General features: G+C 38.6%; 2 protein-coding genes across 9 annotated transcripts; one reads left to right on the top strand and one right to left on the bottom strand.

Annotated features, from left to right (window-relative positions):
• The first annotated feature begins 764 nt into the window (after nt 1-764).
• On the top strand, nt 765-10,589 carry ETFRF1 (electron transfer flavoprotein regulatory factor 1). Of its 6 annotated transcripts, none has more exons than XM_030804506.1 (4): nt 794-898; nt 1,040-1,183; nt 9,512-9,599; nt 9,683-10,589. In XM_030804506.1, exons 3-4 carry the CDS (start codon nt 9,549-9,551, stop codon nt 9,902-9,904), a joined length of 273 nt encoding a protein of 90 aa, XP_030660366.1. In that variant the 5' UTR covers nt 794-898; nt 1,040-1,183; nt 9,512-9,548; the 3' UTR covers nt 9,905-10,589. The 6 variants fall into 6 exon arrangements, with proteins under 6 accessions (XP_003265658.1, XP_030660366.1, XP_030660367.1 ...); XM_030804507.1 differs by having other exon boundaries at nt 794-902; XM_003265610.4 differs by lacking the exon at nt 1,040-1,183 and having other exon boundaries at nt 765-898.
• Nucleotides 10,590-11,129: 540 nt separating this feature from the next.
• Nucleotides 11,130-56,772, bottom strand: KRAS (KRAS proto-oncogene, GTPase). 3 transcript variants are annotated; one of them, XM_030804504.1, is made up of 5 exons: nt 56,587-56,772; nt 51,135-51,256; nt 33,097-33,275; nt 31,529-31,688; nt 11,130-15,770 (listed from the first exon to the last, which is right to left on the bottom strand). In XM_030804504.1, exons 2-5 carry the CDS (start codon nt 51,243-51,245, stop codon nt 15,654-15,656), a joined length of 567 nt encoding a protein of 188 aa, XP_030660364.1. In that variant the 5' UTR covers nt 51,246-51,256; nt 56,587-56,772; the 3' UTR covers nt 11,130-15,653. The 3 variants fall into 3 exon arrangements, with proteins under 3 accessions (XP_030660364.1, XP_030660365.1, XP_030660363.1); XM_030804505.1 differs by having other exon boundaries at nt 56,600-56,759; XM_030804503.1 differs by lacking the exon at nt 11,130-15,770 and adding an exon at nt 21,196-21,463 and having other exon boundaries at nt 56,600-56,759.
• Between the last annotated feature and the right edge of the window lie 65,124 nt (nt 56,773-121,896).

Raw genomic sequence — 121,896 nt, 5'->3', positions numbered from 1 at the left:
TCCACTTCGTCTGGTTTTAATTATAGAAAATGATGGAAACCACATTGAAGAAAATCAGACAGAGATACTCTCATAGCTACATGTTGGCCTTTCCTTGCTGAAAACAAGGCAGTTGAGGAGTGCAGAAAAACAAAATGAGAAGCTTTATCATATTTAACTAATGCAGGGTGAGTACCTTGAATCACAAAACAATTCATATTCCCACAAAAGACGACATAAAATATCTTTTCAAAGCAGAGTAAATTGCATTAGCTTTTAATTACCTGCTGGAGAGGTACTAAAACATTTCCGCCAAGGTGCAATAAGAAAATTTAGTGGGAACGTCTATCATTACTGGAAGTTACTAGGTTGGGACCAATTTTCAAGCTTAGCAACATTCGAGATCAGGATACCGTGTGACAGCTTTGACCATCTCCCGTTTGCAGAAACTGGTTTGGGACTCCTACCTGTCCGCCCGATCCAGGTAAGGAAAGCCAGTGCTAAGAAGAGGGCCTACCCACTCCGAGGTATGAGTTATTTCCCAAACCCACCCGCTTCGCAGTAAAATATGACCGGCTCTTGATTACATTATTTAACACTGGTGAAGCAGAATCAGTGGCCGCCCCTCCACCTGTCTGCCTCATTTGCCTTGCTCACCATTACGAGTCAAGCTCCACCGCAGCAGTCCGCAGAGTCGGAGCTGAAATCGTGTGGACAAACGCTCCCGGGTTGTCCGGACGACAAGCCTCGCCCACTTGCGCTCCAGGAAAAGAGCGCAGCCGCGCGGAGGCTCTTCCGGCCGGCGCCCCGCCCCCTTTACTGACAGGTTGCCCACCTCCCCCAACCCCACCCCGCTTCGCAGTAGACGGACAGAGGAGTCGAAGTGGTCGAGACTTTTGCGGCCCCGGCGTGCCGGAAAGTGCGTGAGTGCCGCCGCCGGGGAGTTTTGTTCCGTTTCCCTGATCCTGGGGTCTGGAAGCGAAGTATGCTCTGGGCGAGGACCACTGGGTGTGGGAAGAGGGTTTTGAACGTCTCCTGACGTTGACGGTTTATTTCCTAGAGTGTGTTGGGTCTTTCTGTGAGGGTTTCGAGAAGGAAACCGGCATGCGACTGGTTCATGCAGCGGACACCCGGTGGGAGGCCTGGGCCACTGCCGTTTAAGCCAGCAGGGGGATGGGGCTCACTTGGCAATTTAAAGAGAGAAGTGAGTTGGCTCCAGAGGGTTGGTTATTTTAAGATTAATGACCTTCGGATTCTTCTCTCTGCTCTATTGTTTACTTTCTGTGCAGAGTACGTGTCCTTTTCCTAAGAGCGCCCTAAACAGGAATTGAAAGTGAAGCAATTCCTGGGTAAAATATTCCTTAACATGAAGATCGCTGAGGCCCCAAAGACTCATTAGTTTCCCGAGGTCACAGACTAATTGTACTAACCACTACCTTCAGAATTTCAGTCTCCTCGCACATGAAGAAACGCTGGCACCTTACACCGACAGGAAAACTACAATTAAGTGAGGCTGTTCTCCGCAAGCCCGACTGAGTTCTCTATAATTGTAGGGCATACCTACACCCTGTTTTAGCATTATGAGACCTGAAATACTTTTAAATTACTGGCACCATTTCTCATCTCTGAATTCTAAGTTTATAATGCTCGATCCCTTCCAGTGTTATTGACTACATGCATTTTTCATAGACAAGTAGTAGGACTAAGCTAGTCTTTGTGGGTTAAAGTGTTATTATCCCTATTGTAACCTGTAACTATTATAGGTTGTGTAACAGTTATTAGCATTTTACATCCATATCCTGGTAGCAAGATAAAAACATTTTAATAGCGACTTCGTACAGAGTTCTTACTCAGTTTACCATAGCTGTTGGATATGAAAGTTAAGGCTTCCTTTTAAATTAGTTTCAGTAAAACTAATGTTTAATGATAAAACACCTCAGTCAACTCAAATTGGGATTCATCGGGGTAAGGAGATAGTGCAGTAATCCCAAGTTACCTTAAAATAGTGGGCTTTTAGAGGAAAGGCTTTACTGAAGCTCTCACTGTATCTACCCCATGGGGAAGAATGATTAACAACTTTGGGCACCACATAACCCCCAGTAAAATGGCAATTCTCCAGTAGCCTAGAACTGGAACTGGTTAAGTCTTAACTCCTTAGCCTGGAATGACAGGGGGGAAAACTATCAATGGGGACTGCAACAGCTGTCTCATCCAGCGCACACTTCCAAGTTTTCAGAATAATAGGGGGCTTCTCTTAGTCCTTCACTCTTGGCTCTTTACTTAAAACAGTAACCTCCATGACTTCATGCAGAGTTCAGGAGCAGCCTCAGGGCCCTGCTGAACTCAAATTGTTTATTCACTACATTGTGAACCCAAGGAGACCTATTTCTCTTAGTGGCTAAAGTAAACCTAAATGCTTCAAGGTCAACTGGATAAAGATAAACTGCATTGCCTGGTGTGGTAGCTCACGCCTGTAATCCCAGCACTTTGTGAGGCCAAGGCGGGCGGATCACGAGGTCTGGAGATCGAGACCATCCTGGATAACATGGTGAAATCCTGTCTATGCTAAAATAATACAAAAAACTAGCCGGGCGTGGTGGCCAGCACCTGTAATCCCAGCTACTCTGGAGGCTGAGACGGGAATCGCTTGAACCCGGGAGGAAGGTTACGGTGAGCCGAGATCCCACCACTACGCTCCAGCCGGGTCAACAGAGCAAGATTCCGTCTCAAAAAAAAAAAAAAAAAAAAAAAAAAAGATAAACTGCATTAATTCATATAAGTTAACATATCAAAGAAGAACAAATTTACCATAGCCACACTAGTTACATTTTTGCTAGGCAAGTGTTTTATAATACATAATTTGTAAAAAGACCAACTAAAAAGGACAACTTAAGCCAGGTCTCTAAAAGCTTTCACAAGTTACAAATTGTGAATTAAATGAAGCTGTGCTGTTAGGCATTAAACAGGTTATAGTTTGCAATTTGAAATTACATCTATGTAGATTTAATTGTAAATTATGTGAAAAGAATATGGTTCCCAAGAGGTGTTTTTTGTTTGTTTGTTTGTTTGAAGGCAGGGTCTCAAAATGAATTTTGCCCAGGTTGGAATGGTGGAACAATCATGGCTCACTACAGCCTCAACCTCCTGGGCTCAAGCGATCCTCCCACCTCAGCCTCTCAAATAGCTGAGACTACAGGCATACACCACCATGCCTGGCTAATTTTTTTTTACTTTTAGTAGAGACAAGGTCTCACTATGTTGCCCAGGCTGGTCTCAAACTCCTGAGCTCAAGCCATCCTCCAGCCCTGGCCTCCCAAAGTGCTGAGATTACAGGTACAAGCCACCATGCCCAGCCTAAGAATCATTCTTAGTAAGATTATTTCACACTGCTAATGGCTCTCTGCCAAAAGAAAAAAAGAAGAAGTTTAAAAAATGAAGTAGTTAATATAGTGGGTTAAATACCCTCATCTAATTTTACTCCCTTCCAAAACTACTAAATCTACAGTAAAATGATATAAAAATAAATTGGAAAAATGGGGACAGGAGATAACAGCAATAAAACTTAAGAAGCTGGAAAACAGGTGAATGAATGTGACATAGCACACCAGAAAAACCCAGTTCACTCTGCAGAATTCTCAAAAGGCACTGAGACAGGGGCCCTGAAATTGGAAGTGGACTACATGAAAGCTATTTGAGAAACACCTCTAAGTAACTCTACGCCCTTACTCCCACAGAAGACTAGAGGTTTATTTCTGGACAAAGTAATACTAGTCCCTGGACTGGGGCATCCTCAGGCATTCTAGAGAAGCACACTGGAAACAAAGTTAAGTGAATTTAGGTATACATAATGCTGGATGCAGGGCCCGCATTCCTCTTTCACTTTTTAATGTTTAATAGGCAAATCCTTAGAAGACTGGAACCCTCAACTCTGAGGAACTGACCAGCCCAGGAGGAGCAATCCAAGATACTGACATCAGAGGTTCCCCAGTAAAGGCCAACTCAGAGCACCCTAAGTGAAGCCCAGAGTCTATATGCTTCACCCATATATACAGATCTAAAAAGCTTTTTTGTCTTTTCACTCATAAGAGTAGACAGAAAAGAATGACCAGACTTTGGAAGAAAGCTCAGAAGTGACAGAGACAAAAGCAAGCAGAAAAGCAATTTGAAGTAACACAACAGAAAATTTCAAGAAAGCAAGAATCAGTGAACTTGGAAAGAAAAAATGCCTACATAGTATGCTTGTTATGTGAATTAGCTCATTAACTAGTAGTAAGTACAATTTTACAAGTATTAATGTAGAAGTAATGTTGGTTCCTGTGTGATTTTTTTTTTTCCCTAGGAAAGAGGAGCCAGAAAAGCAGTAAATATATGACCTTCAGCAAGAAAAGGTCATGGCTTCACTGCTATGCTGGCGGCAAGTGCCTTTCAGATTTTTTCACTGATTCAAGTGTATATTCCCAGGGTTCCCTCCCCAGAGAGGCATACCCCAAGTTCTGTGCAGCCATCGACTGGGGACAGGCAGAGTCACCTATCCTACCCACGAATTGGCAGCCTTGTGGTTTAGATGGATTTCTACTTCCATGTGTTATTTCAGCATCTCTTAGCTCTGTTCTTAGACTTTGGCTACCATTTCTATTGTTTTTTAAAGTTTTGCTGAAGTAGAATTGACACTGAATTACACTTATAAAGTATAATTTGATAAATTTGGTTCATATATATACACATCTATATATGCATATTTATAGAGATATATGTGCTATATAGTATATATACTACATATAGTATACATATATAGTATACATATTTGTTTCCATAGAAACAAAAATAAAAGGAATTACTATGTACTATATATATCTACTATATGTACTACGTAGTATATAGTAGATATATATAGTACATAAACATATATGTACTACGTAGTAAATACTACGTAGTATATGGTAGATATATATACCATAATATACTATATACTAAAAATGGCTGGCTACCTCTGTTTGTCAATATATATTTTAATATATTTCTGCAAGTAATAGAAATGCCAGCAAAAGTCTAAGAACAAGGCTAAGTGGTGGGAAAACTACATACTATATACCATATAGTATCTATACTAACTATATAGATCTGTATATATACATTATACACATATGTATACATACACACACACACACACACACACATAAATGAAGCCATCACCACAATCAAGACAATAAATACATCCATTATCTACAAAGGTTGCCTCGTGCATCTTTGATTCCTTCCTGGTCTCCAGCCCCTACTCCCATTCCCAGGCTACTCTATTATAATTTTTGAGTATTTTTAACATCTCTGTAGTAGTCTCCAGCTATGCTGAGTGCAATCTGAGTGGTCAAAATTGACTGTCCAGGAAGAGCAGAAATGAACAACTCAATAGAACACTTGGAAGATGAAAATGAGAAAATCCCCCATACAACTGAATAAAAGGCCGGGCGCAGAGACTCACACGTGTAATCCCAGCACTTTGGGAAGCCAAGGAGGGTGGATCACCTCAGGTCAGGAGTTCGAGAGCAGCCTGGCCAACATGGTGAAAACCCATCCCTACTAAAAATACATAAATTAGCCATGCTTAGTGGCAGGCGCCTGTAATCCTAGCTACTCAGGAGGCTGAGGCAGGAGAATCGCTTGAACCCAGGAGGCAGAGGTTGCAGTGAGTTGAGCTCAGGCCATTGCTCTCCAGCCTGGGTGACAAGAGCGAAACTCCATGCTTAAAAAAAAGACAAATGGAAAATAGTAGAGAAAAAAGGAAGAGAACACGTTTAGAAGTTCAAACATCCAAATTAATAAAAGTTCCAGGAAGGGAGAAAAAAAAAAAATGGGGGAGGGAGGAAATCATGAATGAAATCATCTAAAATTTTTTCCCGAATTGAAGGAAACAAGTGTCCAGATTGCAAGGGCCAACTGAGTGTCCAGCACAATGGATAAAAATAAATCCATTATCAACACATCACTAACATTTCAAAATCTTCATGGAGAAGATTCTGTAAGTTTCTGGGGAGAGAGAGAAAAAATACATCATATACAGAGGATCACTTAGCAGGACTGCTTTGAACTTCTTAATAGCAATGGTAAAAGCAAACAGATGAGCAACTACTTCAAAATGTTGAAAAGAAAATTATTTCCAGCTTTCAATTCTATACTCAGACAAGCTATCAAACAAATAGAGGGAGCCAGCCATTTTTAGACATCCAGGGTCTCATTTACCTTCCATGTACCGTTTTCAAGAAGTTAGGATGTGCTCCGCAGAAACAAAAATAAAACCAGGAAATTGAACACTTTGGAATGTAGAAAATGGGATGATCAACATAGAGGATAGGCAAAAGGAATTTCTGGGAGCCCCTGGTCAAGTAGGATTCCAGCACAACAGTTGTGCTTCTTGATGTAGAGAGCAGTCAGTCCAGAGTCAAGCAGCATGACTCACATTGATGGCTGTTACCAGCAAGATCCCTGCTGCCATTGTACCATCTTTTTAACGTGAGGACATTATGCCCAGGCAAGCCTGGCTCAGATTCTTACCGGTATTTGCCTTGTCTTGGCCATGTGGTAATGAAATTCCTGCTCTCTTCTGTGCTATGCTGACTGGACCAACTGAGGACACTCATTTTTACCCTTCTTTTTCAACCTATTCCTGAAAGCTGATGTTGGGCGTTGGTGAGCTTAAAGCAGAAAATAGTCTTCCTCCTTCCCATTTTTGCTATGTATTGGCCAGAAATCAGGTATCAATTCTACACTTTCATCTTTCCACATGCTTCAGTTGTGAGGAGCCCAGTATTCATTCATGACGTTGCAAATTAACTTCTCCAGAAGGGATCCATAAAGCCTGGAGAAGGTAAAGCCAGACTAGGACTGTTTGGCTTTAATTAACAGCAGCATTGTTGCCCCTTTCCTTGCTAGATTTGTGCTTGCTGCTCAAATTGCCAAAATTAAATATTTAGGGCAATGTTCATGAGTGCTGGGAAAACTAAAGAGAATAAGCAGGAAGTCATTAGAGGCTATCTTGGTAGAGATGGGGAAGGAGAAGCAATTGGAGAGGGGCACATGGGGACTTCTAAGACTTAATTTTCTGTTTCATAGCTTGAATGATGGGTACCCGGATGTATATTTTACTTTCTTTAATTTGTACATTCATATTTTATGCAGTTTCTATGTCTAATACATATAAAAATTTAAGATTAAATGAAATACAAGAAGGCACTGGCACCCTGCCTTTCAAATTGTAAAAGGTGTCAATTTTGCAAAATGCCTAAAGGGGCAGGTGAGGTCACAATGAGAATCTACACTATTGTACTTTGGGCTTGAACTAAAACAGAAGTAACAGGAGAACTTAAATTATGTAGCACAATGATTTTTAATTGAGTATGGTACTGTAATTTTAATCCATAATGATTTTTAATTGAGTACGGTACTGTAATTTTAATCCACATTTTCTGCTAGTTAACTATAAAATAACCCTTAAAACTGATCTAAAAGGCTATTTTAAAAATATAAGTTGCGGCCAGGCACGGTGGTTCATGCCTGTTAATCCCAGCCCTCTGGGAGGCCAAGGTGGGTGGATCACGAGGTGAGTAGATCAAGACCATCCTGGCCAACATGGTGAAACCCCATCTCTACTAAAATACAAAAAAAAAAAAAAAAAAAATTAGCCAGGTGTGGTGGCACACACCTGTAGTCCCAGCTTACTTGGGAGGCTGAGGCAGGGGAATTGCTTGAACCAGGGAGGTGGAGGTTGCAGTGAGCTGAGGTGGCACCACTGCACTCCAGCCCGGCAACAGAGCAAGAATCCATTGCAAAAAAAAAAAAAAAAAAAAGTTGCTTCCTGCTTGCCCTTCAGAGTAATTCAGTCCAAAAGTCATTATGTGGGGGTTAACAAGGCAGGCATCTGGGGAAGGTGGGGGCGAGAGAAAGGCTGGCAAGGTAATAGCCCAGCAGGGGGTACTGGAGCCCAAATGCAGTGAGGAGGGCCTCTGGGGGTAGGGACTTACTTATGCACAGCAGCGGCCTAGCAGGGGATGAGGGCATCCTGTTAGGGTAAAGGAAATGGTGGCACAGGTTTTTGGAATGGGAACAAAAGGTGAGTCTTATTCAGGAGGGAGGAAGTGGTGCAGTTTAAGTTGTTTGAGCCCAAGAAGGGTAGGTTGGGGGAAAGGGGGAAGAGGAGAAGACCATGCATGTGGGATGGTGGCGGTGGCACTCTGGCATTAGGTGGCAGAGCTCAGAGAGTAGAGTGTGTGTGCTGAATGGTGACAGCAAGAGGAATTTGATTACATAGTGAGAGGAGGGGTGATGATTATAAAAAGTAAATTTATTAAGGACAAGTGGGAACCAGACTTCTCATTGTTCAGCAAGAGTATTAAACCCATGTAAAGAGGGGAAATGAAAATAAACCCTGTAGTATTGGAATTGAATGTTAGGTAGCAGATTATATGGAGATTAATATAAAAGTCACACACACACACAACACCTAAATCTGCATGTATATGCACTTGCAGCCTTGTCACTTAGAGGACCTGGCAACAGTGACAGTCCCATGGTGATTAGCATTTTTAGCACCCAGACCTTGGTTTCTAAAACATTCCATCCAGATTATAGTTTCTAAATGCTATTCTCCATTAAAAGGACTAGGTTCCTTGGAGAAATAATTTTACAATGGACAATCTTAGCAAATACGATGTTAATTGGGTAATCAAAATTATCAATCACAATGGAACAAATTTCAGTTGCACCCACCTGATAGGATGCAATGTTAAGAGCTTACTATTCAACTCTAACAGGTAGTGGGAATTATTTTCTAGGTTTAGACTGTCATGATGCCTTTAAGTTTGGAGCCTCCTCTACAAAGTAGAGTTAACACATTACACATAAAGAAGCATGATTTCACCTGTTCCTCAGGGACACCCTCTTACAGGTTGTTCATTTGGCCTCTTCACCACCAATCTTACTGCCCATCTACTATTCCAACCTGCTTAACTCACCCAGTTTCTGCTAGTTTTCAGCCTCCCTTTGGATAAGCACCCATCAATATTTGATCAGGCTTCTGCTCAATGTCCTTCAAGTGGATATGGCCTTGCCTTGAGAGCAGGGTAAAGATAATCTCGTTTGTTGATGAGGAAAACTCAGGCTCAGCAAGGTTAATTAATCTGTACATTATGCAACTGGGATTTAAATCTAGTTTAACTCATTCCACTGTGGCATAAAAGGAGGTACACGTACCTATCTGCGGTGACAATCCACTCTCTCTCTCATCTTATTTCCTTCATATGACTTCTCACAATCATAATTGTCTTTGCTTATTGTCTCCTGTAGAAAAACGTCAATTATGTGACAGCAGGTTATTTTATCGTAAGTGTTTATAACTATATCCCAGTACATGGAACGAAAAAGTTATCAAGAAATATTTATTGCATGTAAAAAAGGTTACCATTTTCTCAATGTGTATAACCTTTTTTTATTTTTTAAGACTACAATGCAGCTAATTGCAAAAAAATTTTCCTTTCTTTAGGTATGTTATGCATAAAAGTGGATAATTTACATGATAAATGAAAATGGCCAATTCTTTAAGAGGAGAAGTACTAAAACTTTATAAAAATGTAAGTAATTATGTTGCCAATTTTATAAAAATGTTATTATATGACATAGATTGTTTAGAAATATATAATCTTTCTTTTTGAAGCTGCTGTATCTTGGACGAGACTATCCAAAAGGAGCAGACTATTTTAAAAAGCGTTTGAAGAACATTTTCCTTAAAAACAAAGATGTGAAGAATCCAGAGAAGATCAAAGAACTTATTGCACAGGGCGAATTTGTAATGAAAGAGCTAGAAGCCTTGTACTTCCTTAGGAAGTACAGAGCTATGAAACAACGCTATTATTCAGATACCAACAAAACTAATTGATCAATGCTACCTTAATTTAGCTGACAATCAGTGCCAGCTGTTTATGTATACCAGATGTTGTAAAATAATTCTAACTTAAAATGGGAAGATATACATGTTGTGTAAAAAATCCCTGAGCTGCCCTACTGAACTAAATAGGTTTCAACTTCTGTTCATACTGAGAAATTATCAGCAACTTTATGCTCAATTCTGATACAAACATAGCAATTTAGCTATACTACCGATTATAAATTAATGAGCACCTAGTTTTGAATGAAAATATAATATACTTAATCCTGTAACTTAATAGGACTTAGCCAATTACTTTTAGCTTATTTCTCCATTTTACTGACAAGAGAATGCCATTTACCGAACATTTAATAAGCAAAATAATTTCTTACACACTTACTTAACTTTTGAAAGGAATCCCTTATTTTTTCACCCAATTTGGTGTATTAACAGCACATACTCAAGGTTCACTACAAAACAGTTCCTGGTAATGATTTAAATGTAGTTATAGAAATAATATGTATGGAGTGATTACTTCTGACCTTGAAATAGCCTGCTGGTGACTGGCATTACATACATAACTATTCAATTATTTCCATTATTAATGTTGCTGCTGCTACCTTTGGGCTTAAAACCAAGTCACCTGTTGTGTATCAATTACCTTCTTTGATAAAAGGAAATAAATAATGTTATCCTATTTTTTTGTCATAAAGGCAGATTTGTTTTGCATCTACTTCTAAATATGGTTTTAAGTTTAAGCAAACATACCTTTACATAATATCCACAGCACCTTTTAGAAATAAAGGATATTTCTGGCCGGGCGTGGTGGCTCACGCTTGTAATCCCAGCACTTTGGGAGGCTGAGGCGGGTGGATCACGAGGTCAGGAGATCGAGACCATGGTGAAACCCCGTCTCTACTAAAACTACAAAAAATTAGCTGGGCGTGGTGGCGGGCGCCTGTAGTCCCAGCTACTTGGAGAGGCTGAGGCAGGAGAATGGTGTGAACCCAGGAGGCGGAGCTTGCAGTGAGCCGAGATCGCGCCACTGCACTCCAGCCTGGGCCACAGAGCGAGACTCTGTCTCAAAAAAAAAAAAAAAAAAAAAAGAAATAAAGGATATTTCTAACAAGCTGCATAAAAGACTCACTGGTATACTATAGTGTCTATGGCTTATAAAGTATTCCATATCCATTTCGGGGCAAACAGTTCAAATTCCATGAATAAATACACACTCATAGTCACTGTAACTATTTTTATTACATTACAATAATTAGGAGTAGTACAGTTCATGACAAAAATATTACAAATTTTAGATCACTTCACAGCACATACTCCTATAAACATTTAAAAGTTAATTTCAATTAAAAGAGTGGTCATTTTTAATGTTTGATATGACCAACATTCCTAGGTCAGCGCAACCAAATGATGGAAAACAACTGGATCACACTGCATATGTCCCACAAAAGAAAGCACAATGTACAAAATGTGCATGTTTCAGTTTACACTATACAAAAATAGTTAAAATACATTCCAGGTAAACGTGGTACATTAAGAAATAGTACTAGTAAGAAATTGGCACTCAAAGGAAAAATGCAAAAGTATTTTCAACATGAAAACACAAGACAGTGGAATTGGAAACTTTCAGATAAAACACTGTAACCCAGTTAGCTCTGTGGGGGTGTGGGGGGAGAGATGGGCCCTCAACATTTCTGCAGATAACTTTTTTTCCCCTAAATCCATCTAAATTACCTATCATTATCCCAAACAGGCACTTCAAACTATTAAACTAAAACACAGATCTTAATCTAGTTATGACTATTCTTCAAGAACTCATGTGAGTATCTTTAGAAAGAAATTTTCATTTTCTGACAGCTATTCAGTTTCTCATTGCAGAATTCATGCTATCCAGTATTAACACAGAAGTTACTAAATATAAATTCAGCTTTAAAGTAACTGCTGGGTTCTAAAAAACATTACTACGTATTATCAAGAAATCATTACTTTTTGACAAATGGAAATCTTCAGATAGTTTTTACTGTCTAAAAGAAAATCCCCTAAAAAAATGTTATATACTGTTTGAAGAAAAAATGGTTAGAAGAAAAAAAAAATCAATGGAATACAAATGAGATGAACTTGTGCAAACTGTAACTTAACATGCCCCACAAAGTTTCTATGTATATATTAGGACAAAATTGTGCAATGGTGACAACAGTTTTGATAACCTATAAAAGTTAGGTTCTAAATTCCTATGCAGTGTGACTCAGTTAAATAGGAATGCCTACTTGGGAATATTCACTCAAATGATACAATATACGTCTGCTATATTCTTCCACAAACATGTTAATGCCTAAGGCTATGTAATTTAGCTTTTTTTAAACTTCAACAAGGATTTTTATCTTTAAGGCTGTAATAATTAGATAACATTTATTTCTAGAATTCTCCCCCTTTAAAATCTCTACAAAAACAAATCTTTTGTTAAACCATTCAAAGTTCACATAAAGGTAATTACCACTACCTTAAAAAAATGCCCATCTACATCAAAAATTCAAGAGGCCTAAATATCCCCTCATAAGCACTGCAGTTTCTGAAGTATGGCCATTTCTTTCTCTGTGTAGAAACAAGAGGTACTGTGTAAGTCTTAACACCCTACCTAAACAATGTTCCAAAGATCTGTAGTTTAGCATAGCAATTCAGAAATCATACTGATTTTTACATAGAAGTTTCCTTGTTTGTGAACTAGTTCAGGCTCCTGTTTATTTGTACCCAGATAAAACTATTAATTTTTAAGTATATTTTAATTACTTATGCAGAGAAAACTGGAATATTACACATTTGGGTCAATATGAATATCTGACATACACCTTAATGTGTACACAGTAATTGTCCCAAAAGAATCACAGTTATGCCAAATAAAAAAAAATATAATCAAGTTTATTCCTTTAAAACAATGAAGTGATTTACATAAAGTAGCTCGATCAAAGAGTTTCATTGGAATCATAGCAAAACAATTATAGAGCTGGCACAGAGACCAAACCCCTTCTTTGCAAAACTAAAATACGCATCGTGTTATCTCTGGGTCATATGCCAAAGGCCTTAGTAAGATATTACAGACCACGCTAGCACTACCTAAGGACCGGGATTATGTCTCTTGTTTGGGGATACCATATACCCAGTGCCTTGTGTGGTGACTGGCATCTGGTAGGCACTCAATAAATATTTGCTGAATAAGTGAGTTCTGCAAAACAGGTTTATGAGGCCAAGACGGGTGAATCACTTGAGGTCAGGAGTTCAAGACCAGCCTGGCCAATAGGGTGAAACCCCGTCTCTCCTAAAAATACAAAAATTAGTCAAGCATGGTGGCACATGCCTATAATCCCAGCTACTCAGGAGGCCGAGGCACGAGAATCACTTGAACCTGGGAGATGGAGGTTGCAGTGAGCTGAGATGGCGCCACTGCATTCCAGCCTGGGTGACAAGAGCAAGACTCTGACACCAAAAAAAAAAAAAAAGCTTCATGAATTGAAGTATTTTTCATTGCACAAAGATTTCTGGTTACTAAAACAATGGAATGTATTACGGTTACCAGAAGTAGTCCTAGTTGTAGATTACCTAAGGAATTCTTTCAGCACTATCTTTATTAAAATCTCCTTCCACTGGATAGGGTTCTGTCTATTCATACCAGGTTTGAAAAATCCTACTGTCGCTAATGGATTGGGCAGCAAAGATATGTTCAAAGGATCAGCCACCACCTGAAAATTAGTGATTAGGTCAAATCCCATTATGATAGCTGTCAGATTCTCCTGAGCCCTGAGGAAATAAGATGTAGGGCATTTCTGATGTGACTTAATGGGAAAACTTCATGGAGATATCCACAGCAGCAGTAAATCTTACGGTTAGGGGAATTAGAAGTATTAAAACTGCATCAAGTCATGGGGCATGTGAAAGGTAGGGAGGCAAGATAACACTAATATGGAAGGAGAGTCCTAAAACGAGAATGGATATTCAAATATAAACTTCACCTCTTGCACAATTTTGCCCAAGATTGGCACTCGAGATGGTGTAACATAAGTTAAAAAGTTACAGATTGTGCTGAGCTTGACAAATAAATGTATCCTTATGTAAACGGAATATAAATCACATAGTTGTAAAAAAAAACTAAGAGTTTGAGATGACTTCTTTTAACATGAAGAAATGGATAGTAAGTGATGTCCTTAAAATCAGAGTCCTAAAAGACACCTATCTAGAACCTAAGTCACCTTCTTCCTAGTACTTTCACCTCACCATGCCATCTCACTTCATACATTTTAAAATAAGTAACATTTAAAATTTATCAAAAGGATTGTTTTTATTAATATTTATTTTAAAGCATTATTCTTAAATATGGATCAGACTTGAAAAGTGTTTATGAAATGTTAATTTAACCAGTGTTAAGAGAACTAGCCAAACCTAGAGATTGTAAAACTTTTTCACTTCATTGTTTAAAAAAAAATTGTCTTGGCACACCACCACCCCAAAATCTCAACTTTTGAGTTAATATTTAAAAGTAATTTTTAAAAAAGTTTGTTTTCTTAAGAAACAAAAGCAATGCTCTTGATTTGTCAGCAGGACCACCACAGAGTGAGAGTGTATCTTGTTGGGCTATCCAAACTGTCCTAGTCCCTCCCCATTTTGACCAACCAATGCATGACAACACTGGATGACCGTGGTGACACAGTCCATGCTGTGAAACTCTCTATGAAAGCTCAAAGGTTCACACAGGGCCTGGCCTTGCAACCTTGGTCTCTTCAACACCTAATAAGCTATAACTGGCCCAAATAATCTTTTAATGTCACAAGCAGAATTAAAACTATCTTCAAAGACTCAAGTTGAAGAAAAGATTTAAAGTTATACTATATGAAAGAGCAATCTGACACAGGGAGACTACATTTAATTCCTATGAGAATTTTTTATACATGTTAAAATTTTTTGAATTATTATAAAAATTTAGTAGCATGTAAATATAGCCCCAAAATGGTTGCTATAATAATCCCCATTTCATACTGGGTCTGCCTTAACAGGAAAAGCTATTAGGATTCTTTATAGTAATTTATCTAATGTGAAAAGGAAATGGCCTTATAATGGTTTCCATTGCCTTGTAATTTTTTTCCATTTTTTTCTTTTTATAGAAAAAATATAATATTTTGGGGAGAGTGACCATGACTAAGAGCAGTGGAAAGGAGACAAAACCTTTGTGAACAGTGTAACTTTACATTCATCAGGGATGACAAACTATAGGACATGATGCCTAGAAGAATCATCAGGAAGCCCATAAATTTGTGTTCCCTCAATGTTTCAGTAAAACCAATTAGAAGGTCTCAACTGAAATTATAATTAGTAATTAATCCATTTATGTGACTACACAGAATAGGGATGATTCAAAAGCTTCATTAATTTGTTTCACACCAACATTCACAACTGGTAAGAAAAATAAGAAGTAATCAACTGCATGCACCAAAAACCCCAAGACAGAAATCTTAGGTATTCAGTTTCTTTTTCACAGGCATTGCTAGTTCAAAAACCAAAACTCTGGGAATACTGGCACTTAGAGGAAAAAAAAAACTTCCACTGTCATTTTAAAATAAGCATTTAAGGTAAAAGCTAACAGTCTGCATGGAGCAGGAAAAAAATTAGGTAATGCTAAAACAAATGCTAATAATTTAGTGTAATGTACAAAAATTACCACTTGTACTAGTATGCCTTAAGAAAAAAGTACAAATTGTATTTACATAATTACACACTTTGTCTTTGACTTCTTTTTCTTCTTTTTACCATCTTTGCTCATCTTTTCTTTATGTTTTCGAATTTCTCGAACTAATGTATAGAAGGCATCATCAACACCCTGAAATACATAAAAAGTATTAAAATGTGAATATATACGATGGCTTCATGTGCACAGGTAACAAATTTCCATTATTAATGGAAAAAATATTAAGAAAGGATTCTTTATGTTTCTCTTCAGGCAACTGAATATATATTACATATATTAGGACTTTTAGAATTCTTAAATGTCATCCGCATAGATGTTTTGTCAATATTATAAACAGGAACACTAATTTTCACAAAAGACAAGGATAACCAACGGCACAGAATTTTAAATAAGGTAATGACTTTTTCACAGGAGAACTTAATTTGCTAGTATTTTTTCCACATTGGCAAACCTAAGTCACCGAAATCCAAATGCATGTGTGTGTGTGTGTGTACACTTAATTGTCCTTATGTTTCTGGACTTTAGATATAAGCCATGCAACTGTAAACTATGTTCATATATCTTCACACACAGTAACAGTATTTGAGCTCCAGTTCTATACTTACGTAAAATCCATTGGATTTAAAAATTTACCAAAAAGTAAAAAACAGTATTCGAACATCCTATTCCAATAATTTATCAAGAAGTAACAGTTTCTAAACATATTATTTCAGTTTTCAAATAATATATATTAAGGCATTAGTTTCAATTCATATATTTATCATTAAGAAAAAGGTTTAAAGTGACCCCAACACAGGAGAATACCACTTTACAAAAAACACTAATATCTCAGATTTGTGGAGAAATTAGCTAAATCATTTGAAAGGTCTTATAGTTTACCAATCTGGAGGAGATTCTATCCCATAAAGTTTTAATTTCTGTTTAATATATTAGGTATTCAAAAGCTTACCATATAAAGCCAAATATCCTGTCTTCAAAGAGTTTAACAGTCATTGTGACCACCATCTATTTATGATTAAAGCAAGTTATTTAAATTTAATGGCTAAAAGTGATTTTAAGCGATAATAATTTTCAACCTAATAATCTACAGTGTGAAAAATGGCACTCTCAAAGTGGTAGAAGAGTAGATTTTAAACCTGCGATACTTAAATTATGCAAGATCCATACACAAGTCAATTCTTGTCATGTCGCCAATTAAAAGAAAAATATAAATAAAAGCAAAAAATGAAGAAAAAATGATTCTCTCTGTATTTTAAAGCGTATTCAACTGAGTAGTAACTATAAAAAGAAAATCTGTAAACCTCACAATACTTCCAAACCTAGACAGCAGAGGGAGTCTTAGAAACAAATACCCAACACATTAAGTTGTATAAATCAAGCCACTTTAAGAACAATGAAAACTGGGTTTTTACTCATTGTAATCACTTCTGTAGGATCTTACAAAGTATATAAATAAATATTAAAAAAATTATATGTGTAAAAATATTCAAGTTATATTATCTTGAAATTAATTTAAAATGTTAAGTGGGCTGGGTGCAGTGGCTCACGCCTGTAATCCCAGCACTTTGGGAGGCCAAGACAGGTGGATCACTTGAGGTGAGGAGTTTCAGACCAGCCTGGCCAACATGGTAAAACCCCATCTCTACTAAAAATACAAAAATTAGCTGGGCATGGTAGTAGCTGCCTGTAATCCCAGCTACTCAGGAGGCTGAGGCAGGAGAATTGCTTGAACCCGGAGAGGCAAAGTGCCTTGCAGTGAGCCGAGATCGCACCACTGCACTCCAGACTGGGTGACAGAGCATGACTCTGTCTCAGAGAAAAAAAAAAAAACAAAAATGTTAAGTAGTATTTCTCCTTTACTGTACTACTAAGATTAACGATATTTCAAAATAATAAAATTTGGAGCATGAACAATGAAAATTAGCTACAGTTAATGAATTTTCCTAATAGATCTATAATTCAAGAAAGCGTGACCAATATTTTAAGAGAGGTAAACATAGAATGGGAATGAGAGGCTAGTCCACATTAAGCAAACAGTAGGATAAAAACCAGCATTATTTATTTGAGCTCTAGTGAATGTCTCCAATAAAGTCCCCAGACTGCACTCACTATGTTTCCCACTCTCTAATATCATTACTGATACTACACAAACATATGCTTTTGTTTCTCCCACAGGAGAAAGGAAAAGTGGTAAGAAATAACTTACCAGCAATACAATACCATCAAGGTTTGATTACATATATGTATGTGTATGCATCCCTTCAGGCTAAACTCTTTAACACATATAGAGGGGAAATTTTCCAATGACATAATAAAAATTATTCTGTAGCTTGCCAGCACTTGACAATTTACTTGACAGTTTAGAATCATAAACCCTTAGAATGTGATGGAATCTTAAAAGAGGATCTAATCTAACTCCCTTAGCCTGAATGAATAAATTTCCTCTGATCACATCCTTATGTAATCTACTCCATTTCTACTACTTTTACAATGAAGAAAAATGCCAATGGTACTAAAATGGTAAAGTAGAAAACAATGAAAAACCATGTGATGGATACAGAGAAGACACATTTTATGGTGAAAACACAGAATTTGAAAACATTACTTTCTAAGATTCTGACAAAGATTCTAGGCTTATATTGCAATGAACTCTCCTCTCTACATCATCTTGCTAAAATTAAGTAATTTTGGCCCGGTGCAGTGGCTCACACCTACAGTTACAGCAATTTGGGAGGCTGAGGCAGGAGAACTGCTTGAGGCCAGGAGTTTGAGACCAGCCTGGGCAACACAGCAAGAACTCGTCTCTATTTTAAAAATAAATAAATAAGTAATAAAGAAAATTAACTAATTTCAATCATGAAGGAAATGTCACAACCTACAGAGAGCAATGAATTCTTTTTTTCTTACATGAGAACTAATCATTCTCACACATACACATAACATTATCTTTTTCAGGAATAAGAAAAGCTAATTTATGTATGTTTATCATTGTCAAATTTTTATTTATTTATTTCCTAGAGGTGGGGTCTCATTACATTGCCCAGTCTGGTCTTAAACTCCTGGCCTCAAGCAATCCTAGTGCCGTGGACTCCTAAAGTTCTGGCATTATAGGTGTGAGCCACTGTCCCTGGGCCAAAATTTTTTTATTTTTACTTTTTTTAAGAGACAGAGTCTCTTTCTGTTGCCTAGGCTACAGTGCCATGGCACCATCATAGCTCCCTTCAACCTCAAACTCCTTGGGTCAGGCAATCCTCCTGCCTCAGGCTCCCAAGCAGCTGATACTATAGGCACACACACCACAGCCAGCTTGTCAAATAAATTAAAAAAAAAAAAAACTATTTAATTTTAAATTTTTAATTACCAAGTATACTCCTCTTTTATATAAATTACTTCCATGTGTACTGAAAAAACAAGGATTCATCACATCAAACAATTGTGACATTCACCTACAGTCACTGTATAAAACATAATTTGCATAAATTAGAAATTTTACAATAGTACATGCTTACACCTTTGTTTTAAACATAAAGTAGAGCATAACACTTATTTTACTCTAAACAATTCCATTTTTAAAATCATCTAATGGTGAGACAATAGGAGGAGAAAATAAAAAATTAAAACCACCACCTAAATCTGGTCATGGTACTGTTATTTAAAATGTGTAACTTTTCAAACTGCATTGTTAAATATGCAATATTTTAGAGGTTGTGGTAAAATTTAACATGCAAAATTGCTTTAACTGCAAAATATTGCTTTACACAATGATATTCAAAAAACATTCCAAGTTCATAAGTTTCAATAAAAATTAATACCAGTCATACTTTGTTTCTGAGTTTAATAGATTAGTACACCACATAATATCTTTTGGGATTGAGTCTACTATTCAAATGCATATTTTATACTTTTGGGAAATATCTAAAATTCATGTAATAAAGAACACCAACTTGTAATAAATATAATAAATGATATCCTAGTAGTTTTTGAAAACTGTAATTTTATTGCCTATTCTTAAGAACATGATATATTACAAACAATATGCATCCAAAGCTTAAGCTCTGCCATGAACTTTATGATACCTAGTGAAGTATTTTCTGAGCAAGACAGAGTTTAATATGGGTTTAGAAACGAAAATGAGAACTCCACGCAATAAATATTTACTGGGTAGTTACTATGTCCCAGGAACTTTACTACACAATGTGCGTGCAAAGATTAAAAATATGTAATTCTGGCTAAGATTTTGCTGTCAAATAATATAGGAATGAAACAGAAGAGGTTATTTCAACATAAATGGGAAGCATATAATAGTTAAGAATAGTACTCTGGGAATACACAGGGAGGGCTCCATGCCTAGTCTAAGGGTTTAAAGAAAGGTTTTTAGAGAGTAGGAGACTGGGGAATCATGAGAGTGTCAGCTAATTAGTAAGACTAGGGATAAAAACACTGGCATTCCAAACAAGAGCCAAGACTCAAGGGAAGGTAGGAAATAACATGGTATTTATTTATAGAAGAACAAAAGAAATTCAGGCAAGATGAAGTTTTTAGATATAAGACCAAAAAAGAGCTGGAGTGGTGGGAAGGTAGTAAGGACTATCTGCAACACACATGGAACATGTAATTTTATTCTATAGCCAAAATGACTTTTTTTTTTTTTTTTCTGAGATGGAGTTTCGCTCTTGTTGCTCAAGCTGGAGTGCAATGGTGCAATCTCAGCTCACTGCAACCTCCGCCTCCCAGGTTCAAGCAATTCTCCTGCCTCAGCCTCCCAAGTAGCTGGGATTACAGGCACGTGCCACCACGCCTGGCTAATTTTTTGTATTTTTAGTGGAAACGGGGTTTCACCATGTTAGCCAGGCTGGTCTTGAACTCCTGACCTCAGGTGATCGCCCGCCTAGGCCTCCCAAAGTGCTGGGATTACAGGCAGGAGCCACCGCACCTGGCCGCAAATGACATTTCTTTGAAGTGTATCTCTCCAGTTGCACAATGAATGATGGCAGCAACTGGTAAACCAAATAGGAGGTTCTAACAGTCCAACAAGAAATGATAGGGGCCTGCACTAATGATGACATAAAAGACACAGAATGTAACATCACAGGAATTTGTGGATACTTCCAAACCAGAGGGAAAAGAGGGCGGCAGGAGTCATCCTAAAATTCCCAGGTTTCTCACTGGGGTAAGAAAGTGCTGTGCTGCTGATGCCACTAAGATGGAGAACTCAGGCAGAAGAATGGTTATTTGCTTGTAAAATATCCAAAAGAAAAAATACATTTAACAGTGGCCTTTTCCCACCTTCTGGGCCATTCAATATTACTGCTCTCTACTATCGCTCATATCTTTTTCTCCCTACTAAAAAAAAAAAAAAAAAAAAAAAAAACCTACTGATTATCTCAAAACTTGAGTATGATTTCCCTTAAAAATAAAGGCAAATATCAGTTCCCAAATATTTAGTTTACTTAAGACTCATTAAATCATTAGACTTTATGCCAAATATAGATGAGTCTACTACAGCCATCAAAATTGTCTCAATTATAATTAATTCCCACTAGATTAAAAATAAATGTACTAATTATGGAAACAAGTTTCTTATCTTTTAATACTTCAAGTTAGAATACTACACTTAAGTAGTTCTAAAGTGGTTGCCACCTTGTTACCTTTAAAAGACATCTGCTTTCTGCCAAAATTAATGTGCTGAACTTAAACTTACCAGATTACATTATAATGCATTTTTTAATTTTCACACAGCCAGGAGTCTTTTCTTCTTTGCTGATTTTTTTCAATCTGTATTGTCGGATCTCTCTCACCAATGTATAAAAAGCATCCTCCACTCTCTGCATTGTAAAACACAACTTCTGTAAAGTCTGTTTCATTGGTAAGAGTAATTTACTGGGACAGCCATGTGCAAGAAGTTTTAGATTATGAGCTTGAGAGTTTTTTTTTTTTTTTAAACAGACAGCAGACTGTTTGAATAAAACTGAGGATGCAGTTTTAAAATATGGGCTAGAATCCTGGTTTGTTCTTAAAAGTCAGTTTTGTTTTCTAATGGAATTAAATTTTAAAATTTTTAAATTAGGAATTAGGAGAGATTATGACAAGCCTAAACACAGGTATTAGCACCTGTTTGTCAATTAATGCAACCATTTTAGTTTGCTAGTCTTGGAATTAAAGCCTAAACTGAAGTTAGCTTTAAATTACTTCTTTGACTTAGGAAAAAAGTGATTTATATACTATTGATTCCCACACCCTCCCCCAGGGGAGAATGAGAAGAAAAATGGTAAAATATGGACATGAAACCTTTGTTAAAAAACAACAAAAACATAAAAGAATCTCAAAGGTGAGTCAAGAAACTGGAATCTTGAGTTTTATTTTAAATTTTAACACCTTCCAGTCTATTTCCAGGGTCTACAAGTGAAGCTGAGACTGGGTCTTCTGTATATGTTTAACTATATTATTAAAATCTTAAATGAGAGCTGCTTACCGTAATATAAAAACGTCATGAATTGAAGGACACACACAAAATAGGAGCATTTTGTATCCTTACTACAAGTTCTTTTTTTATTTTTTTGTTTTAGAGACAGGGTCTCACTGGGTTGCCCAGGATGGAGTGCAATAGCACGATCATGACTGCAGCCTCGACCTCCCAGGCTAGGTGATCCCCCTGCCTCAGCCTCTCAAATAGCTGGGACTACAGGCAAGCACCACCACACCCGACTGATTTTTGTATTTTTTGTAGAGACAGGGTTTTGCCATATTGCCCAGGTTGGTCTCAAACTCCCGAGCTCAAGTGATCCGCCCACCTTGGCCTCCAAAGGGCTGGGATTACAGCCATGAGCCACCAAACCTGGCCTTACTACAAGTCTTAAAAATAATTGTTAGAACAGTGTTCAATCATACTGGCTTTGTACCTTCTATTCTAATTTAAATACTCTGAATAGGGCTTTTCTTGCTTAAACATAAGAAAGCTATGACAACAGGTACAATCATATATTGGCCATATGGAGATAAAGTTTTTGATATTTTCCAATCTAGAAAATTAGGCAGTCGTCAAAGTTAACTGTGCTGCTTGTTTGTTCAGAAAAGCATACCATCAAACTAGGGGCACACAGAAATACAAAGAAATATTAATCTATATATAGTGCCAATTAAAAGATGTAATATTATGTTAATTCTTCTAAAAGAAAGGTAGTATTTTTTAAAGCTGGTATATTTTACTCCACATTTAATTTTAAGGGAATTCTATTCTTTTATCTTAAAATTAAGAATGAATTACCTAATTTGGGGATTGGCATATATATTTTAGCTTTCTGAGATTGGTAACATCAATGTTTCTACTGAACCAAATGTAACAAAGTGGACCTAGCACCTAAAAAGTTAATATATCACCAGTACCATTTGTAGTTTTAAATTCAATCACAGAGAATTGGCAACTAAGTATTAGCTGAAGTAAACCAATGGCTAGGGCTTAATTTTTGCATGCAGAAGTCATCTGTACATCTACTGCCTACAGTAGTTAAGAAAAACACACCTCAGTTCTTTAGGGCACACTAATTTTTAGAAATCTCAGAAGTATATTAAGAACTGCTTTAGTAAAGTACAGAAATTTACCTCTAAAGTCAAACTTTAATTTAAAATTCATAATGTTAAGTTTCAATTCAAAAGCAGGCATTTAAGTAATGTGATTATATATTAAAATGCGTATCTCAAGTCATTAACATATACCATCCAGTGATATATTTATATTTAACTAATAACGAAAATCATTATATTCTAAGAACAATCTTATTTTTAATGCAATCAATTTAGTCAACTAGTTAGCTAAGCCAACTACAAATACAAATTTTCAACTACCTTTGTTGGCACTTTAAGTTAGATAACCACTTACACCTGTATATAAAAGATTTTAAGTGTCAGGTGCGGTGACTAACGCCTGTAGTACCAGCACTTTGAGAGGGCAAGAGATGCCAGGAGTTTGAGACCTCATCTCTACTAAAAATAAGATAAATTAGGCATGTTGGCATGAGCCTGAAGTCCCAGCTACTCAAAAGGCTGTGAGGCAGGAGGGTTGCTTGGGCCCAGGAGTTTGAGGCTTCAGTGAGCTATGACTGTACCACTGCACTTCAGTCTGGGCAACAGAGCAAGACCCTGTCTCTAAAAAAATTTTTTTAATCGTTTTAAAGTTTATATTTATCATTAATCCTCAAAAGGAAAGGGTTTATTATTTTTACCTTTGTCTTGAAAAAATTATGTATCCAAAATTTTCATTAATAAGCAACATAAATAAGGCACTAAAATAACTTTGTAGCATGTAAAATGTAAAGCATGAGCTCTAAGATATTTTCACAAATGATTCTCTTTCAATTTGAAAATCAATGTAAGAAATTTAAAAATATGTGTGTATATATACACACACACAAACCAGGTAAAAGCTCATATTTTCATAAATTTCTAAGAATGTAAACTTCTATTCCTGTTTAAAAAAAAAGTTATAAGGTCAATGTAGAAGTACCAAAACATGAAGGAGAAAAACAGTATTGGTCCTCTACTAATTTAGCAGAAGCAAATTTTGATTTTAACTTATTTCTAAAATCAGTTTGAATGTGTCTACTTTTTCAGTGACAGCATCCCCACCACCAATAGTGAAATATATGATTTTTGTTTCCAGCAATGCAGAGAGAATTGGAAGCCAAAATTAAAAAGAAGAGATTATTATCCACCACCAAGAATTCAGTGTCAGGACCTCAGTGGCTCATACAATTAACAGCACAGGGTGACTTTTTCCATTTCTTATTTTTAGTAATAAGAAATTTAGGTTTTAGAGTACCAGTTATTTACCACAGTTTTTCAGACTTAGTTATTTCTTGATAATATGCTTTAAAGTCATACACCAAGAGAGCATGAGAACATTATCCTTGTGTACACTGTAAACCACTGGCACTGGCTCTTATTTTTAAAATGCCTACAGTATATACCTATGAAACAAAACACTGGTTTTTCACATTCCAAAATTTGTAGATAATTTTTAAAGATAAAATATAGCTGAAGCAGATATTTAATACCCACTGGCTACTCATTAAGCTCTTAACTAGCACACAATGATTTTTTTGAGAATAGGACTTGTTGCCACATATACTCATTTTGTGTTTTTTCTGTTTTTTTTTAACTTTTTCTTTTTTTTCTTTTTTTTTTTTTTTTTGAGATGGAGTCTCACTCTGCCGCCCAGGCTGGACTGCAGTGGTGCAATCTCGGCTCACTGCAACCTCCGCCTCCGGGTTCAAGCGGTTCTCCTGCCTCAGCCTCCCGAGTAGCTGGGACTAGAGGCATGCACCACCACGCCCCACTAATTTTTGTATTTTTAGTAGAGGGGGGTTTCACCATATTGCCCAGGCTGGTCTCAAACTCCTGACCTTGTGATCCGCCTGCCTCAGCCTCCCAAAGTGCTAAGATTATAGGCATGAGCCACCGTGCCCAGCCTACTTTTGTTTTTATACACATATACTCATTTTCAAATGTCACTTATTAAACTTTAAGAACAATTGAAAAAACGTAAGGACAATAGTATACAACTTTAAATATGTAAATCTTTTAAAATCAAGAGATTGACAACATTTTCAACTCAACTATTATCTAAAAACATACTTGTGAGGCTATGGAAACAAAGCACTCCATATAGAGAAAGAACTGTTAACCAAAGTATCATTCTAAATCTTGCTAGACTATGCTTTTACTAAGAGATTTTGTTTTAAGTAAGTTTTTGTTCCTGTTGAATCTGCAAATTCTTGCAAAACTCTGTCAAGGAGGCAACACATCAAATACCCTAACTATATACAGATGCAAGACTACCAGCCTTTTGCGGGGGAAGGGCATGGAGGAACAAGATGTATTCTAAAACCCAACTGTGCATCCCTCACTTTCTCAAGAAACCTTGCCACCCACAGCCTATCTCATGTACTACTGAAATGCAGAAAAACCACTGCTTGGGAGACTACCATGGTGCACAGCAAGTGCACAGTAACTGTTCCATCAATTTTTAACTCATAAAAAGCTAAAGTTCAAAATACTGATCTCATGTACACAAACTCAACTACTATTAAACAGAGACATAGCACATAAGGAGGTTGTTTTGCAAAGCATTCTTTAACAGGGTTCTTCTAACAATTAATTTAAATATCTAGAAATTAACAACAAAACCAGGAAATTAATCACTCAACATTTTTAGGTTCGTAAAACTAATTTTCACATTATATTTAAATTGAGACCCCCAGAGAGCAGAAAAGCCGAATGAAGAGTAACAGATACCCCGAAAACTCTGCTTCTGTCATTCACCTTACTGAACCCTCCCACTTTTGATTTTAGCAGACTGGAAAACACACAGTTCTCACGGTGTCAATGTTTCAAATTTGACAGCTTTTGCCAACATGGCCATGCACTGTCCAAAGGGACCAGGAATATCTGTCAACAACCCAGATAAATGTGAACTAGGTAACAGTCCTTATACACTAGGAACATAGGGACCACACAATGTACTAGCAGAAAATAATTCTATTTGCCTTTCAGATATGGACTGAACTGAGTGTAAAGAATATGTAATGCATTATATTCTAGCCAAGTAATTAGCTTTTTAAAATTACAAGTTATTACGTTGGTAAAAAGATATATTCTGCAATTCTTATCTTAAAAAGTACAGCTGGGCACAGTGGCTCACGCCTGTAATCCCAGCACTTTGGGAGGCCAAGACGGGCAGATCACGAGGTCAAGAGATTGAGACCATATTGGCCAACATGGTGAAACCCCGTCTCTACTAAAAATACAAAAATTAGCTGGACGTGGTGGTGTGCGCCCATAGTCCCAGCTACTCAGGAGGCTGAGGCAGGAGAATCGCTTGAATCCGGGAAGCAGAGGTTGCAGTGAGCCAGGATCGCGCCACTGCACACCAGCCTGGCAACAGTGAGACTCTGTCTCAAAAAAAAAAAAAGTACTAGAGGCCAGGCACAGTGGCTCATGTCTGTAATCCCAGCACATTGGGAGGCTCAGATGGGAGGATCACTTGAGGCCAGGAGTTCAAGACCAGCCTGGCCAACATGGCAAAACCCTGTCTCTACTAAAAATACAAAAATCAGTCAGGCGTGGTGGTGCGTGCCTGTAGTCCCAGCTGCTCGGGAGGCTGAGGCACAAGAATTGCCTGAACCCAGGAGGAGGAGGTTGCAGTGAGCCAAGATCCCACCACTGCACTCCAGCCTGGGTGACAGAGGGAGACTCTGCCTCAAAAAAAAAAAAAGAGTACTAGGGTAAAATTTCTATTTCCTTTTCGTGAACTATGTAAGTTTTACTTTAAGATTATTAAGGTTAGCCTGTAAAATACAAAAGTTTAACCTAACATCTAGTAGCTAATCAAACACTAAAGTTACCCAGAGAATTAGGAATCAGCATATTACAGCCAATAGGCCAAATGCAGCCACAGCCTTTTTTTTTTTTTTTTTTTTTTCTGAGACGGAGTCTCGCTCGGTCATCCAGGCTAGTGTGCACTGGCATGATCTCGGCTCATTACAGCCTCCGCCTCTCAGGTTCAAGCAATTCTACTGCCTCAGCCTCTTCAGTAGCTGGGATTACAGGCGCCTGCCACCACCACCATACACCTGGCTAAGTTTTGCATTTTTAGTACAGACGGGGTTTTCAACCATGTTGGCCAGGCTGGTCTCAAACTCCTGACCTCAGGTGATGTGCCCACCTCGGCCTCCCACCTCATTTCTGGGATTACAGCCATGAGCCACAGTGCGCGGCCAGCCTATTTTTATACGATGCACAAGCTAACAATGATTGTTGCAATTTAAAGGGTTATAATTAAAAAAAAAAAAATGCAAGATACCACTTGTGGCCCTCAAAGCCTAAAACATTTACTATCTTGGCCCTTTACAGAAAATGTTTGCCAGCTTCTGATTTACATGGATGAGAACTTCTAAATGAATGTTTTGTTCCTTTAACCGGAATATAATTCTTTTTGGGTGTTTATGTGTTTTAGGCTCATGATCAAGACCCCAAAAATTAGGGCATAAAACAACCTGCTGATAAAATACAACAAGGATATGCACACTAATTTTGTTTAAAAAACAAATAAGGGCCAGGCGCGGTGGCTCACACCTTTAATCCCAGCACTTAGGGAGGCCAAGGCGGGTGGATCACGAGGTCAGGAGATAAAGACCATCCTGGCTAACACGGTGAAACTCGTCTCTACTAAAAATGCAAAAAATTAGCCAGTAGTGGTGGCGGGCGCCTGTAGTCCCAGCTACTTGGGAGGCTGAGGCAGAAGAATGGCATGAACCCGGGAGGCGGAGCCTGCAGTGAGCCAAGATCCCGCCACTGTACTCCAGCCTGGGTGACAAAGCAAGACTCCGTCTCAAAAAAAAAAAAGAAGAGAAAGAAAGAAAAAAATAAATAAATAAGCTGAATAACAGATGAGTAACAAAATACTCTGCAGAAAAGAGGGCTTGACATTTTCACCAGTAACTGGAGATGTAAAATTTATTAAAATTCCCATATTTCATTTTATAATCTCTACAGTTACTCGGAATAGCTCTTTAAAGTCTTCCAGAAGCATGCAAATATCAAATTAATTTCAACAGAGGAAGATTAATAGACTTTTGAAAGGCAAATTAATTTCTAGGCAAATCAACAAGTCCATTTAATAATAAAAAGAAATCAAAGAACAGAAATTAAATATCTAATTTATAGTTTAGCAACATAAATTACATAGTAACATCGGTGAAAGAGGATATAAAAGAAAGGTTGAGTGCTCTGTTAAGAAGTACAAGTATTCTTTTATACTGTATCCTTCCATATTTTAATTAGATGATCCACATAAAAATGTCTACAAAGCAAATTTAAGTTCATCTACTTACATATTATATACCTTCAAGAAAACAAATCAAACGAAAAAACCCAAGGCCACAAAACTGTATAAAACCTAAAAATCTCTTATAAAAGGAAGCCAGATAGTTTTCTGATTAAATATGAATGCTGTGTTGTATTAAAGTATTAAGGTCAAATAGCAAGAATCAATTAGTACTTCTGAGGTAGTAATCATACAACCACCAAAAAGGAGACACAGCTATTTTAGGATATTATCAAATGAGAAGTGGACAGCAACCAAGTGGGACTAACAAGACTCTTTTTATGTCCTCTACTGCTTTTCTACGCGAAATATGGTCCAAGTACCAAGAAAAATACTACCTGGGAGCTTGTTGGAAATGCAGACTCGGTCCCCACCTAAACCTTCTGAATTAGAATCTGGATTTTAATAAGCCCAACTGATTTGTATGCATAAGAAAATATAAGAAGCACTTCTTTACCGCAACCCCTTAAAACATTATGCAAAGTCTCTTAAATTTTTTCTTTTCTTTGTGAAATGTAAGCTAAAATGTTCAGTGGTATAAAAAGCATCTTTTAAAAGTTGTAAGTAAAGCAAATATAAAACAACAATGGTAGAATCTAGATAGTATATTTGCAAATGTTTTAAATAAAACTCAATTTTGTATTTGAAAATGTTTCATAAGAAAATGCTGGAAGACAAAGTAATAAATATTAGAATCATGTTTTCTCAGTACCTTCTCTCCTAAGAAAAATCAAGGAGACTGGTTATAGAAGACCAGTAAAAAGAAAAACAAAAACCAAGCCTCTTCCTAGTCTTTGGAACCTGGAAATGGATTTATGTGAAATCTTAATTCCTCTAAAGTAAAGTGATATGATATATACCAAGTTTAACCTATAAATCAGGTTTTAGTAAAATTGCCAGAGAAATCTGTATAATGGTCAAACTGGAGAAATTCAGTTTTTAATCCTCCCAAAATGACTTGAAGTAGAATTTACTGTTTCTTTACTATGTATCGAATTTGTATAACTAGGAAGAGGTACATATGCTCTCCTACTAGGGAAATATAACATATATATTAGCTGGATAATGATTTACATTTACATTTTTGCACCTTTATGAAATTTGATAAACTTCTAGAATGCTTGTTTTTATATGTTTAACAACGTAAAAGTTGTTCATCAATTTTTTTTAACTCCTAGCATTACAGAAGTTAATTTCTACAAAACTGGTTTTCTGGGCTCACAGGTAAATGTAACCAGAAAAAGCCCTAAACAAACTTATGGAATATAGATGGATCAATTTCTTAGTACAGTCATGTACCACATAATGACATTTTGGTCAAGAAGAGATTGCATATGTGATAGTGGTCCCATAAGATTATAATGGAGTTTAAAAGTTCCTATTGCCTAGTGATGTTATAGCCATCCTAACATTGTAGCACAACACATTACTCACGTGTTTGTGGTGATGCTGGTGTAAACAAACCTACTGCACTGTCAGTTGTATAATGGTAGAGCACCTACAATTATACACCATACTTAATACTTGATAATAGTAATAAGTGACTATTACTGGTTTATGTATTTACTATACTATACTTTTTATTGTTACAGTGTACTCCTCCTATTTACTAAAAAAAAAAAAAAAAAAAAAAAGTTAACTATAAACAGCCTTGGATAGGTCCTTCAGGAGGTATTCCAAAAGAAGGCAATGTTATTATAGGAGATGACAGCTCCATGTGTGTTACTGCCCCTGAAGATCTTCCAGTGGGACAAGATGTGAAAGTGGAAGACAATGATATTGATGGTCCTGACCCTGTGCAGGCCTAGATTAATGTGCATGCATGTCTTAGTTTTTAACAAAAAAGTTTAATAAGTAAAAACAAATAAAAAATTTTAAATATGGAAAAAAGCTTACAGAATAAGGATATAAGGAAAGAAAAATTTGTATAGCTGTATAATGTGTTTGTGTTTTAAGTTGTATTACAAAAGTCAAAATGTTAGGAAAAATTAAAAAGTTTATTTAAAAAGTTACAGTAATGTTAATTTATTATTGAACAGAAATTTAAAAAATATATAAACTTAGGGTAGCCCAAGTGTACGTTTAGACACACACAACTTACCATTGTGTTAACAATTGCCTATAGTCATTAGTACAGTTACATACTGTACAGGTTTGTATCCCTGGGGCAAGAGACTATACTATATATCCCAGGTGTATAGTAGGTTATACCACCAAGGTTTGTGTAAGTATACTCTATGATGTTTGCACAGTGACAAAATCACCTAACAATGTATTTCTTAGAAAGTATCCCTGTCATTAAGAGACATATGACTACATGTAACAATTAATTCCTTCCTATCTTTATGTATTCATTTCCTATATGTTAAACTCTTCATACAAACAGGTTAAATAATAGCAACTGAAATTATTTTATTTTACCTAAAGAAAAAGTCATTTTTAAAACAAAGATGATTTTTGAAACAAAATTCAGGTTCTCTCTGGCAATAATTTTTGTCAGAAAAATGCATTAAATGAATAACAGAATTTCCGCTGGCTTTCTGGGTATTTTCTTTCTTTAATGAGACCTTTCTTCAAAAATAAACATATCCTCAAAAAAATTCTGCCAAAGTAAAATTCTTCAAATACAACAACATTTAACCTAGAAACATGACATAATGGTTTAAAAGTACTACTGAAATAGAAAACTCAAAAATTTGTTGCCCTGTTCTTTATTTATATATATATACATATGTAACCATGGAAAAAAAAATCCCCACATCTCTTGAATTCTAAATGTTAACATGTGCTCAGAATTGAAGAGAAATTTTCAATGTAGAAAGAAACCAAAGCCAAAAGCAGTACCATGGACACTGGATTAAGAAGCAATGCCCTCTCAAGAGACAAAAACATTTACTAAATATTGTTTTATTTCCTAGTATAGCATAATTGAGCGAAAAACTTATATTAAATGACATAACAGTTATGATTTTGCAGAAGACAGATCTGCATTTATTTCAGTGTTACTTACCTGTCTTGTCTTTGCTGATGTTTCAATAAAAGGAATTCCATAACTTCTTGCTAAGTCCTGAGCCTGTTTTGTGTCTACTGTTCTAGAAGGCAAATCACATTTATTTCCTACTAGGACCATAGGTACATCTTCAGAGTCCTTAACTCTTTTAATTTGTTCTCTGGGAAAGAAAAAAAAGTTATAGCAGAGGCATTAGTAACACATGTATCTTTCAAAACCTGTCCACAACTTTTGTCACAAAATTTGGCTGAAAGAAAACAATGTAATTCCTAGTTTCCACTACACCAAATTTTCCTTCCTTCTTCTACCAGTTATTTTTTTCTTTACCTTTTTAAACAGAAACCTTGTATCTCTCTCAAAAGATCAAATACCTAGAAGTATAGTAAAACTATAACCTAATAGGTTAATATGCAGGTAGATCATAATAGTAAAACAGAAACTACTGAAAAATTCTAGACCCAAAGTGCTATATGAGACTATAATTTTAGAAACATGTTAAATGTGTAAAGATAAAAAATATTTTACAAAACCCTGAATTAAAGCATTGACATAATTTTCATATTACTTTTTCAAAAAACAAAGTGGACAAGTAGAAAGATTTTGATTTCTAGGTAGACAACACTGAAGTTACTACACCACTTATTCCATTAAAAGCCCTTCTACATGTTAATCATTTTCAATATAACAAGTGCATAAACTCTAAATTTGGGGTGAAATTACATTCCCTCACAATTTTAGGTGACTTTCAAAGATGCAGCACAAAAGAAGGAGCAGAGCAGACAACAGTCAGAATTGGCTCAAATTCCCAGTTCCTCCACTATTAGCTGGGTAAACCTGGATAATAGAGCTGAAATTTTGTAACTCCTCTACAAAAAATACTACCACTACCACCCACCCAAATGTCTTTTGCTCTATTACTAGACTATACAGTAAATATGCTGTAACAATGTTCTTCAATAAAATGTTAAACTTCTTATAACTAGGCTAACTCATTATTACATGACATAGCCAGTGAGTGATTTATTTGCTTAATATGTAGTTTTTGGAAAACTAAACCCTCAAAGAAACAGAATATAAAATAGTACAATAATGATTATTTTAATAGTTTTATGCAGCTTTGTTAGATTTAAGAAAACTGTAATGCCCAACTGTTTATCCAATCCAAGCAATTCTACGCTATACACACATGATTGCTTTTAAGACTGTTAAACTGACACCATCTCAAATCATCTTTTCATATTCTTTTTTATGGTTTTCCTTTTTAATGATGTATCTAAAAAGTTTAAAGTCTTGCTTTTGCAGAATAGTCAAGAGTACAGAAGGTTGTGGAGTCAAACAGGCCTAGGTTTCAATCCCAGCACCACCACTACTGATGCAGTCTGGAGCAAGTTACTCCACTGCTCTAATCCCTCAAGAACTTCATTTATAAAACAAGGATATTACCTACCTCATAAACATTATTTTAAAATTTTTATTAGATATTATATGCATGGAATTAGCAAAGACTCAAAAAATAAAAACTATAATTACTCCTCAATGTCAACTTATTATATTCAATTTAAACCCACCTATAATGGTGAATATCTTCAAATGATTTAGTATTATTTATGGCAAATACACAAAGAAAGCCCTCCCCAGTCCTCATGTACTGGTCCCTCATTGCACTGTACTCCTCTTGACCTGCTGTGTCGAGAATATCCAAGAGACAGGTTTCTCCATCAATTACTACTTGCTTCCTGTAGGAATCCTGAGAAGGGAGAAACACAGTCTGGATTATTACAGTGCACCTTTTACTTCAAAAAAGGTGTTATACACAACTCAACAACAAAAAATCCAATTTAAAAATGGGCAAAGGACTTGAAAAGACATTGCTCCTGCTCCAAAGATGACGGACAAATGGCCACCAAGCACCTGAAAAGATGCTCAACATCATCAATCGTCAGGAAAATAAAATCAAAACCATGAGATGCTACCACATACCCATTAGCATTGGCTATTATTAAAAAACAAAACAAAAAAACTCAAAAAATGGAAAATAAGTGTTAGCAAGGATACAGACACTGAAATCTTTGTGCATTGCTGGTGGGAATGTAAAATGGTGATGCGATTGTGGAAAACAGTGGTAGTCCCTCAAAAAGTTAAACACAGAATTACCATATGATCAGCAATTCCATTCCTAGGTATATAACCAAAAGAACTAAAAACAGGGACCCAAACAGATACCTGTACACCAGTGTTCACAGCAGCACTATTTATAATACCCAAAATGTAGAAATAACTTAAGTGTCTGTTAACAGATGAATGGATAAACAAAATGTAGTATATACATACGGTAGAACATTATTCAGCCATAAAAAGGAATAAAATTTCATATAGGTTGAGCATTAATGCAGGTTAATCCAAAAATCTGAAATCCAAAATGCTCCAAAATCTGTAATTTTAGAGCCTGACATGATGCTAAAAGGAAATGCTCACTGGAGCATTTGATTTTGGATTTTTCTTTCATCTTTTTTTTTTTTTTTTTTTTTTTGGAGAGATAGGGTCTTATGTTGTTCAGGCTGGCTGAACTCCTGGGCTCAAGCGATCCTCCTCCTGCCTTGGCCACCCAACGTGTTGGGATTACAAGCATGAGCCACTGGGCTCCATCTGATTTTGGATTTTTGGATTAGGGATGCTGAACCAGTTAAGTATCTAAGAATATTCCAAAATCCAAAAAAAAAAAATCTGAAATCCAAACCACTTCTGGTCACAAGCATTTGGATAACAGATGCTTCAACCTGTATGTACATGCTACAACACAGATGAACCTTAAAAACATTATGCTAAATGAAATAAGCCAGACACAAAAGGACAAATAACACATAATTCCACTTATATGAGGAACCTAAAATAGGCAAATTCAAAAAGATGAAAAGTAGACTAGAGATTACCAGGGGCTGTGGGAGGGAGGATTACTGGGGACTATTTGACAGGTACAGAATTCTAGTTTGGGATGATAAAAAAAGTTCTCAAAACAGATAGTGCTAATGGTTAGACAACATGGTGATAGTTGCACAACATTATGAACACACACTGAATTGAACATTTAAAATTAACTACCATGGGCCGGGCGCAGTAGCTCACACTTGCAATCCCAACACTTTGGGAGGCTGAGGTGGGCGGATCATGAGGTCAGGAGATCAAGACCATCCTGGCCAACATGGTGAAACCCTGTCTCTATTAAAATACAAAATATTAGCCGGGCGTGGTGGCGGGCGCCTGTAGTCCCAGCTACTCAGGAGGCTGAGGCAGGGGAATTGCTTGAATCCGGGAGGCGGAGGCTGCAGTGAGCCGAGATCGCTCCACTGCACTCCAGCCTGGCAACAGAGCGAGACTCTGTCTCCAAAAAAAACAAAAACAAAACAAACAAAAAAAAACTACCATGGTAAACTTTATGTGATGCATATTTTACCACAAAAAAAATCTTTTTAAGGTCTTATATGGAGAGCCAACAATGCAAGTGTACATACTGGTAACAAAAAGTTATCAACAAAACAAAATAATTTCAAAAATGGGATAGCTCTACCAACTCTATTATTCAAGATGATTTAAATGACAAGAAAAATCAATCAACTTATAAATAATTGTCATGCATCTATTTTATTTATAGTGAAAGGCACACATAAGGAAATGGGCAATACTCAAGATTATAATGCCCTCATCCACTTCTGAAAACTGTGGAAAAATAATCTAACAGCCAGATGGATATCCCTAAAGAGCAATATTGTTTCATCTGCAAATTCTGAGGGGCCTCTTTTTTTCTTTTCTAAAAAGAGAGAGACAACTGCAACTATAAGATTGAGTAAAAGAAGGGAGTAACTTTAACAGAATCTTGAAATAAAAATCTGATTTTCTTTTGACTTTTGGGTAATACTTCTGCCTAAGATTTCACACATTCTGCCAAAACAGTCCTCAAAAAATACGGTAAAGGGATATTACAATGTGAAGCCATGAAATCACGAAATAAGATGCAGGGCTAACAGCAGGTATAAAGCATAAACATAAAGGCAATTATTTTCTTAATGTTCCACATGTGGGCTATAGTATTAATGTAACCTTTTTTTTTTTTTTTTGAGATGGAGTCTCGCTCTGTCGCCCAGGCTGGAGTGCTGTGACGCAATCTTGGCTCACTACAACCTCTGCCTCCTGGGCTCAAGCGATTCTCCTGCCTCAGCCTCTTGAGTAGCTGGGATTCTAGGAGCACGCCACCACGCCCGGCTAATTTTTGTGTTGTTTTTTTAGTAGAGATGGAGTTTCACCATGTTGGTCAGGCTGGTCTCTAACTCCTGACCTCGTGATCTGCACGCCTCAGCCTCCCAAAGTGCTGGGATTACAGGCATGAGCCACTGCGCCCAGCCTCTAAAGTATCTTTAGTTCATGAATTACTCTGTAGACCATTCTATCAGAGGGAGAAAAAGAGAAAGAATGGTCATTACAAATGTTGTTAGTAAAGTATTTCAAAATGTTTACAGTATAAGAATATAAAGATGTAAGTGCAGCATGATCACAATAATGTGTTTATGTATTTATATAAATGTAATATGTGTTTAAAAACTGGTAATATATACATCAAAATGTTATAAAGGTTATGTCTTTGATGGAGATAATTTAAAAGACATTTATCTTGGCCGGGTGCGATGGCTCACGCCTGTAATCCCAGCACTTTGGGAGGCCATGGTGGGCAGATCACCTGAGATTGGGAGTTTGAGACCAGCCTAACCAACATGGAGAAACCCCATCTCTACTAAATATACAAAATTATCTGGGCCTGGTGGTGCATGCCTGTAATCCCAGCTACTCGGGAGGCTGAGGCAGGAGAATCATTTGAACCCGGGAGGTAGAGGTTGCAGTGAGCTGAGATTGTGCCATTGCACTCCAGCCTGGGCAACAAGAGCGAAACTCCGTCCAAAAAAAGACATTTATCTCTTATCTCTTTTCTTTGTACTAGATGCTATGTTAAATGTTTTTCTTTGGTTTTCAATTTTTTAAAGTGTAAAAACCTACCATATTAGACTATAATTTTGTGCTTATCTTTTAAAGCATATGGTATTTTCCAAACCGTCTATAATAAAAATTAATTATGTCACCAGTCAGAAAAAAGGATGGATATTTATTTTCTAAATAAGAGGCTCTTTAGTAGAGATTTGAGCATCAGTTGACATTTACTTATTTTAGCCTATTCTCTTATTAAATACTTGAAAGAACTTCTATAGATCATAAATTAACAACCATTCTAAAGAGTAATGAAAAAGCAGGAGGTGGGAGCAAAGTACAGTCTTAGAGTCAACCCATTACCCAGGCATGGCTACAGAGCATGTAAAGCTGACCAAAGACTTTTCCTACCTACTGCCGTCACTTCACATTCTTTTTTTTTTTTTTTTTTTTTTTTTTTTTTGTTGAGATGGAGTCTTGCTCTGTTGCCTAGGCTGGAGGGCAGTGACACGATCTCAACTCACTGCAACCTCTGCCTCCCAGGTTCAAGCGATTCTCCTGCCTCAGCCTCCCGAGTAGCTGGGACTACAGGCACGTGCCACTGTGTCCAGCTAATTTTTGTATTTTTAGTACAGATTGGCCAGGCTGGTCTTGGACTCCTGACCTCAGGTGATCCGCCTCAGCCTCCCAAAGTGCTGGGATTACAGGCGTGAACCATCGCGCCCAGCCTGCCACCTCACATTCTTTACTTACCAACGTAGGCTAAGTATCCCTACTCTGAAAAACCAAAATCCAAAAATACTTCTGTGTCCTAAGCATTTCATATAAAGAATAGTCAACCTGTAATGTTGGATAGTAGTAGTTTATGTACATATTTCATAAAATGCTTCCATGGTGAATACACCAGCAGGACCGAGAAACTGGGAAAGCAGTCCCCTATTCACTGATAAATCTCATTCCTATTATCTTTTCCCTACCAGACCTTAAAAATATCCATAGCAAAGTTCTAAGACAGATTCAGTTTCAAAGTAATCTACAGCCTACTCATAAACAATACTGTTGATTAGAAATAAAAGGTTTAGGTTAAAAATTCAGTATTTTTAGAGTTAATTTTAACTAGGGTCCTCATTCTTAGAAGTGCAATTAGTCACTGAGCTATTTTCAGTGCAACTTGGTAAAAACTAAAGAAGAAAAAGTGTTAAATGAAATATGATCTAAAAAGAACGGATAAATATAAAGAGAAAACAAACGCAACAAAAATTATGTATTAATAAAAATTCTGTTCCAACTTCAGGTCAGGCCATAAGAAATAGTCATCCCCTGCTATACACACGGCATTGGTTCCAAGACCCCCCGCCAGCCTCCAGTCCTACAGTTGGCCAGGAACATCCAGGTATATGAAAAGTCAGCCCTCCATATCTGCATTTGGTTGGGGAAAAAATGTGTATTACAAGTGGACCCATGTCATTCAAACGCATGTTGTTCAAGGGTCAACTGTATTTGGAGGAAAAAAAAAACTATGCATCAATGTAGACTCTTTCAAAAAAATTAGAGTCTAAATAAAGGTTCAGCAAGCTACTGGCCCACAGGCCAAATCTTGCCCACTGTTTTTGTATTGCCCATTAGCTAGGAATAGTTAAATAGCTGTTTAAAAAAACAAAAACAAAAACCCAAGACTATGTGACAAAGACCCATATGGCCCTTCATAGAAAAGTTTGCCAACTCCTGCTGTAAGTTAATAACTCTTCACATTATTTGAAGTATTCTCAACACATATTATTTATTCTCTATATTTTTTTTAAATTTACCACTCTGAGAAAGTACTGGTTATGAAAACCCAACTGATTTTAAAACACAGAGATTCTATAATGAAACTATTTAATAATGGAGCAAAGACAAGGATGAAGGTGTTACGTTTTTAATTAGTATTTCCAGTCTTTCAAAAAAGTAAACTTTTAAATTAGGTACATAAGTTACCAAGGTTAGTAATTTGTAGCCTTAGGAAACTATGATAAAATAAAGTAACTTAAACTAACTCACAATAAAATATTAAATGAAGGAAAGTTATTCCCCATAGTCCCCTCACTCCCAGCTAAAATATTATTTTTTCCATCTACATAAGTCATAAAAAATTTTTCTACATGAATTCAAACATTTCTGGTGATATAGTAAGCACAATATTTTTGGAAAGCAATTACAGTATTTATCTAAAGTCATTCAAATGTTCATAGCCTTTGACAGAGTAATGCTACTATGGGAAATTATGCTAAGAAAATATGTGGTTTTTTTTTTAAATGACAGTTATAAAGAGATTCTTAACATGGCGTCCTAAAATGTCTTACAAAGAAAATTTACCTAAGCATTTAAAACTGACCCACAATCTTGCACCATTTACCTATCTTCAAAATATATCCTACATCCAACCACCTACCACCACCACCACCACCACCACCACTATCCCCCTAGTCCATGATAACTATTTTGTCTCAGGCAATCTGCAGCAATTGCTTCCTAGCAGGTATCCCTGCTGTTAATCTTATGATATATTCTCCACACAGCAGCAAATGATAGTTTATAAATGTAGGTTAGGGCCAGGCACCATGGCTTACACCTATAATCCCAACACTTTGGGAGGCCGAGGCAGGTGGATCACCTGAGGTCAGGAGTTCAAGACCAGCCTGGCCAACATGGTAAAATCCCATCAAAAATACAAAAAATACAAAAAAAAATTAGTCAGGTGTGGTGGTACATACCTGTAATCCCAGCTACTTGGGGGGCTCAGGTGGGAGGACTGCTTGAGCCAGGAAGGAAGAAAATGAATGAATGAATGAATGAATGAATGAACGAAGGTAGGTTAGATCATGTCATTCACTTGCTCAAAGTCCTCCAATAGCACTCCTCAGTCTTAAAAATAAAAATGCAAAGCATTCTTCCTTCCGTGGTACCTCCTATGTTTCCTTCATAGCATGTATTATAATTTGTAATTATGTATTTACTCGTGAAATTGTTTAAGTCTGTATCCTCTACTAGGCTTTAAACTCCGTGTTGGTAGGGCTCACGCCTGTTTTACTCACCACTACACACCCTCTACCTAACAGTATTGAATGCTATAGGTAATCAGTACTGCCTCTTAAATAAGTGAATGAATCCATTTGATGCAAATATATGCAGATACTAAAAAATGAATGGAAATTTTTATTAGAATTACGCAGTTAACATAAACACAATTTAACAGATTTTTCAATTATATAATACAAATCCTTCTCAAATATTCTGAAGATACTACATATTTGAAATGAATGTTCACAACAAATGCCCCACTTTCAATGTAACGGTTTGCAAAGGTAGATTTTTTAATCTTTCAACAATTTGTTTTAAAATCTGTGTTTCAATGTTCTCTTAGGAAAACAAGCACAGATTTAAGATACTATAAATTTTATCAAGACAATGAAGCTGTTAATTTTTAAATTACAATATATATTAAGAATAATTTAATAAATTTTACCTTCAATTAAATTGTATATAATATGTAAAGTTTTATGTAAAAATACAACCACAACAATACACACAGAGATTTTAATACATTTATGGGAGGGAAGAAAATAAGACTAGGGAAAAGAATGCAGGAGTCTTCAACAGTATTAACTTTCCTATCTTGGAAAAAAAAAAAAAGAGCTAAACCAAATGTAGCTAAATGTTAAGATATGAAAGAGCTGGCTGGTACACACATGAGATTCATTATGGTACTATTCCATAAAGCACTAAGAGTGCACCCATTTTATCATTACTTAAAATGGATTTCATATTTTTAAATTTTTGTTGCTTTGATAAGCTACAAATTTTTATTGTTTTCATACCAATTTATTTGAGGAGTAATAATGTTATATACACTTTTTTTCTTATCTTCATATTTATCGCCAACGTGTGTCCTTTGCTCATGTGGAATTTTAATCTTCTTTTACACTGACTTGCACAATTTTTTTAATGAAGTGTTTCCTGGTTTATTAAATGCCCTTATTTTGAGGAATTTAGAAGCTAACTCATTCAAGATAAGATAACCTCATTAACCAGAACATCGTTTGTCATTTTCCCATTATAATTAATAACTAAATTATTCAGTGTGTTCACCTTTTAACATACTCGAGTATGGGTTTTCCAACTCAGGCAGTGACCCTGACACAGAAAGACATATTCCATGTATCAAAACAAAACAATATATACATTCCAAGTATAGATTTTACTATATTGTAGTAAACAAAAAACCTAAAGAAACTAATAACTTTTACTAAAGGTAATCATATTACTATTAATAGTAATTACAGCAGTCAACACTTACTGAACCCTTACTTATATGCCAGATACTGTCATAGGCATATTACAAACATCGTCTCATTTAATCTCCACCTTCATGCTGCCAATTCATGAGATGCTCTTCTCTATATGACTAGAACTGCTGAAAATGACAATAATATATTACTTGGGGATTTCCTCTTGAAATTGTACATTCTCTTAATGTATTAAGTATTGTAAGGACTTTTTACATACTGCTTAATAACACCTGTAGGAAAAGATGAGAAACTTTTACTCAATCAATGCTCAAGTACTTTACGTTACTCTTCCGAAAGGTTATTTAAATTCACTGTAGAATGATGTGCTCCACACTTTTAGTTTATAAGCCATCAAAGACTGTTGTAGACTGTCAGAATTATAATAGGGAAGACATGGGGAATTTAGGGTATGTAAACAGAGGCTGATGAGTTCATTCCCATCTACCCACATCAGTCTCCCTTGTATCACAGAAACACTTATTGAAAATCTAGGTGTCACATTCCATGTCACACATTATAGTTTCTGACCTCAAGCAACTAAGGTGAGTGGAAGAGACATGAACGTAAATAAATAATTAAAGTGAATGTAACACCATATGCAAGACGAAGTACAATGGTGGCACACAGGAAAGATCAACTTTGTATGAATTAAGAAAGACAGGGGAGGGGAAGGACATTCCAAGCAAGAAGGAGCAAAGAGAATGTAAAAAACATAGAACAGCATGTTGAGGACACAGAACCAAGGAGCTCCATATAACTTTAGCTCAGAACAGCGGTCCCCAACTTTTCCGGCACCAGGGACCAGTTTCATAGAAGACAATTTTTCCATGGACTGAGTTGGGGGTGATTTCAGGATGAAACTGTTTCACCTCAGACCATCAGGCATTAGTAAGATTCTCCTAAGGAGTATGCAACCTAGATCCTTGCATGGGCAGTTCACAACAGGGTTCACGCTCCTATGAGAATCTAATGCCACCGATCCGACAGGAGCTAAGGCAAGTAATGCTCACCTCCTTCCGGCTGTGCAGCCCAGTTCCTCACAGGCCACAGGTGGGTACCAGTCCGCAGCCCAGAGTTTGGGGATTCCAAAGGCTTAGAGGATCTCTAAGGCTTAGAGGCCTTAGAATAAGCACCAAGAAGTGAAACTGGACAATCAAGCAGGGGCCAGCTTATGGAGGGTCATGTGTATCATATTAAGGAGTTTTAAACTTCATCCTACACAAAATCACTAAAAGGTTTTTAAAATAGGAAGGGAGATCAGATTCATTACTAGCATTATTATGACAAATTATAGAAAGGGACAAAATGTTTTGGTCCTTCCCAGACACTGCCTCATCATACCCACTCAGATGCACCAGTAGCAGCCAAAGGCACCTCTGCAGGGATTAAGCCTCAGCGACAAGGGGCCCCTCTTCTGAGCTTCCAGTTCTGATAACCCCCAAATCTTCCCAGCATTCCCTGAATCTTAGGAGTAGTGGCCATTCTTGATGTTACTGTGTTACTTCCGTGTTTTTTTGCCTTTCAGTCTTCCAACACCTAATTAGTTCTCCGTGCTGAAATATCTAGTGTGGTTTCTGCTTTCTGGACTAGACTTTTGACTTCTATAAATGTTAAAAATGGGTGGAAATAAGAGAGAGAGAAGAAGGGGGGAGGGAGGGAGAGAGGGGAGCAGAGACTTGGAGATGAGCTAGGAATTATTACAAGAAATGACAAAACTTGAACTAAGGCAGCAACAGCAGTATGGATCGAGATTAAATAGATTTGAGAAATACTTAGGTAAAATTGTTGGTAGGAACGTAAATAGTACAATCACTATGGAAAACCACTTGGCAGTTCCTCAAAAAGTCAAAGACAGAGCTACCATATAACCCAGCAATTCCACCTTAGATATACACCCAAGAGAATTGAAAACATATGGTCACACACCAACGTGTACATAAATGTTTATAGTGGCATTATTCAAAATAGCCAAAAAGAGGAAATCACTCAAATGCCCATCAAATGAACAGATAAACAAAATAAGGTATATCCATATAACGGAGTATTACTCAGCCAGAAAAAGGAATGAAGAAATGATCAACAAGCAAAAACATAGATGAACTCTGAAAACATCATCCTATGTGGAGGAAGCCAGACACAAAAGGCCACGTCCGTACGATTCTCTTTATATGAAACAATCAGAGTAGACAAATCCACAGAGATGGAAAAATTAGCAGTTTTTAGAGGCTGGTGGGAGAAGGGATTGGGGAGTGGCTGCTAATGGATGTGGGACTTCTTTTGGGGTGATAATAACATTCTGGAATTAGTAGTAATGACTGCACAACCCTTGTGAATATACTAAAAACCATGCACACTTGAAAGGGGTAAATTGTATGCTATGTGAATACATTTCAATTTTTTAAAATAACAGAGCTTACTGACAGGCGATGAGTACAAAGGGGAGGGTGAAGGAAAAGATGAGTGATATTGGGCATGCTGAATTCCCTATACTCATGGATTGTCCTGGTGGATATGACCTGCAGGCTTCTTGATATACATACATGTCTGGTGCTCAGGACAGAAGTCCAGGCTAGAGATAGACTTGGGAGTCTTCGATCTATGGACAGTGAAAGAACTTCACTTATTTGTGCCGTGGGCTTGGGCAAACTACTTTATCTCACATCTTCTCTAAGCTATTGTTCCTTCAGCTGTGAAAGTAGGTAAAAAACTGCATACAGGATTTTATACATAGATTAGTATTAAAGACCATGAAAATCTCTTTATAAAATGAAAAGTGCTATAAAAAGTTAACTGCATTATTTTATATACTACATGCAGGCCGAAAAGTAGGGGCAGGCCACTGGCTACTGGGAACTGTTCAGAAACAGTATCTTCTCCTTACAAAATCATTGGGCATCTATAGTTGAAATGATTTTGCAAAACTGGTCACCATATTTCAAAATAAATATAATGGAGCTGGACAAATCACAGGGAAGGATAGCTAAAACTAAAGGCTATGAAGGATTTCTGTTTTGATTAGGGAGTGAAGATGTTAAAGAGCTTATTTTCATGGCAGAATTTTCAACTAAAAACTAAGACATTCACTAAAAGTAAGGATAAAGAAAACAAAGACTTCTTTACTAAATGCTGGATACTTAAAATTATAAGAATGGTGAACATTAGCTTAGTACTAGACAGAATTAAGTGTGTACTACTCACGAGAGAAAAAACTAGTTCAAAAATCTGAAAGAACTCAAGGAAAATTTATATGACAAATTTTGAAAATAAGGATATAATGAGCATACATGTGTAACCTGTTCAAGTCACATGGCATTTGCCCACAAGTGATCACTTGAAGTCTAGGTAAGAATGAGAGGCTGGAATGACCATGGATCCAATCTTAATGCCAATATAATGTTCATGTTTTATATTATATACCTCTCAGATATTATTTACTTAGCCTTAATAGCAATTTCCTTAATCCAAGACTACATGTGAATTATGTAATATATTAAGGCTTGAAAAGAAGCATGAAATAATCTAATGGTATCTGAAACTTTAGTGCCCTTTTCTCTCTCCAAAATGAGTATTTACTTTTCCCCCAGCTCCAACGGTATAAGCTTATTTTAAAAAACTAAAACACCACAAAGAATGAGGGAGTAATTTTGTTTTTAGATGAAATCATACTCAACACAAGGTGCTGTGACCCAGCTTCACTTACATAATGGACATTTTTGAACATCAGTATATCTAAATCTACCTAATATTTCCAACGACTATGTAATTTGTATGTATGGAGATAACATAATTTATTCACCCATTCTCTACTGGTAGACATGAAGATGATTTCCATTTTTTTAAAATCATAAACAACACTGCAATAAACATTCTTTTATATACATCTTAAACATTTATCCAATTAAATCCTTGGATAAATTTCAAGAAGTTGAATTACCTGGTCAAAGGACATGTAGTTTACATTTTGAAACATATTTCCAGACTGACCTCCATAAAGTCTGAGGGTCTATACTGCCACTACAGTGCAAGGCGCGCACTTCTCCATACCCTTCCTAGCAGTTATCATTTTAACCTTAGCCAATATGAAAGTACAGAAATGTTATTTATTGTTTGAACTTGCATCATATTCATGAAGGAAGTGTCTTTTTATATGTTCATGTTATTTATTTTATTTCTTTTTTGGGAGACAAGCTATTTATATCTTTAGTACCCCCCATCCCTTCTTCTCTATTTGTGTGTTTGCTTTTCTCTAATTCATATATAAGATAGCTTCCTGTTACATGAACCAAATGGTTTTTCTAGGTTTTCATTTGTCTTCTATCTTTGTTAAAGAAAACTTAATTTTTATGCAGCCAGATAGCTCAATTTTTTCCCAAATGTTTGCCTTAATGGTTTAAGAATACTCTGATAATGAGAAAGGAGTCTCGCTTTTCTCAAGGGAGAAAAATATTTATCCAAATTCCACAAATAAGGAAACCTAAAGTTAAATCACTCAGTCTATGTTACTTAGATAATACTGCAAGATCCATAATTTAAGAATGACATTATCATTTTTATTTCACAAGTGTATAGTTTAGCATTAAAATTTATACAAGGAGGAACAGGGTAGAACTGGGGTTCTCACTGGGGGAGAAAGAAGGTGAAAAATAGTTAACTCTTGGTTTCTTAATAACATGCATTTCTGAGCTCTGTGCCTTGAAAAGGGTCTAGAAGCAGTGACACTGCTGAGGCGGGCAGATCACGAGGTCAGGAGTTCGAGACTAGCCTGGCCAACACGGTGAAACCCCGTCTCTACTAAAAATACAAAAAGTAGTTGGGTGTGGTGGCGCATGCCTGTAATCCCAGCTACCCAGGGGGCTGAGGCAGGAGAATGGCTGGAACCCGGGAGGTGGAGGCTGCAGTGAGCCAAGATCGCGCCACTGCACTCCAGCCTGGGCAACACAGCGAGACTCCATCTCAAAAACAAAAAAAATTAATAGAAATAGTGAAAATAAAATATTTGAAAGGATTAAGGAGGGACACAGTACCTTAGATACTTTTTTCAATGTTTTATTTTGAAAAAATTTCAAACCTATAGAAAAGTAGTAAAAAATAGTACAGCGAATAGCCTCAGCCTCCCAAAGTGCTAAGATTACAGGCATGAGCCACCACACCTGGCTTATTTCTACTAATTTCTATATTAAGATCCCAATAATTTAACTGTTCCATAACCTACACATATGAAATAATAATGGTTAAGAGATGCCAAGAAATGCAATGCTCTTAAGTATAAAGCCTCTAAATTAAGTCATATATAATTAGCATGATTGCCTAGAAACACTGCTCTTCAAAATAAAGTTGGCCATCCATATCCATGGGTACTGCATCTATGGATTCAACCAATTATGGATAGAAGATATTCTGAAGAAAAAAATCCATGAAGTTCCCAAAAGTAAAACTTGAATTTGCCATGTACTAAGTACTACTTTGAACCCACATGAATGAACTGATGTGCAGGCATTGTAATAGGTATTATAAGAAATCTAGAGATACCTAAAACTAATAAGCTCCATGAAGGCAGGAATCTGGTCTATTTTGCTCCTCAGTGTATCTCTAGCCCATAGGAAGACTGCATGGTACAAAGTAGGCAGTGAAGAACATTTCTAGGATTAAGGAATTAGTTGTATTGTTAAAACCAGAATCTCAGGAGATTCCAAACCATAAAATCATTTTTTCTTTTCACTTACTTCCATTACCAACTTCCATTTGTATGTTTTTAAAGCTTTAGATTTATAAAAACGCAAGGTAGAAAAAAACCATGACCACTAAAGTTTTATATTCAGGTCTTAATAAATACTTACTAAACAAATACTTATTCTTAATTTGACCTAAATACAGTACTTGAGTTTTGTGTTAGTTTATTCTAAAAATCAGGTGCTCACAACTATTCTACAGTCCTGTAAAACTCTACAAAATGTGAACTTTCACAATTTGCCACTTCTGAATAGGACCCTCATATCACCCCCTGTAACACACCACCAAGCCTTGGACTCCATTAAGCAGCTCCTGAGTGCATGCAAAGAAGCTGAGAGAGCCACACTGCTGCCTTTTAGTCCCTTCAACAAAGTAAGCTCAGTAAGTGTTGACAACTGAACCACCCTATTTTCTTATATACTGCCTCGTTTCCTTTCTTAGTTCAGTATACTCACCTACTTATTTAATTAGTTAGGCCTAACTAATACAGACAGTAATCTTTATATTAATATTAGCAGAGAGTAAAAATGATACTTTAAGTTTTTTGAAATCAATCATATAAAATAAGACTTTTAAATAAAACGAATATATTTATAAATTGATGACACCCATAGTTTAAACAGGGAAACTACACAAACTTAGGATTTCATTGTTACTTGTTATAAAGCAAATAATTTGACCAGTAGAGGGCACTCACAAAAGTGGGGAGAGCTTCACAGCCTTGAAGAGAAATGATTTATAAAATTGCTGTGTGTGTCTGATTTTAAAAACAGAATGTTTTAATAGAACACTGGACTAAGCTAACATATTATTAATGTACAAAAGGTAAAGTTTAAATCTTTGTTATACTTGAAAATCTAACATAAACCTTATGTCAGGGACATGAATTAGACGGTTTAAAGGATGTTTAAAGCTACAGGTTAACATATCAGGGTTTGGACCCTAACACTACTGAGGTTTGGGGTCAGATAACCCTGTTGTGGGGGCTTTCCTGTGCACTGCAGAAGTTTAATATTAGGTTGGTGCAAAGGTAACTGCAGCTTTGCCATTTAAAGTAATAGCATCTACTCAACAGATGCCAGTAGCAGTCCTCTCTCCCCCAAGTTGTGGCAACCAAAAACGTCTCCACATTTTGCCAAATGTCCCCTGGAGGGCAGTCACTCAACTATCCCTCATTGATTACTACAGATATATGTATAAACTCAGAAGAATTAACAGCTTACAAATTACATAAGGCTTTTCTTATACCACTCTTCGGTATCAGTTTAATTTTACAAATTTTCTCTCTATAATCTACATACTTCACTCGTAGGTAAAATGAATTCTACAATGAACATGGAAAAACAAAAGAAACTGAAAATTGATAAACCTTCATAAATAAATACTCTACAGCTCAGAACACTAAAGATGAAACAAACCAATCCAATGATTAATCTGGTCTTCCTTACTGAATACGAAACTGTTCCATCAAAGAAGGGCATAATACTTGAACTGAATTATAAGTGCCACAATAAAAGCATGCAGATGTCAAACAATTAGAGCCTGGGAAAAAATACTTCTTGCTATAAGTATTCTTACTAGCATATTATATACAGTAGATACTTAATATATATTTGGTAAGTGATCAACTAATTCTGATCTCTGTAACTACCTACATTTTTTTAAAACGAGACTTTTCTTTTTCCGCCAAATTTTACCTTAGGAAAAAAACTTCAGGGTTTTGATAATAAGTGATCTCTGAACTATAAAGGTATATATTTCTAGCCAAGTATTGTGTTTGGGGGCTATTTTGAGTTTTCAATAATCTTGCCCTAATAAACAAGGTATTTCATTATCTCTTTAGTGGGCTTCATAAAAGGTAACAACATATACTTCACAACACAAGTAAAGGTGATTATGTGCACAGCCTCAAATACAAACATACTCCATCTATGTGTCATACCTGAATGATTTTACATCATATCTCTGCCACTAAGTTGCCATTAGATAGTAGGCTAAGTTCAAATTTTGGTATACTTACAAATCTGAATTAGTCTCCATTAGTAAGTATTTTCTGAATTTGAAAGACAGCTAATTTTCAGTTTTAAAAAGTTATACAAGAGTACAGTGCAAATTCTACTTAACTTGGTCTCAGAGAATTTAAATTCAAATCCCACCACTTATTAGCTATGTAATCCCTTAGGTGAGTTACAACCTCTCAGAGACATTATTGAAAGAAACAATAGCCACTCTCCTTACTATCTCTTAGTGTAAATTTTGCAAAATCTAAATCACCAAAAAATACAGTATTACTTGATTTAAATTTTTAAAAAATTTATTTCCATTTTAAAGGTAGAAAAACTGCTAATAATTCCAAAATGTGCAGGCATATCCTTTCTAATTTTCTCTCTGATCCACACTGATTGGTAAATACCAATCAAAACCTACAATGGCAGTGAAATCCCCATATCCTCCTAAATTTTTAGCTTTTTACAATAACATGGAGTCAGCATTTCCATTTAACCAACTATTTAACTACTAAGTTCTCCTGCCTTTCTTACAGTTTAACTACACCAAGAACTTAATGTAATGTGTCAGTTCTCTCAGAGACTCACTGTAACTTGGGAGATAAGAGATAATCTCAGATACCTTTTCCCAGGGGACTAAACTACGTCAGGGACCGTCAGTTTCAAAGTTCACAGGTAATCAATGCTTCCCAGAGTCAAGTCTTCTGGTTTGGCAGAAATCATAAGCAGAGTTATAGGTTTAAGTTTATAAACTTTTTCAACCTTCCCCCCAAATAAAGGCTTAACTGTTAGCTTTATTTCTTCAACATTTATATTGCATTTTAACAATCATTAGCGAAAGGTTTCCTAACCCACTTTATCACATTCATGACGTCATGCTGTACATACTCATATAGCACTCATGACCTCTGATTGGAAACAAAGTGTAATGGAATTTCTCAGATTTTCAGGGAAGACGGACAGCATTTCCAGTAAAATTACCTTCCAAAATCCCAGGAAAACTTTCAGGCATAAAGTGAATTATATTAAAACTTCCTTTTACATCTGATTTAAATAGTAGAGTCTGCCAAGTAACCCTGAATTTGCAATACAGATTAAAATCGGTGCACTATTCAAACCTCTTCAAAGAAACAAACAAAACTATACTACACATTGAATTAACCTGTCAAAAGTAAATATAGAGAGACTATTGCATAGGCAGTCTACTTCTATTAGACTGTTCCCCTTTACTGTTGTAAATTCTTAAAATTGGAAGCCAAATAAAGTTGCTTCTATGTTTAAATCAAATCTTTGCACACAGGCATTATTTCTCCACTTTTTTATAGTACCAAAAATACGTGACGTTTCCTTATGATTAGTTATCTAATCAATTCTCCAGGTTCTAAACTGCATAAATATCTTCCCAAGGCCACCAATGCCCTCAGAACTTACCTCAGTGTAAAGTGTTTCTTCAAGACATTACACAGTACAGTATGTTAATAGGACACTTTGACCTGTTCTAGATTTCACAGCTTGGAACTTGAAGAAAGTTCTTAGAAATTTTTCAGAACTGATTTTTTAGTACACTAGATGTGGAATAAATGCTAAAGGATTAGGACTTCTTAACCCAGGGTAAAGAAGCCTAAGAAATAATCTAACAATATAGGGCTATTTCAAAGACAAGGTGATATGCTTATTCTCCATCTCCACTGATGTTCAATTTAACATGAAGATTCAAATTACATGTAAAATATGCTAATAAATATGTTCTGAAAATGGGTTAACAAGGACAGTTGGGGAATGTCCCCTCCTGGAGGTCTTTGAGATTGAATAAATCCTCATCTGCTTGGGATGGAAGTTCTACTACATGACCTTTCAAGGTGTCTTACAGGTCTTTACTTATCATTCTGCTGCTGGCCTTTGGTAAATTTTCATTAAACTAAAAAAACTGAAAATAATCCTCAAAAACATGGTAACAATTTAAATTTACGCAAGGAATTTTTTTTTTTAAATCCTAGTATTTCCTTGAGTAAATTTAAAAATGACAAAGCAAAGATAAAGTTGGTAATAGTACCTTTATATAAATCACACCTTAGGCAAATAATTCATTTTTTAAAATTTATCTGGTAGTTGTAGGTTCTCTAATGTTGAGAAGATAGGAAAATACTGCTAATGAAGTTTAAAAAAAATCAACCATCAAACAATTACATTTCACTAGTACAATTAAATCTAACCTTTACATATGATGTCACAATACCAAGAAACCCATAAAAATAAAAGTTACAATAAAAAGATTGTCTTTTAGGTACAGATAGGATACAAATTTCTACCCTCTCACAAAACTCTGAAATACACTTCCAGTCAAAATGCACAGAGAGTGAACATCATGCACCTTGACATACTCCCAAGGAAAGTAAAGTTCCCACACTGATGGTTACATATAACTTGAAACCCAAGGTACATTTCAGATAACTTAACTTTCAGCATAATTATCTTGTAATAAGTACTCATGAAAATGGTCAGAGAAACCTTTATCTGTACCAAAGAATGGTCCTGCACCAGTAATATGCATAATATTAAAACAAGATTTACCTCTATTGTTGGATCATATTCGTCCACAAAATGATTCTGAATTAGCTGTATCGTCAAGGCACTCTTGCCTACGCCACCAGCTCCAACTACCACAAGTTTATATTCAGTCATTTTCAGCAGGCCTTATAATAAAAATAATGAAAATGTGACTAAATTAGAACACGTCACACATAAGGTTAACACACTATCAAATACTCCACCAGTACCTTTTAATACAAACTCACCTTTATAGGAAAAGTTATTTCAAAATACCTCACAAAATTCAATCATGAAAATTCCAGTTGACTACAGATGTGTATCATAATGAACTGTACTTCATTTACAAACTCCTCCATCGACGCTTAAGAAAAATGCATAAATGCTACGTAGATAGTTCTTTTATCTTAAAATCAAGTTGTTCTATCTAAACAGCCAGACTGCTGTTCTGCGGCGGCTAAAGGCTCTCAAAGGATCATATCATGACTTCACTCATGCAAGTGTCTAGCACAGTGCTCTACACCCTCACAAAAGGCGCTGACAGCTATCTCCACTCCTATTGTTACAGTTTTCCTAGTGGACTCCCACCTCTAAGTGTTAGAAGTCAATATGCAACAGCTACAGAAAAACTTTTAAAGCATCATGGCAGTAGTTCTCTTGGATAAATATTAACAGTAAGAATCAGATGAGAATTGAGAGAATGAGTGTCAAATAAAGCTGGATCGTGTCATGGGGAAATAAAAATTTAAACACTGAGGCAGAGAAGAACAATATTTGATGACATTTTAATGTGTGAAATATCTCTGGGGAAAATAGGAGTCGGAGGTTGCAGTGAGCCGAGATCGCGCCACTGCACTCCAGCCTGGCGATAGAGCAAGACTCCGCCTCAAAAAAAAAAAAAAAAAAATCTCTGGGGAAAATAAAGGTAAAAACTAAGAGAACTCCGAATTAACTGTTCAGCACAATACATAATCCTGTATCACTGCTGCACACAAAAAGATAAAGATTAGAAAGCTGGGTGCAGTGGCTCATGCCTGTAATCCCAGCACTTTCAGAGGCCAAGGCGGATGGATCACCTGAGGCCAGGAGTTCAAGACCAGCCTGGTCAATATGGTGAAACCCTATCCCTACTAAAAATACAAAAATTAGTCAGGCGTGGTGGCGCCCTCCTGTAGTCCCAGCTACTGGGGAGGCTGAGGAGGGAGAATCACTTGAACCCGGGAGGCGGAGGTTGCAGTGAGCCCAGATCAGGCCACTGCACTCCAGATTGGGTGACAGAGTAAGACTCCATCTCAAAACAAACAAACAAACAAAAAGATTAGAGATAAACACTGTTTTTAGTAAGAAAACAGTTGTTAAGAGATGCAAGTGAGCTGGGCTATAATCCTAGCACTTTGAGGAGGGGTGGATCACAAGGTCAGGAGATCAAGACCATCCTGGCTAACCCAGTGAAACCCCGTCTCTACCAAAAATACAAAAAAATTAGCCGGGCGTGGCGGCGGGCGCCTGTAGTCCCAGCTACTCCGGAGGCTGAGGCAGAAGAATGGCGTGAACCCAGGAGGCGGAGCTTGCAGTGAGCCGCGATCGCGCCACTGCACTCCAGCCTGGGCTACAGAGCGACTCCGTCTCAAAAAAAAAAAAAAAAAAGAGATGCAAGTGAATATATCTCAGTAATCAGTAATCCATGTGACTGTTACTCTTTGCTTTTCATACACTGTCTCCCAACAGGTGCATGAATATTGACAGCTTGTATAACAAACACCGTACAGAAAATAAAATACATTTTTTAGTTGTTTCAAATTTTTTGAAATAATATGAATGTTTAATTTCATCTCCTTTCCCTCATGTAACACATAATTATAAATGAGAGAAATGCAGAAAAAAATGGGAGTAAATGCACAACTATTTATTACAGGATGAGTAGCTCCAAATTAATGAATGTGCATATATTGTAGATAAACACTAAATGTACACAGCATCCTATTTACTGAAGACCAAAAATAATAATTTGGTTTCCCAAATGATAACATACTAACCTTACTAACCTTACTCCTAAGCCCTGCCGCAAAAAGCACCACAGGCTAGAAAAATTGTATCACACACAGTCACAATGTAGTTCCCCACCTTACACTGCTCTACCTAGACTTACTGGCTGCTTGTCTAGGGTGAAGTTAACAACCACTACAAACAGGTATCTTATACCATTTGCCTCCACGCTTTATTTCAAATGTAGGCCAAAGCAATTAGGAATAGATGAAGAGAATTACACTAAAATGTATCTTCTAGCTCTCTGCCTACCCCAACCTCCCCCCAACCAGTTTGCATAGCCTAAAACAGTTCTCAAAATGTGGTCTAGGAACCCCTCAGGTTACTAAGACTTTTCTGGTGTGCAAGAGGTCAAAACTGTTTTCATAATAACATTAAGATGTCCTTTACCCTTTTCACTCCCATTCTTTCACAAGTTTTCCAGATGTGTGATCATAATAGATTGAATGCAGATGCAGATGTAAGAAACCGTATCTTCTATTAAGCCACATCATTAAAGAGATTTACTGAAGTGTGAAACACCACCACTCTTCTAAGTTTTGGTTTTGTTTTGGAAAATAGTTATTTTTCATAAAATATTTTATTCATGTTACCAAGTAATGGGCTTATTATTTCTATTTTTAAATGAATTAATATTTTTAAAAATTGTTTTAATTTCCAATATGGTAAACAATAAATCCCACACAAATCAAAGATTTTTTTTAATCCTCAATTTTTTTTTTCTTTATAACAAGGTCTATGTTGAGTATGCTGGTCTCCAACTCCTGGCCTCAAGCGATCCTCCTGCCTCAGTCTCCCAAAGTGCTGGGATTACAAATAAGAGCCAATTTGCCTGGCCCCTTCGATAATTTTTGAGTGTAGGCCAGGTGTGATGGCCTGTAATCCCAGCACTTTGGGAGGCTTAGGTGGGCGGATCACCTGAGGTCAGGAGGTCGAGACCAGCCTCGCCAACATGGTGAAATCCCGTATCTAAAAATACAATTAGCCCAGTGGCAGGAGCCTGTAATCCCGGGTAGTCGGGAAGCTGAGGCGGGAGAATCGCTTGAGCCTGGGAGTCGGAGGTAGTAGTGGGCCGAGATCGCGCCACTGCATTCCGGCCTGGGTGACAGAGTGAGACTCACTCTCTCAAAAAAAGAAAGAGGGTAGAGGGGTCATTAAGGCCAAAAAGTTTACTAGCCTAGGAAATACTGTGGACAGACATTTGATTAGAGTTTGTGTATATATATGAATTCAGAGCCACATATATCTTCTGGCTTACTTGTTCATGCAGTGGTTGTTTCCAGAAAAAAAAAAAATTCCTTGAATGAGATTTTTAAAACCAAGTCACATTTAAATCCACTAGAGAGAACTGGGTTCCAAAGGAGTCTTATCAAATGAAGATCATGGGCTGGGAGGGGCTCCCTCACCCAAAGTTAGAAAAGCTAGTAAGGAGTGCACTGGACTCGAATCCAACAATTTTGTTATGGAAGAAAATTCATTTTTATTTTTCATAAAACTGAATTACCATCTACCATCTCTTAAAAGCAAGTATAATGTGGATGGCTACAGTCTCAAAGTAAACTATTGTTAGCAACCATATTTGATATCTGTAGTCTATCACATGCAGAGTCAGCATTTTGGACCTTAGTCACTTCAGTGACACCAGTTATATGGTTAATTCTGAGCTGATAATTACAAATAGACCTTTCCCATTTATAACTTATTTTTTAAATGATTTCTATTATAAACATAACATATACATTGTAACAATTAAAAAACCTGTGTTTTGATGGATCTCAAGATTTAAGAAGGCTTAGACTTCAGTTTTAAGATGCACATGCCACTATGGGAGGCAGAGGCGGGCAGATCACGAGGTCAGGAGTTCGAGACCAGCCTGGCCAACATGGTGAAACCCCAGTCTCTACTAAAAACACAAAAAAATAGCCGGGCATGGCAGGAGACACCTGTAATCCCAGTTATTCGGGAGGCTGAGGCAGGAGAATTGCTTGAACGGAGGAGGCAGAAGTTGCAGTGAGCCGAGACGGCGCCACTGCACTCCAGCCTGGGCAACAGGGCAGATGGAGACCATCCTGACCAACATGGTGAAACCCCATCTCTACTAAAAATACAAAAATTAGCTGGGCATGGTGGCGTGCGCCTACTAGTCCCAGCTACTTGGGAGGCTGAGGCATGAGAATTGCTTGAACCCGGGAGGCGGAGGTCTCAGTGAGCCGAGACCGCGCCATTGCACTCCAGCCTGGGCGACAGAGCAAGACTGTGTCTCAAACCAAAAAAAAAAGGAGATGCACATGTTTAAATCTATTTCAGGCGGTTAGCTGGTGGATTGCTACAATTCCTCTGTAAGTTTAAAAAATCATGTAAAAAATCATGTAAGTGCTGTTTTGGAGTACTGCAATAACTCTTGAGATATAGAACACATCTGCAAAATGAGGGCAGTATAAAAGAGATGAGGGATGAGGGTAATACATAAGAAATAAGGGAAAGGACAAGAACAGGTAAATTAAACTTCAAGTACTATTTTTGCTATTGCTGTCTACACTCAACTAGCAAGGAAAAAGCCTTGCTTCTGCTCTGCGGGTTTTCTTCGGGTTTAACTTGACCAAGCAAAACAGACCGTCTGGGATTAACTTTTTCCTTTTCACTGTAGGTCACAGGCTCTACGTGTAGGGTGTTGGCCACCTGTTCTTCCACCATCTCTACCTCCACCTCCTCCTTTGTGGCCACAGCAATGTCACAGCCCATACATGGGGGAGGGGAGCAGTCAGGAACTCGGAGGCAGATGCATTTTTTTCCAAACACAATAACCTCAAACAGTGGTCTCTAAGCACTTTCCTATGCTCTTCCAAAACGTGACCTCCCCTCTTACTCACACATCCCCTACACACCGAAAAGGACCACTATCCGTCCAGCCTACGCTCGAGGGAGAAGTTTATACCTTCGTCCTAGAGATGCCAAATGCAGCAGGGAAGGCTGGACCGAGGCAGCCGAGTGCTGGAAAGGGAGGCAAGAGGTGCGGGAGCGGGGAGAGGGGGAGGGGAGGCCGGGGAGCCGCGGGAGTAACCTCCACCGCACCCCACCGCCCCGAGGGGCAGCCGGCCCGGCCCGAGTTTCTCCCCAGCAGCCTCCAGCCGCGGCTCTCGGGGAGGAGGAAGGAAGGGGTTCCCCGTCCAGGAAGCAGCACCAGCGGCGACCGCCTCCAGCCTCACCCTCCTCAGCCCCGCACCGCCCATTCCTCACTCCCCGCGCCGCCGCGTCCGCGCGCCTCCCCCTGCAGACCCCCCTCACCGCGCCCGTCCCGGCCCCGCGCCCGCGCCCCCCGCCCGCCCCTCCGGGGACCCCTAATTCATTCACTCGCCGCCGGCCCCGCCCGGCGCCGGCAAAGAGGGTCGGGACCCAGGCAGGGGCCCAGGAGGGGTGGTCCGCTCCGTACCTCTCTCCCGCACCTGGGAGCCGCTGAGCCTCTGGCCCCGCCGCCGCCTTCAGTGCCTGCGCCGCGCTCGCTCCCAGTCCGAAATGGCGGGGGCCGGGAGTACTGGCCGAGCCGCCGCCACCGTCGCCGCCGCCACTGCCGCCGCCGCCGCTGCCTCCGCCGCCGCGGCCGCCGCCTAGGAAAATCGAGCTCCGAGCACACCGATGAGTTCGGGGCCGGGCGGCCGCAGAGGGCAGAGCTATCGATGCGTTCCGCGCTCGATTCCTCTTCAGACGGGCGTACGAGAGGGAGCGGCTGAGGGCGGTGTGGGAAGAGGGGGAGGCCGCGAGCGCCGGCGGGGAGAAGGAGGGGGCCGGGCTGGGCCGGCGGGGGAGGAGCGGGGGCCGGGCCGGCGGAGGAGGGGGTGGCTGGGGCGGTCTAGGGTGGGGAGCCGGGCCGGCTGGAGAGCGGGTCTGGGCGGCGCCTTGGCGGGAGGAGGGACTGCCGGACCCACGCGGCGGCCCGCCCCCTGCCTCGCCGCAAGGCCGTCCCCGCAGCCGCCAATTCTGACCCGGAGCGGGACCGGACCGCGGTGGGCTGTGCGGATGCCACCAGGGAGACGCCGCGAGCGGCCCCGCTGCCCCGCCGACCGGTCTCCACAGGGAAGCTGCGAAGAGCACCCCGCCACCCTCGGGGTCGGCCTATACTGGCACGCATCCATTTACTATCATTGACTGCATGTAAATAAACAAGCAGTCACCAAAAGTGGGAGGCGACTTCGGGGACTTAGGGAGACCGGGCGGACGATTTCCCACACCCGGGCTTTCTGATCGCCGTCCCGATTATTATCACCCTCAGCACTTGGGCTGGGAATTTAGCCCCAGGCCCAAACACGACAGACCCTTTCAACGCTAATCTTCTCGGGTCAGGAGGCTTGTGATATTTTGCTATCTATCTTGATGTTTTGAACCCATCACAAGGTCTCTAAACAGGGACTCCGCTTATACCCATTGCCCCTGAAATCACAAACAAAAGACAACTGTTTTTAAGTAGAGGTGCCCTGGGTAGTTTAGACCTGAGGAGAGTCATTCAAACATTAATTAGAAGACAGATTAATCAGTTAACGTTCGTGGAGTTAAGACATTAAACAATGGGGCAATTAAACATGCTGGCATACCCGCAGTCTGTGTTGATAAACTACCTAGAAAGGTATGTTGGGAGAGTCTTGAGGATTGAGGGCTGGAAAAGCAGCGCTTGGACCTGATAGGATCGCCCCTCCTCCGAGACTTATTTTCAGTTCCATTCCTCTAGTCCACATCATAAACCACCAATAAAGCTGAATTTAAATCCCAGCTATTATGTCTGTTAACCAAGGCTTTACATCAACTGTCATCCTTTCCGTTCTACTCTAACGCGGGCTGTAATCTGCAAGGTTTATTCCAGTCTCCCCCTCCTAGCACCAGGTGGAAGGGGCAGAAGAGAAAAGCGAAAGACAGGGAAGGGGAGAAAATGTGCCTACTCTATGTTGAGTACAAGCTAAATCTTTTGCACTTATCGTATCATCTTATTTAATCATCACGACAACCTTATGAGGTAAAATACTTTTTACCGTTTTACAAATGAAGAAACAGATGTAGAGGTTAAAACGTGGGCCCAAGTTCGCATAGTTAAAAAATGGAGTATCCTTCATGTCGGATCATAGTCACTCTACTCCCAGATCATCAGTGGCCCCCATTCCATTTGACATAAAAGCAAAATTCTTCTCAAAAATCCTACATGGCCTTAAATTATTTGATATCCCCTACCCTCTTCTCTGAACTCTCATCCTACTGTTCTCCCTTCCTTACTTCCGGAGATACACATTGGTTACTGGCTGTTCTTTGAAAATGCCAGGCAGGCTTCTTCCTCAAGGAATATGCACTTGCTACCCCTCTGGCACCTCATTTAAATCTTTGTTCCAAAGTGTTTTTAAAAGGAGATCTTCCCTAAAAAGATATACTGTAATTTCCCCCTTGTTCCAGATCTGTCTCTTTTCCTACTTCCTCTCCAGAGCTCTCATCACCTTCGATAATACACTATCTATTTTGTTTTCTTGTCTTTTTCCCATCAGAATGTAAGCTCCATGAGGGCATGGGTTTTGGTCCGTTTTATTTACTACTAAATTTCCAGCACCTAAGACAGTCTCTGACACAAAAAGGCATTCAATAAATATTTATGGAATGTTGAATGAGTGAATCTGTGGACCCTCTTTGGATTCTAAATCCTAATCCATGAACTCTGTGACTCTAAATCCTTACTTAGACAGAGTGTCTTAAACCTCCTGTCAATCTCTGTCTTCATCTTAACAAAATCTGCTTTGAAACTTAGGTCACCTTCTGATAAGCCACATTCTGTGCAGCTCAGAGATACTTATCTCGTACATAATAGACACAAGGAATTCTTAAATGAATGAATTTGTGCTTATGTGTATGCTACTTCGTGGTCACTCAAGCATAAATCACAGATTTATTTTGTGCAACATCAAGTGCATGATAAGTTCTTGTTTCCTCTTACAGCTGTGAATATGATGTCCTTCCTATAGTTGGTGTTCCATACATCTTAAAAGGGCTATAATATAGAAGAGGGGAAAGCTTTATATAGCACTTTTATGCTGATTATAAAAATTCTGGCATTAGCAGAAATCTAATCCATCCACATGGTCTCAGTTATCTAGGCTCATGATTCGCAAAGCAAATCTGCATCCAACCATTTGTTCCATGCACCCCACACTCCAGTTCTACCTCAGACACTTTCTCTTTCCTTTTCACTTCTACAGCAATTTATACATATGGTATGTCAGGTCTTTCTGCCGTTCAGTCCTGGGTACTTTCTTAGAAGCCGGCACCACCTCCTTGCAACATTCCCTTTCTTTCCTTAACATAGAGGTCTCCAGGGTAAATGCTTTAGGAATCACCTGCCATGCCTACCAAAAATGCAAGTTCCTAGGCCCCTCACCCAAATATTTTATTCAGCTGGTCTAAGGTAGACCAGTAATCTTCACTTTTAGCAAATCAAATGATCCTAAACTGGTGGTTCACTATGTGCACATTGAGAAACTCTAATGTAGATATTCAAATTCTTGGCACCTGCACTTTCTACTGTCTTCAGGGGTTCCTCTTTCTCAAGCCTGGTGGCTCCCTTGAACAGTCTCTCTGGCTCTCCTTTCCCTTGCTCTCTGCAAGGACAAGCACACCGAACTAGACTGTGATCACAATGGGAAAGGGGGGAGGGAATAAAAAGTATAAGCATGGGGATTCCAGGCCTGCTCTAAGCTACAACTGAAGTTTCTACCCTCTACTGTTAGACTGTCCTGGGAAGGCAGCCACGTACAAAGGTGCGCATGTACATACCCTTTTTATCTGCTGTATGAAGATCATACTGACCCTTTCTTTCACAAGAAACCCTCTTCTGCAGATAGAATTAAAGCCAGAACAACAGGAGTACCCTTATGTTACCTGGGCTCTTAGAAAAAAGGTATAAAATGCTAGGACACCCTTGGAGCACTGCAAATGCTGAGGATTTACTTTAAGGCAATAAGGACACTTTAGAAAACCCTATCATCAGCCAGAGAGCTGCTGTTCAGTCCAGCAATCAACTGCACTTGTGATCCAGCAACAGGCTGTGGGGCCCTGCTCATCCCTTCATTAACAAGTATCCATTGCCTATGACTCTAGTAATTTTGCCATTCTCATAAATCACCATCTATCCACTGCTTTTTCATGTAGTCTTAGCTTCTACTGCTATCTGTGCTTCTAGTGGTCACTCTCTGTGACTAACATTCAAAGCATTCCAAGAGAGAAGATCTGGCCATGTCTGTCATTCACTGTTCAATAGGAAGGGCCTTTATGGGACACAATTTTCCTGATTGGTGGCTGGCCTTCTTTATGTCTGGCTAAAAGATTATTGTGTTTGTTTGTGTGTCAACCCTGGGTCCAGACAGTTGTGGCCAGAGTAGCAGGACACAGAGCAGGGGAGCTTCAGCAGGAGGAGCCATCTACGCTGCTTTCATGGACTCTACTTCAGCACAACCTTTTGACTCTGGCAGGAATTTGAACAGATGAAGGGGTGCTGCTTAATTCACTTACTCAGCACTTTATCCTTACTGGACACTTATTTCATTATACTTTGTATATCTTTTTTGCAAATATGTTTTCCCATAACTGCTTTACTAGGTTGTAAATTCTTCCAGGCCCATTTCTTTTAATTCTATGTTTTCATAGTTCTTAGCACATCTGGGTCCTCTGTAAATATTCTTGAAGTGAATGAAATTATAATAAGCTTCAGTCCTCTCTCTTCATAGGCACTTCATTCTCATCGAACCAATTTCCTGGACCATTTCTAAATGAATATTCTGTTATCACAGCAAATGTCTGCCCAAAGCCAAATTCCCCGTGTTATTCCCTCCAACGAATTCCCTCTCTCAGTTCCTCCATCTTACCTGAGTGACATCATGGTCCTCCAGAACATTTAGACATGAAAACTTAATTTTTAACCCGGTCCTTATTAAAATTAGTCACAGCTCCTTTTAATTATACTTCCTGAGTATTTTCCCATATCTGCCTCTTCTGTATTCCTTCCTTCTCAGCTACATTTCTGGAATAACTTCTTCATTGACTTTCCTACCTCCTGGCTTTCTTTGTCTCAGTTCAGTTCTATGATGTTGCCAAATTAACCTTTCTTCCGCGTGTCTTTTCTCATCATCAAACATTTACTCCGTGCCTGCTCCATATAGGCTACATGCATACTGGGTATATATTTGAACAGTGGAAAGAGTTACAAGCTAAGTAACTAATGAGTACCTAAAGATGATAAGTACCTTTAAAATTATAGGGGAAATGATCTCTGGTCCCAGTTAAGTCTCCCCTTCCCGGAGATTTAATCTTGCTTCCAAGTCTGTAATAACTTTTTATATCCAGCTGAATCCAGTCCAAATCCTTGGTGCCTAGCTTTTGAGAGCACCCATAGTCAGGCACCATCCCGACCCTATGACTTTGTTTCCCAGCTTCTCAAAGCAAATAGATGTTCTCCTCTCCTCCAGTGAATCCTCTCTCTATACTCTTAAAATTGGATATTTTATTTATGTCTCTGCTCCTTTTCTCACCCAGCACCTTTTTGCCTTTCTGTTTGCTACAATTCTCTCTCATTCAAGATGTAGAATAAGACCTATGTTCCCCATGAATGCTTTGTTGATTATGCTGCCTCTTTTTTATCTCCCTCTCTGTTGTTTTATGTGGGTTAATCATGTCCCCCCAAGTAAATTCTAAAATCCTAGAGGCAAGAGCCGTATCTCAGGTGTGTGAACCCCACTCACCCGTAGAGCCTAGTTCATTGCAATTACTCAATAACCACATGAATACACATAATGTGCTTATCAGCAAGGTAAACATGATGAAAGCAATGTTTGAGGAAGATTAGAATGGCAGCCACATGCAGAAAAGATTGGAAGGAAAAAAGACCTCAGGTAAAGTATTTTGTGGATAGCATAACAGTACCTAGTAGCAGTGGGAATGGTGCGCTGGCTTAATTTACTAGTCCTGTGAGCTAGAACAAATCCGTGAATCCCTTCAAGATTCATATTTACGAATGGAGTAATGCAATAACTGCTACCATTTTTGAAACTCCTCCTATGAGCCAGACAAGATTTACACTATTTTATTTTATTTTATCTTATTTATTTGAGATGGAGTTTTGCTCTTGTTGCCCCGGCTAGAGTGCAGTGGCGCGATCTTGGCTCACTGCAAGATCCGCCTCCCGGGTTCAAGCGATTCTCCTGCCTCAGCTTTCCGACTAGTTGGGATTACAGGCAACTGCCACCACGCTCAGCTAATTTTTGTATTTTTAGTAGAGATGGGGTTTCACCATGTTGGCCAGGTTGGTCTCGAACTCTGGACCTCAGGAGATCTGCAGTCCTTGGCCTCCCAAAGTGCTGGATTACAGGTGTGAGCCACCATACCAGGGCAGATTTATGCTATTTTAAACAGATCTATCCCACATATGTCCACTTCTCAACTTTTTCCCTGCTTCCAGCATAGTCCAAGCCATTGCTGTCCCTCCCCTAGGCAGGCAGATAGCAGCTAACAGGTCTCCTTACTTCTGCTCTTGTTCCTCTACAATCTCTTCTCCACAGAGCAGCCAGACTGGTTCTTTTAAAAATGCAAAATGGGTCATGTGACCAGATCAAGCTCTCCACTGGCTTCTGTTGCACTCACAATAAAATTCACATTCCTTGAAGCCATTTCATGATCTAGTTTTTGCCTACTTCTGATTGCACCATGCAAGACCCTTATCCTCACTAGGCTTCAACTTCACCAGCCACCTTTTTCTTCCGGGTACACACCGAGCTCATTCCCTCCTTAGGCCTGTGACTGCTCTTTTCTCAGTCAGGCATGCCCCTGCTAGCCAGGTTTTCTGTCTTTCAGCTGTCAGCTGAAAGACATTGCTTCAGTAAGAGACTCCCCAACACCAGGTCTAAATCAGCAATCCTCACCTTATTCCCTAACTTCTATCCTTCAATGAATTTCTCTTTCACGTAGTGGCCTGTGTTATTCTTTTATTTAGCGCTTATCATATCTGAAATTAACTTGATCATTTGTTGATTGCTTGCCTGTTTCCTCCCCTGAAATACAAATTTCATGAGCCAGGGACCACTGAATCCTTAACGTCCAGAGAGAGCCTGGCACATAGTAGTCACTTAATAAAGATTTGTTGATAAGTTGCCATAAAGAAAATAATAGGACGAATAATCCACTCTAAGTGAGGCCTCTGCAAGTCCATTTAGATCTCTTGGCTTTGCTTCTATCTACATAATACAATAGTACTTCATTTAGGCTGGGCATGGTGGCTCATGCCTGTAATCCCAGCACTTTGGGAGGCCAAGGCAAGAGAATCGCTTGAGTCCAGGAGTTTGAGATGGCAAAACCCCATCTCTACAAAAAATACAAAAATTAACCAGGCATGGTAATGTGCACCTGTAGTCCCAGCTTTGGGGGAGGGGGCATTGCTTGAGTCCAGGAGGTCAAGGCTAAAGTGAGCTCAGATCACGCTACTGCATTCCAGCCTGGGCGATGAGTGAGACCCTGTTTGAAAAAAAAAAGTGCTTTAGTGCTTGGTTTTGTTTTTAAGGATATCAGAAATCAGAAGTATTTTAAAAAATCATTTCCTTCTAATTCCCCAAGCATGTGCTAATTGGACTCCCTACTGATTACAAGCCTGATTTTCCTACTTTCTGTCTCTTCTCTCTAATCACAGTTGTTGGATATGTTGTCAGGTGCTTCTAGTTCATTCATGGTAATATGTATTCAAATAGAGCTTTATTTGTGCACATCAGTTTAACATTATGAAGTCTAGGGGCATTAACCCTTTGGGACCAGACATCTCATTAAGGATCCATATGTCCTCAGTTGAATGAAGCAAGTCACCTTTGAGCTAAATTCTTTTTGGAAGATTGTTCTGCCTTGTCAAATAATTTTTTATATTAGAAGTCTGTAAATGTAGAGAGGTGGTAAATGGAAATATAAATGACTATTTCACTTTAATCTGAATTATTTTCATAAATAATTGTAATGCCTACATAAATTAATTCTATCTTAATGTATGAAAACCTCAACAAACTCAAACATTACCGTTTGTTACAGGCCCTTAAGAAGCCAATATTAGCAGGCTAGGCACGGGAGCTCACACCTGTAATCCCAGCACTTTGAAAGGCCGAGGCGGGTGGATCACTTGAGGTAAGAAGTTCAAGACCAGCCTAGCTAACATGGTGAAACCCCGTGTCTACCAAAAATACAAAAATTAGCTGGGCGTGATAGTGGGCGCTTGTAATCCCAGCTACTAGGGAGGCTGAAGCAGGAGAATTGCTTGAACCCAGGAGGTGGAGGTTGCTGTGAGCCCAGATTGTGCCACTACACTCCAGCCTGGGCGACAGGACAAGACTCTGTCTCAAAAGAAAAAAAAAAAAAAAAAAAGCCAATATTCAATATTAGCTAATCTAATATGTTAATAACATTGTATTCATTCAGTCAGTCAATAGGTATTTCTTTACTGAGCCCTTACTATATGCCCGGTATCATTTCTGATATTCGGGATGCATTGATATACCAAACAGACACATATCTCTGCTATCTTGGAACTCACATTCTAAGGCAGTGCTCCTCAGACTTTTTGATGTCAGGATCATTTCACATATTTAGAAGTTATTTATTTAAAATAATAATAAGCCCATCACATATTAACATAAATAACATTATTATGAAAATAATTATATTTTAAAAAATATATAATGAGAAGAGTGGCATTGTTTTAACATATTTGCAAATCCTTGTTTAATAGAAGAGGCTAGATTCTCAAATCTGCTCCTGTATTCTATCTGTTTAGATATCACATATAACCTCTGGAAAACTCCACTGTACACTCATGAGAGAAATGAAAATGAAAAAGGAAAATAACATCTCACATCTCAGTATTATTATGATTAGAGATTTGACCTTCCAGACCTCTTGAAAAGGTCTTGGAACCCCCACCCCCCAACAAGGGTGCCTGTACCACACTGAGAACTGCTGTTCTAAATAACTTTTTATTAAATTTTTTTTGCTAATAAAACAGGGCCAAATTGAATAAAGACCAATGTAATAATTAGCTTTTCCAAAACTATTGTTTTACTCCTCAAAACAGGTTATCTGATTCCCTACTAGATAGTATCTATTGATAATGGTAACCAGGATAAATTATTGTTAAGATAATATACAAAGTAAAACAGATGCCCGAAATAATGCACTTTTTTGCAATAACTGAAATGTCTTGTTTTTAGGTCAGTTTTGTGTTCTTCAGCATCTTGAAGTACTTTACAAATTTTAATTAATTGAACTTCCCAAGATGCCAATAAAATGTTTCCAAATACAATTTTTGTGCACTTTGTAAACAGTTTGACAGGGTAACAGGGCTTGTCCTAGCTTGAAGGAAAGCTGTGAGCAAAACCAAAGAATTATTGTGTATCTATTGTGACTATAAACACACTATATTGTCTCCAGACTTTTTTTTTTTTGAGACAGAGTTTCGCTCTTGTCGCCCAGGCTAGAGTGAAATGGTGCAATCTCAGCTCACTGCAACCTCCACCTCCTAGGTCCAAGCGATTCTCCTCCTTCAGCCTCCCACGTAGCTAGGATTACAGGGGCCCGCCACCACATCCAGCTAATTTTTGCATTTGTAGTAGAGATGGGGTTTCACCAGGTTGGCCAGGCTGGTCTCAAACTCCTGACCTCAGATGATCCGCCCGCTTCGGCCTCCCAAAGTGCTGTGATAACTAGGCGTGAGCCACTGCGCCCAGCCCAGACTGTTTTAATTTACCATGTTTGTCAGGAGAATGGACTATGTTGTTATAATGAAAGTTACTACTCTCAATGTCTTGACAATATTTTATTTCTTTCATTTTGTTTTTTACGCCTTCTTTCCCTCCTGTCTTGTTCTCTCCCTTCTTCCCTCCTTCCCACCCTCCTGTCTCCTTCCTTCCTTAATATTTTTCAGAAAAAAATGCCAAAACCATAAAATTCCTCCAAAGTTAATTTAATCATGAAATCTTAACCCACCTCCATGAAACATCCAGCTCTCTAGAAGTCATCACTTAAGTGACCTCAAACTTATTGTATCCCATCCACTGATGTTCAAGACACAATAAAATCTTGTCACTCCTCTGTTCAAAACCTCCAATAGCTTCCCATCTCATTCAAACATAAAACCCTCAGATGACCTACAAAGGGCCTCTTACCTTTCCAATTCCATGTCCTACTCCTTTCCTCCTGGTTTGATCTTTTACTGTCAAAGTGACCTCCTCCTGTTCCTTGAACATACCAGGTAGACACCTACCTCAGGGCCTTTGCACCTGCTGTTCTCCCTGCCTGGAAGTCTCTTTCCCCAGATAACTCATGATCTGCTCCCTCACCTCCTTCAGCTCTGTGCTGAAGTGCCACTTTCTCATTGAGGTCTTTCCTGACCACCTTATTCTTAAAAAATGAAACTTCCATCCCAGAATACTCTTTTCTTTATTTGCATATTTTCCCATATAACTTATCACCATCTGTCACACAATATGTTTCACTTATTTATTTGTTCATAGTCTGTCTTCCCCCAGTTAGAAATTAGGCTGTACAAGAGCTAGGATTTGTGTCTGTTTTATTCACTATGGATTTCCCATCACTAGAATACATAATAGACACTCAAAAATATTTGTTAAATGAAAAAAATAAAGAAATCCTAAAATGCACTTTGACATGTGTCAGAATGTATAAGAATGTAGCCAACTAAGAAAACATGCTTAAGTGTAATAAATAGGTATTTCCGGAAAATCATCCTGAAGTCGTTATTTCGTCAACGATCCAGGATAAATGGATATTCCATTCAACTTTTTCTGCTGGCTTCAGAATATTATACAGCTTATATAGTTTTTTTTTAAAAAGTGAATGGCAGGGCTACCAAAATGAATTCTGTTAATGGATAAATTTGTGAGCTGAGTGTAAATTCTCCTGAAAATTTTATATGAGAGAAGGCACTTAACTACCTTTGAACCTATTGTTGTACATTTCTTATTTTCTCTTTATGGTTTAAGAAAGCTACTGGCCTAAAATCAGTTTTATCAAAACAAACAAAATAAACCCTCACTAACCAATCTATTTTTTTTTTTTGTCTTTTTTTTTTTTTTTTTTCTTTTTCGGGAGAACGGGGTCTCGCTATATTGCCCAGGCAGGTCTCGAACTCCTGGGCTCAAGCTATCCTCCCGCCTCTTGCCTCCCTGAGAGCTGGGATTACAGGCATGAGCCACCGCGCCCGGCCAACCCTCACTAACCAATCTAATTTTCTAAGTGAAAATGTGTTATGAGTAAAGATATTTATGTATTATAAAAATCAAAGAGCACATACTAGGCAATTGTATATAATTTTTTTTTGTTTGAGACGGAGTCTCGCTCTGTCACCCAGGCTGGAGTGCAGTGGCGCAATCTCGGCTCACTGCAAGCTCCGCCTCCCGGGTTCACGCCATTCTCCTGCCTCAGCCTCTCCTAGTAGCTGGGACTACAGGCGCCCGCCACCACGCCAGGCTAATTTTTTGTATTTTTAGTAGAGACGGGGTTTCACCGTGGTCTCGATCTCCTGGCCTCGTGATCCGCCCGCCTTGGCCTCCCAAAGTGCTGGGATTACAAGCGTGAGCCACTGCGCCCAGCCAATTGTATATAATTTTTGATAGAATTTGAAGAATCAAATTCTTCAAATTCTATCAGAAATATTAGTACCAAAATAGAGGTACAAATGAAAAACTGAGTCTGCTGTGGTTTGAATGTGCCCACCAGAAAGCATGTGTTGGAAATTTAATCCCCAGTGTAACAACATTAAAAAGCAGGACCTTTAAAAAGTGATTAAGCCATGAGGGCTCTGCCCTCGTGAATGGAGTAATATAATTATCTAGGGAGTGGGTTTCTTATAAAAGAAGAAACGTGGCTCCCTTTTGTCTCTTTCTCTTCCTCTCTTTGCCCTTCCACCGTGGCATGGTATAGCAAGAAGGCCAGAAGCCAGCCCCCTGATCTTGGACTTCCCAGCCTCCAGAGCCATGAGATAATAAATTTCTGTTTATTATAAATTACCCAGTTCTGCTGGGCACAGTGGCTCACGCCTGTAATCCCAGCACTTTGGAAGGTCAAGGAGAGAAGATCATCTGAGGTCAGGAGTTTGAGACCAGCCTAGCCAGTATGGGTGAAACCCCATCTCTACTAAAAATATAAAAAAATTAGCCAGGCATGGTGGCAGGCACCTATAATCCCAGCTACTCGGGAGCTGAGGTAGAATTGCTTGCACCTGGGAGGCGGAGGTTGCAGTGAGCCGAGATCATGCCACTGCACTCCAGCCTGGGTGACAGAACAAGACTTCATCTCAAAAAAAATAAAAAATAAATAAATAGCCCAGTTCCACATATTTTTTTATAGCAAGACAAAATGGACTAAGACACAGTCTAATTAATACTGGGAATGTGCACATGTGTGTGGATGGTGGGGGAGTATATTGTGTGTGTAGACCTTATCAACCCTCAATAATGCCTGGTGGTGATAGCATCAAGTCTAGCAGCTCTGAACTAGCAAACTGTTGAGATGTACTTAACTGTGAGGATATCTACAAGTCATTTGTAACTAATGTTAAAGTACTTCACACTTCAGTTGGCTTTAAAATTTTCAATCCATGCTCAAGGTTACCCCTAGCACAATGCTTCTCAAGCTGGCTTGAATTATCATATGGCTTTCTTGAGTGGGAGTTACAGTGAGTTCCCTTGGGAGTATATTATGAATGTGATTATCCTCAATCATTTGTGTCTCAGAGAGAAAACAATGAGAATTATTGATCTGATTCATTTTCCAAGGAAAATTAGAAACCCTACAAAATAAAGAAGAAAGCAAGCAAAGCTTTGATGTCATTATTAATAAGCTGTTGGGCCATCATTTTCAAATAATTTTAGAGTGAAACCCTAGATCCCATTCATCATGACCATGGTTTCAGATGGTTAGAAGCAAGCTGCTGTAATGCATGTAGGTTCACAGGGTGAAATGGGAGTTTCAAAATTTCCAAATGGTGCAGTGTTATGCATTGACTCATTAATATATGAAACTCAACATCCAAAGGTAGATCACTTTTGGTTTTCTTTCAAATCTAAGATTTCTCAGAGCATCTGAAAAAAACAAAAAGTATTACTTTGTAAGAGAACTTGGAGCTGATTAGGCTTCCAGTAACATCTCTACACAAAAGAGTAAACAATGTGTAGAGTAGTTACTATTTTTCCTTATGTGCTGTTAAAGAAACAAGCTGTTATGGAACTGCATCTTGTATGTGATTCCATTGCTTTCATTAAAGAAAGATGTGTAGTATCGCTGTGACACTAGCTTACTATAGAGAGCTGTAATAAATAAATAATGATGTGTATAAATGCAAGACACTGACACACATACTCAATACTAACACTGAAAAGTATATGTAGTTTTATAATGATAATACACATAATCTTTCACCTAGGCTTTTGCACTGGGTTCCTAACTGGTCCCATCAACTATGATTTTTCCTTCTTCAAATCCACTGCGTATACTATTTTCAGATTAATCCTCTTGAAGTACACTGCTGACATCCCTCCTTTCTTTAGAAATCATAAGTGCCAGCCGAGCGCGGTGGCTCACGCTTGTAATCCCAGCACTTTGGGAGGCCGAGGCGGGCGGATCACGAGGTCAGGAGATCGAGACCACGGTGAAACTCCGTCTCTACTAAAAATACAAAAAATTAGCCAGGCGTGGTGGCGGGCGCCTGTAGTCCCAGCTACTCGGAGACGCTGAGGCAGAAGAATGGCGTGAACCTGGGAGGCGGAGCTTGCAGTGAGCCGAGATTGCGCCACTGCACTCCAGCCTGGGCGACAGAGCGAGACTCCGTCTCAAAAAAAAAAAAAAAAAAAAAAAAAAAAAATCATAAGTGTCTACAGCATTAATACCTATGGAATAAAATTCAAACCTGAGTCTGCTGTTTCAACCATATTTGCCACAACCCTTTCCCTTAAGGTGCCTTACTAAAGCTAAACTTCTTCACTCCTCTACTTGTCCTGCCACTGTGATTTTGCCCGCTGCCTGGAATTCTTGTTTCATGTCAGAATCCTCCATGATTTTTAAGCATTAGCAAAGCAGATTCTAATGGGGAGACGGTTCTAGACCTGTGTGTTATACCTACTCCTTGGTTTTATGGGGAAGTGAAAACTCTCCAAAAGTGCAAATATTTGACCACTATTTTTACAATATTCTCTCTGATGTATTTTTGTCATAGCCTCAAAAACTTTCATGACAACATAATACCTTCAAAACCTGTAAAAGTCTCGTTTTTACAGAATATGTCTGGGGGAAGCAATCCCCCACTTCACACCCAACTTGGAACCCTCTTATTTCAAGGCTCTTCTCAGATGACACTGTCATCATAAAGCCTCATCTCTGATTCTCTCAGTAAGAAATGATTTTCTACTTCTTTGCAGAGTTTACAGGAAAAAAAAAAAGAAATAATTTCCACTCTTCTTGACTCTCATTATACTTTATCTGTTTCTCCTATTCATTCAAACATCTGTGTGGCCTCTGAGTGTCTGGTGCTGAAACTGCAAGAGTAAGAAGCATCCTGCTGCTAAGCATTTAACCCTCTTATGTGTGTGTTGTGTTTGGAAGGGTCTTTTCAGTGTGCCACAAACAGGCACACCCAGGCTACCTCCTAATCAATAGGAATATATTGTGAAGCTCTGCAGGGAAGTGAAAGAAAGAACAAGAAAGTGTCTCAATAGCCACATCAATTGAGAAAAGAACCTTTCCCAGGACACAGCTGTGCTTGGGACCCTCCAGGCTCAGAAGCACTAGCTATCTGCCTCAGCTGGCCATCCTCATCCCTTCAACTCAAGCAACACATCATCAGTTACCCCTTGTTCTAGTTTTCCACTATCACCATGACGTAGCAACCTTCCAACTCTGCTTCTCAACTGCAGCAACATTATCAACACATTTACTCTCTCTGCCTGTCTCATTCAAATTTCTGGAGGGTGACTTTGAACGAGCTAGCCAGTGAGTGACTTATCAGCATTGAACTCCTATATTGGGCAGAGTTCATACCCCAGACCAGCTCTGGAAATAGGTTGTTCATCTCAGATCCAATCTTCTAAGTATTAAGATGCATAATGTATACATGAAATAATTCTAACTTTTTAAAAAAAATCTAGGTAAAGTAAGGCATGCCCCCATAGCTTTTGCATTTTGCATGCCTGCAGAATTAGCATCACAAGGATGCCAAAAGGTTTATGGTTTGTACCTTCCACAGTGGCAGGTCAAGTTGCACCTGAACCCACTTGAGCCATGGCTGGGGTAGCCAAGGAGCATTGCACCAGAATCCACAGAGACTCAATGTGGCTCTGGGCAGTGGGTCCATGAAAACTGACCTAGGCCTGTTCCCTCAAATCATTTTGCCCTTCTAGAATCTGGGCCTGTGATAGGAGGAGCAGCCTCTAAGAGCTCTGAAATGCCTTTGGGCACAGTCTCCTATTGTTTTGATGAATAGCACCTGGCTCCCTTCTATCTGTATTAATCTCCTTAGAAAACAGTCACTTGGCCACACCCTCGACTTGCCCTCCTGAATACACTTTTTTATTCTCTACATGGCCAGGCTTAAAACTCAAAATCTTTTCATTCTGCATCTCTTTTAATTATAAATTCTGTCTTTAAGTCATGTCTTCCTTTGCATCTTACTGTATGCTGTTAAAAGTAGCCACACAGCTTCTTCAATATTTTGCTTAGAAATTTTTTTCCACCAGATGTGGTAGCTCATTGCATTTAAATTCCACCTTCCATAAAGCCCTGGAGCATGGACACAATTTGGTCAAGTTCTTTGCCACTTTATAACAAAAATGGCCTTTATTCCAGTTTTCAATAAGTTATCTCTGATTTCCATCTGAGACTTTATCAGAATGGCCTTTACTGTCCATATTTCCACTAACATTTTGATCATGGCCACTTAAGTAATCTCTAAGAAGTTCCAGACTTTCCCTACAACTTCCCTTGTCTTTTGAGCCCTCACCAAAATTGTCCTTAATGCTCCACTCACAGAAATTTAGACTTTTTCTAGCCTGCTCCTCTAAATTATTCCTGCCTCTACACATTATCCAGTTCCAAAACCGTTTCCACATTTTCAGGTATTTGTTACGGCAACAGCCCCAATTCTTGATAGCAATTTTTTTTTATCTTACTCCATTTTATGCTGCTATAATTGAATAACACAGATTGGAAATTTTATAATAAAAAGCAATGAATTTCTCACAGTCCTGAATGGGAACTCCACTATCACAGTGCCAGCATCTTTCAAGGGCTTTCTTGCTGTGTCATTCATTGTGGAAGGCAGAAAAGTAAGAGAGCAAGAGAGAGCAATAGAAGAAACGGGTCAAATGCATACTTTTATCAAAAACCCACTCCTGAGATAATAAGTGCCATTATCAGGAGTGGGTTTTTGATATGCTGTCTAAGTTTCTGACACACGAACTTGATTAACACAGTCAAACCATAGCAGATGGCTATATATATTAGACAATCAGAGCATTGCTTGTCAGGGCAGACCTTTATTATAGCGGCATATATTGTTTTATAACCCCTACTTGATTGTAAGCCCCTTAAAGACACAATCGTGTTCCATTTGTCTTTGCATCCTCCATAGACAGTAGCTTAGTACCTGGCACAGAGTATATGCTCAATAAAAACATATTAACATGTGCCCAGATTATACCCTGAATGTAAACCCGATCCCTCCCAACAAAATAATGTGAAGCATAATCTGGCATTGGTTATTCTTCATGGTGGTTATTTATTACCCCTGTTCTCAGTAACAGTCACGTTAAAATAGAGTTTCACTATTTCATATATAATTCTAGCCAGAAGGATACAAAGCTGCAACCAAAGGTACGGGTGGAGGTGGGGGTAGTTTGTCATTTGCTTTTTTTATCCACTATAAAATATGTTGTAAACAGTTTTATAAGATTTCACCAGAGCCTAGTGCCCCTGCATACATAAGAAATGCTGAAGTAATTACCAAGCGATGTTTTAAATGTAAAAAAATTTCAGGGTGGAGCAAGAATGTGAAACAAAGTTTCTATCTTAGGTCTCCTAAGCACATTTCTAGTCTAACTCTGACTTGGCAGCCATCCAGAGGGGCCACATTAAGATGTAGATGACATTTTTTAAAACACAGATTTACTAATGTATTTTCTGTTTTATGTTTTTCTCTCTCAGTAATTTGTTGTTTCGTCTTTTTTTATGTCTTCTGGATTGTATTTCCAGGTAGCAGTCCTATCTTCATATAAAACAAAACATTTTTGTTTTTATTGTCTTTAATACTATTCTCCTGGAACATTTTTATCATTAGGTTCTTTCTCATATTCTTCTTCCATTAAGTTCTGAGTGTATACTCTACAAGATTTCTTTATTTCTCTAACACAAATTATTCATAACTGTACTTTGTCATACATATTTTTATATGTGCATATTTCTTTTAGTAATGATTCTTTCCTGAAAAGAATACTGATAAAGATAAGTCCATAAAAAATGTAAAATGTTTATGTAAAATCTCATTTTACTTTCAAAACACTTATCAAATATGAATGCTTTCACCCTAAAGAAAATGATTTATTTGCTTTTCCTGCATGATTACCTCAGTATGTGAAAAGAGAAACACAAAATCATTTTGTTAGACATTTAGTTTGAAATTTTTTCATTAGAAACATTGCTGCTTGAACTGAAAGAATGAGAAGAATGAACGTTACATGCCCAGTAAGAATTTTTTTGTGGGTATATGAAACAGCATTAACTTATGTTTAAATTAGAATAATTGTAGTCTAAAACATTAACAAATTAAATAAATGAATATTTTGCCTTTCTACTGGAAAAATAAATCAGGATGAATTCTTCAGACAGCTCTGTTTCAGTATATGATCCATCAGTTTTAACCTTTTCTGTTGACTTGATAAATTATATACATAGTTTCCATATTAAATGTTTTGTTACCCAAGAAATTCAGGTTCCTGTAACATAGCTCTCCAATATTACACAATGTACCACCACCAGTAGCCTTGATTTCTATTCAGCAAGTCTTTGTCACAAAGCATCCATACAGTTAAGAGAGATAAACATATTCACCCAAAGCTTTACATACTACCCTGAATTTTCCATAATGAAAACATTAATAGCCCAAATGGCATTCTATTTTATCACTAAATGTTCTTGTTGTCTATTATTTGCTGATGAAGCAATGCTGATCATGTGCATCAACTAATATCATCAACATACAGACAGCCCTTAACAAATCTCAGCATCACACACCATCTGTGCATTGCTCCTGCAGGATTCTGTAGGAGCTAACAATATATTTTAGAGTAACAACTACCCTTGTGGTTGAAAATCTCTCTTAAAAAAAATCATTTTCTGTGTTTATTTGGGAACAAGGACTTGTGATGTTCAACAGCATCATTTGCTTTCATTTTAGGCAATAATTTTCTTTCCTAATTTTGTTGTTGTTGTTGTTTTAAGGAGGCTGGAGGGCAGCAGTACAATCTCGGCTCGCTGCAACCTCGCCTCCCAGGTTCAAGAGATTCTTCTGCCTCAGCCTCTGGAGTAGCTGGGACTACAGGCACATGCCACCTCTCCCAGCTAATTTTTGAATTTGTAGTAGATATGGTGTTTCACCGTGTTGCCCAGGCCAGTCTCAAACTCCTGACCTCAAGTCAAAGTGCTGGGATTACAGGTATGAGCCACCGTGGCTGGCCAAAAAATAATCTTTTTTTCTTTTCAGGCTCCAAGCCAAGTGACTTTAAATGTAGAACACAGTTAAAGTTATTTTATAACAGCCTAAAGTAGAAGTTTATTTTATAACAGCCTAAAGTAGAAGCACAGGTAGTAACTGAGCCTGGCCTTCAGCTTTCTCATTTATATTTAGAGTAGAAAGATATGGTGAAAGAATTGGACACCCTTAATTTTACTTTCTAGTTCTCTGAAGGGAAGGTTTCCCTTTTAGTACTCAGAGCAGTTTTCAGAAATTAGGTCCCCCTAGTAACTCAGGAACCCACAGACTCCCTGCCTCTGGTTTTGTTGTTCTTAAGGACCCACACTGCTTTTTTTTCTCCTTTTTTTCTCTGCCTCACTGTACTATTCGACCAGAAAGGAGAATGTCTATATCCATGATAAAAAGGGAGGTTAATACTAGAGTTATTTGTTGAAATTTGTATTTGGACTCCATGATAGCTAATAAAATGGAAACAGACATATTAAAAGCTGGTCGTGAAGAAAAACTAAGGTCTTAGATATATACTAGCAGCAAACTGACTGAGAATAAAAAGTTTGACTCAGCTCAACACATTTGGCTAGGAGGTAGAACCACCTATTTCTCATTTCTCATCCTCCCAGTCTTCCTGCAGCCTATGGCAAACTGGGGAGACCAAATTCTGCAGTCCCCGGCCCTCTCAAACCACCTCAAGCTGGATCTGGTAACTTTGCTCCCATTTTGCTTATCCCTATGGGAGCACTGCCTTTGTCTTTACTTTACTAGAATGTACACTTCTGTAGGACAAGAGTCGTATCTTGTTCATTCATTCATTTATAAAATATTAAGTGAATGTCTACTAGGTACCAGTCACTGTATCAGGTATCGGGAGTGTAACAGCAAACACACACACATAAGTCCCTGCCTTCATGCAGCGTAAGAGGCTCAGTGTTGTGTTCCCTTTCTCAGACCTTCTTGGTCAGGTGTTTTCCTTGCTTTGATGCCTCTTGTGCCCTCAAGGTTTTTGCTCCCTGACCCTGTTCCAATCCAGTCTTACTTAGTGCCTGGTGGTCAATAACTATGTGTTGAACTGAATAACTGTTTCTCTGCATTCAACGGAGATGTGGGCTATAATATTCCTTGAGTTAGAAAGATACCAATACACTGTTGTGGGGCCCATTCATGGGTAATGTGGGACCTGAAAAGAGAGAATGACTTTTGGGGGTGACTTAGGTGTGGCAAGCGGAAGGAGTGGCATAGGGTCATGGTGACATGGCCTGTGCCTGTCCAAGATGGGCTCAGTGTCTTCACTGAGCAGAGATGGGGTTGGTGGCATAGAAGAGGAATTTGAGAGGTACCAGGAAACTCCCTTTCACTGCCTGTCTTAGTCCATTGGGTGTTACTGGAAAGGAAGACCTGAAGCTGGATAATTTGTCAAGGAAAGAGGTTTATTTAGCTCATGGTTCTGTAGGCTATACAAGAAGCATGGCACAAGTATCTGCTTGGCTTCTGTTGAGGGTTTTTGTGTTGGGTCAAAGCATGACAGAGAAGGTAAAAGGGGAAGTGGGCATGAGTCAGTGGGACCAAACCTGAGGGTTGTCCTGGCTTTATAGCAACCCATTCTTGCAGAACTAATCTATTCCCCCAGAGAACCAGTTTGATCTCAAGAGAGTGAGCACTCACTCACTACCCTAAGAACAGCACCAAGCCATTCATGAAGGTCCACCCCCATGATTCAAAAACCTCCCACTAAGCTTCATCTCCCAACATTGCCACACTGGGGATCATATTTTAATGTGAGATTTCACAGGAACAAACAAACCACATCCAAACCATAGCACTGCCTAAATGTATAAGCTGAAAAGAGGTCAATGAGCTGGTTGTAAATAGGTAGGCCACTCTAAGAGACGCAAATGTTTGTCTTAAAGTAATGGAAAATCTCCTATCCTGCCAGGATTACATCTTCTGGCTGGGAATGGAGGTAAAGGGAGGAGGGTGGCAGAGCTAAGCAACAGACCGTGAGGCTCTCCTAAAAAATAAAGGGTAGAGGGCTATTCTAAAGATAACTAAAACATGGATGGGGGTGAGGGAACTCTGCAATGGGGCAGAAAACCATGACTAAGGTGAGAAATGGCTTTTAGGCCCTTGGGGGACCCATGTATAGGGCCTTGGGTCTGTAGACCCTGAGAGTTACCAGCTCCAGCATCCGGTTTTAAGCTTTCTGTACTGTTATTCTCTTCTGTTAAATTCAGCCGTAATCCCTGCACTTTGGGAGGCCAAGGCAGGTGGATGACCTGAGGTCAAAAGTTCGAGACCAGCCTGGCCAACATGATGAAACACCGTCTCTACTAAAAATACAAAAATTAGCTGGGTGTGGTGGCACATGCTTGTAGTCCCAGCTACTTGGGAGGCTGAGGCAGGAGAATCCCTTGAACTCTTCAAGCAGAGGTTGGCATGAGCTAAGATCACACCACTGCACTCTAGCCTGGACGACAGAGTGAGACTCCGTCTCGGAAAAAGAAAAAAAAAAATCAGCTGTCCGTAAAGCCTTGTTGAATGTTTAAAAACAAGTAAGATACATATTTAACACAGTCGTACTACCAAAAAACAAAAAAACAAAAAAAAAAAAAACAAAAAAAACGGACACCAGGGATTTCTAGTATAAAATATGGTATATAGCCATCTAAGAATGCCATATGACCACTGAGAATGGTGATATAACAGTATATTTATTATAAGTATTTTCAATATATTGTTAAGTGAAAATAATAGATTATAAAATTGTATGATCCTATTTTTATAATGAGAAATATTTACACATGTGTATGGAAAAAGTTTAGAAGGCTATTTATTAAACTAGCAATGATGAATATGATGAATTTGGTGGGCGGTGAAATGAAAAGTTTTTAATTATTAAAAAATTTTAACAATAAGTTTGTTACTTTTCAAATAATCAACAATGCATGGCTTATAAAAATGGAAAGAAAAAGCAAAGGAAATGAGAAATAAGAATTACTCTTAAAGGGCTTTGTAATCTTTATAGCAGCCAATTTTGGGGGTTTCCTTACATGTATCCATTTTTTTTCCTCAAAGTGATTAGGAATGAAATCCTTAACACAAAATATGGCTTACTTAGTCAAGCTACACATATTTACTGAGCACCTACTTGGTGCAGGTACCATGTTAAATGCTCAGAGCACACAAGTACCTCCTCTTACTGAATTGGGAGCCTAAGAGTAGAACCATCAAGCGGTTTGCCACCATCTATCCCATAATGGAGCCGAACATGGCCCAGCTTTGGAAACAGGCAGAAGCGGGTATAGCCGTTTTGCCTAGGAAGCCTCCCCAAGTGAAGAACTCAGTTGCTGTGGTTCAGGCCTCATGACATCCACTGGTGCATAAACTCCTCTGACCTACTTTCTAGCATGATACTCCTTGGCTTTTCTTGTCTGGGCCCCAGGAGGTTGTTTTCTGGGTTTTTTTTAGCTGTCACAACTCCTTTTATTCAAGTTCTTCTTCCCTCTAAGCCTAACTATCCAGTAAGAGACTTTCTCCTTATTACCTTCTTTAAATGAGCATCTACTCACTTCGAGAAATTTTTAAAGTGATGCAAGTTAGATGATAATGGTTAGTGAATGGGAGATTTTTAATATGTGTTTGTGTGTGTGTGTGTATGTGTGTAAGGGCCATGGGGATGAGATGCAGGGGCTCACTCGCAGCAGCATTCCTCAATGACTCACCCATCACAAGGTCAGTCCTGCCCCTAGAGCAGTAAACCTCTGTACTATGTGCTGATTGAAGATCTTTATGAAGACAATGCCTGACAATACATTTGATTAATTAATGATACCTACCATTCTATTTCCCAGGGGCATCCAAGGAGAAAGAGGCATTTACTTATTCATTCAATACACATTTATTGTGCACTATTTTATGGTAGGCATTGGGTTGAGTGGCAAAGACAGAACAGTGAACAAAATAGGCAACACCCCTGGTCTTAAAAAGTGTACAACCTACCAGCAAAATACCCCATCTGCGTAATAGTTTCTGTCTTTTTATAAATCCCATTACACCCACTAGAAAGGCAGCAAAGCATAGGTTGTTTGCATTAAGATTAAGAGAGAACTGAGGGCTGGACACCGTGGCTTACACTTGTAATCCCAACGTTTTTGGAGGCTTAGGCAGGAGGATCGCTTGAGCCCAAGAGTTTGAGGCCAGCCTGGCTAACATAGGGAGATCTCATCTCTATAAAAAAAAAAAAATTACAAAAATTTTCTGGGCATGATGGTATGTGCCTGTACTCAGAGCTACTTGGGAGGCTGAGGTGGGAGGATTGATTAAGCCCAGGAGCTAGAGGCTGCATTGACCCAATATCTTGCCACTGCACTCCAGGCTTGGCGATAGACCAAGACCCCCATTTAAAAATTAATTAATTAGTTAATTTTTTAAAAGAACTGGGTTTATTTCAGGCCCAGTGATTTTTTTTTTCAGATTCTATGTTTTAGAACTTTATTTTATGTTATTTTATTTTATTTATTTATTTATTTATTTATTTTTTGAGACAGAGTCTCCCTCTGTTGCCCAGACTGGAGTGCAATGGCGTGATCTCGGCTCACTGCAACCTCCGCCTCCCAGGTTTTAAGCGATTCTCCTGCCTCAGCCTCCTTAGAAATTTATTTTCTAACCAAATTTTTCTTCTAAGGATTTCCATTTACAAAGAAAACATTTTTATTTTTAAAATAAGCTTTATATTTTACAGCAGTTTTACATTTACATAAAAATTGTGAAAACAATACTGTCCTGTGATTTTAGTTATGTGAACTTTTGAGAGAAGAAAGACTCAACCTATTTGAGCCTCAGTTTTCTTATCTGTGAAATGGGAAATATAGATTTGTTTTCATGGGTTTTGTTTTCAGAGTTAGAAATACTATATATAAAATATCTGTATTTGGTAAGTGTTCAGTCAATGTTAGCTCTTCCCTATTGCCCTCCAGCCATGTTGCTGGGTTCTGTTAAAGCCTGTTGTCATTCCTGGATGTACAGGTCAGTCATTTATGGCCTTTCAATCTCTGTGTCATCTGCCCAAGGGACACTTGGGCAGTGGCCACATTTAGTGACCTGATTATACTCTGTTTAGAGTCAGAGTCATGCCAATGTTAAAAAAAGAAAAATCCTACTCTAGGAATTAATGACCACGTAACCGTTAAATCATAGTCATTCTTTTAAATGACTTGACATACTTATTAGGTAGAAAGAATGTGGAATCACAAACCTTCATATTCTCCAGCATGCTGCTCCACAGCCAGCTGAATTCATCCAGAAATGAGTAAGATCAAATGATTCACTAACGGGGAGAATGGCCAATCAGCCGGTTGGGGGGAAAACAAAGAGTTTTTTTTTTTTTGAGACAGAGTCTCGCTCTGTGGCCAGGCTGGAGTGCAGTGGTGCAATCTTGGCTCACTGCAACCTCCACTTCCCGGATTCAGGAGATTCTCCTGCCTCAGCCTCCTGTGTAGTGCGACTACAGTTGCACCACCATGCCCAGCTAATTTTTGTATTTTTAGTAGAGATGGGTTTTCACCACGTTGGCCAGGATAGTCTCGATCTCCTGACCTTGTGATCCACCTGCCTTGGCCTACCAAAGTCCTGGGATTATAGGTGTAAGCCACTGCACCCAGCCTAAAAAAGATTTTTAAGAGTATTACCTGCAATGTTTCAGGCTGTGTTGATAAAATGTGCATGACTAAATCACAATGTGTGTGTTAAAAAAATCAATTTTTATTTTACTTTTGTAAAAACTTTATTTTGCTGAGAGAAAAATGCTTGGATTCATTGTTAAGGGGAAATACTCATTATTATTTTTATTATTTTATTATTTTATTTTGTTTTTTTGCGATAGAGTTTTGCTCTTGTTGCCCAGGCTGGAGTGCAATGGCACCATCTCGGCTCACCGCAACCTCTGCCTCCTGGGTTCAAGTGATCCTCCTGCCTCAGCCTCCCAAGCAGCTGGGATTACAGGCATGCGCCACCACGTCCGGCTAATTTTGTATTTTTAGTAGAGACGGGGTTTCTCCATGTTGGTCAGTCTGGTCTTGAATTCCCAACCTCAGGTGATCCACCTGCCTCGGCTTCCCAAAGTGCTGGGATTACAGGCATGAGCTACCGTGCCTGGCCCTCATTATTATTTTTATGAGCAACATGTTTTGGAACAGTATGCCAACAATATGCCAACACCGTGCCTAGTGCTGTACACGTATTTCCTCATATAATTCTCACTACAGCTCCGGGAGGTAGGTGCTGTTACCATATCCACTAAACAGATGTCAACACTGATACTGAGTTTGATTTCAGAGCCTGTGCTTTTAACCTCTACATATGATTGTGTTATAAAGTTTGATTCAACAAATACTTCTGAGCTAGGAATAGGTGGTAACAATTCTGCTAGGTGTTAGCTGGCTCTGGGAATAGTGGAGAACAAGATAGACACAAACCCTGCCCTCACACAGTTTACAATGCAGAGGACAGACAATTAGGAAGTAATTTCAATGAAGTTTGATAAGTATTACAATGGGAGAAGAACAGGGTGTTAAAAGAGTAGAGTGAAAGTAGAATTTTATACCAGCTGAGGTCTCTGGGTTGCTCTGAAACTTAATGCATTCCATAGAGAAATTTGGGTTGTTGATTATATGTCATTTAGTTCAGCAACATATAATCCTTTAACATCTCAGTAGTTCTTTCTCCTCCCTCTCTCTCTGTTTCTCCTTTTCTCTTCTCTTTTTATACCCAAATTAATTATATGGTTGGTTTCTTTCCTGTTGCTCAATAATATATTAATATTCTGGAATTCAAATTTCTGTCTTTTTGTTTGTAACTGGGAAAAAAAGGAGATTATTCAGAATTACGTTTTTCTCTTATAGAAAGGAAGAAAAAATATTTGGTAAAGTTTGAGGCCAAGCACTGAGACCCTTTTAAGAAAACATCTAATTCAACCTTTCTCTCAGAAGACAGTTTTACCATCCAAAAATACTTCTTAGTTCAAACATTTATTGAATTTTTAAACATCAATCAATTCCTATTAAACAATATTGAGTTATGTAAAATGAGTCAGAAATATGTACATTACATTTCCCTTGAGACCATTTGAATGTTAAGAAGACAAGTTCTTTTAGAAAATCATTTTGTTTTTGCCAAGCCCGCAATATTTAAACAATAATTTGGAATATTTTGTGAAACCCCATATCCCAAGAGATTCATCCATCTCTCCCAAATTATGAGAACATGTGTTTTATTTCCACACCTAAATTTATCCAATTTGGGCTTTCTCCTAGAATTAAAAAAACCTTTAAAGCAAGAGGGGAAAAAAGCTACCAAACTGAAAATCCAAACCAACTGTGACTCTTGGATTTGAGAGTTATTCTGCAGTTTCTGCTTTTGCTCATAAGAGCTCTTTTAAAATCCTGATAAGCACACTCTGCGGAGCTCCCGTTATGTTCCAGGTGCTGTGCAAGCTTCTTTCAATGTTGTGTTAATTAGATTCTTTCAGAGTGCAAAGAACAGAGAAATGACCACTTGGCTCAATTAATGCAGGTTTATTAAGAAGGATATAATGACCGGGCACGGTAGTTCACGCCTGTAATCCCAGCACTTTGGGAGGCCAAGGCGGGCCTGAGGTCACCTGAGGTCAGGAGTTCGAGTCCAGCCTGACCAACATGGAGAAACCCCGTCTCTACTAAAAATACAAAATTAGCTAGGCGTGGTGGCTTATGCCTGTAATCCCAGCTACTTGGGAGGCTAAGGCAGGAGAATTGTTTGAACCCAGGAGGCGGAGGTTGCAGTGAGCCGAGATGGCACCATTGCACTCCAGCCTGGGCAACAAGAGCGAAACTCCGTCTCAAAAAAAAAAAAAAAAAAAAAGATTATAATGTGGAGAAGTAAAAAATATATATAAAGATCTCACTAACAGGACTAGAATTGCGCTATAGTCACTAAGCCACAGCTGAGTAATAGCTCTGATCTAGTAGTATAACTTACCCCCTGGTGACCTCACACAAACTCTTGGCTCCTTGCCATGCACATGACTCAGCTCTTCTGTCTCTATTTCTCTGTACCTGCTTATTTTTCCAACCATTGCTATTGACTGTACTCACTCACTTTCTCTCTGCCTCATGGCTTTGCTTATTCATGGCTTCTGTTTCCTGTCTTCCCTCCCTCCACTTCTGCATTTACCCAATGCTGACCCCTCCTTGGATGTTTCATACTCAAACCCTATAAGACAGAAGAAAGGGCTCTCCTCTTGTGCCAGGCTTCATCACAGGCCATTGGTCTTCAGGTCATGTTTAATCAGTAGGGTGATAGGGCAAACAACAACAACAGCAACAGGGAACCTCTCTCAAAAAACACTCTGATGCTTTTCAGTTTCAGAAGAGAGCAATGAAGCTGGCTAGGAGCCATAAAGGCCTGCACATAGTTTGTTATTTAACTTTGAAACTAAACAAATGTGCAGTGTTTACACAGAGTAAACTCTACCATCATTATCATTGTCATCACCACCGCCATATCTACCTTATATAATGTCTACAGCATCCCAAACATTATCTTACAAAAATGTGTCACTCTGGTTTGTCAAGTATTCTTGTTTATACAGAATGGTTTGGTACACTAAATGAGGACTGTTGATTTTAGAAAAACTAGGACAAGACGGCATCAAGGCAAAACGCAGTCGTTTTCAAACTCGGGGGTATTGCAGGGCAGAGGGAGGCAGAGACAGAGAGAGAAGTGAAGCAGCAAAGCCAGCTGCACAAGCAGAACATCCGGGAGTTTATCTGTTTTATACTTTGCATATGAACAGAAGGTTTTCCTATTGGAAAAGATTCCATAGCTTAACAAAAAGTTTGAAAACGCTTGTTAGAGATACGTGTTCGAATCCCAGTTGCCCCTCTTTCTTGCCATGTCAAAATGCCTAAGTTAATTACTTTCTTTTGCCAGTCCTTCTTTGTTTAAAAAATTGACATAATGGTAGCTCCTTTGTAGGTTTCATGTGTGGATCTAAAGAAATATAGCATATAATGCATGGGGATTATTGTACCTAGGTAAATGTTAGCTCCAGTCTACACTAAATACTAAACAGGGCCGGGCGCAGCGGCTCATGCCTGTAATCCCAGCACTTTGGGAGGCTGAGGCGGGCGGATCACGAGATCAGGAGATCGAGACCATCCTGGCTAACACGGTGAAACCCTGTCTCTACTAAAAATACAAAAAAATTAGCCGAGTGTGAGGCTGAGGCAGGAGAATGGCGTGAACCCGGGAGGTGGAGCTTGCAGTGAGCCGAGATCGTGCCACTGCACTCTAGCCTGGGCGACAGAGCGAGACTCAGTCTCAAAAAATAAATAAATAAATAAATACTAAACAGTAAAATTTTACTGGTCATGACTTAATCTTTCATTGCTGATTTAGAGGAATTTTCAGCAGCATTAAATAAAATGCTGGCTGAGATTTACATACGGTGTTTGCTGTAGAAATATTTATGTTATAGCTATTTAAATACACTTTTATTGTAAAAATCCAGTGTTTTGGAAATTTTTCATTATAGGATCAAATAATTAGGAAGAACATAAGGAAGAGACATTACCTCATTCGATTATTCAATTCCTTAACTAAGATATAATTTAGTTGTAATTTAAATCATAATTCCTTGAAAAAGATTGTTTTTCAAATATAAGGTATTATCTGTTTTATAACTCTGGCTCACTCCTGGTTTCTATGCACTTCTTCTTAGCAGCATTTTAAGACATTAATTTTACCTTATTGATAATGTTTCCTTTTTGAAATCTTTCCAGCAGTGAAATTATCATGCAAAGTATAACTCCAAGTGTCAAGAACGCAAACATGACTAAAAATATATTGCTTTACACATACAACAAGGGTATGTGTTTCTGTTTTACTGGTTTATAAGATGCGTAACTTGAATATTCAAAATTCAGTGACTTTCTCAATTTCGGAGAATTTTAGGATGTAGTTGTTCAATGCGCTTATTTGATAGATGAGGGAAATCAAGTGCCAAGAAGTTACATGATGGTACACCACCACTCAGGCTAGGGCCATGACCAAGCATCGATCTGCTCGTTCTTAGCATTCTGCCTCACATCAAGACCAGTGGAACAGCCACCTGCATCATTTGCTGAGTAAGCGTTTGAACGTGAAATTGGATGGACCCTAAAAGAAAGTATGAACCAATTATCAAAACTAGAAAATTTGAAGGATAAAAGTAAAAAGAAAAAAAAAAAGAAAAAAAATTAATGCTATTTAACAAGCCTAAAACACCACATGAAAACTTTAAAAAAATTGTATTGTATTTGTGTAATATTCTACATCAAGGTAAAAATCCAATCTTCTAGTAGAGAAGCCAATGAAAAAATTCAATGATTAGAGTCCTCTTTAGACGATAATAGCAGAAATCCTCGCTCATTAGTCTAGAGAAAGTCTTGCCTTCATTATATTAACCAGTGGGAAAATGTGTTTAAGTTTCTACAAGAAGTTAATATTTATTTTTCTATGTGTAACAGTGGCTGAGATTTAATACGTTTAAGTAAGTGTCAATATAGAATCTTAATTAAACTAACAGATTATTCTTTGTCAGATTATTGTTTGTCATGAAATGCAATTTGAATGAATCAATTTGCTATTTTTCATCTATTATAAGACATTAGTTTCTATGATGGTTAATGCTAATATGTATAACCAGGTAAGTGTTTAAAGCAGATAGGAAATTCGAGTACTGGGTAGCCCTGGCTGCCCACTTGGTCACCACCATCGCTCTGGGAAATAACCATTTTATTGTATTAGGCTTCTCACTCTCCTTTTTCCCTTTTGTAATATTCCTACGAGGTTGTATGACTTACTTATTGTTATATAGGTAAAAAATATTCTTGGGGCAAAACATGACCCCCAAATCTAGTGGCTTAAAATAAACAACAAATATTTATGATTTCCTACAGTTTCTGTGGGAAGGGACTGTGGGGGTGGCTTGGCAATTGATCCTGAATTGGTCTCTCATGAGATTAGGATCATTCAAAGAGTTCACTAGAGTTAGAAGTTCTGCTTCCAAGGTGCTCACTCACATGGTGGCTTGTTGACACTGGCTGTTAGCACTTGGCCTTAGCTCCTTTCCATGTGGGTCTCTTCATGAGATTACCTGAGTGTCTCTACAACACAGCAGCCAGCTTTCTCATCTGCAAGCAATCCAAGAGACCAAGATGAAGCCTCAGTACTCTCTGTGACTAGCTTCAGTAGTCACACACTGTCATTTCCACATTCCCATTTAGTCAATCAGGGTTCTACACAAGGGTATAACTACCAGAGTTGAGGACCATTGGCTGCTATCTTATAGCCTGGCTATCAAAAAGACAATGTATTAGCCAGGACTCTTTTTGGTTCTTAAATGACAGAAGCACAACTCAAATTTACTTAGACAAAGGAGAACTTATTGGCTCACATAACTAAATTGTCATTAGAGGTGGCATGTATATGTGCCTTGGATATTAATGAAACTAGATGCCCTGAGAGCTCTCCGTCCATTCCATGCACATACTACTCTTTGCATGTCAGTGGTATGCTCTCAAACTGCCTGCTTCCACGTGGCCATCTTATGGTGAGGTCTATCCTTTTCACTTTTGCCTTCAGAGAAGAACTGACTCTTTTCTATGAATTCCAGTTAGAAAAGTCCTGGAGAAAGTGAGGAGCGCCTCTGCCCGGCCACCCCGTCTGGGATGTGGGGAGCGCCTCTGCCCGGCTGCCCCGTCTGGGAGGTCTACCACGGAGGCCAGACGCAATGTGGGGACTGGACGTGGTGGCTCACGGGCCTGTGGTCCCAGCACTCTGGGAGGCCGAGGCGGGTTGATCGCTTGAGGCTAGGAGTTCAAGACCAGCCTGGCCAACATGGCAAAACAGATGAAAAATACAACAGAAACCAACCAACCAACCCAGCGACAACAAAACAGGTCTACCCTGGAGTCATACTCTAATTTTTTCTATTTTCCTCCCTTTCTGATCCTTTATCCCACTTGCTTTTTCTTCCTCGTCCTTCTCCTTCTTCTTTGTCTAATAGAGGATTGAGTTATTATCATTGATCCATACAAAGTCCCTCTCTCATTTATTTTCTTTAATTCCCACCCCCCATTTCTATTCCCCGTCTTCCCATATGCAACCTTCCTAATATGTTAGATATGCATCTTTTTGTTTGTATGTATTTTTAGAAAATGTTTATTGTTTTGTGTGCAAAAAAAAAAATTAATAAAATTCCTTCTAGTCCTAAAAAAAAAAAAAGAAAAGTCCTGGAGAAAAACTCTCATTGGCCCAACCTGCTCATGTGATCTCTCCAATGGCCATTGGTTTGGGTACTATGCTGTCTGTTCCCCGAGAATCATCTAGTTAGACTTAAAGGCAGAGAAGTTTCCTAAAGTAAGTAGTGCTATTCCCAGAAGAAGGGAAGGATTAGGAGACAATCAAATAATAGTGGTCTATAAAAATTAAATATCATCAGTTACATAAAAACTGAGCACTTTGGCACCTTTATTTTTTCACTACTCTGCTGTGAGCAGGCAACAAATACCTCTCCTCCCTGCCACAATTTCCTGTTACTAAATTTTACCGTGAATATACTGTTTTTTCTTTATCAGGTACAATCTTTGTGAAACAAAAAAGCCTTTTAAATTCTATTTCAAAGGTTTGTTTTAAAAGCTATCAATTATGCGTTAGTTTAATTTGATATCAGTGTGATTTGCAAATGTTTCAAATGAACAGTGCAGGTGCTGAATAATTTGACATTAACAAAAGATAATTATAATGGTAGAAGCAACAAACAGAACATTTGAAATCTGGAAGAAGATGAGATTTGAAGAAAATGCTAAGGACATCAAAATTGGTTCTCTATCTACATATTTATAATATTTGATGTAAGAAGATATCACATGTATACCCACTAACATATATCTATCTACTTAAATATGTTTTTACAAATGCATACGTATTTATGTGCTGTATACATGTATGAGTGTTTACATATGTGTGTACATGCATGTATGTTTACATACATGTGTGTATGTATACATATAATCCTACAATGTATTCAGAACAGACTAACAAGGAAGAGATATACTCACTGCTGACACTATATGGTGAAATATTAATGGTCTAAAAAATACAGAACTCCTCAAACAGTCCTTCTTTCTTCTACATAGAGAACACTGAACTTTCAACTAGAAAATGTAGATTAATCATTGCTAAAAGGAACCTGAAGCTGGCTGGGTGCAGTGGCTCACGCCTGTGACCCCAACATTTTGGAAGGCCAAGGCAGGAGGATCACTTGAGGTCAGGAGTTTGAGAGCAGCCTGGCCAAAATGGCAAAACCCCATCTCTGCTAAAAAATACAAAAATTAGCTGGGCGTGGTGGCATGTGCCTGTAAGCCTAGCTATTAGGGTGGCCGAGGCATGAGAATTGCTTGAACCCAGGAGGTGGAGGTTACAGTGAGTTGGGATTGCGTTACTGCGCTCCAGCCTGGGTGCCAGAGTGAGACTCTGTCTCAAAAAAAGAAAAAAGAAACCCGAAGCCAAAGATAGATAAGAGAATAATAAGAAAGCATCTAATTGCTTTAATCAATTCAATACTTCTGGCTGAGACAAAGTTTCTACATACCTTGCAAATGTGCTTGAAAACTCGATTTCAGTAATCTTTTAGAAATCATGAGGTTTTTCAAGTAGGTTATGCTGACCAACTGTTATTCCTGAGTCAAACCTAGAAATATTTCCTACTATGGGTGTGAATAAACCAGAGGGCTTTCAAAAGGTAAAGCAATAAATCACCTCATCCATCTAGGAATAGCAAGGGCCGTATGCCTCAGAAGTGAGACCTAGAGAGAGATTCAGTACAATCCAAGTGCTGGAGTCAGTCCATACAAGTTGCCCAGGGGATAGTCAACTTCATCCACATTTCACAGAAGCTGGGAAAGGGACCTCAGAACCTGGGGTCATTTATTTGAGCTAGACTTGCCACACCCCTCTTTTAGGAAACCCTCAGAGAGATAACTTTCTTATACATCCCATGAGCCTTTTAGAAAACCATTTTCATGACAGGGAAGCCGCAGGACAATCTTTTGTCTTCTAGACAAATCAGTTTCCAATAGAAATATTATGCAGTCCACAAATGCAAGCTGCATACGTAATTTGAAGTCTAGTGGCCATATTTTAAAAGGTTAAAAGAAATAAGTACAATTAATTCATTTTTTGCTTATTTCAGATATATTAAAATATTATCATCTCAAATGTAACCAATATGAAACATTATTGAGATGCATTTTATTTTTTGTTGGTACTGTCTTTGAAATTCAGTGTGTGTTTTAAACTTAGTACATCTCAATTCTAACTAGTAGCATTTCAAGGGCTCAGTAGCCGCAAATGGCTAGTGGCTACCGTGCTGGACAGCATAGCTGGAGTCTAAGGTTACAGACAAGAGGTCCTCAAAATATTGTTTTTCTTTTTCAGGATGACCTGAAGACTTAGCAAGATTGTTCTTGCCCATGTAAAGCGGCAAAGCTGTGATTCCTTACAAAGCCCAGTTTCTGATTTCTCAGCTCCTTTCCATCCCATGTCACATACATGTTCCTTCCTTTTGGTTAACTTCATAATGCTAAAGGGGCCAATTCAACATATTTTCTAGACCTTTCCTCATAAACAAATCTGGCTTAGAAAGAGCATGAGGGCAAGACATATCTGAGTTCAAATCCCATCTTTACTACTTATGATTACTGCAGAGACTTCTAGTTGTTCCTAATATCTGTCCTCCCCTTCTGTAGTCATAGAAAACTTGGCACAAAGCCACTTAGAAAAAGAATGACTACACTTTCAGCCTAATTTGCAGCTAGATATGGTCACATGCCTAAGTTCTGGCCAATAGGATGTGAGCAGAAGTGTCACGGGGAAGCTTCTGGGAGCCTTCCTAAAGAGCAGCATATGTGTCCTGTTTTACTTCTTTCTTCTTTCTGCTTGGAACACAGATGCTACCGCCTTGAACCAGAAAGTCAAGGCCGTGCATGCCTCAAAACACCATATCAGCTCACAGACTTTTACACAGGAGAAGTAAACTTCTATCTGTGCCACCGTAATGTTGGATCTTCTGTCACTTACAGCAAGCACTCTAATATAATGACCTTGAGTAAAGATTTCACCTCTAAGGTTATAAGAATCAAAGGTGAAAGTGACTATTCTAATGCCTTGCACAAGTAAGCACTTCATATTGTTAGAATTTTTTTAAGTAGATTAAAATCCACTAAACTCCGTGAGTTTCTAAATAAACTTGTTTGTTCCTCCTCTAGCTCAGCTTTCTGGCTTGTTTCAGAACTACCGGTAGATGATACAAATATCTTCATCACATTTGCATCTCTCCCCAGAAAATTGCCTGACTGCCAGTATAGTCATGTTCATGAATGCCTGATGGCTCAGAAAAGCCTCTGCTAGAACACCTCAGATAAATATTTAGAAAGGCATTAGGAGAACACTTGGCAGTGCTATTCCAGAATTTCTAAAGCAACTAGATACTGGGATCAGGAAGCCTTCCTCCCTATGTCACACTTCTCAGCCAAGTGGATCTATTTACCGTATTACTATTTTTTTAATAGGACAAAAATGAAATAATTCTTTTCACAGATTTCTCACTTTCCAGAAGAGTAAGAAGCAGGAAGTGAAAAAGTACAGGAAATATTCAATGTTTTATCAGTTGTTTTCAAGTTCTTTTTTTGTAGTGGAACAATATGTGAAAAATTTCAAGGAATTTCATGTTTTAAAACAAGAGTTTAAATCTATGTAGTGGTATCAGAAGGCATCTATTGCCAGAGTGCCATAATTAAAGGTCCCTGCCAACACAGTTCTGAAGATTGCCAGTGTGCTCATTGTGTATACATTTTTGTGTGTGTTGTCATTTATTATGCTTTAAAAGAATAGTTAAAAATGAAAAAGGATGGGAGTATGTTAAAAAGACAGAGGAGTTAACCCAAAAAAGTTTCCAAAATAAACAACAATAGTATTGGATTATAATTCAAAGAAAAAAATAAATATTTACGAGTCCATACTGATATAAATATATGAGTGAATAAATAAATCGGGTGTAAGAGACAAATCTTTCTTCTACGAAATTGCAAATAGTATATAGACAGACACTCCTGCTCCAGGATGTAGAGCTTAGTTCCTCTAGCCTTCAGTAGGGGCTTAGTGACTTGCTTTCAAAGTATGGAAAGGAAAATAAGTATGAAAAGAAAAAAAATAGCAGCTTTACAGTGAAGAAACCTGGAAGACACCACCTTAAGCAAGTCATCAAGGTCAGTTTTATTAGTGATACGTCGTGTTAATATTATGCATGCTGTCATATGACATAATGAAAATGGACCTTCACCTCTGTGGAATTCTTCCCCAAATCCACAATCTTAAACTAATTACGAGAAAACATCAGACACACCTAAATTGAGGAACATTCTACAAACTACCTGACTAATACTCTTCGAAAGACATGGAGGCTGGGCGCAGCAGCTCACACCTATAATCCCAGCACTTTGGGAGGCTAAGGTGAAGTGGGTGGATTACCTGAGGTCAGGGGTTCAAGACCAGCCTGGCCAACACAGTGAAACCTCATCTCTACTAAAAATACAAAAATTAGCTGGGAGTGGCGGCGTGCACCTGTAGTCCCAGCTACTCAGGAGGCTGAAGCAGGAGAATCCCTTGAATCTAGGAGGCGGAGGTTGCAGTGAGCCGAGATCGTGCCACTGCACTCCAGCCGGGGTAACTGAGTGAGACTCCGTCTCAAAAAAGAAAAGAAAAAAGACGTGGAAAGACTGAGGCAGATAAGAGGAGACTAAGAAGACACAATGATTAAATGTCATGTGGGATCCTGGACTTGATCCTGGAACAGAGAAAGAATATTAGTGGAAAAACTGGTGAAACAGAATAATGTCTGTAGTTAATACTTTGACAAATGTACTATGGTTATGTGAGATGTTAACATGAGGAGAAAGTAAAATGAACATTTGTAGAAAGTCTATTGGGTGCCTGACATTATACTAAATTGTGAATGTGTATATATTATACATATGTATATGGCATATGTAATCTCCATGTTACACATAGCTCACCCAAGGACTATTAAATAAAAAAAAAAATGGTTGTCCTCAGAGAGTTAAACTATAAAAATAAATGACAGCAGATACAATAAAAATTACCTTTAAATGATGGCTAACATTTATATAATGCTTAATATATATCAGGCACTATTCTAAAAAATTTACACATATATATCAAATCATTTAATTTTTCTGAAATCCTATGAGGTAAGTACTGTTATCATTCACATTTTTCTCACTTTTTTTTTCTGAGATGAAATCTTGCTTTGTCGCCCAGGCTGGAGTGCAGTGGCACGATCTCAGCTCACTACAACCACTGCCGCCCATGTTCAAGCAATTCTCCTGCCTCAGCCTCCCGAGTAGCTTGGATTACAGGTACCTGCCACCACACCTGGCTAATGTTTGTATTTTTAGTAGAGACGGGGTTTCACCATGTTGGTCAGGCTGGTCTCAAACTCCTGACCTCAAGCCATCCACCTGCCTCGGCCTCCCAAAGTGCTGGGATTACAGGTGTCAGCCACCATGCTGGACCATTTTTCCAACTTTTTATTTTGAATAATTATAAATTCACGCAAAGTTGCAAGGAAATACACAGTGAAGTCCCAAGCACACTTCTCCCCATTCAATGTTAACATTTACACAACTATTATATAACACCAAAACCAAGATATTAATATTGGTGCAACCCACAGAGCTTATTCAGACTTCACCTTTTATACATGCAGTTATTTGTGTACATATATCTAGCTCTATATATTATTTCCATTTTATAGAAGATGAAACTGGGGCTTAGGAAGGCTTAGAAAGAAGGGTCACTGAATTTGTCCATGGTAAAGATGTTCTTTAAATCTGGGCAATTTGGTACCGGAGTCCATACTCTCAATTATGAATCTCTACTCTAGCACACTGCAATAACTTGAATGCTTATATCAGCATATCTAAAGAAGGATTGTAACCACAAATATGTGCACAACTTTACGTGTGTAAAGTCGTCCTTTCAAAAGGACAGAGCAACTGTGCCCACGCTATAATTGTATAGGGGCAAACATTTGGGGCCAATGGACTTCAAATTTTGTAGTACAGCCATGATAAAAAGCAATCTAATAACTAAAAAAGAGTATCTCTAGATATCCTACCTGAAGAATGTATCTCAGGAACAACAAATAGCCCATTTTTATCCATGACCACGGAGCAATGTTTTAGCCATCTATCTTCTTCTAGTGTCTCATACAATAAAGGGGTCCTAAAAAACTATTATGTAAACTCAAGTTCTTGAGGGCAGAGATGGCATCAGTTCTGTCCATGCTGCCTTTTGTTGAATGAGTGAATGAATGAATGAATGAATTGATTAAAAGTGTCGTCAGTGACACCCCTCCCTACCACATTTACCTATAATGCTGAAAATGAGTGCTTTTCACTCTTTTATTAAATCCAATCAATCTTTATATCCTAAGGAGTCTCTCACAAGTTTTTCATCGTTTCATATATTTTATTTATGTTTTCCCTCCAGCAAATCTACCATCCTATAGTGTTAACACTGGACATGGTACTAATGTAGTACTACCCATGTAATAGTGAAATACACTAGTACCCATGTGCTCTGCTTCCCTTCCTCTTGCAACGAGATTCCTGCTCCTCAGGCCAAGCCTTCCTTCTGTGCTTTTGATTTCAACCTGTCATTTTAAACAAGGATCTTATTTCATAAATTATTTCCTTTTTCTTTCACTTTCTCCCTCATGGCTAGTGTATTTCCATCTGCATACAAATATGCCTTAATATAATTCCAAGTTAAAATTAATGAATAAAACAAATCCTTTGATTCAATCTTTCTCTGCAAATTCAGGACAAAATTTTTGAAGTTATTTATGTTACCTGTCTCCTTTTGCACCTTGTAATCACTCCTGTATCCACTATGATCAGACTTTTGTGAATATCACTCTACTGAAATGGCTTTTATTAGGCCACCAGATAATTCCATCTTGGAAAACTTCTACAGGTCAACTTTCCACCCATCATTTGATTTGATCTCTTACCTAGTCTTTCTTTGTTGAAACATTTTCTTTTTCTTCTCTAGGCTTCCTTCATATCATAGGCTCCTGGCTTTATCCTATCATAATAGTTTCTTTTTTCCAGTCTCCTTTGTTCCTCAGTCCTCTTTTCTTCTTTAGTGATCTCATCCATGCCCATGGTTTTGGATACTTGCCATATGCTTATGACTCCCAGGTACATCCAGTTCTGACCTTTGTCCTGAATTCCAGACTCATATATCCAATTATCTACTCAACATCCTATCTTGAATATTTAACAGACACCTCAAACTTAACATTTCCAAAATGGAACTCCTGATTCTTGGCCTCTCCTCCTTCCCACTCCCTCTGCTCAAATGTGCTCCTCCTTCTTCTCTCAGTAAATGGCCCCATCATACACCCAGGCCAGAAAAAGTGGTAACCACCTTTGATCTTGTTCTCCTCATGTATCTTATTCAATCCATAAACAAGACCTGTCTATGCTACCTCCAATATAGCCCATAGATGACCACCATTTATCCATTCCACTGAGGAACTCTGGACCAAGTCTCTCTTCTCTCCCACTCAGACCACTGCAACAGTCTCCCAACTGGTCTCAGGGCTCCCTTTCTTGCCCCACCTACCCATGTCTATTTTCCACTTAGGACCCATGGTGGTCTTTACAAAGCATACACTATATCATCTATAGTATATATGATAAGTCTTACTATATCATCTTGTGATTTTACTAACTTTCTTCGCAATTAGAATAAAATCCAAGCTCCTTTCCATGGTCCATGAGACCTACAGTATTTGGCTCCTGCCTACCTCTGTAATTGCATTTCTTACCACTCTTTCCTTGGACTGTATATTTCTCCTTTCCATATATAGTTGCCTCTGCCTAGAATATTTTCCCTCTGGCTTCACTGACAGAATAACATCTACTTATTTTCTCAAGTCTGAACTCCGTGAAGCTTTCTCATAAACCCTTCTTGCTAGACACACTCAGCTGCTCAATAATTGTTCTTCATTGGTCTAAGCTTGATTTCACCTCAGGGCTTTTTCATTTTCTGTTCCTTTTGCCTGAAAGGCTCTTGACCCCTCACAAAGTCTTATGAATGCTCCATTTTCATTATTTTTCTCAACTCAGATGTCACTTTCTCAGAGTCCTTCTATGACCACCTGAGGTGAAGTAGTTGCAACATATTCTCCAATGACCCCTACCCCTTTCCCTCATTTTATTATCTTTATGTCACTTAGCATTATCTGCAATTATTTTATTCATTTATCTATATAGTTTTGTTTCTGTGTCCCCCAGGGAAGATTTAATCTCTCGTATATGTAGACACATGATAAAGAGTTTCATGGATAAAAATTTAAAGAAAGTTTACGACGTACCAGTTACTGTGCTATGTGATAGGAAATAACACTGAATAAGGTATTAGCCCCTACTCATGACCTTTCAGACTAGTTGAGAAGAAAGGTATTGCAACAAGAAAGATATTGCAACCCAAAACAATCATAATATAAAATGATAAATGGTATTGAAATATACACTATGCAACTAGTTATGGATCTCAGAGGAAGGAATAAATAATTCATTGTACCCCCAGAGAAGGTTGACTGAAAGATTTAACAGAAGTGCGGTATGAACTGAGTCCTGAAAAATGAGCAAGAGCTGCCTTTTAATAGAGATAGGAAAAGTGAATTTCAGGCAGTTGAACTAGCATGCAAAAAAGCATGGAGAAAAAAATTTTTTTTTAAAAAAGAGCATAGGTGTCTATAGATCAATGCCATCTAAATCATAATCCCAGCAGGGTTTTTTTTCTTTGGTAGAAATTGACAAGCTGATTCTAAAATTATATGAAATTATATGAAAATACAAAAGATCTTGAATCAAAGTATACTTGAAAAATAAATTGAAGCATTTATACTGCATGATTTCGAGACTTACTATAAAGCTACAATAATCAATAAATTATGGTCCTGGCATAAATATGAACAAATAGATCGAGATGAAATTGAAGCCCAGAAATAGATCTATGTTTAGAGAGTCATTTTAAAAAATGACCAAAGCAATACTATGGGAATATATTCTTCTCAACCAACTTTTGAAATAACTATCAATATAGCAAAAATGAATTGCAACCTCTACCTCACACTGTACACAAAAACTAAATTAAGTTGGGTTATAGTTCTAAACATGAAAGCAAAAACCATAAAGCTTTCAAAGGAAAACAGGAGAATATCTTTGTGCCTTAGAAACAAAGCTTTCTTAGACATGATATGGAAAGCAATAACCCAAAAATAAAAATTGGATAAACTAGACTTTATGAAGTTAAAAACCTTCAATTATTAAAAAAAATCATCATTAGGAAAATAAGTAGGCAAGTCACAGACTGGGGAAAATGTTTTTAAAATTCTTTGACAAAGGACTGGTAACCAGGATTATAAAGAAATCCTACAACTCAATAATAAAAAGGCAAAGATTCGAACAGACACATCATAAAAGGAAGTATACAAATACCTAATAAATGTATATGAGAAAAAGCTCCACATTGTCATTTTCCGGGGAAATGCAAATTAAACAACAATGAGAGGCCACCACATACCTATCAGAATGGCTAAAATTAAAAAGACTAACAACATCGAATGTTGAAGGCTATGTGGAGCAACTGGAACTCTCATACAATGATAGAAAAGTGTAAAATAGTACAACCACTTTGAGAAGAGGTTTGGTTATTACTTAGAAAGTTAAACATAAACCTATCATATGACCCAGAAATTTCACTAGTGTTTACCCCAAGAGAATGAAAACATATGTCCAAATAAAGATGTGTACAAGAATGTTCACAATAGCTTTATTTGTGATAGCCAAACACTGGGAACAGCTTAAGTATTTGTCAACAGGAGAATGGATAATCAAACTGTGATATATTCATACAAAGGAATACAACTCAGCAATTAGAAAGGAATGAATTGATACACTCAACTATACTCAAAAACACTATGCTAGGTGAGAGAAGAGTGCATGCTGTGTGATTCCTTTTATGTGAGACTAATCTCATCTCTGGGAAAAAAATTTGAACAGTGGTTACCTCTGGAAGACAGACTGGGTTTGACTGGGAAAGGCTATGAAGAAAATCCTGGAAGTATGGTAAAGTTCTGTATCTCAACATGAGTTTTAATCACACAGCTGTGTATATTTGTCAAAATTCAGTGAATGGTACACTTAGGATTTATGCATTTTACTGTATGTAAATTTTTACTGCAAAAAGATAAAGGGCCTTAAATAGATATTGATCTCCAGTTAAATATATGCATGCTGAAGTGTTTAGGGGAAAGACCACTGGTGACTGCAATTTACTTTGATAGAAGGGTAGATATATGATAAAGTAAATACAGTAAAATAAAAAAATCTAGGTAGTGGACACTTGGATGCTCACTGTAACATTCTTTAAAACATTGTTTGAAAATATTCAAAATAAAATGTTGGGGAAAATAGCATGGAGACATGAAGGATGTGGGGAATCTCAGGTGGTGTTCAGTGGCTGGAACATGAGGTAGTTTGGCAAAAGATGAAGCGGGAAAGGCAATCAGAACTCTGATTGTGAAGGGCCTTTCATGTCATGCTTACGAATTTATATTTTATCCTGTGCAGCAATATTGCTCAACTCTTTCTACTCTCATTGTTACCATCTTCAGTCATACCCTCATTAACCTTCATCTGGGCTTTTGCAATGTATTTATTTTATCAAATTGGATTGAACTGAATAAGATACAAAGGATGCATTTGTATTTCCTGTGAGTTTACATAATTTTTCCTGCTTTAATGTCAGGCAACTTTGAGATTTTTTTGCATGTAAATAGAAATTATTGTTTCAATGCATTTCCAATGGAAGGTAGCTTCCAAATTGCACCTTTGTTTCTAGGCCTTAGGGCCTTACTTTGAATGTATCCCCAAATAAACAAGGAGCAGACTTCACATGTAAGTTTTACAAATGGGCAATGAGCAATGAATTCAGTTTATGTTTCTCAATATAAAATATTTAAGCAAATGTTGAATATAAAAGACTGTAAAAACACTAGGGAGTTGCAGAAAGTACCTAATTATAAATAATAACCCCTGCCTCCAAGGTTTTGACAGTCAAAATACCTACATTTTATGAAACACAAATAGAATTCTTTGAAATTTATGCTTTGTTAGCTGTAAAAATTTGCTAGATTCTGTGGGTTTCCCTCCTCTCATTTTTCTATTCCCATTTGATAATGAGATAACTATTTGCAAAGGTGTAATGGTAGATGATATCATAGGTTTGGCCACATTAAGTGTTTACCATCTATGGAGATAAAGCAAAAGGACTGAGCAAGCCTTCTATTTCCCAACAGTTCCCTCCAAACTGCAAACTGACTTCCACAAGAAGCTTTTAAGAAAATAATTCTTAAAACAGTATTAATTATGTTCCAGACCATTTCTCCCTTTGAAAAAAATTTGGCTTTTCATTTATTTTATTTTTTTATTTTTCTTTCTTTCTTCTTGTAGAATCTTTTCTGATTTGGGTGATTTTTAAAGTATGGGTATCCCTCAGGAGATTTACTTTTCCAAACCTACTGAGTAAAACATCTATCTGTTCAAGAGAATCTAGTCCGGCCAGGCGCGGTGGCTCACGCCTGTAATCCCAGCACTTTGGCCGGCCGAGGCGGGCGGATCACGAGGTCAGGAGATGGAGACCACGGTGAAACCCCGTCTCTACTAAAAATACAAAAAAAAACTAGCCGGGCGTGGTGGCGGGCGCCTGTAGTCCCAGCTACTCGGAGAGGCTGAGGCAGGAGAATGGCGTGAACCTGGGAGGTGGAGCTTGCAGTGAGCCGAGATCGGGCCACTGCACTCCAGCCTGGGTGACAGAGTGAGACTCCGTCTCAAAAAAAAAAAAAAAAAAAAAAAAGAGAATCTAGTCCATTTTTATCACATTTTGTATTCCCAGAGTTTTGTCTAGTGCCTGACATGAAATATATCTAGAAAACAAATATAATTTGAATAAATAAATTAATGAGTAAACAACAACCAGACTACCCAAATACTAGACAATACAACTAATGGTTATAAATCTAAATATTAAGCTAACATATACTCCTCTCTTAGAACTAAATCATAAAACATTAGACACCCATGCATGTTATCAAATAACCCTTCAGTAAATTACAGGATGCATGTTGTATTTTGTCTACAAAATCATTAACACAAAAATTAGTTGTTTTATACTAGCTTTGGTGGGGAATGGAAAGCGTGATGGATGCCTTAGTTACTCCGTAATGGAAAGCGTGATGACTTAGTATACTCAATAATTCTATTAATAGACTGTTTCTATTAGCAAGTATTTGGTAACTAGAAAATCTCTATTGACACATGTTTCTGAGACTGATGTACAACAATAATAGATATTAATTAACAATGAATTTAAAACCAGAGTTGAGCCCCAGGCGAAAATTTGAAGCTTGTGAATTTTGTATTTAGAGTGTCTTCCCAGCTCTCCTCCACTTCACAGAATAATGTATCCTTCAGGCTTGTAGCAGATGCTGATTTCTAATCAACAACCAACTTTTTTGCTTCTTCTCTACTAACAGAACTCTAGTTTTGTTTAGGTATCCATTCTCCTCCATGGGGCTAGGGGCTTCAAGGGATATTGGCTCCACCAATTTAGCACTAGGGGCTAAATTCTTGTTGGGTCTTGAGGCAATCATTACATTCTTAGTCCCTGACCAGAGATTGGCTTAGGCACCTCTTTGTGACATAACTCTCATGAGAAGAAAGCTTGCTGGGGGCTTTGGGGAAGGGTTTAGCCGTCCTTTGGGACACAAAGAAAGACAATCCTCTTCTGGATATTGTTGTGTTGCATCTGAAGTTGACACCTGGCATTGTTACAGTCTCCCTGCTACAAAGCTGAAGATAAAGCCAGCATACAGAGAAGGCAAAGGGAAGAGATTATAGAGAAGTGGACCTGGACTCTATGCAGTTTGTAACCTGCCTTACCTCTGTGTAACCCTGTTTTAACCGAAGTTTCTGTTACTTGTTGCTTGATATGGTTTGGCTGTGTTCCCACCCAAATCTCAGTTTGAATTGTATCTCCCAGAATTCCCACGTGTTGTGGGAGGGACCCAGGGGGAGGTAATTGAATCATGGGGGCCAGTCTTTCCTATGCTATTCTCGTGATAGTGAATAAGTCTCATGAGCTCTGATGGGTTTATCAGGGGTTTCCACTTTTCCTTCTTCCTCATTTTTCTTTTCCCACCACCCTGTAAGAAGTGCCTTTAACCTCCCACCGTGATTCTGAGGCATCCCCAACAATGTAGAGCTGTAAGTCCAATTAAACCTCTTTTTCTTCCCAGTTTCGGATATATCTTTATGAGCAGCGTGAAAATGGACTGATACACTGCTAAAAGTATATAAATAATGTTATGTGGATTTTATCAACTCTAAATCTTGGACAGTTGACCATCTGTGAATGGCAGATATCAGAATATAATTAACTGGAATCTTTAATTTTTATTTTCAACCTGGTCTGGAAGATAAGAATTTAATGTGTGTGTGTTAAATAATTAACATAAAACCGCTCCCTAAAGTCTTTTTTATTAGGGTTAAAAATATATGAAATACAGTTATATTAGAAAGGAAGGAAAATTATTTTCTTAACCAAAATGAATAGTATGATGTCTTGTGTACCCCACAAAGAACTAATTGCTAACAGTAAAGCTTGTTTGACAGTCTGTGATTATTTACTTTCTACAAGGCTTGAAAACCTAAAGGACTACGTTGAAATAGGGGCTAGCCAACACCATGATCACATGATGGGCTTTCAAACATAATTGGCGCCACTTAATAGGATGGTGGTTAATATGGCTGTCTGAGTAAGGAGAGCATGTGACTGAGGATCAATTTCACATCATCATGACTAAAGATTTCTTCTTTCAAATCAGATTCTTTGGGGGATACTTTGAAAACCTCAGGTCGAGTGACAGAGAAGCAGAGAAATGCTTTTATGAGCATTTATGATGAAAGGAGCTATTTTAAAGGCTAAGATAAAAAAATAAAAGCTGATCCTTTCTGTATAGGACATTCCAGGCATTTCCTATGAGTGAAAGCAAATGGGAAAACACCTTTCTCAGATCCACTCATGGTAGCTCTATTATTCCACCAGATATAAAGCACCATGAGAAAGCAATTATGAATTATTGTGCCCAATAGCTACCATAGTTACTGGTACAGAGGATGTATACAATAGTTATTTACTGGATATCCATGCAGTTGAAAGGCTGAAATGAAAGGGTCAATTTTCCTTTAACAGTAGCCATTCCCATGACCCCCAAAAGAGTTTCTTTATTCATTTGCCCTTGTGGTTTTTGCCATTCACAAAAATTAGAAAAATAATAAGAAGAAACAATTACATTTTATTGAGCACTGACTATATGCTAGGTACTATTTGAATACAACAATCAATAAACCAGGGCTGCTGTTCTTGAAGAATAAAGAGTTACCAAACAATAATCACGACAGGAAAAAGTCACTGTGGGATTCCCAAAACAGAAAGCAATTAATTGCCTGGGAGAGCCAGGTGCATTTCCATTAAGGTGTAACAGCTTTGCAGTCAATGAATATTTATTAAATGACTACTAGTGTGCCCATGGTAAGCATTTGACTGGCGAGAAAGAAATGGGAAGCTTATACAGGCAGAGGAAGGCCGAGATGGGAGAATGCTCAAAGGTTCAGTATAATTGTAATGTAAGGTATCTCTGGAGTCCATGGGGAGGTGGGGTGGTGGGTGGGGAGGAGGGATTGGTGGAAAGAGATGAAACTAGAAGCTGGAATGAGCCATCAGGATTTCAAAGAGAGGAACTGGCATGATGAAATCATATATCATGTGAAGAATGAATTCGTGGAGGAAGAATGAATTAGAAGCAGAGGAGAGAGGAGAAGTCAGTTAGGAGTTCATTTTAATAGCTCCTCAGAGGGAATGCTGGCTTTCTGAAGTAAAATCATTTCCAGGGGGAAGGAGGAAAATACGGAATCTGGAGACAATTAAAAATAGAATGAAAGCACAATCAGGAGGACCAGATTAGTTATGGAGAGAGAAAAAGGGAAGTTAAAGATTATTCCTAGGTTTATGCAGGTAGTATAAAGTCCAAGGAGATCTACAAATGATTTCTTCTATAAAAACTCCTGTCTTTATGTATATCACTAAATGACTGAAGAAAGAATAGTATTATGGAATTAATTTATGAATAAATTGCTAATTTATTAATAGTAGTAGATAACAGAATCCTAGACATGGTAGGGTATATTGAAGAAAAGATTTCCACCTGGCTCACAAAGTGAATAATTTTAAATAAAACACTCTCTGAAATTCAGCATATATAATTATTACTTATTACTATTAATCTTATAGATGATATTGATAATAAATACTAAATTTTAAAAAAATATCAGCTGTACACAAGAAGCTAGAGGAAACGTGACAATATAAGTTGTGCTTCTAAGTCTTCACTTAGAATTTTCCTTCTTGATTTTCAACTCTTACCTTGAGTTTTCTGATTTAATCTTCACATAGGCCCAAAGTCATATCAACGAGCATTACTAGTCAACTTTAAAAAGAAAAGGAAATAGCTAAGTCATCTGTTTTCACTTTTGATGCTGAGTTGGTCTAGACAGGACGAATTCATTTCAGTGAGTTTTAGGCTGGTAGCCATTTTGCCCTTAGAAATGTGATATTTCAATTTAGGATACGCTGCTCTAGTATTTTCATTGTGAAGATGTCTTTTTGGTCCCTTACAGTTATTTATTTTGTTATTAATAGAAAAAACAGCAGTATAAATGTATGGTACGTTATGGGCTTAAAGTGCCTTTACATTTCTTATTTGACTCATAACAAATATTTGACATAGATAAGGCTGATAGAATTATGTCTTTTAAAATGAAATTTAATGCCTTCATTATAAAATATAATATACTTACAATAAGGTACACAAAACATGTACAGCTCAAGGACTTAAGAAAATAACCTGGGTAACCACCTCCAGATCAAGGACCATTGTCAGGTCCCAAAAGTGCCTCTTGTGCCCTTTTCAACAATTATCCCAACCTCTACACCACAGGTAGGTATGTTTATGGCCTGACACCTATTGCCATCACTTCCTTGCTTTTCTTTACAGTGCTGCTACCCACAGATACATCCCTAAACACTGTAGTTTTTGTTTGTCTTTTTAATTTGATATAAACAGAATTGTACCATGTGTATTATTTCACACCTGGCCTCTCTGACCCAAGATAATGTTTTTTTTTATATTTATCAATATTGTTTTCAGCTATAGTTCATCCGTTTTTGTTGCTGTGGAGTATTTTCATTAAATGAATATGTCATAATTTATCCATTTACTTTTTTTTTCCCCACAGTCTTGCTGTGTTGCCCAGGCTGGTCTCGAACTCATGGGCTCCAGTGATCCTCCCATCTCAGCCTCCCAAGTAGCTGAGACTACAGGCATGTGCCACTGTGCCTAGATTCCATTTACTAATGATGGAAATTTGGATTGCCTCAGAGTTGGCAAATATAAAAAACACTTTTATGAACTTTCTTGTACACGTGTCTTGGGGCGCACATGTGCACAAGTTAGGGTAGATATGGACTAGTGAAATTATTGAGTCATAAATTATGCACTTACTAGGCAATGTCATATTGTTTTCATTCAGTTGTACCAATTCACACTCCCTTCAATAGCATATGAGAGTTGCTCTCATTTGGCCACTCACTAGCGTATTGCTGTTGCTGCTCTTTAATTTTACCCTTTCTGGTGGGTATGTAGTACTATCATATTGTAATTTTAATTTTCATTTCCTTGATGACTATCAGTGGGATCCAGCCTCTTTTCATGTGCTTATTGGCCATTGGATATTTGTGTGTGTGTGATGCGTGTGTTGAAATCCCACGCCCATTTTTCTATTATCTGTCCTTATCTTTCTTGACTTAGACAGTTTCTTTGTATATCTTGGAAATATTCCTTTGTAATTCAGTTATATTACAGATATTTTTTTCTAGGCTAACAGCTTGTTTTTTTACTTTCATCATAGTGTCTTCTTTGAACAGTTCTTAATTCTAACGTAGTCCAAGTTATGAATCTTTTCCTTTATGACTAACATTTTTTTGTTGTATAAGAACTCTTTGCCCCCAAAAACAAGAAGCCATGTTTTTTTACAGATGAAAAAATGAAGACAGAGAGAGATGGAGTGGTTTGCTAAACTTGAATCCAGGTATTTTGACACCAAAGTCTGCATTATTTCCATTACACCATGCTAATGTCAATTTTTTATAAAAAATTCTTTTTATTTATTTTGGACACTGATCTTTCCTCATCACTTGATGTAGTACAAAGCTTTAAGAGTATGGAGAAGCAGGTGATGGTACTTAGGGATAAGAAAAGTCCACAAAGCTCCCACACGTGCCTCATGCCCTCAGCCAGAGGTAGAAGGATATTTTGCAAATATTCCCAACTTTGCTGCTCATGCAGCCTTTTCTCTGCTGATTAATATTCCCACACCTCCTCTGGCCTAATTTTTGTCCTAAACACTTGAGGCCAGGCAAAATATGGTAGCAGCAGAGGACTTAAATTTGTAGATAGTATATATGCTAACTAATAAATCATCATTTTAAGGCTTTGTCTTAAAATAGCAAAAGATATGGAAAGTTATGAAGAAGGATATATAAGTACAGCAGTAATCCCGCATGTTTCTAATTGAATATGGGCCCCCCGAAGTTTTCACAGGAATGTACACCAACATATGACACCACCTTTGCTGAATAAGGATTCCACCAGATTTGAGAAGCATTCGGAGCTCCTGTAAATATTCTGGTAACTTCCCCTTAAACAGTTCTAAAAACTCCAGTTGCATCTCTGCTTGCTCACGTGGAGCAGATGATTGGTACAAAACAACTCCAGCATAGCTCTAATATTATTTTTTTTTAATTTAGTATTTTGACATAATTTTAAACTTGAAAATGTTGCAATAGTAGATGGGTCTCCAATATACCCTTTTTTTTTTTTTTTTGTACATATTGCCCTGTTGGCTTTACCGTTGGTATCAACTCATGCATGTATTTTTTTCTGAAACATAGTAAGGAGTTGGAGACCTCATGTCCCTTTCTTCCTAAATACTTCACTGTGCATTTCCTGTAATCAGAATCAGGATATTTAACATAGCTGTAACACTATTGGCAAATCCATAGTCCGTATTCAAATAGGATCAATGGTTCTCTAATATACATCATTGGTATTATTTTTTCTAATCTAGGATTCCAATGGTAGGCATTGTGCTTAGTTGTAATATCTCTTTGGTCTTCTTCAATTTGAAATAGTTCCTCAGCTTTTCTGTTTTTTGTTTGTTTTATTTGTGTTTCTGTTTTTGTTTTTACCTCATTATTTTTGAAGAATGCAGCCATTACTTTGGAGACTGTCCCTCAACTTGTGTTTGTCTGATGTTTCCTCATGTTTAGATTTTGCTTATGCATTTTGCCAGGAAAACCATGGAAGTCACGGTTTGGCCTTCATTTTGTAGCAATCATAGCAAGCGGGACATAGTATTGGTAATATTGACTATGATCACTTGGATAGGGTGGTGCTCTCTAGGTTTCTCCATGGTGAAACCATGCAAATATCCTGTTTCTCATCAAAGTTTGATGTTCTTGGTTTAGCATCCATTGAACATTCAAAAACTCTTACCCCCACCCCCCGCCCAGCTCACTGCAAGCTCCGCCTCCCGGGTTCACAGCATTCTCTCCTGCCTCAGCCTCCCGAGTAGCTGGGATTACAGGCACCCGCCACCACGCCCGGCTAATTTTTTTGTACTTTTTAGTAGAGATGGGGTTTCACCATGTTAGCCAGGATGGTCTCGATCTCCTTACCTCGTGATCCACCTGCCTCGGCCTCCCAAAGTGCTGGGATTACAGGCGTGAGCCACCACGCCCGGCCAAAAACTCTTATTAGTTGACTTTCTACTGTAAGGAAGAGCTTTCCTGCATGTATGCATGTATGTCAGTATGAGCTCACAGATTTTTCTTTTACTCAGTAGGTTATAATCCATTGCTATAATTATTTATGTATTTTGACGTCTAAATTGTCCTGCATTTGGCCAGTGGGGAACCCTTTCCAGCTTTCTCCTGTGTCCTTTTAATACAGTCGCTCCATTCTTTGAGTGAATCCCAACTTTCTGGTGCAGTGAGATATTCCAGATTCATCTTATATCTCTCTGCTCAAGCATTGGAATCAATGATTTTTTTGTAGGTCTCTTGTTCTATTTAGTGGAGAATGGCATTTAGAAAGCTAGATAAGGTAGTGGTTACACAATCATACGCCTTTGTCAAAACAGGTTATAGAACTGTACACTAAAATAAAGATAATTTATTTTTTTCTTTTACTCCATGGTACATATAAAATAAAATATGTAAACATTATAATAAGGAAAAAAGAAAAAAGTTAAAACTGAATTACAGACCACTACTAATATGTACACCAAACAATTAAGAGATGGTATATTTTCAACAGCAACAAAAGTTCCCTTGTTTTCCCTTGAGGCCAACCTGTGCCTCACCCTAGCCCTTGGAAACCACTGATCTATTTTCTGCCCCTGTAGTTTTGCCTTTTCCAGAATGTCTAATAAACTGGATCATACAGTGTTTAACCTTCTTAATGTTATGCATTGAGCTTCCTCCATTTTATTGCATATATTGGTAGTTCGTTCCTTTTTGTTGCTGAGTAATATTCTATTGTATGTGCTACAGTTCACTCCTTCACTGGCTGAAGAACATTTAGGTTTTGTCGATTATGAAAAAAGTTACTATAAACATATATGACCAGTGTTGTTATTGTTATTCAGTAAATACGTAGGAGTGAGTTTACTAGATCATATAGTAAGTGTGTTTAACTTTATAAAGTAAAACTTTATACTTTACAAAGTATTTTTAAAATTCTTAACTTTATAAAGTTAAAAAAAACTTTATTAATTAAAACTGCCAAACTGTTTTCAATTCCATTCCCACCAACAATGAATGAGAGTTCTAGTTCTAAGTTATTGTCAGCACTTGGTATTTTCACATAAAAAAATTCAAAAATGTAATAAGTATATAGTGGTATACTTATCTCATTTATGGTTTTAATTTGCATTTCATTGATTACTAATGATATTGAGCATCTTTTAATGTAAGATACATACATCTTAAAAGCAAAAGTAGAATTGTATTGTATGTACTATTTGTAACCTACTTTTTATGTCCCACTTAACAGTGTGCAATTCATATTCTCCTACAATATAATTTGTTACTTTGTTTAAAGCCTAAGAAAGTGACTGACAAATGTGAAAAATAGACAAGGAATCCTGTAATGCAATGCCACTCTCTCTAATAAAAATAAATCTAGAATTCACATTTTGATGCTGAAAGGAAACTTGTTCCAACTCTTTTGTGTTATTCATTTTTTCCTGTCAGAATAGCCATAGATTATTATTTAGTACTCATTCCTCAGTTTCCCCAATGCCCTGCTGGTCTGCTGAGGTAGCTTCTGGCTGGGAATGGAGCAGGCAGAATAATCTGCCCTGTAGCTCAGTCTTCAATGCCTTCCCCCCCATCCTCTTCCCTCCATGTCAGTTCCTCCCGCTTTATCACCCTCCTCAGGACGGAAGGCTTCAGAAGGAGTCTGCTCCTCTCTCAGCATTGTGGGAGACTTTCCTAAGCTATCGTCTTTTAATTGCAATCTCAGAGACAGCCGTACTACCATAACCATCACCTCTATTTCCCTGGGACCTGTTGGATGTCTCAGAATCCAATCAGTAGCCAGCCTGCCCTCAACCAGCTCCTACTTGATCTGAGTTGTGTTAGTTTTCCAAGCGTTTCATCCCATGTGCTTCTGCTTGGGTTGATTTTTGTAATTCTAATGTTAATTTATTTTATTTTATTTTATTTTTTGAGACAGGGTCTCATTCTGTCGCCCAGGCTGGAGTGCAGTGATGCAATCACAGCTCACTGTAGCCTCAATCTCCTGGGCTCAAGTGATTCTCCCACCTCAGCCTCTCAAGTAGGTGGGACTGCAGGTGCCACACCACCACACCCAGGTAATTTTTCTTTTCTTTTCTTTTTTTTCCAGTACAGATAGGGTCTTGCTATGTTGCCCAGGAAGGTTTCAAACTCCTGGTGTCAAGCAATCCTCCCACTATGGCTTTCCAAAGTGCTGCAAGTACAGGCCTGGGCCACTGTGCTCGGCCATGAATTTAAATTTTGCTTTCAGTATTTCACGGAGTCTTCTATCTAGCTGGGTAGGGATCCTTGAGCAAGACATGTATTCCCATTCACTGTTTTGTCCATCTCACCCATATGGAAATTTGAGTTATTAGTGGTTAATCAAAAAAAGAGAATGATCCCTTCAAATCGGGCTTTTAAACCCCTTCCTGATATGAAGAGGCTGTTCATATGAGAAGCTGTTTGGCACTTCTTTTTCCCAGAAAGCAGAAAGATTGTTTGGTGAGGCTCACCATGGATGCCTGGCTCTCAGGCCTTCCCAAAGGATCTCTGACTCTTTAACAAGTTGAGGCCTTTCTTGTCCTGAATGGTCATTTTTCTTTCCCTTTTGAAGTGGAGGATTTATGGAAAGCAAGTTTCTCCACTAACCCATTCCCCCTTCGCATTGGTAGGTACTTCCTTCTACTCTTGAATAGATTCCCTAGAGCTTCTCTCAGCCTAGACCCTGACTCCACTTGGCTCTTTCCAGTTGTGTTTCTATGGTCTAGAGTGGGCATTTTCTTCCCTCAATCTGATGAGGACAAAAGTGAATCCACCATCTCATCCCTCAACTAGAGTCCAACCAAAAGTCCCCAAGGAAAGATGTGGTGGCAAGGAGCTGGGATGTTGGTAAGATCCGAGTCTCCCTCTTCTGGTTCACATTCTTCCTGGACTTCTTAGCTCTATACTATTATGCCTTCATTATCTATTATTGTGCAATAAAGATTCCATCATTTAGCAACTTAAAACAACAAACATTTGTTACCTCACAGTTTCTAAGGGTCAGGAATCTGAAGTGATCTAGCTGGATGGTATGGCTCAGGGTCTTGCATGAGGCACCAGTCACAATAACAGCCAGGATTGGCTAGGCATGGTGGCTCATGCCTGAAATCCCAGCACTTTGGGAGGCAGAGGCAGGTGGACTTGAGTCTACGAGTTCAAGACCAGTCTGGGCAATATGGTGAACCCTGTCTCTATTTAGAAAAAGAAAAAGAAAAACAGCCAAGACTTCAGCCTCTGAAAACTTGACTTGAGTAAACACCGCTCTGCTGTTAGAGCTTTCTGACATCATCTCCAACACTCTCATTCATTCCTTCTCTTTATAATCTTTAACGGGGCTGACAAATCTGGAATAGTCAAACAAGATTTTACTGCAAGGCTAGACAATTACAAAGAAACCTAACAAAAGAGTAAAACAAATTTAGAAAATCTAGCAAACCAAGTAGTTTAGAGACTTTCATCCTGCATGGCACTTTGAATGCTGGTCTGTCCTTACTGGCTATCTCCCTGCATCCACCTGGAGAAGGATATTGTTAACCCCAGGCTGTAGGGCTCACTTTCCTGGACACCTACATTCTTTACAGTTTAGCAAGAAGGGAGGCAGAGCTTTTTTCTCTTATCTACCTAGAGATCACTACAGTTTTTCTGCTTTAGGAATTGCCTCTTCTCATGAATATACCAGGAAAGACCTGTCTGCCCTTTAGGGAAAATACTACTTCCAAACCCAAAGAACGGTGGCTCTGCCCTAGTCAGATTTAACCTGATAACCATTTCTCAACAAGTGCGGTAACCCAATATTCACATAGGTGATACAGAAACTGGAAGTTGTTTTCTCAAACTATGACCATGTTTAATTATTTTAATTTTTTCATGTGATTTCAGGTCAATCCAATCTATACTGAAAGGTTAATTCCCAGAGTTAACCAGAAAATAGCTACAACAAATACTTCAACACATTTATTTTATTTAGTTTCTCCTGCTAGGATAGGCATTACATTGAATATGACATCCTTTCAAAAGTGAAGGGTAGAAAGATGGGGAAAAATGGCAGACAGGAGGCCAGGCTAGCTTGCAGGTCCCACTCAGATGAACAGAGCATGTAGAGACCTACATCATAAACTTTTGCCCAAGAACTGCCACAGGAACATACCAGGAAAGCCGAGAGAATCCACAGACCCTTTGAAGGAGGTGGATTGCCTCTGCAGGCTCTGCGGGACAGCCAAGGAACTGTGAGTCCATTTGCTTTCCCAGCCGGGAGGCTTACAGCCTGGGTCAAGTTCTCAGCCCTGCTCACCGGCTGCTTGAATATGTAACTCAGTGCTGTTGTGGGGCACGGTGAGAGTGAGTCTGGTCTTCAGGCTGCTGGCTGTGTGGGAGCTGGGTGAAGCCTGTGACTGCCGGGGTTCTCCCACTTCCCTGGTGACTTCTGTGAGGAAGGAGAGGCAGCCATAATTCCCCTGGGAACATAACTCCGTTGGCCTGGGAACCACACCCAGATCCCCCACTGCAGCCGTAGCAAGCCCCACCCAGAGTCTTAGCTCAGATGCGCCTAACCCTGCTGCCACCTGATGGTCTTTCTCTACCTGCCCTGGTAGCCAAAGACAAAGGATGTAATCTCTTGGGACCTCTATGGTCCCACCTACCACCTGATCCTCCCTATACTATCACAGGCCGATGCTCTCTTGAAAGTGTCACCTCCTGGCTGGAGGCCAACCAACACAAAACCAGTGCACTTAACAAAAATACAACTGAGGCCCCTCACATCACTCCCCAGCTACCTCCACCAGATTAGGTGCTGGCATCCATGACTGGGAGAACTGAAGATGAATCACATCAAGGGGCTCTTGCCAGATAGTCCCCATTATCAGCCCAGAGCCTGGTAGCTCTGCTGGGTAGCTAGATCCAGAAGAGAAACAACAATCACTGTAGTTTGGCTCTCAGGAAGCCCCATCCCTAGGGGAAGGGGGAGAGCACCACATCAAGGAAGCACGCCGTGGGACAAAAGAATCAAAACAGCAGCCCTTGAGTCCCAGATCTTCCCTCTGACATAGTCTGCCCAAATGAAAAGGAACCAGAAAAACTATTCTGGTAATATGACAAAACAAGGTTCTTTAATATCCCCAAAAGATCACAGTGGCTCACCAGCAATCAATCCAAACCAAGAAGAAATCTCTGAATTGCCAGAAAAAGAATTCAGAAGGTCAATTATTAAGCCAATCAAGGAGGCACCAGAGAAAGGTGAAGTCCAATTTAAAGAAAACAGAAACAAAAACAAAAACAAAAACCAGGATATGAATGGAAAAATCTCTAGTGAAATAGATAGTATAAATAAAAAACAATTGCAGCTTCTGGAAATCAAGGACACACTTAGGGAAATGTAAAATGCACTGGAAAGTCTCAGCAATAGAATCGAACAAGCAGAAGAAAGAACTTCAACTTCAGAGCTTGAAGACAAGGCTTTCGAGTTAACCAAATCCAACAAAGACAAAGAAAATAGAATCTTAAAAAATGAACAAAGCCTCCAAGAAGTTTGGGATTATGTTAAATGACCAAATCTAAGAATAATTGGTGTTCCTGAGAAAGAAGAGAAATCTAAAAGTTTGGAAAACATATTTGTGGGAATAATTGAGGAAAACTTTCCTGGCCTTGATAGGGATTTAGACATTCAAATACAAGATCAAAGAACACTTGGGAAATTCATCACAAAAAGATTATCACCTAGGGACATAGTCATCAGTTTATCTAAAGTCAAGATGAAGGAAAGGATCTTAAGAGCTATGAGGCAAAAGCATCAGGTAACCTACAAAGGAAAACCTATCAAGTTAACAGCAGATTTCTCAGCAGAAACCTTACAAGCTAGAAGGGATTGGGGTCCTATCTTTAGCCTCCTTAAACAAAATAATTATCAGCCAAGAAGTTTGTATCCAGTGAAACTAAGCTTCACAAATGAAGGAAAAATACAGTCTTTTTCAGACAAACAAATGCTGAGAGAATTAGGCACTACCAAGCCAGTACAACAAGAACTGCTAAAAGGAGTTATAAATCTTAAAGCAAATCCTCAAAATACGCCAAAATAGAATCTCCTTAAAGTGTAATTCCCACAGGAGCTATAAAACTAACACAATGAACAAAAACAAGGTATTCAGGAAACAAATAACATGATGAAGAGAATAGTACCTCACATCTCAATACTAATGTTGAATGTAAATGGCCTAAATGCTCCACTTAAAAGATACATAATGGCAGAATGCATAAGAACTCACCAACCAAGTATCTGCTATCTTCAAGAGACTCACCTGACACATAAGGACTCACATAAACTTAAGGTAAAGGGGTAGGAAAAGATATTCCATGCAAATGGACACCAAAAGCGAGCAGGAGTAGCTATTCCTGCATCAGACAAAACAAACTTTAAAGCAACAGCAGTTAATCAAACACAGAGGGACATTATATAATGATAAAAGGACTAGTCCAACAGGAAAATATCACAATCCTAAATATATATGCACCTAAGACTGGAGCTCCCACATTTATAAAACAACTACTGCTAGACCTAAGAAATTAGATAGATGGCAACACAAGAATAGTGGGAGACTTCAACACCCCACTGACAGCACTAGACAGGTCATCAAGACAGAAAGTCAACAAAGAAACAATGGACTTAAACTATACACTAGAACAAATGGACTTAACAGATATTTACAGAACATTCTGCAGAATATACATTCTATTATTCATCAGCACATCGAGCATTCTCCAAGAAGACCATATGATAGGTGGCAAAACAAGTCTCAATAAATTTAAGAAAACCAAAATTATATAAATGATATAAGTGCTCTTATACAGTTACTCTCTCAGACCACAGTGTAATAAAATTGGAAATCAACTTCAAGAGGAACCCTCAAAACCATGCAAATACATGGAAGTTAAATAACCTGCTCCTGAATAATCATTGGGTCAACAATGAAATCAAGATGGAAATTCTTTGAACTGAATGATAATAATGGCACAACCTATCATAAGCCCTGGGATATGGCAAAAGCAGTGCTAAGAGGAAAGTTCATAGCATTAAATGCCTACATCAAAAAGTCTGAAAGAGCACAAATAGACAATCTAAGGACACACCTCAAGGAACTAGAGAAATAAGAACAAATCAAACCCAAATCCAGTAGAAGAAAATAAATGGCAAGATCAGAGAAGAACTAAATGAAATTGAAACAAACACAAAAAATAAATAAAACAAAAAGCTGGTTTTTTAAAAAGATAAATAAAATTGATAGACTATTAGCAAGATTAACCAAGAAGAGAGAAGATCCAAATAAGCTCAACTAGAAATGAAACAGGAGATACTACAACACATACCACAGAAATACAAAAGATTATTCAAGGCTACTATGAACACCTTTATGTGCATAAACTAGAAAACCTAGAGGAGATGGGTAAATTCCTGGAAATACGCAAAATATACAACTCTCCTAGACTAAACCAGGAAGAAATAGAAACTCTGAACAGACCAATAACAAGCAGTGAGATTGAAATGGTAATTTAAAAGTTATGAACAAAAAAACATCCAGGACCAGATGGATTCACAGCTGAATTCTATCAAACACTCAAAGAGGAATTGGTACCAGTCCTGTTGACACTATTCCAAAAAATAAGGAGGAAATCTTTCCTAAATCATTCTATGAAGCAAGCATCTAATACCAAAACCAGGGAAGAATATAATAACAACAACAGCATCCTTGATGAACATAGATGCAAAAATCCTCAACAAAATAGTAGCTTACTGAGTCCAACAGCATATCAAAAGATAATCCACCATGATCAAATGGGTTTCATAACAGGGATGCAGGGATGGTTTAACATCCTCAAATCAATCATTGTGATACACCATATAAACAGAATTAAAAACAAAAATCACATGATCATTTCTATAGATACAGAAAAATCATCTGACAAAATCCAGCATCCCATTATGATTAAAACCCTCAGGAAAATCAGCATAGAAGAGACATACCTTAACGTAATATAGGCCATATATGACAAACCCACAGCCAACATTATACTGAACTTGGAAAAGTTGAAAGCATTCCCCCTGAGAACTGGAACAAGACAGGTGTGATAATATTGTCAACTTGATGGGACTGAAGAATGCAAAGTATTGTTCCTGGGTGTGTCTGTGAGGATGTTTCCAAAGGAGATTAACATTTGAGTCAGTGGACCGGGAAAGACAGACCCACCCTCAATCTGGGTGGGCACCATTTAATCAGCTGCCAGCAAAGCTAGAAAAAAGCAGGTAGAAAAAGTTGGAAGGACTAGATTTGCTGTGTCTTTCAGTCTTCATCTTTCTCCTGTGCTGGATGCTTCCTGCCCTCGAAGATCAGACTCCAAGTTCTTAAGCTTTTGGACTCTTGGACTTACACCAGTGATTTGCCAGGGGGCTCTCGGGCCTTTGACCACAGACTGAAGGCTGCACGGTCAGCTTCCCTACTTTTGAGGTTTTGGGACTCAGACTGGCTTTCTTGCTCCTCGGCTTGCAGATGGCCTATGGTGAGACTTTACCTTGTGATCGTGTGAGTCAATTCTCCTTAATAAACTCCCTTTCATATATAAATTTATCCTATTAGTTCTGTTCTTCTAGAGAACCCTGACTAACGCAGATTTTGGTACCAGGAGTGGCTCTAGAGGAACAGAATTTTAAGAACGGATTTCTTTAGTTGGTTTGGAGGTTTCTGGAGTTGGCTGTTTAATCTGATTAAACCCAAAAATGCTAAGCACTCTACTTCTACTAGTATGAAGAACACTGATAGTCCTTGCCATTCGCTGTTTAAAGAGTTATGCAAAATAAATGCATCTGATACTCCTGATTCACCACTCGTGAGAGGCAAGGAATTTAGTGACTCTATACGTAATACCTTTGACCATATGTGGAGAACCAAAGAATATAATGAAGATGGTTGGTTGCTCATAAGCTTGCTGGAAAAGTGATGAAAGAAAAGGATGAGCTCAGGAATTCTAACTCCTGGCTCCAGAAGCACAGACTGAGCCTCAAGTCTTCTGAGATTTCCCTTAGTGAGTGTCTTATCTCCTCTAGACAAAGGTCTGAAATTGCAGAAAATCAGACACAAGCTCTTATCACGAGAGTGGCTGACCTGCAATGAAAGGTGCATGCTCAGTCTTGCCAGGTGTCTACTGTTAAGGTAAGGACATTGATTAGAAATGAATGAGACCCTGCAACTTGGAATGGGGTCATGTGGGAAGCCACAGACACAGCTTATAAACTCTGATGGACCTTTTTTGCCAGAAGGAATAGCTTACCGATACCCAGCAGTGGCAACATCCCCTCCCCCACCCACACTGCCATCACCCTTTCTACCTTTGTCTGAGGAGATAACCCTGCACTGCCTGAAGCAACAGTGAAGTTGCCAGGCAAAAAGATACTTATTCTCCTCAGGACCCACCCCCAACACCCCTGTTTGCTTCTAGACCTATAACTAGACTCAAGTCCCAACAGTCCCCTAGAGGTAAGGTTTAGAGTGTGACCCACGAGGAGGTGCACTACACTCCAAAAGAACTGCTTGAGTTTTCTAATTTATATAAGCAGAAACCTGGAGAACATGCATGGGAATGGATATTAAGGGTGTGGAATAATGGTGGAAGGAACATAAAGTTATATCAGACTGAATTTATTGACATGGGTCCACTAAGCAGGGATCCTGCATTTAATGTTGCAGCTCAGGGAGTTGAAAACAGTTCTAATAGTTCATTTGCTTGGTTAGCTGAAATATGGATCAAAAGATGGCCCACTGTGAGCAAGCTGGAAATGAAATGCCTGATCTCCCTTGGTTTAACGTAGAAGAAGGAATCCAAAGGCTTAGGAAGATTGGAATGCTAGAGTGGATTAGTCACTTTAGACCTACTCACCCCAGCCGGAGTGTACAGAAGACATACCCTTCACCAATACTGGGCGAAATAGATTTGTGAGGGCAGCACCTGCATCCTTAAAGAGCTCTGTGATTGCCCTTCTCTGTAGGCCAGGGCTTACAGTGGGAACTACTGTCACTTAATAAGAAAATTTAAATGCAATAGGAATAATTGAAAGTTGAGGTGGCAGGGGCCAAGTGATGGCATTCAACCTTCAAAGGCAAGGTGTAGTTACCGTAAGAGACAGCAGAGGCAAAGCAGCAATCAGAATAGCCTGACTCGTGTAGAGCTCTGGCACTGGCTAATCATGGTATTCCTGGAAGTGAAATTGATAAGAAGCCTACTGCATTCTTACTTATAGTAATTTGTATAAGCAAAAGCTTCCAGGCAGAGTGGACAAAAACTAATCTGAATTATAAAAATAAAGAATTATGTCCCCTCAATCAATTTCCAGACTTGAACCAATTTACAGACCCAGAATCCCTTGAATGAAGGGGAGGCCAGTCTCCCCTTGAGGAAGGACCACACTACACTACCAAGAATTTATGCTGTTAATCTTTCTCCCATCCTTCCCCAAGGAAACCTCCAGCCTTTTACCAGAGTAACTGTGCACTGGGGAAAGAGGAATGATCAGACCTTTCAGGGACTACTGGACAATGGCTCTGAGCTGATGTTGATTCCAGGGGACCTAAATGTCATTGTGGTCCTCCAGTTAAAGTAGAGGCTTATGGAGGTCAGGTTATTGTGGAGTTTTAGCTCGGGTCTGACTTACAGTGAGTCCAGTGGGTCCCTGGACTCATCCTTTGGTCATTTCCCTAGTGCCAGAATGCATAATTGGGATAGACATACTTAGCAGCTGGTAGAACCCCCATATTGGCTCCCTGACTGGTAGGGTGAAGGGCTACTATGGTGGAAAAGGCCAAATGGAAGCCATTAGAGCTGGCTCTACCTAGAAAAACACTAAATGAAAAACAATATCTCATCCCTGGAGGGATTGTGGAGATTAGTGCCACCATCAAGGACTTGAAAGATGCAGGGATGGTGATTCCCACCACATCCCTGTTCAACTCTCCTATTTGGTCTGTGCAGAAGACAGATGGATCTCAGAGGATGACAGCGGATTATTGTAAGCTTAACCAAGTGGTGACTCCAATTGCAGCTGCTGTACCAGATGTGTTCATTGCTTGAAACAAATTAATACATCTTCTGGTACGGGTTATGCAGCCATTGACTTGGCAAATGCCTTTTTCTCTATTCCTGTCCATAAGGCCCACCAGAAGCAATTTGCCTTCAGCTGGCAAGGCCAGCAATATACCTTTACTGTCCTACCTCAGGGGTATATCAACTCTCCATCTTTGTGTCATAATCTTGTTCTCAGAGATCTTGATCACTTGTCCGTTCCACATATCACACTGGTCCATTATATTGATGATATTACGCTGATTGGATCCAGTGAGCAAGAAAGTAGCAAACACACTGGACTTATTGGTGAGACATTTGCATGCCAAAGGTTGGGAAAAAAATCTGACTAAAATTCAGGGATCTTCTACCTCAGAAAAATTCCTAGTGGTTCAGTGGTGTGGGGCCTGTCAAGATATTCCAAGGTGAAGGACAAATTGCTGCATTTGGCCCCTCCTACAACCAAGAAAGAGGCACAACATCTAGTGGGCCTATTTGGTTTTTGGAGGCAACGCATTCCTCATTTGGGTGTGTTACTCTGGTTCATTTATCAAGTGACCTGATAGGCTGACAGTTTTGAGTGGGGCCCAGAACAGGAGAAGGCTCTGCAACAGGTCCAGTCTGCTGTGCAAGCTTCTCTTTCACTTGGGCCATATGACCTAGCAGATCCAATGGTGCTCGAGGTGTCAGTAGCAAATAGGGATGCTGTGTGGAGCCTTTGACAGGCCCCCATAGGTGAATCACAGCAGAGACCTCTAGGATTTTGGAGCAAGGCCATGCCGTCTTCTGCAGATAACTATTCTCCTTTTGAGAGACAGCTCTTTGCCTCTTGCTGGGCTTTGGTAGAAACTGAACGTTTGACTATGGATCATCAAGTTACCATGCAACCTGAACTGTCTATCATCAACTAGGTGCTTTCTGAGCCATATAGCCATAAAGTGGGCCATGCAAAGCAGCATTTCATCATCAAATGGAAGTGGTATATATGTGATTGGGCTCAAGCAGGTCCTGAGGGCACAAGTTTACATGAGGAAGTGGCTCAAATGCCCATGGTCTCCACTCCTGCCACCCTGCCTTCTCACCCCCAGCCTGCACTGATGGCCTCATGGGGAGTTCCCCATGATCAGTTGACAGAGGAAGAGAAAAATAGGACCTCTTTTACAGATAGGTCTGCACGATGTGTAGGCACCACCTGAAAGTGGACAGCTGCAGCATATAGCCCCTTTTTAGGACATCCGTGATGGACAGTGGCAAAGGTAAATCTTCCCAGTGGGCAGAACTTTGAGCAGTGCACCTGGTTACGCACTTTGCTTGGAAGGAGAAATGGCCATATGTGCGATTATATACTGATGCATGAGTTGTAGCTAATGGTTTGGCTGAATGGTTGGGGACTTGGAAGAGGCATGATTGGAAAATTAGTGACAGAGAAATTTGGGGAAGAGGTATGAGGATGAACTTCTCTAGTGGGCAAAAACTGTGAAGATATTTGTATCTCATGTGAATGCTCACCAAAGGGTGACCTCAGCAGAGGAGGATTTAAATAATCAAGTGGATAGGATGATTCATTCTGTGGACACCACTCAGCCTCTTTCCCCAGCCACCCTGTCATCCCTCAATGGACCCATGAACAAAGTGGCCATGGTGGCAGGGATGGAGGTTACACACGGGGTCAGCAACATGGACTTCCACTCACCAAGGCTGACCTGGCTACGGCCACTGCTGAGTGCCCAATTTGCCAGCAGCAGAGACCAACATTGAGCCCTCAATATAGTACCATTCCTCAAGGTAATTAGCCAGCTACGTGGACTTCTTCCGTCATGGAAAGGGCAGAAGTTTGTCTTCACCAGAATAGATACATACTCCAGATATGGGTTTGCCTATCCTGTATGTAATGCTTCTGCCAAGACTACCATCTGTGGACCCATGGAATGCCTTATCCACTATCATGGTATTCCACACAGCATTGCCTCTGTCCAAGGCACTCACTTTATGGCTAAGGAAGTGGGCTTATGCTCATGGAATTCACTGGTCTTACCATGTTCCCCATCATCCTGAAGCAGCTGGATTGATAGAATGGTGGAATGGCCTTTTGAAGTCACAATCACAATGCCAACTAGGTGACAATACTTTGCAGGGCTAGGGCAAAGGTCTTCAGAAGGCTGTGTATGCCCTGAATCAGCATCCAATATATGGTACTGTTTCTCCCATAGCTAGGATTCATGGGTCCAGGAATCAGGGGGTGGAAGTGGAAATGGCATCATTCACCATCACCCCTAGTGACCCACTAGCAAAATTTTTGCTTCCTGTTCCTCAACATTGTGTTCTGCTAGTCTAGAGGTCTTAGTTCCAGAAGGAGGAATGCAACCACCAGGAGACACAATGATTCCATTAAACTGGAAGTTAAGATTGCCACCTGGACACTTTGGGCTCCTCCTATCCCTAAGTCAACAGGCTAAGAAGGGAGTTACAGTATTGGCTGTGGTGATTGACCCAGACTACCAATATGAAATCGGTCTACTATGGAGGTAAGGGAGTCCACGATGGAGGTAAGGAAGAGTATGTGTGGAATACAAAGAGATCCCTTAGGGTGTCTCTTAGTATTGCCATGCCCTGTGATTAAGGTCAACGGGAAACTACAACAACCCAATTCAGGCAGGACTACAAATGGCCCAGACCCTTTACGAATGAAGTTTTTGGCCACTTCATCAGGTAAAAAACCGTGACCCACTGAGGTGCTTGCTGAAGGCAAAGGGAATACAGAATTGGTGGTAGAAGAAGGTAGTCATCAATACTAGCTACAACCACGTGACCAGCTGCAGAAAAGAGGACTGTGATTGTCATACGGATTTCCTCCTTATTTTGTTAGGAACATGTTTGTGCATGTATACACTTGTACCAAGAAAATATCTTCATTTTATTTTCTTTCTTTTTCCTTTATCATGTGACATAAGATGTATTGACTTCATATCAGTATTTAAGTATTGTTAACTTTATGTAATAGCATTTAGATTAAGGATTAGTGTAATTCTGACTGTATGAAGGATAGCCATATTATGTTAGGCATAACTATGACCTTATTATTGTCTTTATCTGAAAATTATGTATGATTGAAGGAGATGTGTACGGGTCCAAGTTGACAAGGGGTGGACTTGAGGTGGTTAATATTGAGTATCAACTTGATTGGATCGAAGGATGCAAAGGGTTGTTCCTGGGTGTGTCTGTGCAGGTGTTTCCAAAGGAGATTAACATTTGAGTCAGTAGACTGGGAGAGACAGACCCACCCTCAATCTGGGTGGGCACCATCTAATCAGCTGCCAGTACAGCTAGAATAAAGCAGGCAGAAAAAGTTGGAAGGACTAGACTTGCTGTGTCTTTCAGTCTTCATCTTTCCCCTGTGCTGGATGCTTCCTGCCCTCGAACATCAGACTCCAAGTTCTTCAGCTTTTGGACTCTCGGACTTACACCAGTGGTTTGCCAGGGGGCTCTCGGGCCTTTGACCACAGACTGAAGGCTGCCCTGTTGGCTTCCCTGCTTCTGAGGTTTTGGGACTCAGACTGGCTTTCTTGCTCCTCAGCTTGCAGATGGCCTATTGTGGGACTTCACCTTGTGATCGTATGAGTCAGTACTCCTTAATAAACTCCCCTTCATATGTACATTTATCCTGTTCGTTCTGTCCCTCTAGAGAACCCTGACTAATACAACAAGGATGCCCACTTTTACCACTTCCATCCAACATAGCACTGGAAGTCCTAGCCAGAATAATTAGACAAGAGAAATAAATAAAGGGCATCCAAATTGGTAATGAGGAAATCAAACTGTTGTTGTCTGCTGATGACATGATCATATACCTAGAAAACCCTGAAGACTCATTGAAAAAGCTCCTAGAACTGGTAAATGAATCCAGCAAAGTTTCAGGATACAAAATTAATGTACACAAATCAGCAGCTCTGCTATAGCTCTGTTAGAACAGTGAGCAAGCTGAGTATCAAATAAGAAACTGAACCCCTTTTACGATAGCTGCAAAAAAAAAAAAAACTTAGGAATATACTTAATCAAGGAGGTGAAAGACCTCTACAAGGAAAACTACAAAACATCACTGAAAGAAATAATAGATGATGTAAACAAATAGAAACACATCCCATGCTCATGGATGGGTAGAATCAATATGGTGAAAATGACCATATTGCCAAAAGCAATCTACAAATTCGATGCAATTCCCATCAAAATATCATCATCATTCTTCACAGAACTAGAAAAAAATCCTAAGATTCATATGGAATCAAAAAAGAGCCCACATAGCCAAAGCAAAACTAAGCAGAAAGAACAAATCTGGAGGCATTACATTACCCAACTTCAAACTATACTGTAAGGCCACAGTCACCAAAACTGGATGGTGCTGGTGTAAAAACAGGCACATAGACCAATGGAATAGTATAGAGAATCCAGAAATAAAGCTAAATATTTACAGTAAACTGATCTTTGACAAAGCAAGCAAAAACATAAAGTGGGGAAAGGACACTCTATTCAGCAAATAGTGCTGGGATAATTGGCAAGCCACATGTAGAAGAATGAAACTGGATCCTCATCTCTCATCCTATACAAAAA

This window comes from Nomascus leucogenys, chromosome 23, assembly GCF_006542625.1.
Source record: "Nomascus leucogenys isolate Asia chromosome 23, Asia_NLE_v1, whole genome shotgun sequence".
In the NCBI taxonomy this organism is placed as follows: domain Eukaryota; kingdom Metazoa; phylum Chordata; class Mammalia; order Primates; family Hylobatidae; genus Nomascus; species Nomascus leucogenys.
This window is presented reverse-complemented; position numbering and strand designations above follow the sequence as displayed.

Excerpts from the sequence above, each read along its gene's own strand:
- ETFRF1 (XM_003265610.4), top strand. The coding sequence starts at position 9,549 with ATGAAAATGGCCAATTCTTTAAGAGGAGAAGTACTAAAACTTTATAAA. Across the intron at positions 9,600-9,682 it reads TACTAAAACTTTATAAAAAT|CTGCTGTATCTTGGACGAGA; the intron begins GTAAGTAATTAT and ends TTCTTTTTGAAG.
- KRAS (XM_030804503.1), bottom strand. The coding sequence starts at position 51,245 with ATGACTGAATATAAACTTGTGGTAGTTGGAGCTGGTGGCGTAGGCAAG. Across the intron at positions 33,276-51,134 it reads AATATGATCCAACAATAGAG|GATTCCTACAGGAAGCAAGT; the intron begins GTAAATCTTGTT and ends CTCCCTTCTCAG. Across the intron at positions 31,689-33,096 it reads GAAGATATTCACCATTATAG|AGAACAAATTAAAAGAGTTA; the intron begins GTGGGTTTAAAT and ends TTTCTTTCCCAG.